At 39.5% G+C, this 111,256-nt stretch overlaps 2 protein-coding genes across 4 annotated transcripts in view; one reads left to right on the top strand and one right to left on the bottom strand.

Annotated features, from left to right (window-relative positions):
- Positions 1-2,428: 2,428 nt before the first annotated feature.
- Positions 2,429-64,034, top strand: opn5 (opsin 5). Of its 2 annotated transcripts, none has more exons than XM_043683123.1 (8): positions 2,429-2,454; positions 21,213-21,359; positions 27,342-27,461; positions 32,450-32,620; positions 32,702-33,036; positions 43,534-43,781; positions 57,070-57,222; positions 63,248-64,034. In XM_043683123.1, the coding sequence occupies exons 2-8, from the start codon at positions 21,230-21,232 to the stop codon at positions 63,309-63,311; spliced, it is 1,221 nt and encodes a 406-aa protein (XP_043539058.1). In that variant the 5' UTR covers positions 2,429-2,454; positions 21,213-21,229; the 3' UTR covers positions 63,312-64,034. The 2 variants fall into 2 exon arrangements, with proteins under 2 accessions (XP_043539058.1, XP_043539069.1); XM_043683134.1 differs by lacking the exon at positions 2,429-2,454 and adding an exon at positions 2,699-2,737.
- A 29,236-nt stretch (positions 64,035-93,270) lies between these two features.
- Positions 93,271-111,256, bottom strand: part of ptchd4 (patched domain containing 4) — a 92,968-nt gene continuing 74,982 nt past the window's right edge. For both annotated transcript variants that reach the window (XM_043683105.1, XM_043683114.1), the window contains exon 3: positions 93,271-94,907. In XM_043683105.1, coding sequence (XP_043539040.1) covers positions 93,271-94,907 — 1,637 coding nt within the window. The remainder of the gene's footprint in view (positions 94,908-111,256) is intronic.

Here is a 111,256-nt window from a genome sequence, read left to right as displayed (position 1 = left end):
AGGTAGAACCGGCAGTGCGGGGTTCCTGGACTATGAGGTTGGAAGCTGTGGGTGGGAGATCTCCTGAGGTGATGAGGTTGTGTATGGTCTGGGAGATGATGGTTTGGTGATGGGGGGTGGGGTCATGGTCAAGGGGGCGGTAGGAAGAGGTGTCCTCGAGTTGGTGTTTGGCTTCAGCGATGTAGAGGTCAGTGTGCCAGACTACCACTGCGCCCCCTTTGTCTGCTGGCTTGATGGTGAGGTCAGGATTGGAGCAGGGGGATTGGAGGGCTGCGCGTTGTGAGGGTGAGAGGTTGGAGTGGGGGAGGGGGGTCGACAGGTTGAGGCGGTTAATGTCCCGGCGGCAGTTGTGAATGAAGAGGTCGAGGGCAGGTAATAGGCCAGCGCGGGGTGTCCAGGTGGATGCAGTGTGTTGGAGGTGGGCGAAGGGGTCCTCGGAAGGTGGGCGGGAGTCCTGATTGTGAAAGTAAGCTCGGAGGCGGAGGCGACGGAAGAATTGTTCGATGTCACGGCGTGTATTAAATTCATTGATGCGTGGACGGACGGGGACGAAGGTGAGTCCTTTGCTGAGGACTTGGCAACACTGCATGCTGTGAGCCCAGGGAAACTGTAATAACTATGAAGACTATAAACAAAGTCTGTATCCAATCAATTATTCAGGACAATTAGGAGTGGGGTTAAAAAAACCCACAAACAGTATTTGTTTGATACAATTGTGTGCTCTATGAGACAACCGAGGAGCAAAACTGGTTTGATGAAGTTAGCTATTGGGTAAAGACCTGAAATTATGCTGTTACTGAGTGCTTGAACGCAGCTTCTGCACTTCATAGATACGTAGATCTAGAAAGAAAGTCAATCAACCAAAAGAGTTGAGTTATCCATAGCAGACTAGCTCGAGAGAGGGAGTTGAAGTGCCAGATTATCAAAGTGAAGAATTACATATCTTGTGAACTTTAATGAGATGTAATGACCTACTGAATCAATAATATCTTAGCATTGGTAGGATTCTGTTGGATCTGTCATGTCTGTATTAGCTATTTAATGTGCACTTGAGGATATTCAGTCTCAGTTTATGACCCATATTTACCTCAAGCTAAAGGTGTGTTGTAGCCTGTATGGGTGGAAAGGTTTACTTAGTTCAAAACCTAGAAAATGTGGCCTCTCTTAGTAGGTTTCCGGCATCTTATACTTCACAGACTTTATAAAACAATTATTCACGTCCAACCTAATTGTGACCAGGACTGTAAGAGTTTTTTTTTTCGTCTCCTCAAGTTCCAACTTCGCTTTGAAATCAATGATCAACTTTGCTTTTGTCGCCTAATAGACAGTGCATTACCACTCAGCACGTCAGAACATTTTTCCCCCATAGCGGCTCTGCACCTCTAAATCAACGCCTAGCGGGTTTTGTACCATCAACAAACATCCATAGCTTAGTCTTTGTCGAACTTCTCTGAATCAATCCCTTTCGTGCACAGTTCCATCAAATCTCCACTCGACCTCCTTTGCTCAAACCTGCTTCTCCAGACTAATGTTATAGCTAAAAGCTCTTAACTTTGGAGTCATTTTTATAAAGCTTCTCTGAGCCACGTTCTTTCCTGAAGTGTAATAACATAAATAGGGACTATCCTGTAATTGTAAACGAACCAGAAATTCCCTGTTTTTCATCACACTTCTATTTACATTGCACAGGATCCCCAATGCTTGGCCCATGCATGTGTTGCCATCTTCAAAGGAGCGTTGGACTTTACCCCCCTCACCCGCAATGCATGGTGCTCGTCAACATATTAGAATTGTATGTGTGATGAATGCAAAATAGTCAACGCATACACTTGCAGTAATCTTTGGTTCAACAATTCAGGTAGAAGTAAAAGGAAATTCCCGTGATATTATTTTGAGACGAAGGAGAATGCTCCCACTGACTAAGTCAATATATAACAACATATTAATGGCAATTAGTTGAATTTTCCGCTGGGAGAGGAGGTTGTGTCATTCTGCGTCATGTATTCCTGTATTCATGTATAAAGTAATTTCAAACGAAAACTGGACAGCCTGTATCCATTACTGCAGAAGGTGTACCCCGATAGCTTTGAAAGTCACATCCAAAATCTGACTTGGTGTGGGATCTTGCTGTGTGCAGAAGACATGCATCATTGACCCAGGAAACAACTGTCACCGCTGCTTAAACCTACTTCATTAGTTATGTGGTATGTTTAGTTTTGGGCTGTCAGGAAATTCTTGGTGAAAAATGCTGTTTTTAATGTGGGGCCAATAGTTGTGTTTGCCTTAGGACGCTTGATAACGTTGATTTCCATGTGACTTCGTTGAAGATTGAACATTGATGGGTTTGCTTCAAAAACACAGGCTGGAGGATTTGAACTGCGAGTATCCGCAATGTCAGGGTGACTGGATCAGACAGTGTGATTGTATAGTAAGTGGAGATCGGAGTTCGAATCGGTGAGTCTTGCTGTACACAGTGGCGCGGTCGGGTTCAAGAACCGGCACTTTGCCAATTTCTAGACGTTTTTATTTTAACTTCTTTACGATGCCAGACATGGATTAGATTTCAAATATAATTGCCAAAGTTGTGAAATCTACGATGGAGCTGAGTCTTTTTTATGTGTGCAGTGTTCCCAAGCCTTCGGGTTTTAGGCGTTTAATCTTTGTGTGTGTTTCCCGCTATAGCCCCGTTCTTTAATTAATTCTTGTCATTTCATATATGTCTTCACATCTATTACACGTAAGTTTAAAATGTATTATACCTCTTCCGGTTTAAATTGTTTATTAATTGATTTTGAAAACACAGATCTTGGTAAATACATACCTTTTGAGACACGAACGATGATGAAGATTATTATTCGTAACTTTTATTGACCTGAGTGAAGCTCTGAGAAATCTTAATGGACATTGCCTTGGTAGAAATTAATGAGATACTAGTAAATACTTAACGTGTGTAATAAATGCTCGGTAGAGCGGCATAGGCTCCATTAGGCACTAGACCCCGTGCCTCGGTTTTACTTTAAAGTAAGTAAGTTGCTGTTAATTCTTAATCATTCCCCATCAGGGGGTCAACCCGAATCATTAGTACATTATAGTTCGGGATAAGAGGAAACCAATTGGAGTTTGATTTAACTATAAAGGGGCGGACATGTAGAGAGTGTTCCGACTTGTGAGCGAGCACATTTGGGGCATGAATACAACATGACTATTAACAGATTATAAAAATAATTAGACAAACTGTTAATTTAACAGAGAATTGTGTAAATAGGGAATTGACTCCACATGGAATAGTTAAAGCAGATGGCAATGATTATGTAAATTGAAACATAATAGATTTACAAGAGAATAAGGAATAAATAGATATATGCGGAGGGCCGGAAGGAATAAACGGAATGCGCTGGAGTTCCTATACAGCTAAAGAAATGATGTTGTGTTTGAGATTGAAGAAGAAAGAAAGATGTAATTGTTGGAGGATATTAATGACTAATCAAAGGGTGGAACAGCAGCAAGAGGCGTTCAACCTGGAGAACTCTGAAGTAATGCATTAGATTAGATTCCCTACAGTGTGGAAACGGGCCTTCGGCCTAACAAGTCCACACCAACTCTCCGAAGAGTAACCCACCCAGACCCATTCCCCTACATTCTTCACCTAACACTACGGGCAATTTAGCATGGCCAATTCACCTAACCTGCACATCTTTGGACTGTGGGAGGAAAGCGGAACACCCGGAGGAAACCCACGCAGACACAGGGTGACCGTGCAAACTCCACACAGTCGCCCGAGGCTGGAATTGAAACCGGCTCTCTAGCGCTGTGAGGCAGTAGTGCTAACCACTGTGCCCCCATTAGGAGTAGACAATAAATAATAGGATCCTGAAACTGTACAGGAACAGAGGGAAGCCCTATAATTGTAATGCACGAATCTGTGAAGGTGACTAAGCACATAGAAAAAAGTCAAGAAGGCATTTTGGAAATTTACGTTAATGAGTTAAAACACATAATAAAGGAGCAGGGAGGTTATGCTGGAGCTAAATAGCACGAGTTTGCTTACTGCTGGAATACTGGGTACACTTCTGGTCATGTTACTATGGGTTAGATGTGTCTACAGGAGAGAGGTTACAAGCAAGATTTATAAAGATGCTGCTTGGACTGTGGAAGTTCACGTTTGAGGAATCACAAGATAGGCAGGAGTTATTTTCTTTGGAACAAAGGAAATGGTGGAGGTGGAACATGTAATTGAAGTGTAAAAAATGAAAGTCTGGTTAAAATGTATAAGAAATCAAATTTGCCCTTGGGTGAGAGGGCATAGATTTATTAGAACAGGTCGGCTCAGGCTGATGTCAGGTGGTCTGTACAATTCCATTCTTTCGTTGAGACTTCCCAGTGGTTAGTTACAACCAAGAGACTTTTTAGGCCATGCTACACTCAATGCTTGTAGATCCATAAGCTTTGATGAATCATTTTTTTTGTTGCTTGCAATTTGTGTTTTATATTAGCATTCTGTCAAAATGATGACTTTTAAGGAATATAGGAGTTGTATGATTTTGCTATATTTAACTGTTCCAATACATTTGTCACATTAACTCTGCCTAGAAACATGGGTGGAAATTGTTGCAAAGATTTCAGTAGGTCAATCAAAACATGTCAGAGGTGATTGAAGTGATGTTCAAAGTGACACACAGTGACATGGCAGACGTCACGTTAGCATGGATGCTGTTATCTGTGCGGCTAAATGCAAATGAACTTCCTGGGTTTTGTGTAATTGAAGGTCAGATGAAGTCTTAGCCCGCTGGCATAACACTGCATACTGTGAGCCCAGGGAAATTCTAATAACTATGAAGATTATAAAAAAAGTCTGTGTACAATCAATTTTTCAGGACAATTAAGAGTGGGGTTCAAAAAACCCATAAACAGTATTTGTTTGATACACTTGTGTGAGATTGTACCTGTGGGAGAAAACCCACGAGCAGAACTGCCTCGATGAAGTTAGCTATTGGTAAAAGACCTGAAATTATTCTGTCACTGAGTGCTTGAGTGCAGTTTCTGCACTTCATAAATACATAGGCCTAGGAAAGAAAGTCAGTCAACCAAAACAGTCAGAATATCCATAGCAGACTAGTTCGAGAGAGGGAGTTTAAATACTAGATTAACAAAGTGAAGAATTACATATCTTGTGAAGTTTAATGAGATTTAATGAGCTTCTGAGTCATTAATATCTCAGAGTTGTTGGGATTTTGCTGGATCTGTCATGTCCGCTTTAGGTATTTAATGCACACTTTAGGATATTCAGTTACAGTCTCTGACCCATATTTATCTCATGTTAACTCAGAATGTTAGAATATAAATTGTGTTGCAGATTATGTGGATGGAAAAGTTTACTTGTTCAAAACCTAAAAAATGTGGCTTCTCTTAGTAGAAATCCTGCATCCTATACTTTACAGACTTCATAAAAAAATTATTCACATCTAACCCAATTGTGACAATGATTGCAACAATTGTTTTGGGTCTCCTCAAGTTGCAGTTTTGCTTTGAAATCAATGATCATCTTTGCTTTTGTAGCCTCATAGACAGAGTGTTCCAGGCATGACCACTCACCACATCAGAACATTTTCCCACATATCTGTCTGCATCTCTAAATCAATGTCTTGTCGTTTTTGTACCATCAACAAACATCAATGGCTTTGTCTTTGTTGAACCTCTCCAAACCAATTCTTTTCATGAATAGTTCCATCAAATCTCCACTCAACCTCCTTTGCTCAGACCAGCTCCTGCAACCTAATGTTATAGCTAAATGTTCTTAAACTTGGAGTCATTTTTATAAAGCTTCTCTGAGCCACATTCTTCCCAAAGTGTAATAACCATAAATAGAAACAATCTGATAATTGTAGACCAACCAGAAATTCCCTGTTTTTCATCACAGTTCTTCCATTTACATTGCACAGGATCCCCAATGCCATCCTAGCTGCTTGGCCAATGCATGTGCTGCCATCTTGAAAAGAGCGATACACATGAATCCACACCCCCACTCCTTGCCCCCAGGCCTGCTGTTCCTAAACACTTTTTTACAATTGTGCGTGTGCGCTGAATGCAAAGTATTCAATGCACACTCTTGCACTCATCATTGGTTAAACCCTTCAGGTAAAAGTAAAAGGAAAATCCTATGGTATCATTTTAAGGTCAAAGAGAATTCTCCAACTGACTTGGGAGAAACACAAAAATATATTAATGGCAATTAGTTGAATTTTCCCCTGGGAGAAATGACTGTGTCATTCTGTGTCTATTTATTCCTCTCTATTGAAGTAATTTCAAACAAAAACTCGACAGCCTGTATCCATTACTGCAGAAGTTGTACCCCAATAGCTTTGAAAGTCACATCCAAAATCTGGATTGGTGTGGGATCTTGCTGTGTGCAGAAGACATGCATTAGTGACCCAGAAAACACCCGCTGCTTAAAAGCACTTCATTAGTTATGTGGTATGTTTTGGGCTGTCAGAAAGTTTTGATGAAAAATGCTGTGTAAATTCATTTTATTTTTATATGTCATTGGTTGTGTTTGTGTTAGGACTCTTGATAGCATTGATTTCCGTGTGACTTTCTTTAAGATTGAAGAAGACTTTATTGGGTATGCTGCAAAAATACAGTTTTAGAACACACACACATGGTGTATTTGAACTGCGAGTATCTGCAGTATCAGGGTGACTTAACCAATCAATAGGATTGAGCAGTGAGTAGAGATCAGAGTTCGAATCTGTGAGTCTTGCTGAATGCATCAAACACAGTGGCATGGTTTGGTCCAAGGACCGCCACGTTGGCAATTTCCAAATGGTTTTATTAATTAATTTCAAAAGCACAAATCTTGGTACATATCTTTTGAGACATGAACGATGACGAATTTATTTGTTTTATGGTGATTATAAATTCTGAGAAATGTTGATTGGCATTGCCTTGGTAGAAATTAGTGAGATTCCAGTAAATACATAATGTGTAATAAATACTTGGTACACTGGCCTAAGCACATTGGCAATTTCCAGATGATTTTATTTTAACTGGTACTTCAACAGTGCTTGAGAACAGTGCTTTCTGGAGCGAGAACCTATAATAGGTCAAAGCAACAAAGCTATGAGTGCAAATAGAGGAGAATTGTTTAGGTTTTGTGATGGAGTTGTTACAACCGTATGTGTTCTGTGGCCATACCTCCAGCTTCCATTTTGCTTTCTCTCTGATACTCAGGGAAAGTAGATTTAGGAAACATTGTTGCTTGGACAAAAGGAGGAATTGGATCGTTACAGAGAAACCTATTCTCCACATCACTTGATAAACCGAAAGCATATCAAAATTAATCTCCGATTACCTAGAAAGTGAAGAACAAATTCAAAGAGAAGCAGAGCAACTGGGATGGAATAATGGATAAGCAGAAAAAAAGAAAGCACCAGAAATGCAAAGAAGGTTAATGAAAGAAATAAAATTATCACAGAGAGGCAATAATGTTTCATTCTAAAGTCTCTGTTGCTAAAACTTGTGAAATTAGGTATTTCAGCCAAAAGGAGACAAACAGTAAAGAATATATTCATAGATTAAAATATGTCAGTGGAGACATCTAAGTTCTGTAGAGTAGAAAATTCATTACTTTTACCATTGCTATATTTTAGTCTCCAACTGTTTAATTCATCAAACTTCTCAGTGGTCACATTGCAACAATGTTAAACAATCTACATTTCAGAAGACTGGGAAATCCACATGGGGCATGTGCAACATTATGGTTCATTTAATTTTCAATCATATTTTTGTGACGTTAAATCACAGTATCGTATAATTAGACATCAACATGGTCCCAGACCTGAAATTTGTTTTAATTCTGGGTAAGACCCAGAATTTGCTATGATCCAGTCAGTGACCAGCAGCACTTTTTAAAAGTAGATAAAATTTGAAATCTCATTACTCACAAAGGGATTTTAATTAAATTTCAAAACGTTTCTTGTGACCTATTTCTGAGATAAGTATAATAGCAGCTCAATCCAAAAATATAGTCATGTGACATCTGGAAGCCATTTCTATGCTTTTGTGTCCATTTTAAAGATGATTAGCCTTCTTTACTTCATATACTATGATTACACAATTATTAACTCATTATTAACTCATCACCTTGTGTCTTTAATATTTCCAGTTGGTGACCCTTTCAACTTTCAGTTTTTTATTTCAAACTTCAGGAATCCATTGTACTTTGCTTTGAAATACTGAATAAGCCCCTGTTTCTGTAATTCTGTTTTGTGTGGACATTGGCCAAGGGATAACATTCATTTTTCTGTGAAGAAGCTTTCCTATTACCTGATCCCATTCCATGTGTCATGCAAGATGCATGCCATATGGTAGCTTGGAAAGATGCAGAACAGTAAAGGTTTTTGGTTGTTGTCTTCCCATTGTCAATGAAAGAGTTGTTCTGACAGTGGAGTAGTCTGTAAATCTTTGTGACAGTGTTGGAAGTGGTGTCCAATGACATCCTTGGAGAAATTTATCCAGTTCTGCCTGGCCGGCACAATGTCAGGCGGTCATGGGGAAAGCCATATTTGGAATGCAAAAATCCTAAAAGACATACTTTCTTGATCTTATCCCTAATAATAATACCAGTATAAGAGATGATGATGAATGGGACAATTCATTTCTTAATATTTGATATTTACACAGCCTTGCCTCTAAAAGTTAGGTGCTGTGTCATCCTTATCTGAGCCTGAAGTAAGGTGAATTACGTAATTAGACAGTGCCTGATTATTTTCAGTGAAATCCATAAATTCAGAACTCAAAATTATGAAACATTAAAAGGTGAATCTTTAATGCAGTGCAAATGCTTGGATCTGAAGTATTCCTAGGAATATACACTCATAAATCTTGAAAATCCTAGAAATTCTGCAGAAATCAAAAGCCTGTGCTGCAGCTGGAAGTGTAATTTGATCCCAAACCCATCATGTTGAGTCCATTACTGATAATGTTCGAGGGACCTGTGTTTGCATTACACCATGACAGGTTTGAATTCATAGTGCATTGATGACCACGAAGATATAATTAATTTTTATTTAAAAATCTAATTACTGTAAGCAAGGAAATTTGCCACCCTTACCTCTAGGTGCCATGGCAATGTGACAGGCACTTGACTACCTTCTGAAATGGTTTAGTAGGCCAGTTAGTCTGTCAAACCACTCAAAAGTTTCAAAAGAATGAATCAACATCCTGCCATTGACCCATGCACTGGAAGTAACCACAGGAAACTCAGCCCTGCCGACTCTACAACACTCTCTCTCCTAAATTTTAGATTCTAGTTCCTAAATTGGGAGAGTTTTTTCTCAGACTAGTCAAAGAACCCCACTGGTCCTCACCTACCACCCCACCAATCTCCATGTACAGCGCATCATCCGCCGTCACTTCCGCCACCTCCAAACGGACCCCACCACCAAGGATATATTTCCCTCCCCTCCTCTATCAGCTTTCCGTAGAGACCACTCCCTCCGCGACTCCCTTGTTAGATCCATACCCCCCACCAACCCAACCTCCACTCCCGGCACCTTCCCCTGCAACCGCAGGAGGTGCAACACTTGCGCCCACACCTCCCCCCTCACTTCTCTCCAAGGCCCCAAAGGAAACTTCCATATCCGCCACAGATTCACCTGCACCTCCACACAATCATCTATTGCATCCTCTGCACCCGATGTGGCCTCCTCTATATTGGGGACACAGGCCGCCTACTTGCGGAGCGATTCAGAGAGCACCTCTGGGCCACCCGGAAGAACCAACCCAACCAACCTGTAGCACAGCATTTCAACTCCCCCTCCCACTCCACCGAGGATATGCGAAGATATCATTAATTTTTATTTAAAAATCTAATTACTGTAAGCAAGGAAATTTGCCACCCTTACCTTTAGGTGCCATGGCAATGTGACAGGCACTTGACTACCTTCTGAAATGGTTTAGTAGGCCAGTTAGTCTGTCAAACCACTCTAAAGTTTCAAAAGAATGAATCAACATCTTGCCATTGACTCATGCACTGGAAGTAACCACAGGAAACTCAGCCCTGCCGACCCTGCAACACTGTCTCTCCTAAATTTTAGATTCTAGTTCCTAAATTGGGAGAGTTGTTTCTCAGACTAGTCAAAGAACAGCCTGACACAATCATACTCACAGAATCATATGTCACAGACAATGTCCTGGATAACACCATTGTTCCAATGGTAGGACAGACCAGAAGTGGCATCACAGTGCTACACGGTCAGGAGTTGAACTGAGAGTTTACAATATCAATTCCATTCTCCATAATGTTTCATGATATCATGCCAAACAAAAAAGGAACTTCCTATTACCATGTATTACCAATGGTTTGAAATCCTCATCACCAAGAATAACTCGACAGCATCACTAGATCAAACTGATTGAGTACAAAAGGACATTACTGACAGACTGGTGTATGGCAGATGGTGAGGGAACTAACAAGGCTGAAAAACACATCTGAACTCTGCCTTGCCGGATTTCCCCATGTGGGACAATCCTTGTACAAGAGGTCATAGATATAGAGTGAGAGGAGGTAGGTTCAAGACTGAGATGAGGCAAAACTATTTCTCTCAGAGGGTTGTAAATCTGTGGAACTCACGGCCCAAGAGTGCAGCAGAGGATGAATCAATCAACAGATTCAAGAAAGAAATAGATATGTTTCCGACAAAAAACCAGATAAAGGGCTATGGGGACCAGGCAGGAGAATGGAGATGAGATGAGGATCAGATCCATCATATCATGTTAAATGGTGGAGTGGGCTTGAAAAGCTGAATTGCCTACTCCCACTGCTAATTCCGATATTCCTACCTTAAAATGCATTTTGCAGTTAAGGATAGACACTTCTTCTGTCCTCCTGCATTTCCACCACAGTTTACAGAATAACATGAAAGAGATAAGACTTCGACTTTTCTGGGCCCTTTGGTCTATTTTGTAATGTGATTTCTAGATGTGTCAAAACCTGTTAATTTTCTTTTGTTACTTTTGGAATTATCTTTTCCATTTCCTTGCTTATAGTTAATGGGTGTAATGCAATTTTAAAAATTATTCACCTATTCAATATATGAACTGTCAAACACTCTCCACCATTAGTGTTTATTTATGCTCTGTAATTTATTGGTGGACTAGGGATGTGTCTGATGGGCTGTACATTCAACAGACGTTGGAGAATCTAATTGCCACTCAAAGAATAAAGTGCAGACCCCTATAGTCAAGTGCCTGTCTGCAATCAGAGAGAGTTGTGTTTTAAGATTTACCCTGGATGAGCACTAAATTGGTACAAAAAGGGCTTTGGCTTATATAGATCTTATAGATAGATAGATTCCTGAATTAAAAATGAGTGTTAAGTGGAATCAGGAGCAGGCAGGAAAGTGGAAGTGATGCCTCAATCAAATCAGCCACCACCTTATCAAACGGTGGAGTGGGTATGAGGGCCAAATGACTGCCTCATGCTCTTAATTTACAATTCAAGTGTTCAGCGATCACTTCCATTCAAAAGTATGAATGGATCTTCTCCAACAATAGAACCCTATTTAGTTTGAAAAATATGCAATTTTTCTAGAGTGACAAGTTTTTGACCAGCAGAGCTGTCACAGATGAACATGTCAAAAGTGTTCAACTTTCGATAATTATTTAGTCATGCCTCCAGAGGCAAGCTTCCTCCACTCAGGAGTTTCTTTTGTTCTCCCCAAGAACATATGCCCCTTGCATGGTTCTGGATTAGTGGTGCTGGAAGAGCACAGCAGTTCAGGCAGCATCCGAGGAGCAGCGAAATCGACGTTTCGGGCAAAAAGCCCTTCATCAGGAATAAAGGCAGAGAGCCTGAATCGTGGAGAGATAAGCTAGAGGAGGGTGGGGGGTGGGGAGAGAGGAGGGTGGGGATGGGGAGAAAGTAGCTGACACTGCATGACCTACAAGATATAAAATAGTGACATTTGTACAAAGCTACTGGCAGTAAGTTTTATTGTTTGTAGTTTCATGCATGAAGATAGATTAAACTGAAAAAGCAGATATCCTGTGTTTCTTCATATGGTGAGTCAAAGAATGAACAATATTATGCTGACAAGTGTATTATAATTCAGTGTAAACAGAAAGCCAGTGAAGTTGTAATGGTGGAATGGGAGCTCAGGAATTTCCTACTCAGTCTTTAATGGCGTCCTTCACTGACTGCTATCTGATGAATATTGCTTATACATAAGACCAATTAATGGGTTATGTCTTTGTTAAAGTAAAAAATTGACACAAAACCAGATTATATTCCAACAGGTTTATTTGGAAGCACCAGCTCTCAGAATGCCGCTCCTTCATGGCAGCACTCCAAAAGCTAGTGCTTCTAAATAAACCTGTTGGGCTACAACCTGGTGTTGTGTGATCTTTAACTTTGTCCACCGCAGTCCAATACCGTCTCCTCCATGTCTTTGTTCAAGTATGTAGTAACGCTGACATATTGAATATTAATATCACGTATTAGGCCAGGAACACAAAAAAATCTAGTATAATATTCACTTTCATCACTCAAGAACTAGTTTATAAAAGGAAGAAAGTTTTACTATTAGTTTAGAAATTCCTGGTTAGGTTACAACTAGACTGTCATGTACAACCTGAGATGTTGCACTATAGCAACGGTATATTGCAAAGAATGCAAAGCAGATCCATCAGATTACTAGGACTCCAAAGGTTAGATAATGATGAGACATTACATAAAATTGGCTAATATTGTCTGGACTATATAATGTTAAGTAGTGATTTGACTGAGAGTTATTTTTGGGATTTTTAAGGGGGTAAATAGGATAGATATAAGCTTTTCCACTGGCAGACGTATTAAAACAAATTTGACCCAGGACATTCAGGAGAGAAATTATGAAAAAACGTTTTCATGCTGTGGGGTGGCATGGTGGCTCAGTGGTTAGTACTGCTGCCTCACAGCACCACGGTCCCAGGTTTGATTGCAGCCTTGGGTGACTATCTGTGTGGAGTTTGCACATTCTCCCCGTATCTGTGTGGGTTTTGTCTGGGTGCTCCAGTTTCCTCCCACAGTCCAAAGATGTGCAGGGTAGGTGATTTGGTCATGGCAAATTGCCCATAGTGTTAGGTACATTAGTCAGAGGGAAATAGGTCTGGGTGGGTTACTCTTCGGAGGGTCAGTGTAGACTGGTTGGGCTGAAGGGCCTGTTTCCACACTGTAGGTAATCTAATCTAATCTAATCAATGACTGGTAGAAATTTGGAACTTTCTTCTACAGAAAACAGTAGTTGTTGACTCAATTAGTAAGTTTATATTTGAAATTGAAATTGTTCCATTAGACAAGGGGATAAAACTATATGAAATCAAAGTAAGTGGATGGATTTAAGATGCATGTCAACCATAATCTTCATGAATGATGGAAAAGCTTGAGGATTTGGATTATCTTTTCCTGTTCCTTTGTCCCTGTTACACAGCAGAATACCAACCCTTAGAGGGAAGAGATTGCCAACTGTTATCATGCACCAGCTTTTGATCCACAGTGGAAATCCACAAGACATTCACAATTAAAGCCAAATTTCTTAATTTGAAACGGGTAAAGCTAATAGATTAGAACTTTTAATGAAGAGTGCAACCATCATAAATTTTACCATTGCTAAGATTTCATTTCAGGTTACACAGAAAGGATTTCAACACAGCATTAACTTGCCACTAACGTCTTTAAACATCCTAAAGTGCTTCAAAAGAGCCACCGAGCTATAAAAGGAGATATTAGGAGTGACAACTGAAAGCTTGGTAAAAGAGGTAGGTTTTAAGGGGTAGTTTTAAAGAAAAAGATAAACATAGAGAGGTGTAGAAATGAGTATAATGATTCCAGAACATAAAATCCCTACCACTGAAGGCAGCAGTTCAAAGTGGGAATTAAACTAGTGTTATCCTTTCCAAGTTCAATTTCAGAGTTATTGAATTAGATAGCATTTAAGTAAGTTAGATAGCCTATTTAAAGGAGGTATCTGCCTGAGCATGGCAGTTGCATGTATGCATCTGAATTCCTTTGTTTAAATGAGGTGCTGGACACTTTGGTGAAGGTGTCTCTGACTAGTTCCGCATTAGAAAAGGAATTCTTACACCGCATGTTCAGAAAGGCATGGACAGTGTGTGGCAAGCTTCAGTGGAGTGAGACAAAGACAGAGTGAGTCTAACTGTTGGAAATTTGGTTCAAAGGAGTGCAATGAGGGGCACAGGACAAGTGATGTGCAGCTGTTGCAAAATGTGGAAGCAGCTGGATAGCTACTTGATCCAGAACAAGCACATGCACAGTAAGTGTTTGCAGTTTGGAGAACTTTCAATCTGATTTGAGGAGTTAGAATCAGAGTTGCAGACATTGCAACACATCAGGGAAGGCAACATTACCTGGATACTTTAGTCCAGAGGTCAGGCACACCCTTCAGCCGAGGTGATTCAAAATGGTGTATGATCAGGGATAGCAGGGTGTTACTGCAGGTGAGGCAGCTACATGGACCTAGTGGGTTACAAATTAAGAAAAACATTATTTACTCATCAGATATAGATGTCATTGGCTGGGCCAGCATTTATTGCCCATCCCTAGTTGCCTTTGAGAATGCGGTGGTGAGCTGCCTTCTTGACCCACTGCAGTGCATGTGTTGTAAGTTGACTCACAATACCATCATCCAGGATTTTGACCCAATGAAAGTAAAGTTTGGATGGCAAGTGACTTGGAGAGGAACTTGCAGATGTTCCCTTGTATCTGCTACCCATACCGTTCTAGGTGGTAGCGGTTGTGGGTTTGAAAGGTGCCTTCCAAGAATCTTTGGTGAATTTCTGCAGTGTATCTTGTTGATGGTACATACTGTTGCTTCTGAGCGTCAATAGTAGATGCTTGTAGATGTAGTGCCAATCAAGTGGGCTGCTGTCAAGTTTTTGCATGTTGTTGGAGTTGCACCCATCCAAACAAGTCGGGAGTATTCAATCACACTTCAGATTTGTGCCTTTTAGATGGTGGGCAGGCTTTATGGAGTTACTCAAAGCACTATTCCCAATTTCTGACCTGCTCTTGTAGCTGCTGTGTATATATTGGTTACAGTTATATAGGTTCAATTTCTGGCCAATAATAGCCCTAGGGATGTTGATTGTAGGGGATTCAGTGATAGTAATGCCATTGAATGTCAAGGATAGTGGTTAGAGGATTGAGGATTTTTGGTCCCTGCAAATGTCCAAAAGTTACAAAGTTCATGATGAGAGTGGGGAATGATACATCTGACCACGACAACTTGGTACAGGAAGCTATTCACATTGGGGGAGGAAATATGAATGTGGTAAGGGTAGAGGACAATATAATTTGGAGGATAGATACTGCTCTCTGCAGCCATGAGCAGGAGTCTAACTGTTGTGTTGTTTGATCAGTGGCAAGGTTAATGATATCACCTCAGTGCTGGAGAAGAGCTTGAAGTGGGAGGGGAGGACTCCATTCAGGGAGCCATACAGCACAGAGGCAGATCCTCCAGTCCACGATGATCAGGTTTCCCAAGCTGAATTAGACCCATTTGTCTACATTTGGCCCATATCCCTCTGAACCTTCCCTATTCGTGTCTAAGTGTTTTAATATCGTCTACCACTTCCTCTGGCAGCTCATTCCTCCGTACTATCCTCTTTCAAACATTGCCTCGCTGGTGCCTTTAAATCTTTCTATCTCCCCTTCAATCTGTCCCCTCTAGTTTTGAACTCCCCAATCCTAGGGAAAAGATGTCACCCGTTATAAGGTCACCCATTAATCTCCAATGCTCCAGAGAGAATCTCCCACTGTATCCAGCCTCTCTATCTTGTTATCCATGTTTGTACCAACAACATTAATATGACTAGACAGGAGGTTCTGCTGAAAATGTTGAATAGACCTGAACTAAATTAGACAGCAGAATCTCCAGGTAATAATCTCTGGCTTACTGTCGGGAGCCAGGGGCAATCTGGTAAAGAGTAAGAGGTTTGGGTGAGGGAAAAGATAGATTATTTCGAACCAGCCTGTTCAGAGGTGTTACTACACACCTCCTAGAGAAGGTGTAACTGAACCCAGGACACCTGGCTTCGAGGTTCAGATACTGCCGCTTTATAGGTTTACAAAGGAAGAGGGTGTGGCAGTATTACGAGGCAGCTATTCGGAAAACAATATCCAAAGTTGGACAGAAAAGGATAGTATATAAAAATGTAGAAAAAACTGCAGTAAATATGATCAAAGGGGAAAAGATAGTAAATAAGGCAAAATTAGTGGCTCTTTACTTGAATGCATGCAGAATTCAAAACTAAATAATGAATTAATGGTGCAGACGCATGATAAGTGAGTATGATCTTGGAGCAATTATGGACACATGGTTACAAGGAGATCAAAACTGGGATCTAAATATTCAAAGGTATGTAATTTCCCAGGGACAACCAGGAAGGAAAGAGTGATGGGGTAGCATGGTTGGTACAGGATAGAACAAGTACAATAGTAAGAAATGATCTTGGATCAAATGCAGAATCCATATGAGTGGAGGTAAGAAATGAAAAGGCAGAAGATACCAATAAGTACAACCTTTGGGTCCTCTTAACAGTATCTATTCAACGGGGCTCAGAGTAAATCTGGAGATAGTGAATACATGTAAATGGAGAACCAGGAAGTAGCAGAGGAGTTGAATAAATACTTTGCATCTGCCTTTACAGTAGAAGACACTAATAGCTACCCAATTTACTAAATAATGAAGGGACAAAAGGAGGAGAGGAAATAACTACAATATATATCACTAGAGAAAATGTGTTAGGAAAACTAATGGGACTAAAGATCAATACATCTTTCAGATAGAGTCATAGAGTGATAGAGATGTATAGCACGGAAACAGACCCTTCAGTACAACTCGTCCATGCCGACCAGATACCTTAATCTAATCTAATCCCATTTGCCAGCACTTGGCTCATATCCCTTTAATCCCTTCCTATTCATACACCCATCCAGATGTATTTTAAATGCTGCAATTGTACCAGCCTCCACCACTTTCTCTGGCAGCTCATTCCCTTTTATATCTTTCCTGTCCTATGTCCTAAACCTATGCCCTCTAAGTCTGGACTCCCTGACCTCAGGGAAATGTCTGAAATTATTTATGCTATCCATGCCCCTCATAATTTTACAAACCTCTATAAGGTCACCCCTCAGCCTCCAACACTTCAGGGAAAACTGCCCCAGCCTATACAGCCTCTGCCTACAGCTCAAATTCTCCAACCCTGGCAATATCCTTGTAAATCTTTTCTGAACCCTGGTCATACTAGACTGAATATGTTACCTCTGCATCTCCCTCCCACAGAGAGCTCCTACAAAGCTAGCTGACATTGACACTGATAACTAAGCGATAGTAAATACTGGTCATGATCTTTGGAGGGTAATTATTGGAAAGACTATGGAAGAAGTGGAAAGAAACAAAAAGCTCCTTGAGAAAAGGGGAAAATAGAGGCAAGCAAATTTGTATTGTAATTTCCCAGGGATTGGTATTGGGATACTTGCTTTTCCTGGCTTATATTAGTTGAGCTGAAATGTGTTGCTGGAAAAGCGCAGCAGGTCTGGCAGCATCCAAGGAGCAGGAGAATCGACGTTTTGGGCATGAGCCCTTCTTCAGGAATCCTGAAGAACGGCTCATGCCCGAAACGTCAATTCTCCTGCTCCTTGGATGCTGCCTGACCTGCTGCGCTTTTCCAGCAACACATTTTCAGCTCTGATCTTCAGCATCTGCAGTCCTCACTTTCTCCTTATATTAGTTGAGTGCAGGGCACAATTTCAAAGTTTTGGAAATTATACAAAACTTGAAAAATTGTAAACTGAGAGATTACTATGAATTTGAAATGGACATTGAAAAATTGATCAAATAGGTAAAAGTATTCCAATGCACAGTATGAGGCGATATATTTTGGCAGAAAGCAAACCGAGATGCAGCATAAAATGTGGGGTGTATAGGAACTGAGAGCTAGAATGTGTGCATGCATAAGTCATTAAAGATGGAAAGACACGTGGAGAGGGCGAGTAATAAATTATACACTACCTTGTCTTTCATTGATAAGGACTTAGAATATGAGGTAGCAATATTATTTTGAACCTATATAAAACATGCATTAGCATGCATTAACATGCAAGCGACTCTGTGTGGAGTTTGCACATTCTCCCCGTGTCTGCATGGGTTTCCTCTGGGTGCTCCGGTTTCCTCCCACAGTCCAAAAGGTTAGGTGAATGGGCCAAGTTAAATTGCCCGTAGTGTTAGGTGAAGGGGTAAATATAGGAGAATGGGTCTGGGTAGGTTGCGCTTTGGTGGGTCGGTGTGGATAGTGGGCGGCACGGTGGCACAGTGGTTAGCACTACTACCTCACAGCGCCTGAGACCCGGGTTCAATACCCGCCTCAGGCGACTGACTGTGTGGAGTTTGCACATTCTCCCCGTGTCTGCGTGGGTTCCCTCCGGGTGCTCGGCATGGGTGGGTTGCGCTTCTGAAGGTCGGTGTGGACTTGTTGGGCCGAAGGGCTTGTTTCCATGCTGCAATGTAATCTAATCTAATCTCTTAACCATGAGCAGCACATTTTAGAAGGATGTGGACGTATTGCAAAATATTCAGAAGAGGTTTGCAAGAATGGTTCCAGGAGTGAGAAACTTCAGTTAAGGCTGGTTTCCTTCAAGAGGAGATGGTGCAGAGGAAATTTGATTGAAGCTTTCAAAATCATGAGATATCTAGACAAAGTAGACAGGGAAAAACTGTGCCCACTCTTAAAAGGATTCAGAACCACAAAGCAGAGGTTTAAAGTGATTTGCAAAAGAAATGTAATGTGTGGAAAAAAAAAGTTTTTGCACATTGATATTTGAATTGATATTTTAGTATAGGTGGTCAGTTAGTATTTGCTTTGTCCCTTGTACAACTAAGTGTTTTAAAGTACAGAATTTTGAGGCTCTGTTTAGATTTCTTCTCATTAAAATTAGTTACTGGTATATACTGTGATTGCAAGAATCACACAGAGGTTGTTACTGATGGACATAACAGTTTTAAAAAGCAAAATTTAATAGTCATTTTAAAACTCATTTACATGCTAATTTTAATAATGGTGTATTTTATGACAAATTGGGGGAGATCATACTAATAAATGATGCATCATTCCAGGAGTTTAGAGAACTAAGTGTTGGAGCTGTTCCCATCTCACACTACTCTAGATCTCATGGAATGCTTCCTAGAATATTAAAAGAATTAGCTACAGCGATAATGAATGCATTGGTGGTAATCTTACAGAAATGCTTAGATTTTGGAAAAGTCCCAGAGGATTGGAAAACTGCTGATGTAATAACTTTATTTAAATAGGGAAACAAACTGGTAATAAGAGGCCAGTTAGCTTAATGTGTTAATATGAAAATGTTAGCATTTATTATGAAGGATGTAATAGCAGAGCATTTGGAAATACAATATATGATTAAGCGATGTCAGAATGGTTTCATGCCTGACAAATCTACTAAAATTCCTTGAGGAAGCAATAACAGGATAGATAATGGGGAAGTAGTGGTATATTGGGATATTTAGAAGGGATCTGATAAGGTATCACATATTATTCTTTTTAATAAGAGCCCATGGTGTTGCAGGTGGTATATTTGCATGGATAGAAGATTGGCTAACTAACAGAGGAGAGAGTGTTAGGATGAGGGGAGTATTTTCATTATCGCAACTTGTAACTAGTGGAGTGGTACAGGGATCAGTGCTGGGGCCACAATTATTTACATTATATATTCATTACTTGCAAGAGGAAATTAAATGTATGAGAGCCAAGTCTGCAGATGAAACAAAAATAGGCAAGTGGTGGGAATGAAAATGCCTAGCAAGGGATATAGATATGTTACGTATGTGGACAAAAACTTGGCAGATAGAATATAATGTTGGATATTGTGAGATTATCCATTTTGGCAGAAAGAATACAGGAGCTGAGTTTTATTTAAATAGAAAAAGTCTGCAGAAGCTACAGCCCAGAGATTTGGGAGTGTTATGGACCTGGCCAGATCCACTCAGAATATTTTAAGAAAGTAGCCTAGACCATAATTTTTTCTTATTTTAAAGGCAGATGTGAAATGGGTATTCTGGTGTGATGCAACTGGTCAAACCACTCAGATTTGAGCAAAACAGAATTTATTTAGTTAAATATCACACAACACCAGGTTATAGACTAACAGGTTTAATTGGAACCACACTAGCTTTCGGAGCGACGCTCCTTCATCAGGTGGTAGTGGAGGGTTCAATCCTAACACAGAATTTATTGCAAAAATTTACAGTGTGATGTAGCTGAAATTATAAATTGAAAACTTGATTGTCTGTTAAGCCTTTCATCTGTTAGAATACAGTGATAGTTTCACTTCTTTCATGTGTAAATCACAAAACCTTTTTTTTTAAATTTTGCATTCTCGGGTTAGCTGTTAATAATGGTGATAGCTAGACAATATGTTGAAGGTGTTAGCCCCCTGTGTTCTCTGTCTATGCCATGATTTGTCTAAGTGTCCATCTTTTGGCTGAAGATCTCTCTGGGTCGCCTTCTCTCTTTTACTGAAAAGATGTTTCATATGAGAAAGGTACTTTTGATAGTGTTTTGAATGGCAGTCCTTCTGTAGATGGCAGTTACTCTTTGTCTAAATTTCAAAATGTCTGCTTTTTTATACCCCAAACAAAGGATGTCTCATTGGTTTGAGGTTGGCAAAAAGGATAAATTCAAACTTGATTGGGGTTTAGTGTCCTGGGGCATAATTTAAACTGATTGGCTAAATTTGAATTGTGGTCAAAACAACTCAGGTATCTAGTTTACAGCCAAATGTTACATATTTTCAATTATCAGTACACTCTGAGACTGCTAGTCAGTCACATGACAAGATCTCAGTGCAAAACAACATTCACTCTCCTAAAGGTTCAGTGCATGCCTTCAACTTCATATCAGTAAATTTATCCTGAATATGAAGGATGGTGGAATATGAACACAGGGATGAGAATTTTAAATTCAAGGCACTGCTGAACCTAGAAGCATTGCAACTCAGCATGCATGAGTGATGAGTGAACCAGTTTTGGTACAACTTCAAATACAGTTCAAATTGGATGTGGCTTAAAAAGATTATTGCCATAAAATGAGAAATGTAATTAGCTTCTTGAAATAACTAATGGTTTTCTATTTTCTTTTAGGGTAACATTGTTTTAGAATGTCATCAAATGACAATGATACAGTTTCTCTCACTAGTGATCTTCCTCCCTCTCTTCATAAAGATGTGTTCACATCAAAGCTTTCCTGGGAAGCTGATATAATTGCAGGAATTTACTTAATAATCACAGGTAAAGTAATGTGAATTGCTTAATTATATTTTGGGTTTTGTTTGTGGTCAGGGCACCACCAGTCAAAATGCATGCGTGAATTAATAGTAAGTTAACAGTGTTCACTGAATAATCACATGTATTTGAATGAGATATATACAGGGTTTTTTTTCTGTCAAAGTTGACTTGTGTAATTAATCTACAGGTCCCATGTTGAAGAATAATGGTGATGTAATGGAATTTGTTCTCTAACATTCTGATAGACAGTGCACTGTGGCTTCTCTCCTTCATGTAGAAAAGGTGGAAGATATTGATTAAGGTATTAAGATTTTAGACAGAAAGAGGAAGTTGATGTGTTGTTATTTCCTTGATGTATGGAGCTGGCTCTTCCTCACTCCAAATTAGATGGTATGGTAGCAGAGATATTGCCTACAGCTGGATTTCTATCTGTCTGGCTTGCTGTGTTCTTCAAGCCTTCTGTTTCTCTGCTTTGGATTGCAGTATCTGGAGTATTTTTGTTGTCTCGAGAAAAACTTGGGTTGTTTTCTCTAGAGAGATGGAGACTGTGGGGAGACTAAATAGAAGTTGATAAATTATGAGATGCATAGTTGGGGTTGACAGTCAGAATATTTTTCCCAGAATTGAATTGTCTACTGCTAAGGGGCATATGTTTAAGGTGAGAGCAGGAAAGTTCAAAGAAGCTGTGAGGGATAGGTTTTTTTACACAGAGTGGTAGCAGTCTGGAATGTGCTTCCAAGCATGGCGGTAAAGGTAGATAACATATGGTGTTTAATGACTTCTAGCTAACCACATGAATATGCAAGAAGTGGAGGGATATGGACCAAGGGCTGGCAAAAGGGATTAGTTTAATTTAGCACCATGTTCAACACAATATCATGGGCTGAAGGGCACATTCCTGTGCTGTACTGTTCTATGTTCCATGTTCTATGTTCTAAATCTTTCTCTGAATCCAAACATTTACCAGACTAGGAAGACTGAGTGCTTGCCAGCCGAAAATGCCCCAGAGATGGCTATGGATTTACTCACATTTTCAAAATGAACTGTGAACCCTGTACATAAAAAAAACCTGAGATTACTGTGGAAGCTCAGTTAGTGTTTCACAAAGATTGCTTTACTGATCTTGCCTGCCAATTACCAGCTGACGTATTACAGTCTTAAAAATCTTCAATTATTTGAATGATCTGCACATTCAACATCTTTCCCATTACATAATGTGCTTTTATATTTTCAAAAACATGTGATGTTTAAGAAAACTGAACAAAATCTATTCAAAAATGCCTGTTAGTCTTTGTGATCTCAGACAGAATAAAGCCCAGCATTTATTTCACATGTTTCATGATGTCCTGAAGTGTTTTATTATGAATGAATGATTTTATTGTCACATATCTTGGAAGATACAGTGAAAAGTGCTTTGGCATCACCATCCAGTGCGATTTTGAGTTTCAAAAAGAATAAAAATAAATTAATTAAATAGAGTTCATCTTCTGTTCAGATTGGATCTCAAACACAGTTCCAGAATTCTGCAAGGACTCTGCAAGGTACTCCAAGCCTCAAGAAGTCCTGTCCCAAGTACAGCAATGATGAAACTGATGCCCCAGGAGATCATGGCTCTAATGTTGCCGCTGCCTCACCGACCCTGCCAAGTCCCCGTTCCTGGCCTACCACATCCAGGCAACACCACCACAACAGACGATGTCCTGTCGCCACCAATAAGAGTCAAGATTCTAGGCCTACCATGGCCAGGAGCGCCCATCCTGAGCACTGCCGCAGCCTGAAGGAGTTCTCGTCCATACCGCTGACACTGCAGCTGCTGCCCCACCAACACTGCTCTGGCTTTGAAGATGAAGAGAAAAAAAGGAAAAAAAAAGAAAAGTAGAGAGAGTAAAGGATGCAGCCAACCTGGAGTGGACTGGCTCAGGAGATTGAACACTACTTATTGATCCAGTAGCAGTACCAATTTATTTTAAATTCCTTTCTAGGTATAGGCTGGGACTTACCAAAATATCTTTACTACTAAGTCCACAGATTATGAGCCCATGTGAGGCATGGCAAGTCTGTTGAAAGAATCTCACCAGCAGTGTGTGATATCACCATTTAGACAACCACCCAGTTAAGGAAAGAAGCCTGTCTATCTGAGCAACCAAGCTAATCAGAGGGCTAGCAGTTCTGCAGCTTCGACAGTTCCACCAATGGGTAGGATGTAGCAAATGGAAGGGCAAACCCTCTAGCATTGGCATTTGACTTTAGGAGCAGCTACTGTCTTACAGTCACTTGATGTGGGGAGATCCTCTGAGGAGTGTAGGGTTTCTGGGAAGGAGGACTATGCTCCCAGAGAGTCACTGGGTCAATCTTGATCTATTTGGTGGTCTCTTTGCTTGGCAGGGAGTCATTTCATTGCTGACATCGATCCAATCAGTACAATAATTGACTTGAAAGCGGATGTGAGGATGGAGTTGAGGAACTCAGCAGCCACAGAAAAGTGGCATAAGGGAAGTCAAAAACTAAACAGCTGGTATTTTGAAAATCCAGTTGTAAATAATTGAAGGATAGTTTATTCCACGAGTGAATGCAGAAGGAAGTAGATTTTGGCGGGGAAGAGAAATGTGAATTTAAGGAAGTGATTAGTGGTGACCTTATCTGAGATTGATACAATAGAATTATCAAGTCCATGTGAGATAACAATTTTATAAGAGTGGCCATGAGTATCCATGAGCTACAGACTTTAGGGAGAAGTTGAAGGAGGATAAGAAGGCAGTGAACTAAGGGGAGAATGATCTCAAGAGAATGGGATAGTTGGTCATACTGAGCCAGTGCTAACTGCCTTGATAAGCTGTCTGAGGCTACCAAGACAGCTTCCAAGCTGTCAGCTCACCTAACAAAGATACATATCTGGGCCAATGGCAAGCAAGTAGAAAAGTTGCTGAATAATGAATGGCTGGGTAATACTTTGGAGGAGAGAAATATGAGGATGCATGATGAATGAAAAGAGAGGTCAATGAGGGTAAAAGGAAAAGTAAAGAGGAAGCAGAATGATGGATCTGGGTGTGGATGAGTACTCATAATTCACATCAATGGACTTCAAAAGCTCAAGTTACATTGGACTAGTTACCTAAACATTACAGTTTCACAGTAATCAAGGAACAAGAAAGAAATGGTGTTAATATGAAAAGTGCACAGTTAAATCCAGAAATCTCAGAGTGGGATAATGATGACATCTGGGTAGGTTTGAGAGCATTGATGAATTGTTTTCCAAATTTGAAGATAGATCAAAGGAGTGAAGCCAAGAAGTGATTTTTGGATAGTGTATTGACAGAATTATTTTCATGAGAATAAGAATGTAGGAGATGTAAAAAATTATTTGCAGGATTTGAAAGATGATGAAGTTGGAAGACTCTATAAGATCCAAAAGCACTAGATGTTGATTCTTCTACCCAGGTGCCAGGAACAGACTGAAGATGAAAAATCAAACAGACCAGCATCCAATTACAGGCTTGGCAGGAGACTGAAGTTTCTCAGTTACAGAGGTGAAGGGAAAGCTCTGTAAGCAGATAAAAGTTTTTTAAAAATATCATTAAAAAGCAGCAAATCAGAGACAGGAGTGGAATTTCAAGATATAGCTTCCATATCCCAGAGTAGAAACATTTTCTTGATGACGAGAGAAATCTAGAAATGTGAAGCCAAGTGTTAGGTAAAGTCCTCATCTTTAGATGTTTTTTAGATCTTTACCAGCTATCCCAAGGTAAACCTGTTGGTGGGGTTTCAATTGAGATCTTTTTAAACTAACAGTAAATTTGAAATTCAGGCTGAAATGCATTGATAAAATTAGGGGGACTGATTCAACCAAAGGGAGCAAAGGGGAGAAGAAAAAGAAATGGACGGCAGCAGATAAACATGGATTGAAATGCTCCCTCGGGAGTCAACTCCTAGGATCCACCTTACTAGCCACAATATTTTGGAGGTTGGCAGTTGAGAAAAGATTAACTCATATATCTATTCTTCCCATGGGTTAATTTTTGTTTACTTGAAAATGAAGGTAGGACTTCAACTCACTTTTTTAGAGTTATTAAAAGTGTGTTCCATTAATTTCCCTGATATTTCCCTACACAGTTTAGTTATTCTGAAAACCAGCAATGAGGAAGTTGACCTATATTGAGATTCCATGATCTTCGTGATGTTCTTTGCAATGCTGATTAGACGAGACTTGATGAGTACTCATATGATTTCTATTCATGTTTTTGTTCCAAATCAGTTTTATTCAAGGGTTTTCATTTTGAATGTTAATATTTGACCATGTCATCTGTGTTTGAATTCAGTGTTGTGATTGGTAACACTATTATCAATTAAACAAAAATGTAATGTTTCAGGACTTGAAGAGAGAAATTAGGCTGTACTGCATTGTTGAAAATTCTGTTATTTATATCAGAGTTAAACTTAGAAACCAGGATCCAGTTAGATAAAGGTAAAAGAGCCTTAGGAATTAGTGACTCCAACAGAGCTTACACAAATACATTTATGTATTTCTACAAGGACAGGCTGGGGCTGTTCTCCTTGGAACATCGGAGGCTGAGGGGTGACCTTATAGAGGTTTATAAAATCATGAGGGGCATGGATATGATAAATAGACAAGGTCTTTTCCCTTGGAATAAGGAGTCCAGAACTAGAGAGCACAGGTTTAAGGTGAGAGGGGAAAGATATAAAAGGGACCTAAGGGGCAACTTTTTCATTCAGAGAGTGGTGTATGTATGGAATGAGCTGCCAGAGGAAGTGGTGGAGGCTGGTACAATTAAAGCATTCAAAAGACATCTGGGTGGGGATATGAATAGGAAATGTTTAGTGCTGGCAAATGGGACTAGTTTAGGTTTGGATATCTGGTAGGCATGGATGAGTTGGACCGAAGGGTCTGTTTCCATGCTGTACATCTCTATGATTCTATGGATGTGCATGTTGCTGGTGGGTCAGCATTTATTACTTGTTTCTAATTGTCCTTGAGAGGGCAATACTGAGCTGCACCCTTCAATCACAAGTCCAAGGGAGGTAGGTGCATCAACAATTTTATTAAGAAGAATATTTTAGGAATTTCACTTAAAAACAGTGAAGGAAAGATAATATAAATCAATTGGAGGATAGCATGTGGCTTGGAAGAAATCTTGCATTCCATGCATCTCCTTTGTAAGTGGTGGAGATCACAGGTTTGAGAACCACAGTGAGTTATGCAGTGTGACTAGTAGTAGATATACCATTGTGCATCAGTGGAGGAGGGAGTGAATGTTCAAACTGATTGGTAGGTGAACATCAAATGGGCTGCTTTATCCTGGATGGTGGCAAGTTTTTTGAGTGTTATTTGATCTGTACCCATCCAGGGAAGTGGAGAGGTCTCTAGCACACCTCTGACTTGTTACTTGTTGGTGAATAGCCATGGATGAGATAGGCGAGTTACTCGCCGCAGAATTACTAGCCTCTGATCTAGTATTTATAATCATAGTATTTAAATGGCAAGTCCAGATGTTTACTACTGACCAACTATATTTCATCCCATTTATATTGGTCATAAGAATGAATTTATATATTCTGTTTTATCTTTATTCTCTGAGAACAATTTTAATTTTTATGATCCAAAAAAATGTATTTGGAGCATTTGTATTGTAATTTTTCTGCTTTGCGATCACTTATCTTTAAGGGCTACACCCCTTTAGATATCACCTATGTCAAAATCTTCCTGTTTCACTCTTAGGAAGTTGTGCTGCATTTCAGATTATACTATTCAACAGAACTTTATCATTTTCTTTCTGGTGCATCTTCTTTTGAGTAAATCCTTCCTTGGATGGGTAAAGCCCAAATAACACTTAAGAAACTTGACATCCCATATTGTCCATGTAAAACACAGAACAGAAACTCTTATTTCTAGCTATATTGGATAAATGTGCAGAAAGAATAATACTCTGAATTGGAAAATTATAAGCCTCCTCTCTGTTCTTTATTAAGGATTCGTATCAATATTTGGAAATGGATATGTGATCTATTTGCCAATCAAACAGAAGGAAAAACTGAAACCTGCGGAACTGATGACAGTTAACCTAGCAATTTGTGATTTTGGGATGGCAGGTAAGTTTATCTCTGAATAATGTTCTTTTGGGGTCACAAATTGTAAATTGTGGAAGTAAGGCTTGTCAAGCCAATGAGACTGGGGAATAGAACACAATCTGGTGTTTGACTGATTACTTACCCTTAGAACAAATAAAGCAAGTTAATTGATCTCAGACTGATTAATTATCTTGAAATTTGTGGATTATACTCCAAGTTTGGAAAATCTTTGATCACTTCTGCTTTCCTCAATGAATGCTGCTTTGAAGTCTGCCACCATAGTAGTGTCCTGTTATAAGTTATAACTTTATTATAAGTTGTAAGAGTAGCAAGCTTGAATATTTAAATGCCTAGTCATGGAATTTTGGGATTGAGTCATCAGTAGGCTGAAGGGCCAAAGTTATATGAATACACTAATGAACAGCTGCTGCTAACAGTTTGCTATAAGTTTTCCTTCTTCAATATCTGAAGAAACCTTACTTTCATTTTTTCTGGCAAGTTATCTCTCCTACCATAATTTTTCCTATATTTTCATGATTAGTTTTGTGTTACACAGCTTTTTGTCTTGTTTTCTTTATGTTCTTGTCCATCTGATGTTTGGCATGGTGAAGCAGTCCATGGAATCTTCACACTTGTATGGCAAGAAATATAGAAGTACTGATTAATTAAGCATGGCATGTAACATTAATTAATTTAGCGTGAAGGTATTATAGGTAGAATTTTGTTGAAGTTGAGGTGTAAATTAACTTTTGGTGGAGGCGATCAGAGGAAAATTATTAAACGACTTCAAAGTGTGTAGTAGAGCTCACTGTCTTGTAATTTTAGTGGAAGATCCATGAAACTGACTAATGGAATAGCAGCTATTTATGCAATTTCTACAGGGTTTGTGTTCAATGACTATTGAGACAATGATAGCAGACTGGGAGAACTCTCAGGATAAGACTGGCAATCAATACATGAGTAGGGAAAGACTGTTTCAATTGATTAGGTAGGCCAGGTCAAGAGGTCATCAATTTAAAATGATGAGTAAAGGAGATTCCTCTAACCAGGGGGTTGTTATATCATATTGTAACATAGGGAAGGGAAGGCAGCATTGTTTCTTTTTCAATACTGGAGAAAGACGCAAGGCTATGGAGATATTTCAGTGCAGTGGGATCACTGTGGATTATTCTAACAAAAGGTCCACATTTATGATGACCTTTAATATCCACAATGTTCTAAAGTTCAAGGGCAGAGTTGCCCTGATATTCCATCCTTCACCTTTGTACAGGCCAGTTTGGTAATTGTTAAAGTGTATTCTTGTCTGGAAATTACCGAGCCAGTTTATAGTTTCATGATCCATTAACTTACCCTGAACCCAGAGATTGGAAGCAGAAATTCAATCACTGCGGCAATTTTAAGGGGCTCTACCAACTGTACAAGAGATGTTTGTTGTGTGATTTAGTACTGCTACCTACTGACGAAAATCAAAAGACTTTATGATTTTTATTACCAGTCAAAGAGAAATTTATAATGTGACATACAAACAGATGACTTTGAAGCAGGGGGTAGGTCATTTAGTGACTTGAACTTGCTGCTGTTGTCAATAAGATCATGGTTAATCTGTGACTTCAACGCCACCTTCCTGGTTATCTCCTAGAACCATAGAATCCCTGCAGTGTGGTAACAGGGCATTTGCCCCGTCAAGTCACACCATCACTCCAAAGAGCACCCTATCCAGACCCACTCACTACCTAATCCCCATAACTCTGCAATTCCCATGGCTAATCCACCTAGCCTACACACCCCTGGATAGTGTGGGCAATTTAACATGGCTAATCCACCTAATCTGCACAGCTTTGGTCTGAGGGAGGAAACTGTAGCACCTGGAGGAAATCCACATAGACATGGGTAGAATGTGTGAACTCTTCAACGACATTCATAGAGTCATACAGCACAAACACAGACCTTTCAATCCAATGAGTTCATGCTGAACATTACCCCAAACTAAACTAGTCCCATCTGCCTACTCCGGGCCCATTTCCCTCCAAACCTTTCCTATATCTATCCAAATATCTTTTAAATGTTGTAATTGCACTTGCCTCTCATGTGTTTTTCAAATCTCTCTCCTCTCACCTTAAAAAGATGTCCCCTTATTTTGAAATTCCCCATCCCAAGGAAAAGGCAACTACCATTAACTCTATTTATACCTCTCGTTATTTTGTAAACTTCTATCAGGTCATCTCTCAACCTCCTACACTCCAGTGAAAAAAGTCTTTGCGTATCCATCCTTTCTTTATAACTCAATCTTTCATACCTGGCAAAGTCCTGGTAAATCTCTTCTGAACCCTCTCCAACTTAACACTATCCTTCCTATAATTGGGTGACCAGAACTGGACACAGTATTCCAGAAGAAGCCTCACCAAAGTCCTGTAAAATGTCAATATGACTTCCCAACTCCTATACTCAAAGCACTGGACAATGAAGACAAGCATGCCAAATGTATTTTTTTTTTATCACCCTGCCTACTTGTGACCCAAACTTGAAAGAATTCTGTACCTGCACCTGAGATCCCTCTGTTCTAAAACACTACCTGAAGCCCTACCATTAATTATATAAGCTCAAACCTTGTTTGTTGTACCAAAATGTAATACCTAGCATTTATCTAGATTGAAGTCCATCTGCCATTTTTCAGCCCATTGACCCATTTGATCAAGGTCTATTTGTAATCTTAGAAAATCTTCTTCACTGTCTACTATGCCTACAATTTTGGTGCTGTCCACAAATTTACTAATCATGATTTCTATGTTCTCATTCAAATCATTTTATATAAATGATAAACAAAAGAAGACCCAGAACTGATCCCTGGTTACAGGCTCCAGTCCGAATAGCAATCTTCCACCATTACACTTTGTCTCCTGTCGTTAAGCCAATTACGTATCCAATTGGAAAGCTCACCCTGAATGCCATGTGACCTAACTTTACTAATTAGTCTACCGTGTGAAACCCTTGCAAAGGCTTTACTAAGGGCCCAATTGAACATGGGACCCTGGCACTATAAGGCAGTAGTGCTGACCAATGTCCCACCCTCTAGGCTATTTCCTGATAATCTTTGACTCTTTTGTCAACCAAAAAATGATCAAACTCAGCCTTAATATTTTCAGGATTTTGCCTTCACTGTTCTTTGAGGAAGAGAGTCCCAAAAATGTATGACACTCAGAGAAAAACATTCTCCTCATCTCTGCATTAAATGGGAGATCGACAGGAATGCCTGTTGTTAAACCACGGCACCTTGTACTCTTTCCCACAAAGTGTAACATCCTGTCAGTCCTCCAAGGATTTTATATGTTTCAATATGATAACCTCAGTCTTCAAAACTCCAAATCTGGCCTGTCCAACGTTTCCTCCTAACATAACCCCTCGATTGCAGGTATCAATCGAGGAACTGAATCTGATCTGAACAGCATCTAATGCATTTATATCCTTTCTTAAATAAAGAGACCAAAACTATAAACAATATTCAGATGTCAAGTAACCAATGTTCTGTATAACTCTCAAAAATCCTAATTTAATACTTTATACCCCTTACATTAAGCCACACTTGATATTTAAGGTTTCAAAAGTGAAAAAAGCTACTTTGAAAAAGCTTACACTGCAACAGATATGGTAACTTTGATATTCTGCTTAACTGTAAAAACAGTAGAAGTGTTTCAGGGCAGAACTTGCCCTGACTCAAAGTTATGTTCCACATCTAAACTGAGCTTGAGATTTGGAGTCATTTAAATAATTCTGGTGAGCTCTTGAGTGCATTACTACAGCGCATCATGAATATCAGGCTGAAGAGCATTTACATTGTGTCATATATTTATATTTTCCAATTAGAGAATTAAGTAATTTCAACTCACTTTCAGAGAATTGAAATTAAATTCCCAACCCAAAACCATCACTGATGCAAAAACAAATAGCAGGGTGCAAGGATAAATCTTTTCCGAAACTATGTTTTCTTGAATACTCTCAGAATGACAACAGTGCTCCTTTTAACGTAAGTTTTCACCATCTAGTGGATATTTACTTATTTGTATAAAATGCTTTATATTAGAGTTCTTACAGTTCCCAATGCAGAATTCTGGCAAATTTAGCTGATAATATACTTAAATCACATTCGTGCTGGCATCTGTTGTCAAGTGAATGAAATGGGAATTCAGCCAAATAGATTGACTTGAGGTTTATTTTAAGTTTCCTGAATTATTTTTAATGGTCTATGTCTGTTCTTAGTCTTGTTTATTCATTAACAGTATAGTGGAGAAATAGCATTTCATGTTGCGTGTTGGTGGAGAATTGATGGTGTTACTTTATATCGAAACATTGTAAATGCAGAGACCATTCTTAGAGATTAGTTTACGTCTGCTCAAACATTAAATTTCAATACAATAACTAACTTATGTTTAGTGCAGTATTTTCTCGAGTGAATCAAAGAATGTTGCAATATCTTGCATTAATTGTAACAGAGGTAAATCTGGAGTTTAACCAGGTGTAATATTGAAGCGTTTTCACCAAAAGAAAATGCTGTGTAGCACCCTTCTAAGCTGGCTGACATTAGAAGCAGAATTTTCTACATTGATGGAAAGCTGACATAAAGTTGTTGATGGGTTTTGTGTCTGTCTGACATCTTTGCCACTGGTGCAAGTAACATTTTCCATAAAAATCTAATTTGGATAATTTTCCAGAGGGGCTCTGGAATTAGTTTTCACTCGTATCAGCAAAGAAAATGATCAAGGCTGGTCTTGGTTGTCTATAGTAGTAGATGGAGCTGACTGCCAATTGGCAATAAAATTAATGAAATGGTTAATCATTTTAAAACTTCCACCAATTTTTTTTTTAATGTAGTATTTTTTCAAGACTTTGAAAGTAATATTTCAGAATGACAAAGCTCTTATACAGAATCTTATGTACTTGCTTCCCTAAAACAATACATGATATGTATCATATTCTTACTTAGCTCATATGAATTATACATGTATGTTTTTCAGTTGGAGGTAAACCTTTCCTGATCAGTTCTTGTTTTGCTCATCGATGGATCTTTGGTTGGATTGGCTGCCGCTGGCATGGATGGTCAGGGTTTTTCTTTGGATGTGGTAGTTTGATTACAATAACAATTGTAAGTCTGGACAGGTATCTGAAAATTTGCTATTTACAATATGGTGAGTAAAACTTATGTTTAAATTTATGCAAATGCAGTCATCAAATCCAAATTTATAACAACTATCTTAATACTTTTGCAGGTATTTGGCTTCAAAGGTGGCATGTCTTCATATGTTTGGGTTTTGCCTGGCTTTATGCTGCATTCTGGGCCACCATTCCCCTAGTTGGCTGGGGGGACTATGCTCCTGAACCTTTTGGTACATCCTGCACTCTGAACTGGTGGCTTGCACAAGTCTCCGTAGATGGGCAGGCCTTCATTCTGAGCATACTATTTTTTTGCCTTGTGCTGCCAACAGCGATAATACTATTCTCCTACGTAAAAATCATAGCCAAAGTAAAATCGTCTGCCAGAGAGGTTGCACACTTTGATTCAAGAATTCGAAGTAAACATTTACTGGAAATGAAACTTACAAAGGTAACTTGTAACTTGTTTATTTGTCTAGCACCAATGTTTAAGAGAGACACAAATAAAGATGCCCTTTGTTGGAAATACATTGCGAGTTTCCTGACAGGGTTCCCATCTATCTGAGGAGCCTGCTTTAGAGAGTACGAGCAACAATGTGACCAATTCAACTGCTAGGGTCTAATGCTGCTGTGGTGCAATTGCTGGAGAATATATTTTATGATGTGGTTTGTCCTCTATTATTCAGGACAACCAATAGCTCAGTCTACCAGCTTTATGTCCAACATCACATTATGTGGAAATATTTGGGAATTTCAGAGATTAGCTGGAATGCTTTCCTCCTCAATTGCTGCAGTCTTGGCAAGAATCTAGCAGAACTCCAAATGAAAATCTTGCATCACTCAGATTATTTTCTGATGGTAAAAACATTTTCTGATGGTGTCTTTTGTCAGATTGAAATAACTCAACAGAGGGCGGCATCCCATCACCCAAGTCATCCCTTATTTACACATGGAGAGTCCAGCTCTTTCAGAGCCAGCTGTCAGTGTGTACAGGATGACTGACACTCCTGTCTATTTCTGTCCGCCAGGGCTTCCTGATTGGACCAGATTAACAGCCCCAATTAGGGAACTCACATTCTATGAGGTCTTCCTGGCTGACCTCATTATAGTCAATACATCCATCCCCCTGTGAGTATGAGGACATAGGCCAGTTTTCTTTTGTGTGTGTCTCCTCCAGAGGTGTTTTAGCACTGGGTCAGATTCCTCCAACTGTGCCTCTAATATGGTGGCACGTAACAGGGGCTTACCTCTTGCGCCTGGAGTATTTCAGAAGAAATTTACATTACATTACAGTGTGGAAACAGGCCTCTCAGCCCAACAAGTCCACACTGACCCGCCGAAGCGCAACCCACCCATACCCCTACATTTATCTCTTCATTCTCCTCTTCAGATGGCGAAGGCGTCTAGGCAGCAACATCCACCGTGTCCATCTCAGATTCCATGGTATCTTCAATGGCTGATGCAGAGGGAAAATGCAGGGTGCTGGAAAAGTTGGAAAAGCTTTTGAGGAGCTGGGTACATTTTGCTCCCGCACTGTTTGCGAGTTTGCAGTTTTCATATTATCCAGGTGCTTGTTCAGGACTGTTGCACCAACCCACACTGTCTATGTCACTGGACCTGACCTTGCATCATCCACGTCTTTTACTCATGCAAGGCCATTGCCATTGTTCCTACACCAAAACTTCATCCCCTGAAGTGAACTACCTTTCTCACTTAGAAGAGTCTTGTGTCTGCCATTGATGTTCCTGTTGCCATTTTCACCCTTCAATCCCCATTTTGGGGAAGATCAGATTTAACGTGGTGCAGAATCTTTTGCCCATTAGCAACTCTGCTGGAGCTATCCCTGTAATTCCAAGAAGGGTGATCCGATAATCAAATAGGAACCGGGACTGTTTAATATCTAGTATAGCTGTTTCTTTAAGCCTGCCTTCTAAGATTGGATGTCCTTTCTGCCAGACCATTAGATAATGGATGTGTGGAGCTGTCCTTTTCTGTGAAATACCATTCAACTTTAGGAATTACTGAAATTCACTGCTGGTAAATGACGGCCTGTTATCTGTTACAAAAATTACAAAAAATGTGCACAGTTTTTCTATCGTCGTTCCTGTGTTTGACAAATGAACTCTGTGCACATCCAACCACTTGAGTGGCTCAATGACTAAGAACATTGAGCCCATGAAAGGACCTGCATGGTTGGCATGGAACCGGACATTCCCACAAATGTGGGGTAGCTACTGTGGTAATTTGTGTCCTTGTTGGCCCTCTGGGCACATTCCTGATGAAGGACTTATATACCCGAAACATCAATTCTCCTACTCCTCGAATGCTGCCTGACCTGCTGTGCTTTTCCAGTGCCAGAATTTCCGACTCTGATCTCCAGCATCTGCAATCCTCACTTTCTCTTCTGGGCACTGCTCCACCAATGTGGCTATGTCTGCATCTGATCCTGGCCACTGGACGTAGCTTTTCACCAATATCTTCATTTTGGAAAGCCTTGGATGACCCTGATGGAGTTCAGCCAGTACTTGCAGTGACCTTTGCTTGGGACAATCACTCTTACTCCCCATAATAATACGCCATCCTCTACTGTGATCTGGTCTCCCCAGGCCCAAAAGGATTTCAGTTCTGGTTGTGATGGCCCTTTGGTTTTCCCCATCACCATTAGTTGCTTACGTTTTGCCAGGACCAGATCTTTCTGCGTCCAAAGTCTGGTATTGTCTGCTGTGACTGGATGTGTGTCCAGAAAATTTAAAATCATTATGGACTGTTCCAGTGGTGGTGCCACTGGTGGTGTTTCTGCCAGCAGGAGGTGGTTCAATTCATTTGGATTTGCTACCTGGCCTCCTGAACAATGTTCCAACTTGTAATTAAAAGCTCTTACGATTAGAACCCACTGCTGAAATCAGCCTGAAGTTATGGGCGGCACTGTCTTGTCATCTTTAACAGACCTATCAGGGGTTTGGTGGAACTTCTTGACTCCAGATATGACCTTCCCTATCTGGGTGCATTTACGTTCTGCATTAACCAAAGTTTTGGATGCATATAATTTTGGGCATTCCTCTCTATTAGGCCACCTATGAACTAATATTACCCCAGTGTCATACAGGGTGGCATTGCAGGTCAATACCAGTTCTCGCTTGGGGTCATAATGTGCCAATACTTTAGAGGGTGATAGCCGTATCTTCACTTCCCTGAAAGCTATGACTTGGCTATGCGACCATTTCCAAGGCTGATTCTTTTTTAAAAGTTGATGCAAAGTTGCCAGGAGAGAAGTCAAGTTATGTATGAATTTTCTGTAATAATTCACCAGCCCTAGGAAAGCCAGAAGCTCTGGTACAGATGTGGGAGCCAGGGTACCTTTGATCACTCTCCCTTTATCTTCCAAAGGATGTAACCTGGTTTTGTCGACTCTGTAACCCAAGTAGGACACCTGAGGTGTCTGGAACACATATTTCCCTTTTAAGGCATATCTCACCTTGGAGAAATATTTAAGCATTAGGACAAGTTCACTAGATGTTCTTTATTGGTCTTCCCAGTTATTAGCACAGGATCGAGATAAATCACAATCTGGAGTGGACCTTGTAAAATGTTCCCTTCATCTGCATGTAAAATGGCTCAGGCTGATGATTCCCCAAAAAAGTCTATATATTGGTATAAACCCTTATGGGTATTAATTGTAGCATACTGCTGGGAATCCTCATCTAACTGTAATTGCAAGTACACATGGCTCATGTCCAGCTTCAGGAAGGTCAACCCCCCCTCCTCTCTCCCGCTGTCAACTTTGCACAGAAATGTGAAGGATTGAATATTTATCCAGCTTGTCATTTATTTAAAATCCCCACAAAGGTGAACCGAGCTCTTGGGCTTTGCAATCGGTGTGACTTGTGCTGCACATTACACAAACTGAACTGGTTTGATGATTTCTGTGCTTTCTAGCCTTTAATTTCTGTCTATACATTTTCCCCCGTAAGGTAAGTAGCAGTGGGTGGGCCTTGCTGAATCATGGAATTGCTTCCTGATCTATATGCCAGTTCGCCTGGTCTCCTTTGGTAGTCCCTGGACTTTCCTGAAAAACTTCGAGATATTTAATTAGAGTTCACTTAGACAGTCATTTACTAATCGGAAAACATTGAGCCAATCTAGGTGAATCTTTCTCAGTCAATTTCACTTCATCAAGCTTGGGCCTGAGCCTTTTAATATGTTTGGTGGTAACTGAACCAGCTACCTCTCATGAGATACTGGAACTGAAGTTGTACCCTTAAGGTATAATGATTTCCTGGTTTAGGTTCTCAGTCTGGCTGAGATCTTGAACAGACTTAAGGTTTGGAGTCCAGACTGAATTTTGTTAAAGACTGGTTCTGCGATCAGTGAAACAGCCGTACCCATACCAACTTTCATTAGAACCAGGTGACTATTTAACAAGACATATGTTTTGATTAGTTCTGATTTGGATGTTACTAAGCAATTTAACTGTTCTAAACTAGCTGTAGGTGGACCTTCCAGGATGTGCAGTCTCCTGGATACCAGCCTATGAGTTCTCTTATTCAATTTAGGTCCAGTGTGACTCTTTTGTTGTGTCAAATCCGTTTACCACAGCAACTACTACACTTGCCAGCCCAGATCCGGAAAATAGTTTTTAGGCTGAGCCTTGCCTTTGTTTTGGGCTTTGGCTATGGGCTGACCTAGAGGATATGTCCTGAGTGAGGTGATGCAGTTGCCTTCATTTTAGTGCTGTTCCCAAGCTCAGTCGGACTGGCGAGGGTGTCCATTTCCATCGGAGTACCCTGCAACTCATTTGCTCCACTTGCCACATTTTCCAATGATAAAGCCAGTTCTATTGCCTGTATGAAGTCCACTTGAGCATCAGCTAGTTGGTGCTTTTGTACGTTGCATCATTAATTCGTTTGCCATCTGATCTCTCAGCATCGCATTAAGGGTTAAACCACAGTCACATGCCACTGCCAGTTGTCTTAACTTCATTAAAAATCCTGACATGGATTCCCCTAATTCTCAAATTGCTGAGTAAAACTGATAGCTTTTCAGAATTAGAGGAGGTTTGGGGTCATAAATATTCCTTAATTAAATCTATCAACTCTTGAAATATTTTAGTATCTGTTGCTTCCGGAAAGGTTTGCCTCCTTATAACTAAAAAGCTGTGGGTCCACAAGCTGTCAGGAGAATTTGGCATTGCTTTTCATCTGATCCAATGTCATTTTCCCAGAAAAAGAAACACTTTCTTTCCACATACTGGGCCAGACTTCGATGGCAGGATTGAATGAGTCAAACTTCCCGAATTACAGCATCATGCCAAAACAATTACCTCAACTAAAAGATTACTGTTGTGAGCGAATTTCTTCAGGAGCATGCTTTTCTCTCATCACCACTTAAATAACTCCACAGAGGCCTGTATCCTATCACCAAGTCACCCTTTATTTTACACTTGGACAGTCGGAGACACTGATCAATCTCTGTTAGAGCCAGCTTTCAGGGTAAACAGGATGTCTGACACTCTTGTTCTTATCTGTCAGCAAAGGGGTCCCTGATTATACCCGGTTACCAGCCCCAATTAGGGAACTCATTTTCTATGAGGTCCACCTGACTGACTTTGTTACAAGATTGTACATAGGTTTTCATACTAAATAAGCTGAAATTTGCATGATGTTACTATTCATTTTGACATCACTATATCTAAATCATGTTGCATGATGTAGATTTAGCTTATTGACCAGAAACTAAGGTTAAACCTGAGTTTAACTTGAATGATAATTATTGGACTGCAGGTTACCTTCTGTTGGTAGAATATGATTTTTCTACCAGAATACTCCCAATAGTGAAGATGAAAATTTCCCCATGTGATGCTAAGCAGCAGGACCTGCATCAGAAAATCTTGGCTTGTTATATGTAAAGAATGGTATCATGCACTAGATATCCCGGCAGTCCTACTTCTGGTCCAATCAATATACACATAGCCACAGAACATCTAATCTTAAACACTGAACAATCGAATTCAAAGTCTGCAATTTGTACTGATATCCAGTCACCCAAATTAAAGTTTGCACTGGAAATGGGACATTTAATTTTAAAAATTCAATCATGGGATGTGGACATCACTCCCTATGTCAGCAGTTAATACCCATCCCTAAAAGCTCAAAAAGCAGTTTTAGAGTCACCCACATTGCCATGGGTCTGGAGTTGCATGTAGACCATATCAGGTAAGGACGATAAACTTGCTATTGTAAAGAACATTAATGAGCCAGTTTTTTTTATTCAAAATTGACAGTGGTTATATGGTCACCATTTGGTTAGCTTTTAATCTGGGATTTTAGATAATTCAAATTTCAAATTTGCCATGGAGAGATTCAAGCCCATGTGCCCAGTGCATTAGCTTGGGGTCTGAATTGCTAGATGCGTAACATTACCATTTTGCTACTGCCTCCTCCCTATCTAATTTATCTTACCACTATTCACTGTCAGGGCTGCATTCTGGTAGAGAAAATTGCCTCCCATTAAAATAATGGATCTCCTCTGCTACTGTAAATTATCAGTCAGCTGATATCAGTTTTGGCTTTGGTTTGTTATCAATGAGTTAAATGCACACAACAACAATTTTAGTTAAATATTACCTAATACATACTGTCATTGACTATGCCATTTGCCAATGAAATAGCAATCTGGAAACACCATGCCATTACATCTCTGCCCTTTATTAATTGAAGATTTGTGAACTACATTAGATGTTTCGTCAATTCCAATTCCAGTGCTAAGTTTAATTCTGGCATAATAAAATTTTCGGTTCAATTCTTAGGAAATACTGTGACCAACACTCCCTTAAATTCAGGAATCTGCTGACATTTTACTAATCTTCCATTTCGAGTCATACTGCATGTAAACAGACCTGTCAGGCCAACCAATCCATGCACCTATAGCTACCAGTTCAGTAAATTAGTGCCAGGAACTTGCGCAATATGATTAGTTATGTGCAATATAATAAAGTCCTTCTAGATGTTTATGTATTTTTCTTCAGAAGATTAAATCAATTAACCATAAGTGAATAGATTTTACACGATTTTATGAAAAATGCAATTGTTAGATCAGAAAGTCGTTTCTTGTTTAATGCTATTTCCATTTTTCTTGTGTAGTCAATGTTATGTAATATTGAAATGGATCAGCAGTAGCTTTCATCCACACTAACAATAATCAAATTGATACTTGCTCTTTGGTTCACATCTGGAAAAGGAGGTGACATTGTTTGATATAAAATCTGTTTTGAGATATTTGGGAACCTTTATTTCTCATTAACATCAGAAGAAAAAATCTTCTTGTTTTGTGAAATACACGTGATTGCGGTTGATGTTCTAATAAGGTTATACGATTTTGGATTATTCTTATTCATCCATCAAAATCTATTTTTTTCCAGTCACATTGTTTCAATTAAAACACAAAGTAAATGTTAAAGCAGTCAGAAAGATGTAATATTAACATGCCTATGCACAATATGATTTAATAGAGTAGTGGGCTACACTTTTACCTCACAGAGGAGCATGTTCACGTATAAGCATGCTTTGAAAGTGGTTTTCTTGAAGAGTGTCTCCCAATATCTTCAAAATGTACAAAGATTTACAAGTAAAATATCAGTGGGAAGTGTCAACAACTCTGAAGCCGGCAAGTAGCTTAAAGAGTGAATGATCTGGGGGCACATTATCATCTATAGCACAGCACCGAGCCATTATTCATTGTGGCTCTTCATTTAACATCTTGACAAATAAATGAAAGGTTGAACAGTCGGAATATTTGGGGACTTGTTTGATCTGGAAGATGCTGCACTTTGTTCTCCAGACTGCTCTGTTCCTTAAGTCAATGACAAACTTAGTTATATTTGCTACTTGCCTGTGAAAATTGCCCTCTAGAACCAGTGTCTGCCTCCCAAATATTGCTTAGCACCACTAATTATGTACCAAACACACAAGTGACCAAAACAAGACTTTTTCATTTCACAGTTACTGCATCAGTGTGAGTGACACTATGCAATGTAAGGAGTTGGGACCCAGAAATAATAATGTCTGGTTCCCAGCCTGAGCTTTAAAGTATCATGTGAATGATTGCAGTGCAGAAGAGGCCATTTACTCCATCATACCCATGTCAATCCTCTGTAACAGCAAATCAGCTGGTCCCATTCAACTGCCAATTCCCCATTGTCCAGCAAACTATTTTTATATTTTTCAATTCCTTTTGAAAGGCAAGATTTAATCTGCCTTTAATACACTCTTAGGCAGTGCATCCCAGATCCAAATCACTTCCTATATAAAAAGGCTTTTCCTCAGGGACATTTTTCCATTTGCCCTATATTGTTGTCTTTTGTTTCTTGCCCCATCAACCAATGAGATCATTTTCTCTCTATTTATTCTCCTCAACCCCTCATGATTTTCAGCACCTCTATTATATATCCTCTCAGTATTCTTAAAGAAGAACAGTCCCAACTTCTCCAATTAACTCTCCTAACTGAAGTTTCTCCAATGTTTCTTGCATATCTTTTCTGCAATCCCTTTAAAGCCTTCAAATCTTTGCGTAACTGAAGTGTCCATATGTGGACACAACATTCCTAATACAGCACCAGCCCAAGCCTTATAAATCTTCACCATAATATCCTTACTTCTGCTACACACAAAATCCAAGAACCCATTTGTCTTAAAAGTACTTGCTCGACTTCCTCTGCCAATGCCAATAATTTGTGCACATTTAAACCCAGGTCTCCTGTCTTTTGCGCCCCATTAATTGTTGTATTCTTTATTTTTGTTGCTTTTCTCCACTTTTCCTATCAAATATTATCATTTCTCACTTCACAGCATAAAATTTCATGGATATATCAGTTCCTTCAACCAGGTAGTCTATGCCCTTTTGCAGTATATTACTACCCTCCTCACGCTTTCAAGCTTTGTGTCACCATCACAAATTTTGAAATTGGGTCCTGTTCACCCAAGTCAACATCTTAATATTTTGCAAGAAAATCCCTGTGGAACCCCAATGTATACCTTCCCCCAAGGCTGTTGTGGCAGAGCAGTAATGTCCCTACCTCTAAGCCAGAAGGCCTTGGTCACATCCCACCTAGTTCAGAAGTCTGAGATGACATGTTTGAACAAAAAGTAAATGTTCTCTGCAACATTCTGTTTTCAGTCACTTAGCCAACTTCATATGTCCTGCTAGTGTCTGTTATATTCCATGGAGTTTGTTTGCTGGCAAGCCTATTATTTTATCAAACAACTTTGGGAGGTTCAGGCATCGATGTTGTTATCCTAATGAATCCTCTGATACCTTAAAAAATTCAAGCAAGTTAATTAAACATGACTTGCTGTTAACAAATCCATGCTCTTTTTCCTTGATTACTCTACTGTTCTCTACATGTTTGTTACATCTTGCCTTGGATTTTAGACATGCATTCCCTCCTCTCCATTGCTCGCCATCACAGGGACAGATTAGTGGCCACATTATGGGCTCCTCGCACTGCATTGATATTTTACCAGTGGCTAGAGATGCCTATGTTACCTACTGATGCCATCAGATCAATCTTGGCAGTTTGGTCACATGTAGGAATAGCTCCCTTCTGGTCAGGCAGCTAAAATCTAATGGAAGGCCCTTCCCTCAATGTTCTGGCTACTGCCAAATTTCTTGCTCTTCTCCACCCTCCCCAATTCTATCTCCTGCCACCCTCCTCCAGAGCGTTCATAACTGGGCTCAGTGATATCCAACCCTGCCCACATTTACCTTTGAATTTATCTCCAGCAACAATCTGTTAGTGTATTAGTTGCTGTCCCAGCAATGGGCATCTTTGCCAATGCTCCTGTCTGTTTGATTGGTAGCCATTGGATGTGGGACAACTTCTCTGATGGGAACATAGAACTTCAGTTAAAACCAGACAATGGCCTGAAAACCATAAATCAGGTCAGGGTTTCCCAGCTATGAGGAGGTAGGCCCATCTCTGCCAGAGTTCAATTTTTTACTCCCTGGTGTGATATGATATGGGAAAATGCAGAGAGAATGATTAGTTAGAATATCATAGAGAATTTTTTTTGTGATTCTCCCCTCAATCCTTAAATGGCCACTTCAGGATCTTACCATTGAGGGCTAACAATCTTACTTCCATGCATTTGCATCTCCTGAAAGCCCCATTGTGCCTTATTAATAAACCACTTCTAAATCTCTCTTTCCCCAAGAAAGAGGAAAGCACAAATTGGAGGCATACTTAGTTGCAGCTCACTCTGGCCATCGTCTAATTGTTTCTTCACTAGAACACATTGAATATTCTGTGTCCAGTATCCTTGAGCCTTGGCAAGCTACCAGCCTCACTACATCATCGTGCCTGCTCTCCAACCACTAAAGCCATTTTAGCCCTTTCATCCTTTACTTTTACAGGAACACTCTGTCATTCTACTGTCACTCCTCTTTCATTAGGTAAGCAGCATGTTTTTTGGTAAAGGCAGGCCATGATCAATTTTCCCCATTTGCTCCGATCTCAAATTAAGGATGTATAAGGATCATCCCAATCACTCCCATGTTTCAAGCAACACTTACAGGGAGTATTGCCAATCCAAAATTCCTGATTAGTTAGACGGTATGATTCCTAGCAGCTATTTCCCACTGTAGTTGAAATTGGGAATGCTAGATCAGTCCTTTAAATTCTGATGAAGAATGGTGAAACACAAATGTTTTAAAGCAATATTTTGGCACTTGAATTCAGAGCTTGGTATTTATCTGGGAGCTTGCTGTTCTGATCGATTTCTGCATCAGCCAAGTTCAGTCTGTGTTCAGCACTGTTGCTGCTTAACCTGCTTAGTACTTGCAGCATTTTTTGCTTGAATTTTTGATATTAATCCTCAGTAAATACTAAGATCATGTTTGTTTACAATGTCAACACTTATCACACTTAATAAGCATGCCTCTTTTTTCACACTAGGTGGCGATGTTAATATGTGCAGGATTTCTGATCGCTTGGATTCCATATGCTGTTGTTTCAGTGTGGTCAGCCTTTGGTACTGCTGATGCAGTGCCAGTTAAAGTTTCTTTCATACCAACTATGTTTGCAAAGTCAGCAGCAATGTACAATCCTATCATTTATCAGTTGATTGACTGCCGATGTGGGATAGCAAAGCTTTCTGGCTGCTTCAAATTCTCATATTCAAAACCATCACGCCAGAAATCTCGGTAAATATCTCATTGGAGAGAAATCTTTGTGGATATTGATCCAGATTTTAATATTAGTTAGGTTTGATGATGCATTTTTAGGAATTAAATATTGCAGCAAGTCTAATAGGACATCTAAGGTCCTGGAAATCAACAGCACAATTATTGGACATCCTTAACCAATGAAATTAAGAAGTAAACAAAAGAGACATGTAAAAGCACAATGACGTAGAAAAGGTGAATACAGAGGGGAGAGAAAATTGGATTAGAAAAAAAAAAGAGACAGAAAGTAAGAAAAGATGTACTGGCACTGAAAACAATCCAAAGAAATTCATCAGGTATCTGTCTTGTAAGAAAAAGTTGAATAGGTTGGGCCAGGACTCAATAGAATTTAGAAGAATGAGTGACAACCTTATTGAAATAGACACGATTTTTAAGTGACTTGACAAGATAGATACAAAAGCTAGGGGGTGTGATGGATGACCTGACACCATAGAACCTGATATCACAGGTACTAAAAAGAAACAGTTCAAGCTAGCAGACAATGGCATATCCCTCCCAGATCATCTCAACGCATTCTATGCTCACTTTGAGCAGACTTTCAGCTGAGTGGTAACATCCACAAGAGAAGCTATCCCAATAGTCACTGCATCAGAGGTCAGATCAGTTTTCCTTCATGTGAATCCAAGGATAGCGATGCAACCAGACGGAGTGTCGGGGCCGTGCACCCAGAGCATGTGCGGATCACCTGGTAGAGGTCTTCTCAGACATCTTCATCCTTTCCCTGCAGCATGCCACTGTCCTTGTCTGTTTCAAGAGGGCCAACATCATCCCTGTGCCTAAGAAGGCTCATGTAGCATGTCTCAATGACTATTGCCCAGTGGCCCTAACTTCAGTGGTCATGAAGTGCTTTGAAAGGCTGGTCATGGCATTAATCAATTCCAGTCTCCCCACTACTCTTGACCCACTCCAATTTGCCTATCGGACTAACAGATCCACGTCAGATGCCAAATCACTTGCCCTTCACTCCTCACGAGAACATCTTGACACCAAGAAAAGCTACATAAGAATTCTACTCATTGACTACAGTTCAGCCGTCAACACTATTATCTCCTAGAGACTGATTACTAAACTTAGTGATCTCGGACTAAGCCCCACTCTCTGCAACTAGATACTCAGTTCCTGACCCACAGGCCACAATCAATGAAGATTGGGGACAATATTTCATCCTCACTAACATTCAACACTGGCACCCCCCTGGGGTGCATACTCAGCCCCCTACTCTACTCACTGTATACCCATGACTGCGTTGCCAAATACCAGAGTAATGCCATTTACAAGTTCGTTGATGACACCATCATAGTCGGTCGAATCTCAGATGGCGACGAAACAGATTACGGACGGGAGATGGAAGACCTGGAAAAATGGTGCACTGAGAACAACCTAGCTCTCAATGCTGGCAAAACCAAGGAACTCATTATTGACTTTCAGCGGGCAGTTACTCATGCCCCCCTACGCATTAACAGCACAGAGGTGGAATGAGTGGAGAGTGTCAAGCTCCTGGGAGTGGTCATCAACAACAAGCTTTCTTGGAATCTTCATGTGGATGCACTGGTTACAAAGGCCCAATAACGTCTCCTCTTCCTCAGGCAGCTGAGGAAATTTGGCATGACATTACCTGGTGTGGCAACTGTACCATTCAAGATTGGAGACGGTTACAGAGAGTGGTGAACCCGGCCCGGACAATTACAAAGGCCAACCTCCCATCTATAGAATCCACCTACCAGGCCCACTGTCCAGGAAAGGCCGCCAGCATTCTCAAAGATCCCTCCCACCCTGGCAATGTTTTTCTACAACCTCTACTACTGGGGAGAAGGTACAGAAGCCTGAACACATGCACCAGCCAGTTTTGCAACAGTTTCTACCCTACTGTTGTTAGAATACTGAATGGACTCTCAAACTCTTAGCATTCACCTGTACCTGTGTTTTTGTTTTTGCGCTGTTACCTAGTATTTACTATCTATGCTACTTAACTATGTGATCTGCCTGTATTGCTCACAAGACAAAGCTTTTCACTGTGCCTCAGGACATGTGACAATAAATTCAATTCACTGGCAGTTATAGGAAGACACAAAAGCGGCAGATGCAGTCAGGTAGATGGGTTGACTCTAGGATAGGAAAGAGGAGTAGGCAGGTAGTACAGGAGTCTCCTGTGGCTATCCCCATCACAAACAAATATGCTGTTTTGCAAAATATAAGGGGCGAAGCACTTTCAGGGGAATGTAGCATGAACAGCCAAGTTTCTGGTACTGAGAATGGTTTTAATGTAATGAGGGGTATGTCAGGTTCCAAGTGATCAATTGTGACAGGGAACTCTCTAGTCAGAGGCACAGACAGATATTTCTGTGGTCAGCAGTGAAAAATCAGAATGGTGTGTTGTCTCTCTGCTTCCAGGATCAAGGACATCTTGGAGAGGGTACAGAATGTACTTAAAGGGGAGAGGGACCAGTAGGAGGTCATTGTACACATTGACATAGGAAGTGAAAAGGATGAGATTCTGAAGGGAGTGTATGGAAAGTTAGGCAGGAATTTACAGTAAAGGTGTTCAAGGGTAGTAATTTATGGATTCCTCCCGCAGCTATGAGCTAGTGAGGGTAGGAATAGGAGGATAGAGCAGATGAATGTGTGGCTGAGGAGCTGGTGTATGGGAGAAGGGTACACATTTTTGATCGTTGGAATCTCTTCTGGGGTAGAAGTGACCTGTTCAGGAAGTAGGGATTGCACCTAAATGTAAGGGAGCTAATATACTGGCAGGAAGAGTTGCAAGAGTTGCTTGGGAGGATTTAAACTAGAAAGGTGGAGGGTGGGGGTGGGGGTGAGACCCAGGGAGGTAGTGAGGAAATATCTCAATCTGAGACTGGTACTGTTGAGAAAGGGAGCAAGTCAAACCATCAGGGCAGGCAGGAACAAAGCAGAGAACAAGGTAGGACTGATAAATTAAACTGCATTTATTTTGGTGCAAGAGGCCGAACATACTTAGGAATATGGGACTGGGATATCATAGCAATTTACAGAGACGTAGCTCAGGGATGGACAGGACTGGCAGCTTAATGTTCAATGTACAATCCTATAAGAAGGATATAAAGGGGGGGCAAGAGACGAGGGGGAGTGGTGTTTTTGATAAGGGATAGCATTACTGCTCTGTTGAGGGAGGATATTCCTGGGAAAAAACCCAGGGAAGTTATTTGGGTGGTATGGAGAAATAAAAAAGGGATGATTACCTTATTGGGATTATATTATAGACCCCCTAATAGTGGGAAATTGAGAAACAGATTTGTAAGATTTCAGTTATCTGTAAGAGTAATAGGGTGTTTATGGTGGGGGATTTTAACTTTCAAACATAGACTGGGACTGCCATGGTCTTAAATTACTCTCCATCTAAACTCTTAAGTGTTAACAAGAAAATTTTCTGATTCAATATGTGGATGTACCCATTAGAGAAATTGTAAACCTTGAACTATTCTTGGGAAATAAGGCAGGGCAAGTGACTGAGGTGTCAGTGGGGGTGCACTTTGGGGCCAGCATAATTCTATTAGTTTTAAAATAGTGGTGGAAAAGGATAGACTGGATCTAAAAGTTGAAGTTCCAAATTGGAGGAAGGCCAATTTTGATGGTATTAGACAAGAACTTTTGAAAGCTGATTGGGAGCAGATGTTCTCAGGCAACGGGACAATTGGAAAATGGGAAGCCTTCAAAAATGTGATAACGAGAGTGAAAAGACACTATATTCCTGTTAGGGTGAAAGGAAAAGCTAGTAGGTGTAGGGAAAGCTGGATGACTAGAGAAATTGAGGTTTTGGGTTAAGAAAAAAGAAGGCAGCATTTGTCAGTTATAGACAGCAGAGATTGAGTAAATCCTTAGAAGAGTATAAAGGAGTGTACATAAGAGGGAAATCAGGAGGGCAAAAAAGGGGATAAGATAGTTTTGACAAATAGGGTTAAGAAAAATCCAAAATTGGGGGATGTACTAAACGAGTATTTCAGTGTTTACTGTGGAGAAAGACACAGAAGATATAGAATGTGAAAAATGCCCATATTATAAAAGGAGGAGGAGGTGCTAGATATCTTTAAATGCTTAAACGTGGATAAATCCCCAGGACCTGATCAGGTGTACCCTTGAACTCTGTGGGAAGCTGGGGAAGGGATTGCTGGGTCCCCTGCTGAGATATTTGTATCATCAGTAGTCACAGGTATGGTGTTGGAAGACTGGTGGTTGTCTAATGTTGTGCCACTATTTAAGAAAGATGGTAAGGAAAAGCCAGGGCACTATAGACCAGTGAGCCTGACATCAGCGGTGGGCAAGTTGTTGGAGGTAATCCTGAGGGACAAGACTTACATGTATTTGGAAAGGCAAGGACTGATTCGGGATAGTCAGCATGTCTTTGTGTGTGGGAAATCATGTCTCACAAACTTGATTGAGTGTTTTGAAGAAGTAATGAAGATTGATGAGGGCAGAGCGGTGAATGTGATCTATATAGATTTCAGTAAGGTAAGGTTCCTCATGGTAGACTGGTTAGCAAGGTTAGAGCTCATGAATTACAGGGAGAACTAGCCATTTGGATATAAAACTAGCACAGACTAGATAGTGGTGGAGGTTTGCTTTTCAGACTGGAGGCCTGTGACTAGTGGTGTGCCACAAGGATTGGTGCTGGGTTCAATTGTTTTTTGTCATTTCTATTCACATCCAAATCATTTATATAGGAGGCATAGTTAGTCAGTTTGCAGATAACACCAAAATTGGAGGTGTAGTGGACATCAAAGAAGATTACTTCAGATTACAACAGGATCTTGATCAGATGAGACAATCGGCTGAGGAGTGGCAGATGGAGTTTAATTTAGATAAGTGTGAGGTGCTGCATTTTGGAAAGGCAAATCAGAGGAGGACTTATACACTTAATGGTAAAATCCCAGGGAGTCTTGCTGAACAAAGAGTCCTTGGCGTTCAGGTTCATACTTCCTTGAAAGTAGAGTCGCAGGTAGATAGGATAGTGAAGGCGGTATTTAGTATGCTATACTTTATTGGTCAGAAAATTGACTATAGGAATTGGGAGGTCATGTTGTAGCTGTACAGGAGATTGGTTAGACCACTTTTGGAATACTGTGAACAATTCTGGTCCCCCTCCTGTTGGAAGGATGTTGTGAAACTTGAAAGGATTATGAAACGGTTTACAAGGATGTTGCCAGGGTTGGAGGATTTGAGCTATAGGGAGAGGCTGAATAGGCTGGGGCTGTTTTCCCTGGTGTGTCAGAGGCTGATGAGTGACCTTATAGATGTTTATAAAATCATGAGGGGCATGGATAGGATAAATATACAAGGTATTTTCCCTGGGGTGAAGGTTTAGGGTGAGAGGGGAAACTTTTAGAGGGACCTAAGGGGCAACTTTTCACTGAGGGTAGTGCGTGTTTGGAATGAGCTGCCAGAGGAAGTGGGGGAGACTGGTACAATTGCAACATTTAATAGGCTTCTGGATGGGTAAATGAATAGGAAAGGTTCAGACAGATATGGGCCAAGTGCTGACAAATGAGTCTAGATTAATTTAGGTCATCTGGTTGGCATGGACGAGGTGGACTGAAGGGGCTCTGCTTCCATGCTGTCCATCTCTATTACTCTATGACTTCTATGTGGCAAGGTTATTTCCCCTTGTGGGAGAGTCTACCACCAGAGGGCCTGATCTCAAAATAAGAGCTCATCATTTCAGACAGAGATCAGGAGAATTTATTCTTTCAGATGGTAGCAGAAATGTGGAGTTTTTATTACCAGTGAGGGCTGTGGTGGCTGGGCCATTAATTATATTCAAAATTGAGATAGACAAGTTTCCAATCAGTAAAGAAATCAAGCAAAAATGGGAAAGGGTAGGAAAGTGGAGTGGAGGATTTTCAAATTAGCCATGATCGCATTGAATATCAGAGCAGACCCGATGGGGCTCAATGGCCTGCTTCTGCTCCTATATCTTGCCGTCTTAAAAAAGAAATTATAATTTAAAGTTTATCATTTCTATAATTTCTTAAAGCAAATCACAAGCTGAAGCAATAGGACTCTACAAAATAATTGTTTACTTTCTTTGCTAGAACAATTGATTGAGTCATCAACAGCAATTTTTTCTGAAAATGATACTTTGTTAATTAACTTTTAAATAAGGCAATTTCATGAAACTCATGGTGCTTAAGGGCTATCCTTCCAAAGAAGTGAAAGTAGTCATCAACTTAAGGCAATTCACAGGTTAAGTTGCTGGCCAATTTGCACGTTTATAACTATCTAACATTCATTCACACACCTTTAATTTTCAACAAAGTCGAATCATGGGTATAGATTTCAGACTTTGCCATCCATATGTAAACATCACCTTAGAAGGAGCACAGAAATAAGCAGCCAGCAGACAGGATAGCACACTAGCAATATTAATGGAAACAATGTGTCTTGAGTTCCATAATAGATTTTCGATTCTTATGAATCAGAATAGCATCCATAATATTGAAATACTTTTGAGAATGGCTTAGCATTGCTGCAATACTTTATTTTATGTTATATGTTATTATTATCTCATAAGGGTAATACTCTTTACAGTTTTGACATTCGCTTATATCGTGAGGTAATACTTTTCAGTCTTTTCATTTGGCTATGTGTCGGTGTGTGGCAAGGTAATAATCTTCATTTTATATGTTTGGGCAGGTTTCTCTTCTGTGTCCTTGCTGAAATTATGTCAGTTAAAGACAGGAATGAAACAAAATCTAGCAGTAAGATATATTGTAATGTCAACATAATGACCTGAATTTTTTTCCATCAGCATCCATTGGGTCCAGCATTCTTCCCTGTCTGACACATATACATAAAGAAAAGAGGTAACCCAGGTTACCAGTTCAATTTTCTTTTTGACCCAGTCATCACCACTATTGGGTTGACCATATATATAAAAAAAGAGACTGATGGGTTTCAGGAATTGACAGTAATGACCATGAGATCTTCTAATGAAGGGAAGGCTAATTAGTAGAAGTTGCATTATGTATAGGCCTTAGTTTCTGCAGATCTCTAATGGCTGATATTTCTTTAGTCTCATATTTCTAATACAAAAACAAAAGATGCAATGGGTCAGGCAGCATCTGTGGAAAATGAGAGAGTTAAATTCTCAGGACAAGATGGCTTTCAATCAGAACAATGTTTCCAGTATTTTTCTTTCTTGTATTTCTAGCATCTACAATTTAATTTTGCTTTTGTATTCTGATCTCAGTTTTCACTTTTTAAGTACTAGTCTAATTCTTCTGGTATTCCGCAGAAATTCCACCAGAGGTTTGTTTCTTGTTAAAGGGAAGGCTATCAGAAGCCTACTCTGTATCTTCAGTGGTCTTCAACCTCAGACAATGCATTAAAGATTGTTTCACACTAATTAAAATCAGATTATATTAGATAAAAGCAAAGTATTGCAGATGCATGCAGACTGCCAACCTCCTATCAGCATTTACACAAACTACTCAGCAAAAACCTTTATTTTCTATTGTCAATTATCAAAGAAAGCAGGCAATGAGATCATGAGGAAACATTTATTTAATAATTTGTAGCAGTTAAACTTTAATTTTGAGATTAAAACCATTAGTTGATAAGGATAAGTGATGTGTTAATTTAAACACTAGAAAGATAGTTAAGTTTCATTACAGCAATTCAACAATAATTGTTAATTATAAATTTATAGCTGAGATTAATTTCAGAGATGATATACCTTAGTGATATTAATTTAGTATTGTCAGGTCTTGCAAAATCACTTGCTCAAGACACATGTTTGTATCCTTCTTGACTTTTTCAGGGCAGAGAGAATGAACAGAGGTTTTACACAGCAAGACAAGTTACTAGAAGAGGGAGGAAGAAATGAAAGTGGACTGTCAGCGGGAGACAGTATCCACCCAAAGTGTTCAGTAGCTGAAAATGTGTTGCTGGAAAAGCGCAGCAGGTCAGGCAGCATCCAAGGAGTCCAAAGGTGTGCATGTCAGGTGAATTGGCCATGTTAAATTGCCCGTAGTGTTAGTTGCATTAGTTAGAGGGAAATAGGTCTGGGTGGTTTACTCTTTGGAGGGATGGTGTGTACTTGTTGGACTGATGGGCCTGTTTCCACACTCTAGGAGAATCTAACCTAATTCAAATTGCAATGTCTTCCTCAATGACCCACCTATAAAAGTCTTGTGGCTTTTGTTGTCATGATCCTCATTAGTGGGGAAGAGGGCCTGTTGGGATATCCATTATTTCCTATGGTTCAGTCCTTAACTCTACTTCCTGGAACAAAGATGTTTCGAATGTTAGACTGTTGCAGAATGTAAACTTCATAGCATCTCTCAGGGGGGGATGTGGCATAAACCTGGACAAATCATTTCTTGTGCTTTTATACCGGCTACACATTGATGCATGAATGTCCCCGATGGTTGATGAAAACTTCCAATTTCAGTGGCAATACTTGGATTGCTCCTAGTGGGTTACACCTTTTTATAAAAGGAGATAAACAACAGTCTGAACAAGTACAAACTCATAAGAAGAGCTATTAATGTTAATTGTGTATTGACTTTCCTCATCACAAGTGCAGGGTATGCTCAAACTATCTACATAGACAGCATACCTCTGGATTATGTATTGCACTTTCCATAGGTTGGTGGTCACCTATCCCAAAGGCTTACTATAAATGAAGAACTCCTGTGCTGAGTCAGCTGTGCCAATGCTGCCTTCTTCCAACTGTTTCTGACAACAGGGAGCCCTGGAAGTCAACAAAGATCCTTGTCTACAAGACTGTTGTGTTGACCACCCTCCTCTACTTCACCAAAATCTGAATGTACTATCAATATTGCATTAACAACCTTGAGAGTTTTCACCTGCAATGCATATTTGGACTCCTGAAAATGGCAGGATCATTGGATCAACATGAGCATCTTCTGTGAAGCTGCTACCAGTATCAAAACCCTACCCCTGAAGACCAATACTGATAGACAGCCATTGCTTCTGAATGCCTGAAAACCACCTCCTTCAGCAGGATCTCTTCGCTGTCTGGCAACACTCTTAAGTGTGCAGTCAAAAAGTTGGTGCTGGAAAAGCACGGCAGATCAGGCAGCATCTGAGGAGCAAGAGAGTCAACATTTTAGGCATAAGCCCTTCATTATAAATGTGTGGGGAGGAAGGGGGCTGAGAGATAAATAGTGGGGTAGGTGTGGGCTGGTTATAGGTAGCTGGGAAGACGATAGGTGGATGCAGGGGAGTGATGATTGTGATAGGTCAGTGGGGAGGGTAGAGTGGATAGATGGGAAGGAAGATGGACAGGTAAGACAGGACAAGAGGGTAGTGCTGAGTTGGAATGTAGCCAATGGAAAACAGAGGACATATGCTGAAGGTTTCCCAAACACGTGGAGGCATGAACACCACTGTCTGGAAGGTGAAAGCTGCTGATTAGTTCAGGAGGGATCTTGCTAAACAAAGAGCAAGCTGCTTTGAGACTCAGTGCTTCAACTGTGGTGGCACAGGAAGGAGAAGGCTGAGCGTTCCAATACTGAACCCAGCAATATACCTACTCGGTGAAAAAACACTAGAGAATCAGAATTGGGCACCTTGTTCACCTGAAGACTCATCCAGCCAGAAAGACATCATCCTCAATTTTGAGAGACCACTGGTGATGTCTTTATTCACAATAGGGGTAAGAGCAAACCAGGCAATTCCAAGGTTTGGCAGTTTAATGTCAATGGTGGGAAAGCTACAAGAAAAGTGATCAAGGAGAAAAATAACCAACTAGACAAATAAGGCTACAAACTGAACCAGCGCAGATTTGTTAAGGGCTAATTGTGTATTGGCTCTCCTAATTGAAAATGTTCATAAGGCAAGCAACAGTATGGATGAGGACAGTACAGCAGAAGGTATAGATACAGGCATTCAAAAGGCAATTAATAAAACAACATATTACAAACTGGTTAGCAAAATAAAAACATATTGAATAAAATATAAAACAACAATCTGTAAACAAAATTGTCCAAGGACTAGGCAATAGAGATTTGGGGTGAATGGCAATTTTCAGACTGGGGAAGTATACAAAGATATTTTCCCAGGCTCTGCATCAGGACCACAGCTATTTATGACATATATTACTAACATGGATTTAGGTAAACAGAGCTAATTTGGAATTTGCAAATTGCACAAAACTTGGAAGCATAGTTAACAGTGAGAAAGCACTTGGCTGGGAACAAATGTACTTGGTAGTAAAATATCCTGAGCTTTATATAGATGTGAAGGTGCTGGTGTTGGACTGGGTGGACAAAGTCACAAATCACACAACACCAGGTTATAGTCCAAAAGGTTTTTTGAAACCATTCAATTTCTGAGCTCCTGCAGTTTGAAAGAAACCTATTGGACTACAATTTGGTGTGTGATTTTTGACTTTATAAATAGAGGCAGAGGATACATAATTAAAACAACAGTTCAGCTCCAACTGGAGAGCTGTAAGACTATGTGGGCTATAGGATACACATGTACTATTGTCCGGATTATTCTTGGCAATATCAGATGCAATATCATCAGTCACTACTGGGTTCATGATGTGAAACAGCATCTCTACATTTTCACAACCCGGGTTAGCTTCCTTCTTTCTCCACTGCCATTATTCCACACCAAGCCATGCAACTGAGCTCTGTGAACATGTTGTAATGTGTCTTGGTGATATATGTGCTATAGCTGAGTAGTTGTTGGTATGTTGATACAGTGGGCGAGGTGGAGGTTCATCGTATTGGAACATGTGTGAGCGTGAAGTAGAGTTTGAGTGTTAGGCAAGTGTCCTAAATGTTAAAAACTTCTGATAGGGGTTAGGAGTGTTGTACACTAAGTAAATGATAAGTTAATGATTCAAATAGATGGGAGGTAGAATGTGAAGATGTGTTCATAATTTGTGGTCATACATTTGGGGATATTGAAATTTATTTGGTGATAAGTCTTTGGGCCTTCTCAGGGTGTGTCTTCAGGCCTGTTGGTCCTTGCGAAACTACATGACAGATATTTTCCTTTCCGCCCTCTGGACTAATCCCTCAGACTTTATATCTAAAATCCTGAGAGCCTTCCCTTTGTCTGTTTTTCCATTTTCTGTACTCTTCCTCCTGCCCCTCCACAAGCAGCAGCTGTATAGAAAGGAGCAGTGTTTTATGTTCATGTTGCAATGATCTGTGAGTTGGAGCAAAACTTGTGTTGGCATTCCCATAATATTGCTGTTTTTTGTAATCCTCACTAGCCAAGGTTAGGCAAGGTAAGTCCTGCTAAGTGATCTTTGTAAATAAATGTAGTATATTCAGTACATAGTACATTCTCCATCTACAGTAGGGGAGCTTTGCCACTAAGTTGAGTACTGGGAACACATAGAAAGCAAAGCCAATGTCAAGCATCTTGAATATTACTGTGGCTCCATTCATCTAAGGGATATTAGACATATAGTTGATGTAAATTCTTTAAGGGGTCAGCAATTGGACTTTTTATTAGAGTGACCACAAAGCCTTTGTCTGACTCTTGTAACCTGGTGTTTACATGATAGTAGCAATAAATCTGCCATACTGGCCTTCCAACAACATGAACAACGAACAAGAACAAAGAGGTATAGTAAACAAATAAGCCCTTCGAGCTCGTACCTAACTAAACTGAAACAAACCTGCCATTATTCAGTCCATATCCTTCTATTCATCCCTATTCGTGTAACCACCCAGATGCCTCCACCACCTCTTCTGGACGTGCTTTCCAGGCTCCTACCATTATGTGAAAAACATCCCTCACATCTCCCTTAAACTTTTCCTCTCTCACCTTGATGAACCGCCTGGTGAACCTTCTCTGCACACTTTCCAAAGCTTTCATGTCCTTCTGATAGCATGGTGATCAAAACTGCACACAATATTCCAAAAGCAGACTAACAAGTGTTTTATATAGCTGCAACATGGTTTGCTAACTCTTGTACTCCACGCCCCGACTGATGAAGGCATGCATGCCATATACCTTCCTAAATACCTTGCCGCTTGTAGGGAACTGTGGACCTGTGCGCCCATCTGTATGTTAATGTTCTTAAGAGTTCTGCCATTTACCGTATAATTCACACCTAAATTTGATCCTATAAAATGCATCACCTCACATTTGTCTGGATAAAACTCCATCTGCCATTTCTGTGCCCAAGTCACCAATCTATCCATATCCTGTTGTATCCTTTCACAATTATCGACACTATCAGCAACTCCACCAATCTTTGTGTCATCTGTAAACTTACTAATCAGACCATCCATATTTTCTTCCAGATCATTTATAGACTACAAACCTAAGAATCCCATGTGGTTTTAGTTTTTGTACCAATCTGCCATATGGGACTATATCAAATGCCTTATTAAAGCCCATCTTAATTACATCCACAGCTTTTCCTTCATCAATAACCTCACCATCTCTTTTAAAAATTCAATCAGATTGATGAGACATGACCGTCCATGTACAAACCCATATTGCCTGTCCCTAACTAGTCCATTTTCCTCCAAATATGCATATAGCTTGTCCCTCAGTATCTTCTCCAAGAGCTTCCCACCACAGATGTCAGGCTCACCAGCCTATAATTTCCTGGATTAACCCTGCTTCTTTTCTTAAAGAAAGAAACAATCCCCAATCCTTTGGAACCTCACCTCTGATCAAAATGTGTGAAGGTATCTGTTATTGTCCCAGCTATTTCTTCCCTTGCCTCGCTCTTAGTTCATCTGTCTTACCTTTATACTTGCATTAAAGTAAAATGCATTCCAGACCTCCAATCCCTCTGAGCCCAGTGACTTCTTTCTACCCGCTGTTACTCTGTTCTATGCATATCTCAGTCTCACTTTTGTCTCCAGTCCCTGCACTTACTGTCCTGTTGTTCTGGCTTCCCTCCTCTGCCACACTATTTTTAACTGTCCAGAAGAGCTCTAGCAGATGTCTCTCCCAAGATTTTGGTTCCCCTCCAGTTCAAGTGCAATCTGTCCTTCTTGTAAATGCCCCATGTTCCCTAGAAGACATCCCAATGATCCATATATCTAAAGTCTCCCTCCTACACCAGCTCTGTAGCCACATGTTCAGCTGTACAGTCTCTCAGTCTTTGCCTCACAAACCTATGGCACAGGTAGTACTCCTGAGATTACTACCCTGGTAATCCTGCTTTTTAGCTCCCTGAATTGTCTTTGCTGGACATTTTTCTACCTATATTATTTGTGCAAATGTAGACAATGACTTCTAAGTGTTTTCCCTCCTGTTTCAGGATGTCCTGTACCTGCTCAGAGACATCCAGGGCGCTGGCACCAGGGAAGCAACACACCATTCTAGAGTCTTGTTCATGGGAACAGAAACCCCTACCTGTGCCCTTGACTATTGAGTCACCTACTACTGTCGCTCACCTGGACTTGAAGATAAGGTAACTTGTTAGGAGTCCCATTAACTGCTGATGCTTGCAGGTAATCAGTGCCTTGTGCAATGAAGAATGCGCATTACCCGAGATGAATGCACAATTTCATTTTTTCCATCTAAATTTCTCCAGCTACAATATTTAGTCAGTTTCTTGATTGCAAACTTCAATACTGGTTTTGGGGTAGTTCCTTAAAAGATGGTAATGGTAAGAGAATACTTGATGAGATGAGATGTTTATACATTAAATGCCCAGTACCTCAAGCACTTAACTGTTCAGAGAGACAATGGTCTAAGTGGTGTAATTGCTGGGCTATTAATCCAGAGATCTTTATAATGTTTTGGGGACCTGGGTTCAAATCACACCATGGCAGATGATGGAATTTGAATTCAATTTTTAAAAAAAATTGGAAATAAGATTTGATCATAAGTTCATTGCCGATTGTCAGGAAAAACTCATCTGGTTCACGGATGTCCTTGAGGGAAGGAAACCGTTGTCCTTACCTGGTCTGGCCTACATATGACTCTGGACCCACAGAAATGTGGTTGACCCTGAACTGCTTCTGGACAATTAGGGATGGGCAATAAAACGCTGGCCTAGCCAATGATGCCCACATCCTGTGAATGAATGAAATAAAACCTCTGTCAAGAATTCCACAACGTCAATAATTTATGTTGTTGTGGATGGACCAAATGCTGCAATGTTTATGCCGCACTGCTGGCTTACCAAGACTGCATGGATTCACTGAATGCACATTGTTATTTATGCTGCTGTTTATGGTAATATGCTTCTAAATAAACTGTTAAAAAAAAATTTTAAAATCCTTCAGTGAACATGTATCTAAGTGTCCTGAAAGGTCATTGCCTAAAGATATGTTGTTGATTGTGATGAGCTAGCTCAAGACTGATGGAGCTTTTCCTTATTCTTAAATTATTAAAAATGGCGCAGTATTGTGGTGACAAATGAAAGCTTTTTTATACTTCATTGTTCTCTTATTATAAAATACATGTGACAATAAAATAAAAATCAAATCAATGGTGTCAGGAATGTTTGGGAAAAGAAGTGAAATTTAGTTTCCGGAGAACCTGGACCACCAGCTGCAGAAATAACGGGTGATAATTCCATGTAGGTTATGAATATGACAAGCCCTGTTGTGGCACAATATTAATGTCCCTACCCCTAGACTGAGAGGCTTGGGTTCAATTTCCACCTGCTTCAGACCCAGAGAAGTGTAATAACATCTCTGAACAGATTGATTAAAAAAATAGGCTAAATTTTAAAAAAGGTTCCTACAAACAGGGTGGCTGTGGATGTCCTGCTTGCAGCCCATACCGACAATGGCAGTGTTTGTACATGACATTGTGCATAACCTGCAGGATGATCAGGGGTGCAGTGGAATCCCATCTACGCAAATCCCTGCTCGGATGGAATTCATATAGGCCCTACGGTCCTGAACATCCATCAGGAGTCCATCTCCCATAACCTGAGCTACCTCTTAGGAATGTCATCTGTGTCCTTCTGCCTTGCAGAAGTGCAATTTTTGCAGAAGTGCAGAAGTTGCTGCATCCATCTTGACTTCTTTGTCCACTGTCAGGACACACCTTGATGTGCTATCTGCTGCTGGACAGTGGGGATTCCCATTGGCATACCCTCTATGCTGGAGTCCTACCCGAGGTAGAGGGTGTTGCAGGCCACAGTCCCTTGTATCCGCAGATTGTGATAGTTTATGGACTCTCCCAACCCAATTGTTTATTTTGTAACACCATGGAGTCTGTGGACCACATGTATATTGGTAGTGGATGTTTGCACACCATTGTTAGTTATTTGAAAAACCTTTTTGTGTTTTTGGCTGCACTTCAGCCCCACAGTCCTGATACTTGGGCACCCACTGTGGAGTGGTATGGGTAGATCAGAGACCTCCTCATAGTTCTGCCTCTTGCCTTGCCAGGTTGGCTATAAACATGTCCAGGCAGCAGACTGTGGAGGGGGTCATATCTGCCAACTGTCTGCCCCTCTTCCATGATCTTGGAGAAGGAGCATGCAGTGTCCACAAATACTCTCAATGTCTTTAGAGAGGTGGCCACTGTGGGGGATGCAGTGCTTTGTTTCCCCCCTCCAACTCCATTGATTTAGCCCCTTCCTGCTCTCCCTACTGCTCCTCACTTTTGACAGCTTTTCAGGTAAAATTCTAATTGGTTGTACAGATGATTATCAATGGTGGTTAGCAATTAAAAAGAAAAGAATATCAGTGATTTGGTGGTGGGAAAGTCATTCAGTTATATGTGATAGCACACCTGGATGAAAAAAAGGGATAATAACACTTATCTGGGCACTGCAACTCAGTCGATAACATGTCAGACTTTCATTTTGAGGGCCCTTGTGGCACAATGGTAGTGTTCTTACCTCTGGGCTATAGAAATCTGCATTCAAGTCCTACCTGCTCCCTAGGTGGGTAATAACATTTAATGAACAGATTGATTTTTAAAACAAAAAAAAAACAGACACTTGCAAGGACCAGTTCTTAGATCAGCCTTCCATAATATCTTATTTTTGTCTCTCTTACCCCCTTAGACAACAAATTGTCATGACATCACAGAAGTGGTGCTTATTGCACTCAATTAACCACTAATCCTTTTAAATCCAAAACACAACAGCATCGTCATTTATCTGAAATTAAATAAAGAACGGTGGATGTTAGGGATCTGAAACAAAAAGAAAAATTGCTAGCCAAATTCAGCAGGTCTGGCAGTATCTGTGGAAAGAAAGCAGAGTTAACATTTTGAGTCTAATGACTTTGATGAAGAATTACCAGACTCAAAATGTTAACTCTGCTTTCTTCCAACAATTGCTGGCAGATCTGCAAAGTTTCACCAGCAATTTAATGTTTTTATTTCTCATTTACCTGATTATATTGTTAGTCCAAATAGAGCCAGACTGTTGGTCAAAGCCAAGTTACATTCATAGAGAGCACACAATGGACAATGCCTGCTACTCTGAAATCCAGTCTGCCCTTCGAAAAGCGAGGCTATGCTAAATCACAGAAGGCAGCTATGCCAGAAAAAGCTTAATGACTTTGCGAGTGATTAAGGTCATTTGAAGGATCTCTAGCTTCTAAATGTCCTTCCATGACTTTTGAATGGAATGAGTTGTGCTAATTAGCTCTTTGGAAAGAAAAGTCTGTTGCAGTCAGTTGGGTTGGTTCAAGAGTCTAATTTAGCAGAAAAATAGGTCAAAAATGCACAACTGGAGAAGCAGGGGGCATAACTGTTTAATGTTTAACTTTCATTAGAGATTCTAGTATTAGTGTTTACACATATTTCAACATCCTACTACATGAAGGAGGAACCCATCAGGTTGTATAGCACAACAAATCAGGAGTAACACCACAGGAGCTCAATATTAATACATTAGGGTATAATTTCTGTAGCTTCTGATCCAACCCGGTCTTGAATTTGTTTGCACAATCAGCCTCTACCTGTTACGGCAGTTTGGTCCATATACAGCACTTCTGCCTCTCAATGCCAGGGACCTAGGTTCAATTCCACCTTTGAATTTCTATATGGAGTTTGCATATTCTCCCTATGACTGCCTGGGTTTCCTCCATGTGCTCCAGTTTCCTCCCACAGTCCAAAGATATATATGTTACGTGGATTGGCTGTGCTAAAATTTCCCCTGAGTGTCCAGGCATATGCAGGTTAAGTGGATTAGTCACAATAAATGCAGGGTTACAAGGGGTTTGGGTGGGATGCTCATTGGTGGAACAGTGCAGACTCAATGGACACATGGCCTCTTTCTGCACTGTAGGAGTTCTTTGATTCTCTGATCATTCTTTTTTCTTCCCTCTTTGAGATTATACCCTAATGTATTAATATTGAGCTCCTGTGGTGTTACTCCTGATTTGTTGTGCTATACAACCTGATGGGTTCCTCCTTCATGTAGTAGGATGTTGAAATATGTGTAAACACTAATACTAGAATCTCTAATGAAAGTTAAACATTAAACAGTTATACCCCCTGCTTCTCCAGTTGTGCATTTTTGACCTATTTTTCTGCTAAATTGATGAAACAATGGACTGGATTTTCATGGAATTAGGAGGACACTGTGGAGGTGCAAAAAAGAATGTGGTAGCCAGGGTGATCCCTGATCCCATTCCCAGCTCCCTCAATTTTTAGTAACTTAAGGACATGGGCTGGTGCAGGTCAGCTATCTTTCCAACGTAGTTAGTTTCATAATAGGTTGGACTGTCCTACCCTTCACCATTTTCAAGGATTCAGACCAACTTTTGAAGCACTCATGATTCATGATTTCCTCAGACAAATGGTCTAGAACCTTTCAAAACAGCCTTACCCCTGCCACTAAAAGCATCACTTTCCATGCCAATCTATAGTACTCCCATTCACTCTCTACACTCTGGACAGAACCAGCGAACCTTCGAGTAACAAAATTTCTTGACTGCTGCTACCCATCTCAGAGATGAAACCCCAACCCAAATGTCTGAATGTACAAAGCTGCAAATCTGAAGCAGCAAGCCCCATTGTTAAAATTATTTTCATCAGAGGACACAAGAGTTGAAGAAAGAACATTGTTATTTGTATATTTTTAAGGCAGAGGGTGTAACTGAGGGCATGAAAGGTTTTCAGAGTAAGTGGAGTTATTGGGATCAGCCTTAATTTTATTGAATGGTGGAGCAGTCTCAAAGGACCTAGTCCTGCTCCGAATTTATATGTATACATGTCTGTATATTCACAAACAGGACAGTACTATTAAACATTTAGTTTTACTGTCATGTTGGACCAGGAAGGATTTGCTATTCTCATCATTGCATTATGACCAGTATTCCATAGCCCTGGGCTTATACTCTGGGGACATGGTTCAAATCCTGTCTTGGCAACAGGGGTAGCAAGTGATGAATACAAATCTGGCTTTAAAAACTGATCTCAAAAACTGATCTCAGTAATGATGATAACCATTGGCAAATAACCATTGTCAAATATTTTTAAAAATACACATTTGGTACATTAAAGTTCTTTAGAGAAGAAAATCTGCTATTCTGACCTGGTCTGACCCACATCTAACTCCAGGCCCATAGGAATGGGGTTGCCACTTAAATACTCTCTGAAGTGGCCTTATAACAAACTGCACAAAGTCAAAAAAGAATAAAACTGCATTGACCACCAGGCATCAATTCATTAGTCAGTTGTTGCACGGCTTCACTTCGACCTATCGAACTCAGTTTTGCTAAAGTCATACGTGGTCACATACTGGTGTACTGGTGCAATGTGAACTGTTTTGCCCCTTTTTTTGTTTTTGGTTCTAACATTCCTGCCTCGATTAAGTCTGTGATGAAATTTGGAGCAATGCGATTCTAACGGAATTTGAACAAAGGAATAGTAAATAGATTATTGATAATCTGGTGTTGCATGGTTGTGTTGTTATCGACTCCTTCCATCAGTTTGCTGATTGTTGGGGTGGTAATTAGTTAAATTAGATTTCCCCGCATATTGTAGACAGCACAAACCTGGGCTATTTTCCATAAATATCAGTTAAAAACGGTGTTGTAACTCAATTGAACTAGCTTGACTAGGAAGGCAACTGCTTTATTGTAGATTTCACTAGAACAATTACTATTAAGTGAATTGTAGAAAATTCTAGCTACAGAAATAAGGTACTTTTTGTTACACTATATAACAGATTGTAAGCAATGCACAGTTAATAATATAAAAGACATATTTATTGGCTAATGAACTCTGCCTCTATTCAACATTATACAATGAAGTTTACTAAAAATATTGGATCAATGATAAATTGCAACAATGTGCTAGAGGATAAGCTTAAAAATTATAATGTTATATAAACATTACAATAAATTAATTTAAACTGTTATTGAAACTGTACTAAAAAGTTTAATTCTTATCCTATGTTGAACACAGGAAAATGTTACTAATATCAAATTGTAAGAACTGAAATGTACTACTTTTAATTGTAACCTTGTGAAAATACGTTCCCTCTCATTAATTTCTTTATTTTGTTTTAGAACAGTCTCAGTGATTGGAGACTGTAATTCCGTGGAAGAGAATGAAACTCAGCTGGAGAGCTGAAGTTGGACTGAAGAAATTGCTTAGAAACTTTCCTTACAACTTATTAATTGATAATCAACTTTTTCTGGACAGACCTCAATTCGTGAAGACCAAATTTTTTAAAAAATGTCTTGAATAGTAATTATACTGCTTTATAGGTACCAACATGGAAAACATACTTTTGCCTGTATCAATCTTGATAACATCCTAAAATTTATGATTTCTGGTGCATTTCAGTAGAGATTTAATATTTGCTTTCCCTGAGAATGCTTATCTAAACACAATAACATTCAGCAATGACTAATTCAATATTTTAAAGTGCAAATATTATGTATTGTATTAAATGTACTGAATAGTTCTGCTTGAAGTATGTTGATGTATTTTTTTCACACTTATTTAACATACAATCTTATTTATTGATGATTTAACCTTCTAGAAAAGGACTATTTGTGATTGATGGAACTGTTGTGATGTTGTGATTAATGATCATCAAGTAAATATATTTGAAGAGTATTACTGATTTTGTGATAATATCTAGGATGGTGCAATGAACAATGGCATCAATTTGTTTACAATATATAATTTTTTTTCAATTATTCCTTTTTCAAAAATAGCAAAATAATATCCAGAATATTTTTTCAGCTTACAAGAGTGAAAAGCTATCATAGTTATGCACATTTGTACTGTTTAAATAGTATCTTCAAAACGTAATATCAGAAGACAAAACTTCAATCATTCTTAATAAATTTTAGCATTGATATACATTTTAAAGATATATCATCTCATTTTTTCTGCTAACTTCATAATTTCTATGACTTAAAAACCAAAAACCTACTGTGCATGTATTAAGCTGTCATTTAATACCAATGTAGGTGAAGCACCAGAGTTCTATTTTTTTTTCTTTTTTTGTTTTTTTTAGATCTCTTGTTTATTTTTTTTTTTTTTTTAACCCCCACACTACCACCTAAGTGCGGTAGTGCTTATATTTTTTTTTCCCCGCACCCATGGTGTGTGTGTGCAGGTGTGAGACACAGTGAAAGGCACAAAGTGCACGAATCTTTATTCAAATTCCACCACCAGGAAGATAGGAAAACACCCGGGTGGCCAGTGACAAACACTGCCCTTCACATCAAAGGGCAGTGCTGTGTGATCAAAACAGTGAGGGGGAGGGGAGGGAACCTCCTGGTTATATATATATATTTTTTCTTCTTTTACAAAGTGCACGAATCTTTATTCAATTTCCACCACCAGGAAGATAGGAAAACACCCGGGTGGCCTGCACCAGAGTTCTATGTAGCAGAACAGAAAAACTGAGCAAATTGTACCTAATTATGGCAAACTAGCCCCATTACAATTCAATGTATAAATTCAGCCCTGTCAAAGAGTCAATGAGTTATCCAGCACAGAAACAGGCTCTTCAGTCCAACCATAATTCCAAACTAAACTTGTTTCACCTGTCTCCGCTTAGCCCATATCCCTCCAAACATTTGTTATCCATGTAGTTATCGAAATGTCTTTTAAACATTGTAACTGTGCCCACATCTACCATCTCCTCTGGAAGTTCATTCCACACACGAACCACTCTGCATAAAAAAGTTGCCCATCATGTCTTTTTAAAATCTTTCTCCTCTCATCTTAAAAATTATGCCTCCTAGTCTTGGACACCCCCATCCTAGGGAAAGATGCTTGCCATTCACCATATCTTCCTGGTGGATGATGATTTTATAAACCTCATGATTTTATAAACCTCTATTAGGTTATCCCTTAATCGGTTACAGTCCAGTGAGAAAAGTCCCAGTTTATCCAGCCTCGCCTTAAAACTCAAACCCTCCATTTCCGGCAGCACCTGTCAACTGCATGGCAACTAAAATGTGTTTTTGATATTTGAAACATTAAAGAATTTAACTGAATTCCTATGGGCAGACAGCATTAGACAATAGGGAGAAGTTCCCAGCCTCTTAGCAGAGAGGATTGAACAATAGGTATAGAAGTTAGCAATATTGTAATGTGGTTGAATAAAATGTATTGTAAAAGCCGAAGGATAGGTGATAAGGGAGTTTGATAAACACCACCACCTGTAACTGGTCATCAACAGATCATGCAGTCACATGATTAACTTGATCGGGTGTGTATGTAATCAGTCAATAACACAATCAATTTGCAATTAGTTTGTAAATGATAAGGTGGGCTGAAAACCAATGTCTCTCTTTTATTCAGGAAAGCAGCTTCTGGACCCTAGAGGCTTTCTTTTCACCACTGTCACATCAATAAACTCTTTGATATTGGAAGTGGCTCAGGGTATGGAATGATTTGTTTATTCTTTCTGCTCCAACAACTTCTATAAAGTTGATTCCAGAACTGCACAGTGTTCTAACTGTGACCTAACCAACATCACCACCCTGCTTGAAAACTCTGCTTCAGCTAAAAAAAAAGCAAGTATTCAATATGCCATCTTCACTGCTTTATCTACCTCTCCTGCTACCTTAAGGGACTGGTGGACATGCACACCAGGGTCGCTCTGATTCGTCCTATCATGTATTCCTTTCCCTTGTTTGTCCTGTGCAAGTGCATCACCTCAGATTTATCTGCATTGCTTTCCATATGCCACTGATCAGTCCATCTATATCTCTGTAATCTAAGCTAAGCTATCCTCCTTGTTATGTATGTCTGCACCAATTTTCCAATTATCTGAACCTTACTGATCAACCCTCGATATTCAAATCTAAATAGTTTTCATACTCTACCAACAGCAAGGGTTCAAAAACTAATTCCTGTGGAACCTGATTGGGCACAAGCTTCTAGTCACAAAACACCCTTGACCCTCACCTGCTTCCTGATACTCAGTCAATTCTGCAACAATTTGCCAAATTTCCTTGGATCTCATGGGACCTTACCTTTGCTATCAGTTTTCTTTGCACAACCTCATCAAAAGCCTTACCAAAGTCCAAGGAGACTGTTGAATGCATTGCTCTCATATATATATACACCTGGTCACCACTTGATTTTTTTTTCAATCAGGTTGTTCAGACATGGTCTCCCTTTAACAAACCCTGCTGACTATTCTTGATTAATCCTTGCCTCTCCAAGTGCTGATTAATTCTGGTCTTTAGACTTGCTTCTAATTGTTTCTCCATCATGAAGTTTAAACTGACTGACCTGTAATTTCCTGGTTTATCTCTAGCTGCCTTCTTGAATAATGGTATTGTACTGACTATCCTCCAGTGCTCTGGAACCTCTTTTGTGGGCTTGGAGGAATTGAAAATTATTGCCAGCACCAAGTTAAGTGCAAAATGACTCAGTACTCAAAAGTGAAGTTACGAGGCATAAGATGCCTCCTCTATGTCCTTGTGTGCAAAGCAATCTGATCAAAGCAATTTAGTCATTGGTATCCCTGAGCTCCAAAATGCAGTCCTAAAAGGGCAAAATGGTTGGATTAAGAGGCACCATGTGGCGAGACTGGTCATTTGTAAATGCCAACTTCATTGGACAATAGGTACAAAGACTATGGAGCATAGTGTTGTGGTGAAAATAGTTGAATGAAGGCAGTGAGCTGCTGTCTCTCGGTAACCATTCTGACTCTCAAGTCGAGAATTAGCACCATCTTGTTCCTTGGGGATACATAGAAACTGGCAGCATGAGTAAGCCATTTGGCCTTTTGAGTCTGCTCTGTCACTTAATATGATCATACCTAATCCTCTACTTCAATGCTATATTCTCACTAGCTCCTCATGGCCCTTGCTGTCTGTAAAATCTAAAGATGTATCTCTTTTTTTGAGATAATTGTGACTTGGCCTCCACAACCTTATGTAGTAGAGAATTTTTCAAATTCACCATTTGAATGAAGAAACTTTTCCTCATCTCAATCCTAAATTGACTACCCCATATCCTAAGACTGCGGCATCTGATTCTAGACTCCCCCAGTCAAGGAAAACTCCTCCCTGCATCTCGTCTGTCCAGCTCTGTTTGAATTTTATATGTTTCATTCAGATCCCCACTCATCCTCCTGAACTTAATGAATACAGTCCCGGTTGAACCAGTTTCTCCTTGTAAGACAGACCTACCACTCCTGGTATTAGGCTAGTGTACCTCCACTGCACTCTCTTAAGTAGGGAGACTGAATTCCCACATAATACTCCTGATGTGGTCTCACCAAGACCCAGTATAGCTGGAATAAGACATCCCTACTTATGAATTCTTATCCTCTTGCAATGAAGGCCAATGTACCATTTGCATTCTGAATTACTTGCTGCAGCTGCCGGTCTGCTTTCATTAACTGAAGTATAAAGATACTCAAATTCCTTTGTTCATCCATGTTTCCCAATATATCACCACTTAATTAACACTCTTATATTCCATATTTCACACTAAAGTATATAACTTCACATTTCAACATGCTGTGCTACATCTGCAATGGGTGTGCCCACTCATTCAACTAACTTACCTTGAAGCCTCCTTCCATCTTCCTCTACAAGTTGCAGTCCCACTAAGTTTGGTGTCATCAGCGAGTTTAGAAATATTGCATTTGGTTCCCTCATCTAGATCAATTAAATATATCCTGAATAGCTGGGGCCCAAGTTTTGATCCTTGTGCTACCCCATTCATCACTACCTATCATTTGGGAAAAAAAATTATTCCCACTCACTGTTTCCTATTTGTCTTGATTGATGCTAATATATTACCTCTTACCCCATGTGTTTTAAGTTTGCCCAAAAATTTCTTATGAGATACCTCATCAAAAACCTTCTGAAATCCAAATACATCACATTCACTATCTCCCTTATCTATTCTACTAGTTGCATCCTGCAATAAAATACTCTGGTAAATTCTCTCTTTTATAAATCTGTGTTAGCTTTGTCCAATCCTGTTAACGTTTCCCAAATATACAGTTTGTATTTATTTTATAAATAGAGTCTAACATTTCCCAAGTGCTGGTATTAGGTTAACTGATCTGTAATTCCCTGACTTTTTCTCTCCTTCCTTTTTTAAATAATGAGGTTGCATTTGACACCCTCCAATCTGTAGGAAATGCTCCAGAGTCTACAGAATTTTGGAAGATGGCCATCAATGCATCCAATTTTTCCAGGGCCATTGCTCTGCAATGCAGATTATTAAGATGTGGTAATTTGAAAGCCTTGAACCTCACTAATGTCTCCAGGCACCATTTTCTTATTAATGCTGTTTTTCTGCAATTTCACCATCTCACCAAACTCCTGGTTTCCTAACATTTTTGGGAGTTTATTTGTGCTTTCTTTTGTGAAGTCAGAACCAAAGAATTTGTTTAATTCTATTGCAATTTATTTGCTCCCCATTATCATTTTCCCTGCTTCCGATTGTAAGGGACCTACATCTTTTTTCTTCACAAATTTATAGAATCTTTTATATTGTTTCAACATAATTTGCAAATTTGCTCTCACACCATATTATCTTCTCCCTTTTGTCTTTTTGTCCTCTTTTGCTGCATTCTAAAATGTTTCAACTCCTCAGGCTTGCTGCTTTTTCTGGCAATTTATATACCTACTCTTTGGATCTGATTCAATCACTAATTTCTTTTGTATGCAATGATTGAGTCCCCTTTGCTCTTTTATTCTGGGGCCAGAGGAGGTAGAATAGAAATGAGGCATGTTGGGTTAAGAATGAGATGAAAATGTTTGAAAAAAAGATAAATAAAGAACAATATTCTGAACTAATTGTTTAAAACTTGGAGGAAAATCAAGACAAGAATGTTGATAACGAGATTCCATTTCCTTCATTCTCACCATATTTTCTCCCAATTGGCCATACTACACGAGGGACCTGAAAATTCCATGCATTTAATCTGTTACATAGCTAAAATGAAAATGCTACATTAAAAACTTCTGACTCCAGTCTGGCAATATTGATTCACTGTATTGTCATCTACTTTTCTGTTAGTTTCTTCAATTCATTTTTCCTAGCTATAACGCATAGTTGGTGATCAGTGGCAGTGTAAGGCAAAATATTGTGATAGGAGGGCTTCCTGAAGAAGGGCTTATGCCCGAAACGTAGATTTTCCTGTTCCTTGGATGCTGCCTGACCTGCTGCGCTTTTCCAGCAACACATTTTCAGCTCAAAATATTGTGATAAGCAGGTATTAATTAATGGAAGCAGTGATGATCTATTTGATTAGTTATGTTTATCTCTAGTGATGTCCAGATTACTTGATGAATGTTTTTATATGTAAACAGACTGCTCATAATTAAGCAGTTGATGAGTATTTCATCTTTTCACTTCATACCTTTTTTTAGATTAGATTAGATTACTTACAGTGTGGAAACAGGCCCTTCGGCCTAATAAGTCCATACCGACCCGCTGAAGCGCAACCCACCCAGACCCATTCCCCTGCATTTACCCCTTCATCTAACACTACAGGCAATTTAGCATGGCCAATTCACCTAGCCTGCACATTTTTTGGACTGTGGGAGGAAACTGGAGCACCCGGAGGAAACCCATGCAGACACTGGGAGAATGTGCAAACTCCACACAGTCAGTCGCCTGAGGTGGGAATTAAACCGGGTCTCTGGCGCTGTGAGTACCTGTCCTATGAATTCCTACAACTTCAAAAATTGACAACTGAGGATCAAACTTTTGTTTCAAGTTCAAATGTGTGGAGAATGCAGCAGACTGCAGTGAATCTTGGCTTTCATAATTGGCCTATATGTTTTTTTATTTTCTATGTCTCCTTGCCTAGAATGTATTTAAAAGTTGTGATAGCTAACAAACAATTCACTTGCCATTGGTCTCTTTGGAATCACCTTTCCCATTCACTTCTGGTTCAAGTCCAGCAAGAAAAGTCTGCGTACATATATTTATGATTACTGGATTTATGGAGGACAAACATAACAGATTGATTGAGTCAAACTAATTGGTTTATTTATTAGAGTTGTCAGCAATTTCTATGTAAGATGTAACAAATACATCTCTAGGATAATTCTATTTTCTTGGCACTAAACGTCTGTCAATTTAGATGGCATTAAATAATTTTGTACTATCTTTCCTTGGTACTACTAACAGATCCACTGTTAATACTATTCAATTTAGGCAAGTGAAGTAACTGAAATAGTTACAGGATTGAAATGGAAAATTTCATATTTTACCTTTCCCCTGTATTGGGTGTGATCTTACATCTTGACTTAATGAGATAACATTTTAGCCTCCCTGCAATTTTGATGGAGTCAGATTGGTTTTGTTGGTGATGTTGAGGAGGACTCATGAACATTGGGAATCCCTAGCATAGAGTTGTGAACCAAGAATACAATTATGCATTTGCCATTCTCTTTGAAAGTACATCACCCTTCTCATAGAGCTATCAATCAAACGTGAACAATGAAATTTCTAATGTTGAAAGCCTTAGTCAATTTCATATCTCTTTATTTTCTTGTTGAATTCCTTACCCGAATGTACATCCTTGGTAAATGTTCAGTAAACCACAGCAAAAATAGACATTTTCTGGATAAAGCAAGGAAACTTACCCAAAATCTCCCTCAGACACTAATCAGAACCTGACGATAGCTATCTAACCAACTAAACTGACTGCTTCTTTCCTTTGCACCTTTTAATCTTGTCCAAATAAACATGCAGTCATTTATAAAACTCTCACTTACTTCTTTTAGTAACAGCATTTAAATCTTTGGGTTGCATGGTGACTCAGTGATTAGCATTGCTGCCTCACTGTGCCAGAAACCTGCATTCAATTCCAGCTTTGGGTGACCGTGTGGAGTTTGCATGTTATCCCTGTGTCTGTGTGGATTTCCTCTGGGTGCTCCAGTAAACTCCCACAGTCCAAAGATATGCAGGCTAGATGGATTAACTGTGATAAATATAGGGTTATGGGGATAGGGGCTGGATTTGGTTGGGATGATCTTTGAATGGTTAGTGCAATGGCCTCTTTCTGTACTTCAGGGCTTCTATGGTTTGTAATAGAATCAGGTTATTACAAAGTAATAAACAGGTAAAAAAACACAATGCTAGCAGTCTCCTTTGCAAATGACTTTGCTTTTTATCTGACAGATTTACCATCTGCTTGCTCCTGTAGGGACCGTGAGCCTGTCCCATCACTAGCTCACGTTGGCCTTCCCAAAATGGTGAGCAGCCTTCTCCAGAATAAAGAGAATATTGTGAAGTTTGGAAATTTCTCAACACCAGTCTTCTGGTTGAAAATTGAGGCCTTGTTCTCTGCTTCTGAATCGACCCATCTTTAGTTCCAGACAACCTTGCATATGTCCTGCCTTGTGGGTTTTCACCTTGATTTCAAAATATCTGTTCACCAAAAAATGCATGAGAGAACAAAAATATAACTGACTCCAAAGGACAGACACTGGCTTGATGATTTATAACTTTTATTAGTTGCAAGTTGAAACAAGAGAAATAAACCACAAGAGTATAGGCTGAAAACAGAGTGAAACGATGAAAGGGGGAAAAGAAACATCATTCAGTTTAAAGTGAAACAGATAAACCAAACAATTGATGAAAACAATATTTCCCTACTGAGTTATTTTGTGATAAACATACATTAGTATGGTTTTGTGTAGCTTTTAATGAAAGTATACATGACTTACTTATTCTAATTGGTGTAATTTAGCATCTCCACTTTAATGCCTTCATACTTTCCAAACAATTCAATACGTTAATTAACAAAAATTCAATATCCTGAAAATGGAAATTTCATAGTCCATAACTTTCTGCATATTTGAGCAAAATATTTTTGAATGATTCAGTATCACTGTGGGTGAAATGCCATATTATATATGACTTTTTGCTATCTCTTTGAAAATAACTTATCCTTGTATTGCTTCAATAGCTGACTGCCAGTGAAATGAAAGTAACAAGGCTGGAAGAGATTGTGATCTGCTTATAAACAATACATTTCCACATTAAAGACACTGTTTCTGTTGTCTTATACACCAGTTAATTCAGGCTTTAAAGTGGCAGATCAATGTTACGTAGTCAACATTGGAAAGTGTATCATTTTCAAAGTATTGTAATGACTGCCAACATGGCATGTAAATATTATAATAAATATTGAAGCTACTAGATTCAAATCTATAAGTGGAAAAATGGATTGATATGTTGTGTTAATTAATCTTCTGCAATGTAGCTGTTGTACTTGTCTAAATGTTTGCAATATTCATTCATCTTCTCGGAGCTACTTTGTTCACTTAAATCCTAGGTTTATGGAATTGACAACTCCACCTGCAAGTACTTGTGCCTGACCAAACAGACTCAAGGGTTTACTTGTCAATGATTTCAAATTATGAATTATAGAATAAAATGAATGAATCTATTATATACTTGATTTTATTATTGGGAATATATTTTGCAGCAAACCTTAGAACCATGATAGCACAGATGACATTGCAATATTGCCACACAGTTTGGAAGCAGATTTCCACCATTGAGTGTGAGTATTAAATAATTACCTGTGTTGACAGGAAAACTGAACGGGAAACATCACACAACCAGAATGGAGCTGACCTGACTTTCCTTCGATTTGAATCCTTGTCCAAGCACAATTGAATACATTCCCTATGATCAGTGTGAACTCTCAATATAACTCTTTGAAAATTGTGGACTTTCCAACAGTGAGAGTTTGGACGCTTGGGCCACTATGATAATTGAGTCCTATATTTCAGTAATAATCAGGTTGGTGTGACAGAATGAGTTTCACTGTAGCCAAGCCTGGTCTGAAAGCTGAGTTGGATTCCCAAGTCCAAAATCTTTGGTATTGCTGTGCACTAATAATTACCATCTCTGACAAATTGTAGTTGATAGACTTGATTTCATTTAAATGTTAATGCTAGGTCTAATTGTATGAACTCACTGAAAGGTTTTTAAATAATTTTCGTGAAAAAATATAGTTCATTCCACTGATTGTAATGTTAAAAATAGATATTGAGTTTTTTCTCTATTGATAGTTAAGAATGACATTTCTTACAATTCATTAATATCACATCTATCTTTCAACTTTGTACCCAGAGGAAAATAATGGGATCAATGCCGGTCTTGAAATTGCTAATTTTAAAAATGGTATATTTTTATAATTATTATTTTATGTTTAGAATAATGTCCACTCATAATGAGGTTTCACTTTTCTTATTGATTTCTAAATTTTGAGCAGCTAATGACATTACAGATAGTTTAATGATGTTGATAACCATTAAACAATAAAATTGCTGGTGTTATTATTCAGATGATAGAACCCATTAATCATTTTTTTTTTCTTTTGATATATATGTCCCTGTCATGCTGAAAGTCTCAATAGTATTTCTATTGCAGGTTTGTATTGCTAGGAAACAATAATTACATTGACCGACCACTGCTTTACATGCTAAAAGATTCAGAACTTCACAAAAGTTTAGAAAAATATTTTTAAACAGTGTATTTGACTTTATGAATATACTAACATGCATATGTGAAAGGTAATGCTACTGTCAGTTTTAGCCTGGGTGCATAAAATCATACTGATATTCAGACAGGGTATTGTTAAAGAAAAATTACAGCTTGCGTCTTGCAATTGTAATATCAATTAAACTATCATCTCTGTGAAACTGATAACAATTCTGTTTTCCATACATGCATGCTTGAACACAGAAATCTAGAATTTGCTGTCAGGGATGCCCTATTCCTGCAGGGTTGGCTTCGTTTCACAAGTGCAGTCAACACAAAATTGATGATTTAATTTTAACTTCAACTTTTTGCACCCTGACCACACTTTAAATATTCATGAAAATGTTTCATCTTGTTGAATGAGATGCATCTATCTTCTTAACCATGTGTCAAGGCATAATCCCTGATGAACAACATCTCTGACCATTAAAATTTAAATTTTGAAGTCTGGATAGATTGACATTGCCTCCATTCCATAACATAAATTCCATAAAACTCCATTCTAAAATCAAAAAATTGTTTTATTTCATTTTTAAAAAGCTTTGTTTATTTGATCTTTCAGCTTCTATCTTAATTCCATTTTTTTTGTAAAATGACTAAAAGGAGAAAGATTACCAGGGCTATTACCTTTTTCTTGTCAATGTGAACTCTTCAATCTGATTGACTGATCAGCCTGTTCACTGACTTTATTATTTGTGAACATACAATTTCCCAATAGCTGTTTCCAGAATGATAGTTATGTTATAATAGAGGAAATGAATGTCTCAGAGCTCCCTAGAACTTCGCAAGCAACTTTGTTCTAGGTTAGAGTGAATGCTGTAGCATTATGCTGGTTGTAAACTCTGGTTGAAGATACTTTAATTCAATAAAGGTAAGCAGTAGTTGCCAAAGATAATCTACTGTACATTGCTAGTAAAGTGTGAATTTATTTTTTGGTAATAACCACTACTTATTACATATTATTTAGTCTGGTTATAATTGTTCTTGATTAAAGTAGTTATAATTCCTGCAGCAGTTGAGGAAAAGCAAATAATGTAATGCATAATAAAACATAATATTCAATCTTTACTTCCATTTATCCTTCAGGTGCTGCAGAAAATGTGGCACGAGCAATATATTCTTGGGCACCATAGCATGACATTACAGAAGGTAATTTGGTCTGTTGAGTCCATGCTGTCCCTCTGCAAGAGCAAATCAGTTAACACCATTCCCCAGCTCTTCTACCATTCCTCTCCAAAAGTTTGGAATTCAAGTGTTTAGCCACAATACTGAATATAAGTGCCTAGCCACAACACTGAATTTGCTTCTATTACTGTCTCAGGCAGTCTATTCCAGAAGCTAACCAGTGACTGCATGGAAATACTTTTTTCTCACCTTGCCATCAATTCTTTTAGCATTCACATTTAATCAGTGTTCTTGAACAATCAACTACTGATGTAAGCAGTGTAGATGCGACCACCGGCCCCCACCCACCCACACCATCCCTGCTTTTGAATGCAACACTAAAGTCTCCCCGCAACCTTCTTTACACAAAGGGGAATACTCTCAGCTTCACTAATCTACTCTCATAATTGAAGTATCTCATCCTTTTTTTTTGGATTCCCTACAGTGTGGAAACAGGCTCTTCAGCCCAACAGGTCCACACCGACACTTAGAAGAGCAATCCATCCAGACCCATTCCCCTGCATTCACCCCTGACTAATGTATCTAACACTACGGGCAATTTAGCATGGCCAATTCACCTAACCTGCACATCTTTGGACTCTGGGAGGAAACCGGAGCACCCAGAGGAAACCCACGCAGACATGGGGAAAATGCGCAAACTCCACGCGGACAGTTGCCCGAGGTGGGAATTGAACCCGGGTCCCTGGTGCTGTGAGGCAGTACTAACCACTGAGTCACTGTGCTGCCCCCAATGTTATCACTGTTGCAAATCTTTTCTGCATACTCTCTCAATCTTACACATCCTTCCTAAAATGGGGAGCCAGGAATCGCATTTTTTATTAAAAGAATTAACTTTCTGGCCTTTTGTACTTATATGGCATTTTATTGATGACAGCAATCTATCAAATTCATTCAAATACATAAAGACCATTTATTTTATTCATTCATGGAATGTGGGGATCATTTGCTGGGCCAGTATTTACCGTCCACCCTATTTGCCATTGGTTGTGAGCTACCTTCTTGAAACATTACAGGCCCTCTAATGGAGGTACATGCACAATGCTGCTGTAGAGGAAATACAAGGATTTTGACCCAGCATACAAAAAGGATTGGCAATGTATTTCTGAGCCAAGATGTTGAGTATCTGTGTCAGAAACTTGTAGGTAGTGTCATTCCCATATAATAGTTCCTTTTCTAGATGACAGTGCTGGGTTTGGAAGTTGCTCCATGAAGAGTTTTGGTGAATTTCTGTAATGCCCCATGTAGATGGCAGACACTACTGCTATCAAGGTTGGTAGTGAAAATTTGCAGTGTTGTGCCAATAAAATTGGTTACTTTGTCCTGGATAGTGTCAAGCTTTTTGAGTGTTGTGCAACTTCACTTAGCCAGACAAGTGGGGAGTATTTCATCACATTTTTGACTTGTGTAATCTTCATGATGGACAGTCTTTGAGGAGTCAGGAAGTGAGTTATTCACTGTAGGATTCATACCCTCTTACGTGACCTTTGAACCATGTACTGATATGTCTAGTTCATTTTTTGGTTAATGGTATTCTCTAAGATGATGATAATTGGGGAATCAGTGATGCCAATGTCATTGAATGTCAAGGGGCAGTGGTTAGTTTCTTTCTTGTTGGAGATAGGCATTCCCTATACTTGTGTAGCACAAATCTCACTTGACACTTCTCAGCCTCATTCTGGATGTTGTCCAGGTTAGAATTCAGAGTGATACTGAAAACAACATTAATATCGTATATCTTTTTTTCAAAATGATATAGAACAATCCATTTCTTAAGAAGGACAAAGGCAAACTAAAATAAATATCTTAACGTGGCTTATTCAATGGAAATGGGGTAATCGTTGAGTTCAAATTTCTGTACTTCATTACAACTCTGCTGGGCCCTTCTGTTGGGAAGCTCACTGGATCAGATGGGAGCTTTATTGCTGCATATGAGATTATATAATGCACGCACTGGAAGGATGCTTGTGTGAATATGTGCTGTGCACATTCTGATCAATTACACCAGGTATTGAGGAAGACGTTCAAAAATCTTTAAGGAAACAATTATATTTTATGTCGTCAGGAGGTGCAGCCAGTTGGCTCTACAAGCATAATATTGGCCGCCACTGCTGTGGGCTAATGTTCCAACAACTCCAGCCCCAATTCTACACCTTGCCCATATTCTGACTCCCGCCACCTCACATTACTTACCTGCTGATTTGGCTGTGCTTCAGGTTGTTGAAATAAATGAAATGTAGCAGAATGGTTGTTCAGAACATGTAGCTCACCACAGGAAAGCTAATGAGTTCTGACCCTCTAAAATGAAAATGTTACTTGCCTGTTCTATGTTTGGAATTTCTTATCAATCAAACATTGGTGGTGGTGGTGGTGAGAGTTGCGAGAACCAAAGGATGCAGTTTTAGGTTAAATGGCGGATATTTAGGACTGAGCAAGTTGAATCTTTGGAATTCTCTGCATCAAAGGGCTGTGAAAACATTGAGTATATTCAACACTAAGATGGGTGGACTTATAGACATTGAAAATATTTAGGTATACACAAATAATGTGGGAAAATGTTATTGAAAGAGATCAGCCATGGTGGAGTGGGATTAAAGACCTAAAGGCCTATTCCTGCTTCCATTTCTTTTGTTAAGTTTTTTTAGTGGTTTATCATTACAATCAACATTACACACTAGCTTAATGAAAATTAAAAATGATATTGCTTCTGGACAAGATTTCAATGCATAATTGTTATCACATGCAATGCCAGGATGGCTGATCAACGATAAGTTCGTATCACTAATTGTAAGCAGTGTTGCTGATGTCACAAGTATTCTCCATTAAGGTATATACAACATCTCTGAAAACATCTTGTTGGGAAAATAAGAACAAAGTACAAAATGCATATACAGAATAAATATGTGATCAGATTTGTGCTTTAAAAAGACAGACAGATTTACATATATATTGCATTCTTCTTGACAAGAGGACATCACAAAGCATTTTACAAACAATGAAGTACATTTGAGTTGCCACTGTTACAATGTAGGAATAAAAGGTATTGCTGAAATTATATTACTTAATTTATATAATTAAGTAAAAGTGCACTATTTATGAAGACAGCTTTTGATTTAAAGATTCAATATTATATCTGCCTATGTTAACCGTGGTTGCAGGGATAATTCAGTGTTCATTAAATTCATGCATTTGTTAAAATGATTTTAGCAGTAGCTTTCTTTTAATACATTATATGATATGAAGCTACTCAAAACACTTCTAAATCTGTAAAATGTGAAAATTATTTTAAGAATTATCTTATTCTATGATAAAGTTTATCAAAATCAGTCATGATTATATGGTTTTCATTATTCTCTTTAATACTGGTCTTTGGTAGAATATGTTCAAAAATGAATACCTTTTTACGATAATTCCCTCAGAAGGAATATTTCAAAGTAATCACAACATATTAACAGAGGACATCCTCACTTTGGTTGATACAGTTCACTCTGACTGACATTCAAAATCAGGTATCCATGGTGGACTTATCAGTGAGGGTTCGCATGTGTTTTTGATGTACTAACAGTCTACGGTTGAATTATAGACATTATATCCGAGAATAGCCAGAAAGAGAGGGTTAGAACTTCCTACCAGATAACCTTCAAAGTGTCCTTGCAGAGATTAAATACCTATACATTTTCTGGAGAACCCGGCTGGAAACCAACCAAAAATGGAGAAGGTTCACTCAGGAGGAATAAAATGCATTGCTGAAATTATGCTAAGGAGATACCGGTGTTGGACTGGGATGGACAAAGTTAAAAATCACACAATATCAGGATATAGTCCAATAGGTTTATTTGGAAGTACAAGCTTTCGGAGCTCTGAAAGCTTGTGCTTGCAAATAAACCTGTTCCACTCTAACCTGGTGTTGTGTGATTTTTAACATTGCTGAAATTGTTCTACTTAATTTATATAATTAAATAAAAGTGCAGGAATTCGCAGAGGCAACATTAAGATGGAAGTGTACATGCACTTACAAATAACCCATTTACCCAATCTCTCAAGCACCACCTGTCCTACATGTGACAGAGTATGCAGATTGTGTATTTGACATCGAATCATACAATCCTTATACTGCAGATAGGGGACATTCAGCCCATGATGTCTACAACAACCCTGCAAAGACCAGCGCTCCCAGATCCCCTCCATAACACCACATTTAGCATGGCTAATCCATATAACCTGCACATACCTGGACTGCAATGGAAACTGGAGGACCCATAAGAAACAACACAGACACAAGGTGAACATGCAAATTACATATAGACAGTGAGCCAAGACTGAAAATGAACTTGGGTCCCTGGTGCTGTGAGGCAGCAGTGCTAACCACTGAACCACCGTGCTGCAGCCATTTTAGAACACATGGAATCAGAATGGAAACAAGTCATCTTCAAACTTGTGGGACTGCCAAAGAAGAAGAAAACAACATTGGAAGCAAATGCAAAAAGGTAAAAACTGTCACTGTCAATTGAAAATAAACAACAAAGACATGAAAAGAGGGAGGAAGGAATCACCATTTCATTAGGGCAAATGCAGCACATAAATTCTGCAAGGTTAAGTAAATATCAAATGAAATAACTGCTCAGTTAATCTTGGCAGCTGAGAGAGGAATATTGGTCAGACTACCAGGAGCACATTTAGCTCAGCGCTCTGTCATCATGAACCTGGAATACCAGTGTTCAAGCAAGCTTGCCATGTGTCACAACAGTCCAGCAATTTGTCCAACAAGAAGTTATGGTGATTAGTGAGGTATCATCCAGGGACTTTTTAGAGCAAAAACATGCCAACCTTTCTCAGGTTGACTGAATTCATTTCCTGAACATTGCCACTCTGCCATTGCCCATCCTATTGACTGTCTGAAGCCAAGCTGCATGAGTAAAAGCTGCTCAAGGTTATCCTGCAAGTCAGCAGCTTTCCACCAACCATGCCACAGCAACTGGGGCAACACTGTTTTGGATCATTCATTGATTCCTGTCCGACCTGCCCAATTACTGTCTGTTGATGCATCATCCTGAGCCGTTTTCTTGGCAGTTTATGTCAATGGTGGATTGCCATAGCCACGTGCTCTTGGGTATAGGCAAGGAGACACAGCTCAAGGCTTCCTCAGCCACAGCAAGAATAGTACATAAGCAAAGAAATCTCATAAATTAGCTACAGGAGTAATCTATTCAGCCTTTCCACTCTGCTCTGAAACTCAATAACTGTGGCCTCACTTCCACTTTCCTGCCTAACTCCAGTTCTCTTAAATTCCCTTGTTAGTCAAAAATCTATCTACCTCTGTTTTCAAAAATATTTACTAACTTTGCTTCCACTGCTCTTGGGGAAAGAGATTTCAGCAGATTCACAACTCTTCGAATGAGAGGAAAAAAAATCATGTACTCTTAAATGAGTAAGGTTTCAGAAGTCTTGTAATAGGGTGCAGGCTCGTTCTAATCTCTGACCACAAGAAGAAATATCTTCTTTGTCAAGTTCCATTCTGATTTTATTTTTTTCAATCAGGTCACCTCTTATTCTTCTAAGTGCCAATGAATATGGGACTAATCTGCCCAACCTTTCCTCCTGAGGGAATCCCCTTATCCCAGGAACCTGTCAAATGAACTTTTTCCAAACTGCTTTTAATGCAGTTATGACCTTTCTTTGATAAGGCAACCAAAACTCTACATAGTACTCCAGATGTGGTCTCACCTATTCTCTATATAGGTATAGCACAATACCTTTCCTTTTATATTCCATTCCACTTGTAATAATAATAACATCCCCTTTGCCTTCCTAATTACTTTCTGCATCTGCATTGTAACTGGATAATTGAAATCTCTCTGCGCCTCAGAGTTATCCAATTTCTCTTAATTGTATTCTTTCTGCCAAGGTAAGCAAGTCACACTTTCCCACATTACTCACTATCTGCCATTATTTTTGGCCACATAGTTAACCTAGCAATATCCCTTGGTTGACTCCTTACGTCAACATAATCTGTTTTCTTACCTATGTATCTGTCATTAACAAATTGAGCAATCACTTTTCACTCCCTTCATCTCATTCATTAAGAAAGATTATAATGAGTTGAAAACCCTGATGTGGGCCTGCTGGTATTGGACTGGGTAGACTAAGTCAGAAACCACATGACACCAGGTTATAGTCCAACAGGTTTTATTTGAAAGCACAAACCTTTGGAGCATAGCCCCTTTGACAGGTGAAGTGACTTCAACTGGTGAAGAGGATATGCCCGGAGATCTTGTAATTTCAAATAAACTTGTTGGACTATAATCTGATTGTCATGTGGTTTCTGACAGTTGAAACCCCAGTGCTTATCACTGAGGCACTCCCTTTGTTTCATTCCTTTCAATGTGATAAAGAACCATTTATTCCGACTCTCTCTTTTCTGATAGCTAACCTATTCTCAATCCATACTAATATGTTACCCACTATGTATATGTTGGGCTTTCATTTTGCAAAATAATCTTGAAATCTAATCCACAGGTTCCCTTGATCTACAATGGCTTGCCCCTTTGTCAAAGTATCTACTAAATTAGTCAAGCAAAATTTCCCTTTCACAAAGCCGTGTTTATTCTGCCTGATTGTATTGAGATTTTCAAAATGTCCTCCTACAACCTTAATAATTGTTGCTAACATTTGTCTTATGGCAGATGTTAAGCTAACTAGTTTATAGTCCCCTACTTTTCGTCTGGTCAGTTTCGTGGAAGCACCTGTGGAGTAAGGGAGTTAATATTTATTGCATATGTGATGATCATGCAAAAGTAATGTACAGTCACATGAGTAGTGAGAGATCTGGAATCAGTGTTGAAACTTTATTGCTGGAACAGCACAGCAGGTCAGGCAGCATCCAGGGAACAGGAGATTCGACGTTTCGGGCACAGGCCCTTCTTCAGGAATGTCCTCAGAACATAAGGTAAGCTTCTCTTGATTTACGTCACCTCTAAATGTTTTTTCTGTCAGGCTATAGTTCAACATGATATGTATTACTCCAACCTTGGTTGGAATTTTACATTTCTCTACCCTGGAAATTGGCTGGCAAGGTGGGAAAAACCACATTCATTGCCCTCCCACCTCTGCCTTAATTTTATCAGCTCCATGAGTTGCACATGTCATGGTGAGGCCAGCAGTTAAAAGTTGGCATTCTGTCTGCACCCTTGTAGGGCAAGGTGCTTTCTAGTTCAAGTGCTGAGTGAAAGCCCTGCTCAATGTTAATCATCACTTTTGCTTGTTTCCCTTCCCCCTCCTCCTTTAAGAGTAGCATGGTGGCTCAGTAGTTAGTAGTGGTTAGCCTCATAACACCAGAGACCTGAGTTTGATTCCCCCCTCATGCAACTGTCTGTGTGGAGTTTGCACATTCTCTCCAGGATGTGTGGATTTCCTCTGGGTGTTCTGGTTTCCTCCCACAGTCCAAAGATGTGCAGGTTAGATAGATTAGTCATGCTAAATTGCCTATTGTGTAAGTGACCAATAAACTAGGTGGATTAGCCATGGTAAATGTGGAATTATGGGATATGGTGGGGGGATGGTGATGTAGGGGGAACGCTCTTTGGATGGTTGGTGTAGACACGATAGGTTGAATAACTGGCTTCCAAGTTGTAGGGGTTCTATGATTCCAACAGACTTTCCCATCCTGTCTCGGACAGTCCTGACAAAATTGCATCACTTTCCTTTGCAGTCCAGCCTCCATCCCTGCTCCCTGTTGGAGACAGGCTGTTGGTCCAGGATTGGCACAGCTCATAATGCAAGAACTGGAGCCTGTCCAGTACCTCTTGGAGATGCGACATACCTTCCTCCCCTGCCCTAGATGTGGGCAGAAGCCACAACTTGACTGATTTAGCAGCCAGATGCAAGTTAAATCAAAATCTGGCCCATGAATCCTGCAGAGGTGGGTTTGCCACTAACCATTTGGCTAGGGGGGATCAGGTTAATCACCCCACAAAATAGTTCAGCCATTTTCTCAGAGCAAATGGTTTGTACAGAATCCTTGATGTCAGGGCAAATTGCATTAGCTTCCACAACCTCGATTGTAGACTTCAGCAATTTTAAAGAAGTCGAGGAGCCACCAAACATTATGAAAATTGGAAGCTAGAGCCAATTGAAATCAATTAGCAACTAACCTGAATCTAGTTGACGATCATTTTAATTTGTGCTCATGATTGTCATGCTACTGTATATATACTGTATTTATGAAACAGTGTTAACTGGAATATTAAACTTCAAATGATGTATCAACATTCCAGCCTGACTGAATGACTATCTCCATACCTCCATACTTCCTGCACACTAACTAATGCCCTCATCAAAATGGCATTGCATAGCTCACACCTGGAGTGAATATGTTATGAAGCCAATCTGGAGCAGATGACTGGGTGCAAAGAAGTCCAAATTTGTGGCCTGCAGCAACAGCATTGAAGTACATCATAAACACTGCACTGTCAGCCTTGACTAAGTGTCTATATCGTAGGCTCAAGATAACACAGGCAGCTAATCTTGCTAGTGCGAGTCCTTGCATGGTGGCTCAGTGGTTTGCATTGCTACCTCATAGTACTGGGACTGGGGTTCAATTCCAGCCTCAGGCAGCTATCTCTGTGGAGTTTGCACATTCTCCCCATGTCTATGTGGGTTTCCTTCAGGTGCTGTGGTTTTCTCCCACAATCCAAAAATGTGCAGGGTTAGGTGATTTGGACATGTTAAACTGCCCATGTTGTTCAGAAATGTGTAGGTTAGGTGCATAAGTCAGGGGTAAAATGTAGAGTAATAGGGTATAGGAATGGATTTGATTGATGGGTTGGAGGGTCAGTGTGGACTTGTTGGGCCAAAGGGTGTGTTTCCACACTATATGGATTCTATTTTAGTCCAAAACTTAAGCTTTTGATTAATAGTCTCTAAAAGTTTGTATTCAAAGGGGAACACTTAAACAAAAGATGTGCAGTTAACATAATTTAGTCACAAATTATGCTGGAAAAGTGTTTTGGTATGGAGGATACTAGAATAAGTTCGCAAGATATATATAAAAACCAGGAGAAGGGTTAACAGTTCAAACATTTGTATGAAAGGTGAATGGAGGACAGTCAGTTTGATTGGAACTTTTCTAATGAACTGGTTCAGGGATATTGTCTTACATCTCCAGAGAAAGTGGAACTTGAACCTTGGCTTGCCTAGCTCAGAGGTAGAGATGTTACCACTGTACCACAAAAGCTCTTCATCCCTATTGAAAGCTGGTTTGAACTGAATCAATCAAGTAACAAACCCTGCTTAGCTTGAAGTATCATTAAACAGGTAAACATTAATAATAATTCAGATCCGTCAAGAACCATTAACATAAAAGTCCTCAAAACAATTCACCAAAAAAAGCAACAAATATTCCATGAGATCTAACCTTGCTAACCAGTCTCCCATGTGGAACCTTGTTGAACACCTTATTGAAGTCCACATAGATCACGTCCACCGCTCTGCCCTCATCAATCTTCTTTGTTACTTATTCAAAAACTCAATCAAGTTTGTGAGACATGATTTCCCATGCACAAAGCTATGTTGTCTATCCCTGATCAGTCCTTGCCTTTCCAAATACATGTACATCCTATCCCTCAGGATTCCCTCCAACAACCTGCCCACCACCAACGTCAGACCCACCAGTCTATAGTTCCCTAACTTGTCCTTACTACCCTTCTTAAACAGTGGCAATTCAGGAGATAATAGCATGAATCAATGAAGTGGCTTTTAAGGAGGGTCTTAAAGGGCGCGAGAGATGGAGAGTTGAGTCAGCTTCGAGAGAGAAACATGGGAATTTTCTGTGTGACATAGTTGGCTGTCAATAGTGGAAAAATGGGATATGTGGATGCACAAAAGAAAGAGCTTGGAGAACAGGGTTGAATTGTTGAAGGAAAATGAAGGGAAATAACTTATGAAAAGATTTAAATACAAAATAATCATTTTAATTTTGAGAAGCTGATGTACAAGCAGGTCAAAGAGAGGATAAGCAATAGGTGAGTGGAATCTAATATGGAATAGAATAAAGCAGGATACTAAAGTTAACAAAGGAAAGATGGAGAATATTAGAATAACCTGTACTGCAGCTGGAAAAGGTTGTAGAGTTGGATGACTTAGATAGGGCGAATATAACCTGGCAACACTGGCAGAAAAATAAATCTGGGACAAGATTTTCTTATCCATATTTGTTATCTTAAGAACAGGCCATGTTTTTTCCCTTTAGACAACTGATTCGCTGTTTTACAACTTCAAAATATCATGGATGAATAGGTTTGTGTAAATGGTGCAGTGATCCTATGCAATTTAAAAACATAAGGTGATATAAATAAAATCAAAATAAGCTATTCAGCCCTTCAAGCATGCTCCAGCTCTCAAGTTGATCAAAACTAATCTAGTACCTCAACTTTACTTCCCTATTCATATCCTTTGATTCCCTTAGTCACAAAAAAATTCACTAATCTCTGTGTTAAATCTATTCAAGTTTTGAGCACAATCAGTTCTCTGAAATAAGAAAAATATGAAGGTTCATTACTCTTTCAATGCAAAATGTTCTGCTCATCTCAATTTTAAAAGATTAACATTTTATTCTGAGACTTTGATCACCGTTTCTAGATTTCCCTAGCCAGCAACACATCCTCCCAGCATCAAACCCATTAAAAATTAAATGTTTCAAATTTCAGTTACCTTGTCTCAACTATCTACCCTGGTTATTGGATCTTCAAATAACTCAATGAATTTGTCAAGCACAATTTTCCTTTCATGAATACGTTGACTCTTGCCTAATCAAATCAGGATTGTCTAAGTGCTCTGAGATCACATTGCTAATAATTGGTTTGTGTATTTTTTTCTCTGGCTGACAATGTTAGACTGTAGGTTTCCATTTTATACGTCCCTTTCTCTTGAATAATGTGGTTACATTTGTTCTCTGGCAATCTATAGAATCTATTCTAAAATCAAGAGAGTACTGCAAGATTAAATCAGTGCCTTCACTATCTTTGTAACCACTTCATTTAAAACACTGTGATATAAACCATTAGAATTAGATGGATTTTAGCCTCATTAATCTCTCCAGTAATTTTTTTTCATAATTTATTTAAATTCTTCATTTTTACTCATCCCTTGGGTACCATAAGTTTTGAAATGTGATTTTTCTCATCTATTAGTTGCAAGGTTTTTGCTCAATAACTCTGCCATTCCCTTAGTATGATTTACAATTTATCTTGTTTCTGCCTGTAAAAGGTCCTTGTTAACATTTGCTCATCTTCTACTTTTGAAACATCTGTAGACACTTTTACAGTATGATTTGTCTTTTGCTATTTCTTGTCAAGCAATTGTTTGATTTTATTCTAAAATTCTCCTAACCTCAAGTTTTCTATTTTTTGGTAATATTATAAGCCGCTTCCCTTAATTCAGTGCTAGCTTCTCTTATTATCCACAATATTTCCAATGGGTGTTATTCCTTAAGGAACTGCATATTCACTCAACTATGAAATATTTCTGTAAATGTTTGCCACTTCTGATCTACTCTCATATCATTGAGTCTAGTTTCCAAATATGCCTCAGCCAACTTATTCTTATAATCCTTTTAGTTTACTTTGTTTAGATATAAGACTTATATTTTATACTTAAATAAGACATTCTCAAATTTGATATGCAGTTATGAATATTTCTGATCCTTCCTCCCCAGAGATTCCTTAAGTAGGAGGCCACTAAATAAAGTATCTCATTACATGAAACTAGATTTTAAATAATCCTGTTCTCTTTCTAATTCCTCTGCACACTGATCTAGAACACCATCTTCTATAAATTCCATGAAGTCATTTTCCATATTATTACTGCAAATTTTGTTTGCCAGTCTACACAGTATTCTGCTTGGGTTGATGAATGGCAAGTAACATTCATACTGCACAAGTGTCGGCAAAGACCATCTACAACAGTAGAGAACATAACATCTTCTCTTTGACTTTAAGATGGTGCAACCATTGCTGAATTCCCCACAATCCACAACCAAGGGATTACATTGACCAGGAGCTGAACTGAACCACCAGATAAATACTGATGTAATAAAAGCAGATCAGAGGTCAGTCATTGGAAATAAGTAATTCACCTCCTGACTCTCCAAATCCTATTCATCATTTGCAATGCACAAGTCAGGAGTATGGCAGAATACTCTCAATTTTATTAGATAAGTAAAACTCCAACATCATTCAAGAAGTTTGACACCATCCAGACAAATAAACGCTTGTGGATATCCACTCTCACTGTCTTTGATACTCAGTAGCAGCAGTGTTTGCCATCTAAAAGATGCAAAGTAGAAACTCACCCAGGCTTCTTCTGAACCACAACCTCTACCATCTACAAGGAGAATGGTAGGAGATGCATGGGAACACTACCCACCTGCAAATTCTCCCAAAGCCACACACCATCCTGAAACTGTTTCACCAATCCTTCACTGTCACTGTGTCAAAATCCTAAAATTCCCTTCCTAACAATACTACGAGTGTACCTCCCCAAAAGTGCAGCTATTCAAGATGGCTGCTTGCCACCACCTTCTCAACTGTAATTAGGAATGGACGATAATTTCTGTTCTAATCCATGATGTGTATACATCCTAAGAATAAATAAATTCAACAAAATGATGATTAATGCTGCCCATGGTGACTATAATTCTTTTATTATGCCGGTAACTTCTTTACTTACAGTGTGCCCAACAATTCTACTTCAGTTAGGGAGTTTATATACTACATCCACCTATGATTTCTACTCCATATTACTGTCTTAGTTCCACCCAAATTGGCTTTGCATCTTGATTTTCCGAGAAAATCCTTCCTCTCTGTCGTGTTTGACTCATTCTTTAATATGAAGGCTCTCCTAAATGTTAAAAGTGTCTTCCAGCAAGTTTTGCATTGTAATTTACTCTATACTTGTTGCATATGGGTTGCCTACTCATCAAATTAAGTTTGTCACCCAAGAGAATGAAGAGAGATTTTGGAAGAATTGTCTTCATACACAGTACAAAGAAAATGAGGGAGTGATCATTGTCTCTTGTCTTAAGGAAAATTAAGTAAACTTTTAGAGTTGAGAAAAGTACAATGGTAAATGAAGGTCAGAACAATAGGATTAGTCTTAGTTTGATTCAGCAAACAATGGATCCAGAAATGATGGGGGCCAATGATTTATTTTTATAAACAACTATAGTTGTATACAATGGATATGTTTTAGAAAAAGGTGGCCTTTTTGATGGAGATGATATAAATTCAGGAACTTGCTCATGATTGAATAGGATATTGAGGGGATTAACAAACTAATTCAGCCTAAGCCAATGAGTGGGTAATGGTATGAAATCAATGAAAAGGGTAGGAAATTTATGATGAAACTTAAAATGATGGCTTTGTTTGCCTCAGTTTAAGTAGTACAGATTACAACTTATCCAGCAAGTTTGACAGATATGCAGTTTGGCTGTGGAAAAGTTAGAAAGCTAATGGAGAAGCACAGCTGAGTGTCATGTGGAAACTGATTTCATATCTGTGGATGCTATTACCCTGGCAGGGGGTCTATGCTGAAAAGGGAGGTACTGAAGGTCAATTCTTGTGACTTCCCTGAGGTGACAGTGCAGGGCTGTGTTGTTACAATAGTAGATAGTAGATAGGTATGAGAAGAACTATCAAACTGGAAAACAAAGGAGAGGCAAGGCAAAAAATGATGGAAAGTGAAACATGATCACAACCATAGAACATAGAACAGTACAGAACAGGCCCTTCAGCCCACGATGTTGTGCCGACCATTGATCCTCATGTAAGGTAAACCTAATGTACGAACCCTCAAATTTCTGTGACCATATGCACGTCCAGCAGTCTCTTAAATATCCCCAATGACCTCACTTCCACAACTGCTGCTGGCAACACATTCCATGCTCTCACAACTCTCTGCGTGAAGAACCCGCCTCTGACATCCCCTCTATACTTTCCACCAAACAGCTTAAAACTATGACCCCTCGTGTTAACAATTTCTGCCCTGGGAAAAAGTCTCTGGCTATCAACTCTATCTATGCCTCTCATTATCTTGTACCCCTCAATTAGGTCCCCTCTCTTCCTTCTTTTTTTTCAGTGAAAAAAGTCCGAGCTCAGTCAACCTCTCTTTGTAAGATAGGCCCTCCAGTCCAGGCAGCATCCTGGTAAACCTCCTCTGAACCCTCTCCAAAGCATCCACATCTTTCCTATAATAGGGCGACCAGAACTGGACGCAATATTCCAAGTGCGGTCTAACCAAAGTTTTATAGAGCTGCAACAAGATCTCACAGCTCTTAAACTCAATCCCCCTGTTAATGAAAGCCAAAACACCATATGCTTTCTTAACAACCCTGTCCACTTGGGTGACAATTTTAAGGGATCTATGTACCTGCACACCAAGATCCTGCTGTTACTCCACACTGCCAAGAATCCTGTCTTTAATCCTGTACTCAACTTTCAAGTTCGACCTTCCAAAATGCATCACTTTGCATTTATCCAGGTTGAACTCCATCTGCCACCTCTGCGCCCATCTCTGCATCCTGTCAATGTCACACTAAAGCCTACAACAGTCCTGTATACTGTCAACAACACCCCCAACCTTTGTGTCATCTGCAAACTTGCTAAACCATCCTTCAATCTCCTCATCCAAGTCATTAATAAAAATTACAAAGGTTAGAGGCCTAAGAACAGAGCCCTGTAGAACACCACTCACCCCTGACTTCCAGGCAGAATACTTTCCTTCTACTACCACTCACTGTCTTCTGTCGACCAGCCAATTCTGTATCCAGACAGCTAAATTTCCCTGTATCCCATTCCTCCTGACCTTCTGAACGAGCCCTACCATGGGGAACCTTATCAAATGCCTTGCTGAAGTCCACATACACCACATCCACCGCTCGACCGTCATCAACTTGTCTAGTAACATCCTCAAAGAACTCAATAAGATTTGTGAGGCATGACCTGCCCCTCACAAAGCTGTGCTGACTGCATTTAATCAAGCCATGCTCTTCCAGATGGTCATATATCCTATCCCTCAGAATCCTTTCTAACACTTTGCCGACGACAGACGTGAGACATGGAGTATGTCATTTGTGCCTTTTATTAGGGCTGTTTAAATATAATAGGATGAGTGAAAATTTGATTGGCAAGATTTGAACTGGAAATTTCAAGAATGTTGGAAATGCATCTGCGAGGCTAAATTTTGTTCAGGGAAATTGGAGAGCAACATTTCACTGTCAGTTTTCATTTTTAATGGACTTTCTGGTTTAGAAATAAAGTACATAGTTTGTGACTAAAAGCAAAAGGGAATATATACCTTTAAATAATCTAGACAAGGATTTTCAATTGCTCAAAGAAATGAGATTAGGTGCATGTACACTTTGAAAATAGTGCTCAGAATGTCAGTGTCGTGAAGCATCCAGAGTGAATTGCTATTTTCAAAGAAAGGGCAGGCAGAGGAGGTAGGCAAAGTTCAGGAACCTGATTGCTTCCAGCTAACAGCCTGTAAAGCTCCTTAAAGAGCCTTTTAGAAGAAGATGATTTTCAGTTTGTCAAAATGGTATTTTTTTGACAATGCAACCACTAGATGGTGCACTACACACACATCTGAAAGTCATGATTTGGAGATGCCGGTGTTGGACTGGGGTGCACAAAGTTAAAAATCACACAACACCAGGTTATAGTCCAACAGGTTTAATTGGAAGCACACTAGCTTTCGGAGCGCCACTCCTTCATCAGCCCTCCACAACCACCTGATGAAGGAGCGTCGCTTCGAAAGCTAGTGTGCTTCCAATTAAACCTGTTGGACTATAACCTGGTGTTGTGTGATTTTTAACTATGTCTGAAAGCAGTCTCGTTGTCTGAAACATGCATGGAGTTCACACATGTGTAGAATGTAATTGCCCATGTTGGAAAGACACAGTCTGATTTGTAAGTAATTTAACTTGATCAAATTGCTGCATATTAGTCCACAGTTGTCAAGTTGAATGCAACAAACAATTAAGTAATTTTTGCTGCTTGGTGTTTTTGTGTTAAACTTGGGGCAGAAGAACACTCATACTAGATTCAAAATATTAACATCTTTTCGCTCTCCACAGATGCTGCCAGGCCCACTGAGTTTCTCCAGCACTTTCTGTTATGGTTTCAGATCTCCAGCATCCACAGCACTTGGCTTTTATTATGGTACTTTTAGTTTGCTGACTTCTCTGTCCAATGAGTCTGCTAGCCCACTATGTCCTGGCTCATCCCTCCTACAAAACAATGGCAGGCCCAGTAATGGTTGCCACCCATCTTTGATGGTTGCTCTCATTAGGCAGCTCCTTCCTCCAAGTAACTCTCCAATTCAGTGTCAAGCTCACTACCAAACTGATTCCGTCATCTGTATTTAAAGATTGTGGATGTCACAACACTGATGCAGTCCAGAATATGGACATGGAAATTATTGAGGTGTTGGGCTCCCAATTCAAGTCCGTGGTGTATATCTGACAAAAATCTTGCAGTGTTGAGAATCCTTTCTATGATGGAACTGGAATAGACACTTTTTTAAAGAAATTCAACTGTAAGGTTCAACTGACGTGAAGACAGAAATTGAGAGGCATTGATTTTTTTTAAAGCACATAAACCTATTTCACTGAGATAAAACAATGAAAGATCAGAGATCCAATTTTCATATAGGTATATATATGTGATAATTAAATCATATTTTAGTAAATTGCATGACAAGCATTTTGTAATTTTCCTTAAGTGAAATAGCATCATACTAAAGAGTATAAGCTGATTGCCATGATCTTATGTTGACAGTAATGATATTATGTAAAATAATTCTTAGTCATTTGCTTGCATTTCCTAAAATAGTTGCTACAAACAAGCATAAATGCTAGAAATGTTCAGCAGGAGAGAACATTTGTAGTAATATTATAGTATAAATCCTCCATCCAAAAGCAAAACAATTAATGTGTTTGGCCTTTGTGAAAATTGACACTTTGTTTAAGGTTTCTGATATGTTACTTTTTCCACCAGGTGTAAGCTAGCACTGTGCTTATGTTACCAGTCAGTAAGTTCAAGTCCCATTGTATTAATTGAGAGACATAAATTTGGTTAGTTAAATAAATATGGGTTAACTTAAAAAAGAAAAGTTGGTATTGCTGATGATGAAAGGGTTGTCATGAAAATTCACTTGATCTACTAAGGGCCTTCCGGAAAGAAATCTGCTGACCTTACCACACAGAAACCAGATCTGTCATATCATAGTTGATACCTAACTGCCATTTGGAAACAATCTAGCACCTGCATAAGGATGGGGTATAAATAACAGTGACATCCACATCTATAAATTAATTTTTAAAAATTGTTTCCTCCATATATGCTGCATGACCTTTTGAGTATTACCAGCATTTTGTATTTTATTTCAAAATTGGCTCTTTGTTTTTTAACAAGTGTTACTCCTTGATTATGTTTCTTCAATATTTGGAATATACCTGCATAGATATTTAAATTACAGTTCGATGGGATTTTCATGAGAAAATAAGATTTGAATCTTACTTTGCAAGACTCATTAAATGATAAACAATCTATACTGTAAAAATTGCTAATGGAGACGACTTCTACAACAAGATTTATGCATTTGATGAGATTTACAGCAGTATTTCTGTAAAATAAAGAATACATAATTATAAAGTATGATATCAGTTTTTAAAAATCTGTACTAAAATAATGGCTGATTTCCTCTCGCACTTATAATTTTAAACTGCCCTTTGGCTTGGTTACAAGAGGGAAAGGAGTTTCTTTTGTTGCCAACCAATGTCAAGTCATTCTCCAAAATTATTGTTTAGTTTTATTTCTACAGAAAACACAGTAAACCTTCTTGAAACCGTTATGAAAAAGTAATGTCTGTGCATAAGGCTTTGTATTGTGAATGTTTCTCTGTAACTAGCTTTTTTGCCTTTAGCCATTCTTTTTGATGGCCCATTTGTTCATGCAACGATATAATCTTTCCTATTAAAATCGTTCCAATTTGTCGATTACTTCTGCAGTCTAGATCAAAGAAGGAAACGATAAAAGAAAGAAGGCCCTAAGAAAAAGGACATGGTCATTTTTTTCTTAAACCTTCAAATCATGGTTCACAATTTACCATTAATTTCAGTATTTCACTTTCATTGCACCCTTTGTGTTAGATGGAACAGGGCATTCTATTGAAACCCTATGACAGAACATTTTAATTCACCCATGCTTCCTTAGTTCTGTCCTATTGGCCAGCACAAGCTGTCAGGATTGAAGAAAGCTCAGACCTTACCAGGGAGCCAAATCACCTGTTCGGTGGGTCTGTTCTGATACCGATTTTTTCCAGTGATGTTTTATTTAGGTGTTCAAACTGTGGTGACGTGATCAACCATTCCTGCATTATCGCGTATCTCCACGCATTCAATTTCCTCTTTCCTCTCCATGCGCTTTTTTTTCTTGTGCCTTTTCTTAGATGGAGGAAAAAATGTTAGAAAGACAGGTAATATAACAAAACAGTGTAGCAGTGTGCAGGTGGCTGTTAGAAGTAAGCACTTAAACAGTGTCAAGGTCAAATTTGAAGGCACAAAAACCAGGGGCATCAACCCTAAAAGAAAGCAAATATTACTCTGCAAGATGGCTGCTCCATTCCATTCTAAAGAGTTTTTGATACATTCAGTCCTGGTACGTTCTTTTTCTAATACAAATGTAAAAAGCAGAGGTGCACAGTGGTCAATGGCATAGTTCAAAGAGTAGATAAGGCACAAGATTGAGATGCTGTCCATATCTACTTTCCATAGTGTCATCAATCCAACCACACCGAACTCCATTGATGTTACGCTAAGTATCACCCAAACATTGCCCAATGCATTGATAACCAAAAAAACGGTCAGCATTAGAATGATCAGGACACTAACACTGGAATTCAGGATTGGTGAGGTGATGGAGGAGCTATATCGATCCATGAAAACAAAGGTTGGATTGAACACTATGTACTTTATCCTAGAAATGAGAGAGTGTTTCCGTAAGGTTTCCAGTAAATCAACCATTTCATCGTGTATGTTCTCAGCGGTTCGAGCCACCATGTACATACGGGAGGCGATGATATCTACTTCATCTGAAGTCTTTGAAAAAATGATATCATCCACAAAGTTTTGAAATTCTGGTTGCTTTAGAAACGAATTGGCTAGAATATTAATAAATTCACTTTTGGTTAGTACTGTAATGTTGAGTTTTTTCAAATACTGTAAGTAATGTTCAATCCATGATATTCTGATGAAGCCCCTGCTGATAACTTGCAAGTCTTCCTGTATTGTTAGATTCCAGTACTCTATTGGCTCATAAATATAAAAACCTATTACCGGGCTGTAGTTGCTGAAGTATTTTTGCTGGATTATTGTGAAGGAAACACTTTGTGAGTCACTTGCAAGCAAATTAATGAGATTTGATCCATTACTGATTTGTAAACATCCCATAAAGGAAAATGACACATAAATCAGGTACAGTAACACGACAAAGGGCTTGACATATGTATTAATGATCCATTCAGTGTAGTGCTCCCTCAAAAAACGCTGAATGAAATGTTTTTGATATGGATCACAGTCATGAGAACCGGACTGTTGGAATCCATCGTTCATCATAGTTTTAAACCAGACAGGCCTGGAAGCCAGGTATTCAGGTGAAGGGATTCGACAGCAAAAAATACTATGGTAGCGATTCTGTTCCAGCTGCCCAGCAAAGACCAAGCACGAGCCATAGAAAGAAATAATATAGAAGTAATTTACTAGAATAGTGACACACATGTTCTGACAGAAGATTTTAACAGATTCAACATTTGTAAATGGGCTTGCACCCATACCAAAGGTAATGATATAGAGAGAGCTTGTCATTGTGTACGACACCATCACATCAGAATATGCAGATGCTATTCGCTCCTTAAATGGCTGATCTTCTTTTGTTCTCCGCCATCCAGCCAGCAGTTCAAAAACCCCTTTAGTTCCATGGCCTTGCAAGAAAGTAGAATAAGAAAGCTGTTAGCATGTCACAATTCAAAATGTGTACAAGCATTTCTAATGATGTCATAAACATTAGAATCACATGGTTAACTTAATGTTTTGTCAAGCTTTAGCCAGGAATAACTAAAGAACAGAAATAAATATATTTTCCATGTAATTTTAAAACTAATGCATGTAAAAAAAACAATCTTCTTATTTTGCTTGAACTATGTAGAAAAATATAATAGAATAAAGGTAAGGGAAACAATGGAAAGAGCAAATTCTACTTCAGTAAAACAGGAACAAATTTTCAATGAATCAATCTCTCTCCAGGGTTTTGTAAAGGAAAAACGCTCATCTGCATGGGCAGCACATAATGATGCATCACATCATTATCTCAACAACATTACAGAGGAGATTTTACAAACTTGAGCTTCCAATATAGTCTACACATATCTGAAAAACATTGCGGGAATTTAAAGGGAGGGGTGTTCCATTTAATTTATAAGCTGGGGTGACCTGTAAGGCCCATTGATGTCCCACCAAAGGTCCCAATTTGCAATCCCCTAAGGTGAAGGTGCAGATTCTTATGTTTATGTTAATACTCTCTATTAAGCATGCATTGAGTGATGAGAGAATCTCAAGCACATGTACATAACACTGTTAATGTATTGTTATGAAACAAAGAGATATCAATCATACAACGCAGTCTGAAGGTCACCTTAAAGGAATCCTCAGACTCAGCAGAATGAGTGGAATGGCAGGCAAAAATTTCATGGGTTACTGGAATATAAATGTACAATTGTTTGGCATTTACAGAGGAAGTGTTTATCCGTTGTCTCTGCTCAACAAATTAATATTTCCTAACTTTGTGATTCAGCTCGGATGTATTTTCTTTTCCTGCCACTGAGCATATTTTAGATTACTATTGTCACCATCAACCATTCTGTCCAACAAGTTTGATGTAATTTCATTTAACCTGCCTCAAATTTCTACTCTTTGCTGAGCAAGTTAAAGGGCACTGAAAAAAGGGCCACAAAATATTTTAAAAGGTGTATTCTACTTCTTTAATCAATTCCTTCTTTTCCATCCTTCTCCTAATCCATACTTTTTGGATTCACCTCCTTTATTCCCTCCCCTTCATTTTCATTTTCCATTTCCTCTGTTGCCTTCTCTTTCTCATCTATCCCTTCTCCTACATTGACTCTCCATCCCCAAGAACAGGATGAATGGGAATTTCTCAAAAAAGATTTTAAAAAGATGTGTTTAACATAGACGTGGCAGTAAGACTAAGAGTAAAGTCAAATTTTATCTTTACTTTGGATGTGGCCCATGGTGTGGTTGGAGATGGGAAAGGTTAGAAGCAAAAGGTTGAACATCAATGAGCAAGGTTTAGTTAGGAAATGTAGAAAAGGAGCTTTTGAAATATAAAATTCCAAGAAAAAATACTCAAATCTGCTGTAAATGATATCTGTGGTCTGAAAGGTCTTTAATGTAATTGTGGAAGTGTGCAACAGATCAGTCTTAGAATTAATCTGGCAACTTGTATTGAAAGTATCTTTCTGATGTGATAGTGAACCATAATAGGCCAATGGAAATAAAGGTAGAAAAATGGGAATCCCCATTCGAAATATTTCTGTAGCATTTCAAGAGTGTCGAACTCTATTAGTAAGAATTTGAATCAACTGTAGAGATATATGAATCTAATTAACTAATTTCTAGAGACAACGCTCATGCACCTTTCTCTAAACATAATCCCAAAGCTTGTCACAAGACATAATTGTCATAAGTACTTAGTCAATTGTTTAACAAACTGGCTGTACCGTTAAAGATAAAACTTGCATGACATGACAAATTAATCTTGCTGCAGAGCCCTCACTGAAAATAAAATGACAATTGCTGCATTTGAAGAGCTACAGGCAAAAGGATATAGGTTTTTATTAAAAAAATACAGTTTCAGATGCAATTTCATCATTTTAACGGCTGTAAAAAGGGACAGAAGACAGTTCACACTGGTTTTCTGTCTCAAAATTGATTCAGCCGATTCTCTTCATGGCCTTTCCAGTGACGATTCTGTCTGCCAAGTCCTGACAGAACTTATTCAATTATATTGTAATGAGACAAGTGGTCCTGCAGCTCCATGAACTGTGACTCCACATTTGCAAAATATTCCAAGTAACTTAGACATAGAGTTTACTCCCTTGGTCAGCTAAAATCATAAGATTTTGGGAAATATTGGATACATATCTGCTACATTCTGAGGAGAACCTGCAGCAATGCATTGCTAGCTGGGACGACAAAAGTGAGCTCTGTAAAACAAAATTATGGCCAAGGTTTGTCCAGGCCGCTATTTGATTTTCTATTAGATTAGAAGTGAGCACATGTTTTTGTGTATTCATTGGTAAGCTTTATAAAATGAAATTTGAAAAGCTCATCACTGTCTAATCATGGCAAGGGATTTGGCTAGTTCAGTTGGTGGGGCAGCTCAGTTGCAATGCAGAGTAATGCTAATAGCAGACTGAGCAGACTATGAAGGCCCAGCCTTCTCAACCTTGTCCCTTTCTTGAAGGACAAACACTCACATTTAACTCACCAGCAGTTTTCTTTAATGGGAAAATAGACTATGACCATTGGCACTTTTGTAATACACTGCAACAAGACAGGATGATACTGTTTAATAGAGGCACTCACCTTCCCAAGGTCCAGGGTAAAATGGATGCTATTCACATCACTTTGTGAAATCATATCAAAATCCCCTTAAATATCTCAACGGATAGTGTTTCCATTGTCTGAATGCAGAGTTTATTTATGATGAGGAGGTGCTAGTGTTGGACTGGGGTGGACAAAGTTAAAAATCACACAACATCAGCTTATAGCCCAACAGGTTTATTTGGAAGGACTAGCTTTCGAAGCACTGCTCCTTTGTCAGGTAGCTAATGGGGCAGGATCGTAAGACACAGAGATCATAGCACAAGATCATAGTATCTTGCAACTGGGATTCTGAGATTTACATATTAATGAATCAAAACCTGCAACCCATTCTAAAAGATGAAAGACTTAGCAGGAAGCTAGGTTTTTTTCAATATATCGTATCAGTTGCATGACACTATAATCTTGTGTTATAAATTTTGTGTTGTGTAATCCAACTTTTCTAGCTACCTGATGAAGGAGCAGCTCTCCAAAAGCTAATACTACCAAATAAATCTGTTGGATTTTAAACTAGTGATTTAGATATGACAATGTGCAGCGGAATTCACATCAGTGAAAGATATACAGCATATTGTTGACCTGTTATTAGAGCCATTCTCTAGTGGAGTATTTATGCTTGATTCATAATGCTTATGTTAGTGCATGTAACGTGAGCACTAGATGTGAAGGATTCAGAAAATGTTTATTACAGCTCCTGATATTTAAATATTTCATAGTCGCAGGCATTTCAGTGTCTGGATTAATATTAAGCTATTTGATTACCATTATAGCATGCTCTCATCAGTCTGACAAACTTCGAGAGGCCCTAGTTAAAATAAGGTCATATGTTACGATACAGTGATGATATCATAGGTTAAATGGTAGACTGGCATACTAACTTTGAGACAGAACACAACATTCTTCTTTTTTCAAAGATAAAAAAAATTCAAACAGATATATATGGTTGTACTTTTTCTTCATGGTAGTGGAAACTGAATAAAGGTTCATGCACCTTGTGTCTTTCACTGTGTCTCACACCTGCATTAACACAACATTGGTGCTGGGGAAAAATAAGCACTAAAAAAAATAAGCAGGAGATTCAGAAGATCTCAGTCTAGAGACAGACTTTGATCTGGCTGGTCACAGCTCATGTAAGTGCACATATAAATAAAGGGTGACTTGGTGATGGGATACCAGCCTCTGTACAGTTATTTTACATTCAACCGTAGGTTGTGGACTTCATTAGCTGAATCCACATTTACTGCCCATCCTGAGTTGCCCTTGAGAAGGTACTGGTGAATTTCTTGAACAGCCACACCCACAATACTACAGGAGGGTGTTTCAGGATTTTGATCCAGAGACACTGAAAGGATGGCAAAATATTTGAAGTCAAGGGGGTGAGTGGCTTGGAGGGAAACTTGCAGAAGGTGATATTCCATTATACCTGTTGCCCTTGTCTCTCAAGATGGTAGTATTTGTGGGTTTGGAAGGTGTGGTCGATGGAGTCTTGATTAGTTGTTGCAGTGCATCTTCTCTTTAATACACACTTATGCTACTGTGTGTTGGTGTTAGCGGGAGTAGATGTTTGTGGATATGGTGCCTATCAAACAAGTTACTTTGGTGTTCAGCTTCTTGAGTGTTGTTAGAGCTGAACACCATCCAAGCAAGTGGGGAGTATTCCATCACACGCTTAATTTCCTGCTGACTATTTTTTTTGGGGGGGTGGGTGGTGAGGTTCTGTAGTACAATCTCAAAATCATGACCATTCCTTTTTTATTTCTCAGCTGCACCCATATAACTTAACTGAACTTCTCCCAGGAATATCCTCCCTAAGTACAACTGTAACATTATGCCTGTAACATCTATATACCAGAACATTAAGCGGCCACTCATCTCTCCCTGAGCTACATTTCTGTAATATCTATGGTACCTCAGTCCCACAGCTGCTATTTCACAGAAAAGCTGCACAATTATCTCTGCTGTCCCAGCCAATATTTATTCCTTATTCAATATCACAACTACAGATTGTGCTACCATCACCATGGTGCTGCTTGTGGGAGGTGTTGTGTATGCATTTTTGTGCATTTCTTTTTTAACAATGACTACATTTCAAAAGTCATTCATTGGCAGTGATGCACTTTGAGATTTGAAGTGTTTTTGAGAGGTGATGTAAAGTATGATTACTATCTATTTTCTTTCCTTTTATGTTTTTGGAGTTGCTTATAGTTAATGAAGTCTGCTTGACTTGTATTGAATGTGGAAAAAACATTATTTGTGAAATTAAGGGCTCTGAATGTATCAGTCACTCCTAGAAATGGGTGGCAGGCCACTTAGCAGTGCAGCAAGGAAATTAAGAAACAAATTTGTAAGGAGATCTCAGAAAGCTCTACGAATAATAGGGTGGTTATGGTAGGGGATTTTAACTTTCCAAACACACACTGGGACTGCCATAATATTAAGGGCTTGGAAAAGAGGAATTTGTTGTGTGTTCAAGAAATTTTTTTGTGGATGGACTTCCTAGAGAAGGAAAATAACTTGACCTTCTCTTGGGAAATAAAGCAGGGCAAGTGACAGAGGTGTCAGTGAGAGAGAACTTTGGGGCCAAGTGATCATAATTCTATTAGTTTTAGAATAGACCTGTTCTAAAAGTTATAGCTCCAAATTGGAGTAATGCCAATTTTGATGGTATTAGATAGGAACTTTAAAAAGTTGCTTGGGGAGGCTGGTTGCCGGTAAAGGGAAGGATTGGAGATTTCAGAGAGTATGTTCTTATTAGTGTGAAAGCCAAGGCTGGTACGACTAGAAATGGGTGGCAGGCCACTTAGCAGTGCAGCAAGAGAGCGAAATGGTGCTGGATGACTAGAACAATTAAAGCTTTGATTAAGAGAAAGAAAAAGGCTTATGTATAGGGAAATGAGGTCAAGTAAATTCCGAGAGGAGTATAAGCGCAGTAGGAGTATACTTAAAAGGGAAATCAGGAGGGCAAGAAGGGGACATTAGATTCTACAAATACTATAAAGGCAAAAGAATAACTGGGGAGAGAATAGGGCCTCTTAAAGATCTGTCCATGCGTCGAACCACAAGAGACGGGTGAGATAGTAAATGAATAGTTTGCATCATTATTTACTGTGTAGAAGGACATGGAAGCTAAGAAACTTGGGAAAATAAATAGCAATGTCTTGAAAAGTGACCATATTATAGAAGATGAGGAGCTGGAGGTCCTATAAAGTATAAAGATAGAAAAATCCTCAGGACCTGATCAGGTGTTTTCCCAAACTTTATGGGAAGCTAGGGAAGAGATTACCGGGTCCCTTGCTGAGATATATGTATCATCAATACCCATGGCTAAGAGACTGTAAGAGGTTAGAGTGAGTATGCAGAACCTCATTGGTATGGATTGCTACCTGAATCATGTGCAAATTGGCATAGGATGAATAAGATTAGAGAAGTGAAGGTGTGACTCAAAGACTGGTGTGGGAGAAAAGGTGAATCCTGCACTAGGTAATAAAGTTTTTAAATTATAGGTTTTTGGGACAGTACAGAGATGATGTGTTTTTTCTGTCTGAGTTGTGCAACTTAGGAATTTTCTGCCTCAGAAGGCAGTGGAAACATAGAAATGGAAGACTTTTAAGGTGGAAATCAGGAAAATCAAAGATGTTTCAGGTTAGATGAAAAGGTGGAATTCAAAACACAAACTGCTCAATCGTAATCTTATTGGAGGGCTGAATCATCTGCTTCTGCTCATATGTGCTTATGGTAAAGACAATAACTTGGTACTAAAGCAGCTCTCACAGTGTCAGAAGTGCCAATGATATGGAACCCGAATTTGTATCCTATCTGTAGTGAAAAAGGAGTATATCTTATAGAGGTCTACTGGACTGCATGCCAAAGAAGTCAATTTGTGTGTTCCTCTACCAGAAACCTTGGATAAACTTGGAAATCCAGTGCCTACTGAAGACCAGGCATGCAGCATTTAGTACTATGCAAGCAGAACGCGCACTTAGATCTTGTATGGCCTAGCTGGCGGAGGTATTCACAGACATCTTCAGCCTCTCCCTCCTACAAACCGAAGTCCTCAACTGGTTAAAGAAGACCAGCATCATCCCAGTACCAAAGAAAGCACATGAAATGTACCTTAATGACTACTGCCCAGTGGCTGTGACCTCCTTAATCATGAAGTGCTTCAAGAGGCTGGTCATGGCCCACATCAATTCTAGTCTCCCAGCTCCCTCAATTCCCTGCAATTTGCCTACTGACATAATGGGTCCACAGTGGATGCCATTTCCCTAGCCCTGCACTCAATCCTGGAACATTTGGATAACAAGGACACCCACTTCAGATTCCTGCTCATCAACTACTGCTCCACCTTCAGTACCATTATCTCCTTCAGACTGATCTCAAAACTCCAAGACCTAGGTCTAGGCTCCTTCCTCTGCAACTGGATCCTCAGCTTCCTGACCCACAAACTGCAATCAGTGAAGATAGACTACAGCACTTCTTCCATGATAATCCTCAACACTGGAGCCCCCCAAGGATGGGTTCTCAGCTCCCTACTGTACTCCCTGTACATTCACAGCTGTGTAACCAAATTCCAAATGAATGCCATCCAAAGGTTTACTGATGACGCCACTGTGGTGGGACAGACATCAACAACAATGAGTCAGAATACAGAAAGGAGATAGAGGGCTTGGTGATATGGTGCAATAACAACAACCTCTCTCTCAATGTCGATAAAACAAAATGCCTAATCATTGATTTCAGAATGAAAGGAGGAGAACAGGCTCCCATCTACATCAGCAGAGTGGAGCTTAAGAGCATTAAGTTCCTAGGAGTGACAATAACCGACAGCCTGTCTTAGACTTCCCAAGAAGATGCAATGGTCAAGAAGGCATAACAACACCTCTTTTTCCTCATGCAGCTCAGGAAATTTGGCATGTCCATAATGACCTCACCAACCTTTACAGACGCAGCATTGAAAGCATTTTGTCTGGGTGCATAATGGCCTGGTACGGCATCTGCTCTGCCCTTGACTGTGAGAAGCAACCTAAGGTTGTGGGCACAGCCCAGACCATCACAGAAGCGAACCTCCCACCCATGGACTCCATTTACATTTCTCATTGCTGCAGAAAGGCGGCCAACATCATCAAAGTCACCTCCCGCCCAGGTAATACGCTCCTAAACCTCTTCCATCAGGCAGAAGATACAGAAGCTTGAACACACGCACCGAGGTTCAAGAACAGCTTCCTCCCTGCTGTTATTAAACTGATGAATGGACCTCTCTAACTTTAAATAATACTGATCTTATTAATGTTGATCTTGCTTCATGCACCTCCTGTGCAATGTAATTTGTATGCCTCACTCTGTCCAAGCTCCTTGTGACCAGTATGTCCTTACTTACTGTGATCTGCCTGTACTGCTCACAAACAAAGCTTTTCACTGTACTATTTGACAATAAATCAAATCAAATCAAATCAAATCAAAACAGATAAACGTTCTGAGGCCAACGAATCTGCGCCGGTTAAAAACAACCATCAAGCTATTCTAATCCTATTTTACAGCACTCGGCCCTTAGCCTTGCATGCCTTGGCATCACAAGTATAAGTCTAAGTACTTTCTAAATGTTATGATGTTTTCAGCCTCTATCACCCTTGTCAGTGCTTTGTTGAACATGGAGTAAGCCATCAGGCATCAGCTGAGATTTGCATATTTTCTTGTAAGAAAGCTGAGTCCTTCCTCACCACTTCCTTGTGAAGTAATACTTAAATATCTATTCACATTTGTTTAGCAAAAGGAAATAATGGAAATACCTATAGATTAATTCTACACAAGATGTACCACGTGCTCCATTTGTTTGATATATTACAAATGAAGTACTGCTGTTGTATAGAATAATTCATTCAATATGAAGCTTGATCAATAACTGACATTGAAAGCTCATACCTTTGTCCACACTGAATTGCTGCCATACCTTAACCAGACTTTGTTTAAGTTTAGACCAGTGTTAATAAATAAATGATGAACTGTTTTTATGGCTTTACCTCAGCTTCTGTGAAATTAAAGGTTGCTATTTGACAAAGTATCCCATTTACAGTAATAGCTATATTCATGAATCTACTGAAAACATGAATGACATCACCATTTGTGTCATACTTAGTTCTGACACCAAATCAAGTACTGCAACACAGGAGGATTATTGATCATTTCTTCACTGGCGACTCTCTGGGTAAATTCTCAATTAAGTTTAGCCGATACAAAAACATATGGTGCTTTTACTTGTGGGCGGCACGGTGGCACAGTGGTTAGCACTGCTGCCTCACAGCGCCAGAGACCCAGGTTCAATTCCCGCCTCAGGCGACTGACTGTGTGGAGTTTGCACGTTCTCCCCATGTCTGCGTGGGTTTCCTCTGGGTGCTCCGGTTTCCTCCCACAGTCCAAAGATGTGCAGGTCAGGTGAATTGGCCATGCTAAATTGCCCGTAGTGTTAGGTAAAGGGTAAATGTAGGGGTATGAGTGGGTTACACTTCGGCGGGTCGGTGTGGACTTGTTGGGCCGAAGGGCCTGTTTCCACACTGTAATGTAATCTAATCTACTTCCATTACTTTCTCACTAAGATCCATCAAGGGGATTTTACTTTTGTTAATCAGCACATAAGGTTCAGTGCAAATGATTTCAAATATTTTAAAATAACTTCCATTGCACGTTCATTACGTGAAAAATAACGACCATTGGCATTAATAATAAGTGTATTTTAATTCTTTCATCCATCACCCAAGAGATTTCACATGTATACCTATGAGCTAACATTTCAGTGAAAGTAAGCCCTTGAGCCAAGGCTAGATGACAGGTTCCAAATTGTCCCACTCTTGTCATAAACCTGATCTTAATAGTGCAAAGTCATTGACAAAGTGTCAAGTAAGCAGAGTTGTGTTTGACTGTGCATACATATTTCCATATTAAAGAGGTTTTTGATAATATCAACCTGACAATGATTCCTCTGAAGAAATGGGCAGAAAATAATATTATGTAGAATGTAATTCTGCCCTTGGCACTTAGAATCGAGAAGGAAGCTAGATGCTGGAATGCCCGTTTTCTTCCTGACTTCTTTCAATTCAGTAAGACTAGGGAAGGTTAAGGACAACCTTCCTGTCCAGAGACTAATTGAGGCCCCTAAATAGCCAACTAATAGCCACTTAAGGGCTTCATTCTGACACCTTTGTAACCTAGCCATGCCAGGAGGCCAAATGCCATGTAGAAGGCCAACAGTCGAAGCTGATCACTACTTTCTGGGGTCTGGGGACCTTCATGATCAAGCACTCTGTGATCCATGTCGTGTCAACTCAACAACAATGATAGCCTGTTGTATACCTATCCCTTCCCTCAATAATGAGACTCTCATTTCCCCTTTGAGGCCAGCTCAAACCTATCATCATTCTGGAACCTCCTCCATTGTTGCTAGTTTCGTCCTTCAGTGGTCTCAGTACTGGCTACTGTTCTGGTGCCATCTATTTAACCATCAACATTTAGAGGCAGGATATCTGCTCTTAAAAGTGTGGAAGCTCAACACCATGCAGCTAACTGGGCTTAATCAACCAATGGACATCATCAAACTGATCTGCCTTCCTCTCTTGACCTTGGTCATGGTCATCTAGTCTGTCACTTCTGTCTAGACCTGTCAAGTCTGTTATGGCCTTTCTGGACCCAATGTTGGAGACTTAGGTGATTAGCATAACCTGGATGCAAGTCATGCTCTGGGAGGGCCTTATATTGGAAATTAGCAGCTGGAACAATGCCTGAATACAGAAAGCTCCATGTCATTCTATAGCAAAATAGTGATATTTCGGTCAGCAAGGATCCTAGTCAGAAAAAATTCTGGGTAATTCTTGAGTTTTCAGGTACCTTGTGATCTAAGATTGATCATCCAGCCCTCTCATGGAAATCTGTGCCTTCCCTGCTCCTAGTCCCTTGAACAACCTGACTGGATGGCCCTGGGCAAGAGCTGCCCAGACCCCTGACAGGAGGCTGCACATTTCCCTGACTGCATTAGTCATTTCCTGTCAACCCTCTCTCCTGGACTGGCCACTTTGAAGCCACAGGACTGACTGTGATCCACTGCCTGGACTGCAGAGGCATAGATTTCCTGACTGAAGTCACCCTGACCAGAAGCCTGACCATGGCTTAACCCTTGGATTGAGAGTGGAGGTTGTCATTGACTTAATATACTGGCACCCCTGAGTAATGGGTGTCTTGTGGATTTTGAGACATAGCTGCTTGCTTGCTGCACATACAGTGGATCTTTTTTGTAAGTTGCTAGCACATGGTGCTGGCTTGAGATTGATGTGGTACACTGCTGTACTGCAAAATATAAGGCCCTGGACTGACGACTGTTGACCAGCAAAGCTCACTGCCTGACTGTGTGCCAGCACTAATTGACACAGCAAGACCAGGCATAGATGGTGTGAGCTTCAGCCACATGTTAACTGAGCAAGCAGTCAGAGAATAAGTGAGTAGTCACCAGATGCAGCCTGGTCCAATTCATGAGCTGGCTGCCTGTACCTGTGCTCAAAGTGTTCATGCTGCAGTCTTCTAATGCTATTTGTTAGTGTTTCCTACAATGTAAGTCTGTGTTTCCAGAGTGTACAGTCATCCTCAAAGTTTGCAGTGAAACTCAATGTCACAGGCTGTGTCTCGGCCAGCAACACAATACAGAGAATTGCCTTTTCCATTGGGCTTAGAAGATACAGGTTTTGCTATCTTCGTTTTCATTGTGGGCAACCCTGTCCTTCAGGAGAGAAAGAGGACTGTTAGTTACGTAGACCATAGTGTTTGCGTGATATGTTTGGCATAGCTGATTGCCTGGAAGGTATGTGACTGTAATGAGAAATATGTGTGAAATTTTAATGTTAAAATTGAATCTGGTTGTCAGGGACTCCTATGCGGTGGGTTTTCAGAGGGAGAGCATTGGAGTGATGTGAGAGACTGTAAAACAGTGGGTAGGTGTCATGTCAGGTTTCATTCACTGGCCTGGGCCATTTAGTACATAGAACACAGAACATTGCCCTTTGGCTCTCAATGTTGCACTGACCTGTGGAACTAATCTGAAGCATATCTATCCTTCATTATTTCATTTTCGTCCATATGTTTATCCAATGACCATTTAAATGCCCTTAAAGTTGGTGAGTCTACTATTTGTTTGAGGTCATTAGGCTTCTCGAGACACTTTTGCCAAGTCCTTGGGGCCAGAACCAGGAAAAGATGTAAAAGCACATGCTCAAACTGTGGTTTGACTGTAGACTTATGAAGCTAATCGCCCATTGTGGTTCCATGGCATTGCTCCTCTTATCATAGAGAGACTAGGGAATGGGGTGAGCTGGGGGTGGTGCTAACGTCACAATTAGAGCTAGGGAATTCAAAGGTGATGTCAGCAAGCACTAAAGAGCAGTGGAAACCTGAAATTCCCCTAAAAGTCAGCTGAAACTCATGCCTGAATCTCTTGAGGACTAGGAATCAATATTCATTTCTCCTACTTTTATTGCACGACAGATGAGCGTTGAGTTTCTGACCTGGACTTCTAGAATGCAAAGCTAACCTTTAAACCCGACTGTTCCCCTGCAGGGCAGGGTTGTTGGAGGATACCAAGTCGTGTCTCCTTTTTTGTTACAGCACTAGCTGTTAAAAGTTAAATGTCCCAAGGCTTGAGTTATTAGAGCTATTTCCAGCTCTGTTTCACAATAAACATTTTTTTAAAATAGTGGCTACAATGATTCGTTACCATGTGGCCAGCATTTGTTTATTGTTGATACCCATTCATCCCAACACTGTTCACCACCTCTCATCCTCTGACAGTGTTCATCCCATCCCTCACACCCACCGAATCATTGTATTGGCATTGTGCAGAATCAAACAATGTTCAGATACTGTGTCTACTCCAACTTCCTGAATGAATACTGTAACTTAACGCTTTTCTCTGCTTTTCCCCATAATCCTGAATATGGTTTAATTTAGATAAGCACCTGATTCCCTCTCGAAAGCTTCAAGTGAACCTGCTTCCAGCACATTTCCAGACAGCGCATTCCAAACCCAAACCACTTGCTGGGTGAAACAGTGTTTCACTTCTTTTGCAAATTACTTTTACCCACATCCTTCTGTTCTCAGAGGGAACAGTTATTTCCCAGGTACTCTCTCCAACCCACCCATGATTTTGAAAACTTCCTTTAATTCTCTGAATCTTCCCCTCACTAAGGAAAGTAGACCCAGCTTATCCAATTGATCTTCATAACTGACATTTCTCATCCCCAGAGCCATTTTCATGAAGTACTTCTGCACTTTCCCCCTGCATTTGCATCCTTCCTAAAGTGTGGTGCTCAGAATTGTACACAACACTCTAGCTGATGCTTAACTAGTGTTTTATAAATGTTTAACATTGATGTCTCTATTAATGAAGCCTAAGATACTGAGTGTGTTATTAACTGTTTGCTCTACCTATCCTGCCACCTGTACTGTATGAATACATCCAGATCATTCAGTTCCTGCATAACCTTTAGGATTGTGCCTCTTCTTTTACTGTATTTTGGTAATCTTTCTACGAAAATGGTACCTCTCACGCTTAACTGTATTGAACGTCATCTGCACCTATCACCTACTATACTAACTTATCAATGTCCTTTTGTAGTTGTACACTGCCTTTTTCACAGTTTACATTCCTTCCAGTTTTGTATCATCTGTATACTTGGAAACTCTTGTGGAATTTCATCAGAAACCCTCTTTATTGAGTCCAAAAAATAGCTGTTAACAATTACTCTTTTTCCTATAGCTCAACCAATTTTGTATCCTCTGTTCTCTTGTTCTTTGTGTTCTCTATGTATCCACATTTTGATTGTCACATTTCTTTGATGAATTCTCACCCTCAACAGTGGTCCCGCCACAATACCCGAGTGTTCTCCTTCCTTCACTCCTCAATAGTGTTCACCTTGCCCCCGTTCTCAGCACAACCTCCTCAACTATCAATAATATTCTCACCCTCCATTACCTCCAACAGTACACACCCCTTTCCTCACCCACAACAGTGCTCACCATCCTTATTTACACCTCAACAATGTTTAACCCCAATAATATTTTCCCTCCCTTCCTCAGTCCCCAACAGTGTTTCACAATTCTCCATTCCCTCTGTCAGCACTGCCCTCTCCCTCACTCCCTTCATTTAAGACATCCAATGGACAAATACCATAAAGTGTAAATCAAATGTGTTTCTTTTCTAAATGATACTTAGTGAGAAATGGTAGAGAAATTCATTTGTGTTGTGCCACTTCTAGTTCCACGCAGCACTAGGTCAGATCTCCTGGGGCAGGCAGCATTGCAGGCCATTGCTTGACCTGATATTTTTGAAGTCTGCATGGCATTCCTCAGTGATACTTATTATACATACTCAGGACAACAGTCTTCTTTATACTGTGTATTTACTGAACTGAATTTAATATGGATACCAGTACTAAGTCCCTTATGATGTAATTATGGCAAGCCAGGAAACACATTAGTTATAGTATTACATTTCATTTCAAATATCCCCTGTTTCATGCAAAATTTAAAAATTAGATGCATTATCATTTACATTGTAAATTACTCAAGTTATCCATTATGCACACATCTGTTCTCATACATGAGTAGTTTGTTATTCTTGTCAGTTTTTGCATATGTATTGCACACATAGCCTTTACAATATGTCATTTTCTTATTGGTACGCATTGTTGTTAGCTTTTCCGCTGGGTACAGTTCCTTCTGCAGGAAATGTCATTCCTATGTCACTTATTGCTGCAATAATTGTTATTCCATTTCCAGTGTTGAGATGCTGTGGACCTCTAGGCATGATAGTTGATCTGTGATCTGCAGAGTCTCTAAGCTCACATCTTCCTCATTGGCTGCCTGTAGTGAAGGAGCAGCTTCTTCGGTTGCGGGTATGTGCCTACAACAGTATATCTGGTCTCTTAACTCCACCATAGATGATCAAAGTTACAACTACTCTACACGTATCCCAAATTGCAACTTGAGCTGACTCTTGTCAGAGCGCTGAAGATCTATCCCCCATTTCAGCTGGCTCATGCTCAACTCCTGCATTTCACTTTATTCTGGTCACTTGTGCCTATTAGGTTTAAGCAGCCTTTCTTGCTTTTGGATGAGTAGTTTAAGCGAAATTAGTGTGACATTAGTTTTTGTACTGTCTCCTTTTTGTGTGTTAATTAGGGACATTTTTCTAATCAGTAGTTGCCTTGGATTTGTATGTACTGGATTTGCGTGTTTTCTTTATGATTTACTTGATGATTTTCACTGCCACCTCAGCCTTTCCATTTGTTTGGAGATAGGGTGGAGATGATAAAGCAGCTGAATTCTTCACTCATGAATGAGCCATTATCGCTCAGAACAATGTCTGCAATGTTGTAACAAGTCAGGTGTATTTTCTGGCATTAAACAGGTCAGTGGTGTCAGCTGGTCTATCTCCCAGTTTGAGATTAATAATTTACAGTAACAAGAAAATCAGTGCCTTCAAGATTGGAGAGGTACACTCCCAGCTTCAATCTGGTTTGACTGGATTATTATGCACTAGTAAAAGTTGTCTGGCTTGCTTAACTTTGTGCAGCATACATGCAGTAGATTGGTTGATGTGTTCATTGTTTTCATTGCTCATGCTGACCAGATGAACACTTAGATTCATAGAGATGCACAGCACGGAAACAGACCCTTCCATCCAACTCTTGGCTTCCTTAGACTTTATTCTGTTTCTTCATGGTCTGCATAGAAATACTCAGCATCTGTTTTCTCAACTCCTTGAGGAAATGACTCTATGTCCTTCTTATAATATGATACCTTAGGCTGTGAATTAATCTCTGTATGTCCATGTGGTGTTTGACCAAGGGCCGCCCTTCTAAACTTTACCATTGTGAGTAGGAAATCTGACAGTTCTGCTTCATATTAAAGAACTGTGGATGCTGTAAATCACCAATCTGAGGAAAGATCACTCGATCCAAAATATTAACTCTGATTTCTCTCCACAGATGCTGCCAGACCTGCTGAGCTTTTCCAGCAATTTCCGTTTTTGCTTAATAATACCTTTCTTTTTTAACCAATGCCAGAAAGAGAATATATACCAGTATTTACTGTGGAAAAGGAGATAGAAGATACAGACTGTAGGGAAATAGATGGTGACATTTTGCAAAATGTTGAGATTATAGAGGAGGAAGTGCTGGATGTCTTGAAATGGTTAAAGGTGGATAAATCCCCAGGACCTGATCAGGTGTACCCGAGAACTCTGTGGGAAGCTAGAGAAGTGATTGCTGGGCCTCTTGCTGAGATATTTGTATTATCGATAGTCACAGGTGAGGTGCCACTGGAGGTTGGCAAATGTGGTGCCACTGTTTAAGAAGGGCTGTAAAGACAAGCCAGGGAACTATAGTCTGGTGAGCCTGACCTCGGTGGTGGGCAAGTTATTGGAAGGAATCCTGAGGGACAGGATGTACATGTATTTGGAAAGGCAAGGACTGATTCGGGATAGTCAACATGGCTTTGTGCGTGGGAAATCATGTCTCACGAACTTGAGTGAGTTTTTTGAAGAAGTAACAAAGAAGGTTGATGAGAGCAGAGCAGTAGATGTGATCTATATGGACTTCAGTAAGGCATTCGACAA

Source organism: Chiloscyllium plagiosum, chromosome 3, assembly GCF_004010195.1.
Source record: "Chiloscyllium plagiosum isolate BGI_BamShark_2017 chromosome 3, ASM401019v2, whole genome shotgun sequence".
NCBI classification, from domain to species: domain Eukaryota; kingdom Metazoa; phylum Chordata; class Chondrichthyes; order Orectolobiformes; family Hemiscylliidae; genus Chiloscyllium; species Chiloscyllium plagiosum.
This window is presented reverse-complemented; position numbering and strand designations above follow the sequence as displayed.

Excerpts from the sequence above, each read along its gene's own strand:
- opn5 (XM_043683123.1), top strand. The coding sequence starts at position 21,230 with ATGTCATCAAATGACAATGATACAGTTTCTCTCACTAGTGATCTTCCT. Across the intron at positions 21,360-27,341 it reads AATTTACTTAATAATCACAG|GATTCGTATCAATATTTGGA; the intron begins GTAAAGTAATGT and ends TTCTTTATTAAG. Across the intron at positions 33,037-43,533 it reads TGGAAATGAAACTTACAAAG|GTGGCGATGTTAATATGTGC; the intron begins GTAACTTGTAAC and ends TTTTCACACTAG.